This window comes from Peromyscus leucopus, chromosome 4 (genome assembly GCF_004664715.2).
Source record: "Peromyscus leucopus breed LL Stock chromosome 4, UCI_PerLeu_2.1, whole genome shotgun sequence".
Lineage (NCBI taxonomy): Eukaryota > Metazoa > Chordata > Mammalia > Rodentia > Cricetidae > Peromyscus > Peromyscus leucopus.
In genome coordinates this window covers 112,727,090-112,860,546 of record NC_051066.1, presented here as the reverse complement: position 1 = coordinate 112,860,546, position 133,457 = coordinate 112,727,090, and the positions used below count along the sequence as shown (strand labels likewise).

Below are 133,457 nucleotides of genomic sequence, written 5' to 3'. Positions count from 1 at the left end.
AACAAAAATTTCTTTAATTTTTAATACTGGAGTACTCATAGGAATAAGAGAAAACATGCATTGATGAATCTCAAGTATAAGAGACTGGGGGTCAGCATTGTAGCCACTGATTTCCTATGCAATCACACCCCAAGACTCAGACCTTTTGCATTCCTCCCCTCAGCCCTTCTTAAGCTCTTGAATTCTCTTTATCGTGCCACTTGCCTCCAGGGTACAGGCTGGCTGCAGCAGGCTGAGTTCAAGATTGGTTTTGAAGAAAAAAAATGGGGGAAGGGCCATAACAGATGTCGTTTTTTCTTTTTACCAAGACAATGAAAGTTTTCCTGAGAGTCCCCTACAAAACTGCACTTACACATTATGAGCTAGAACTGAATCATGTGACAGCTACCTCTCACCATAAAAGCAGCCAGGGATGTTGAGTAGGATATTTTTCAGATTCTGTATTTAAAGGAAGAAAGAATAAGGGATGGTTGCAATGAAGTTCCTACCATTGCCAGAGTTTCCATCCCCAAAGGACTAGGTCTAGGCTTGGTCACTAGGTCACTACCCTACACCAAGAGAAAAATGACATAGGATATAGAAAATAGATGCTTTTGCTTTCTCATAGCTTTGCCCACAAATGCGACTGCCCTCTTGTAATAGTGTTACAGTTTATAGAGAGTGTGAAGCAAAAGCCAGCAAATGTCATGCACAAACATAGCTGTGGCCCCCATGGATCTGGGCTCTCAAACAAATCTTTCTCTTGGTGCCAAGGGCCAAGCATACCAGAGGCAAGGTGTAATCTCCTCTGTCAGCATCTTTCCTGAAGGGAGCTGGAACTGAAGAATATAATTGTGTGCGCTATGATAGAAGCATGGATGTATGTGGTGGTATTGTGTTCCCCAAAATATTGTGCACCCTAATAAACTTACCTGGTGTCAGAGAACAGAAAAGCCACTAAATACAAAAGCTAGAAAATGGTGACACTCACACCTTTAATCCTAGCATTCGAGAGGTAGAAATCCCTCTGGATCTCTGTGAGTTAAAGGCCACATTAGAAACAGCCAGGCATGGTGACACAAGCCTTTAATCCCAAGAAGTGTGCCTTTAATCCCAGGGAGTGATGGCAAAAACAGAAAGATATATAAGGCATGAAGACCAGAAACTAGAAGCATTTGGCTGGTTAAGCTTTCAGGCTTCTAGCAGCACAGTTCAGCTGAGATCCATTTGAATGAGTACTCAGAGGCTTTTAGTCTGAGGAAACAAGACCAGCTGAGGAACTGGCAAGGTGAGGTAGCAGTGGCTTGTTCTGATTCTCTGATCTTCCAACATTCACTCCAATAACTGGCCTCAGGTTTGATTTTATTATTAAGTACCATTAAGATTCATGCTACAGATGTACATGTTTTATGTCCTTTTAAAATGTCAGAATTTATCTAATAAGCAATAAATCAGGAAGCTATGTAGATTTTGTTGGCTGCAATTTTCCAAGTAGTCCCCAGGTTCTTTTTTTTTTAATAGCTTTCCATTGGCAAACTCACATTTTTATATTCTTTTTTTAGTTACTAATATTAACTCTCAGATCAAACTACACATCACACATTACGCACAGTAATTATCTCATCTCTATTTACATATGTGGGCTCTACAATGGCTATGTAAGGGTTAAAGAGGCTACAGCAGAGTTCCAAGAGCCCAGAGAGGTCATGCTAACAGCAGAGGCAGAACGCTGTTGCTAATGCAGACTGCCCCTGCAATAGATGGATAAGAAGGCCTGTTGGAAAACTTCTGGAAAGATAGAGCTAGGCTGTAGGGGTGAAGGGGCTCAGGCTTGAAGCCTCAAAGTTGATTCCAGTTGTAGAGGTGAGGTGCAACACCAGGTCTGGAAAGACAAAATGGATGAATGGATGGACTCACAGCAATTAGAGTAGATTCTGTCAGCATTTGATCTGGAGCTGAGCTGAAACCTCAGCAACAGTTGTGGGTTCGTTGTTAGTTGGGGCCTTGCCACGTACTCCAGACAATCAAATGGTAGGTCACCAGGGATCATCTTCTTTATGGTGCCCAGGTGAAGGAGTTACAAGGTGTTTCCATCTTGGTGTATTTAGCAAGTTCCGGATCTGGTTTGTCTGATGTGGCTTTAGTATATGCATGTTTTCATCTGGTCCATATCTACTTTGAGAAATTTATAGAATGGTATTCTTCATCATCAGACTGTACCTCATGGTGGTGCTGGACAGACCATGGTGTTCATAGGCATGATGAGGTGCAGAGTCATTTTGGTTTTGCCTTTGCACTAAAATTGGACTTGAATACTCCTAGGTCAAGGCACAACTTGGAATCCATCGCTTTTCATGATATGGAGTCACTTAGAACAGGGCACAACCTGATCTCAGTAAATATTAACAACTAATCATAGTTTAGAGCTAGCCTGGTTACATTACAGATGCTGCCTTCCCTCATAAGAAGTTTCTTTAGCAGTTAAATTTCATGAGTCTTGACTAATGTAGGAAGAATTTCTCCTGTCCAGTATCCATTTTTTTTTCCTTTCCTAGCCAGAAACCTGATTTTCCTTTAGAAGAATGACTCCTTTTCATCAACTCCACATGCTTTGAATGGAAAAATCCAACCCAATATCTCTAAAAATGGCAATTTCGTTGGTGCTCAGCATCTTTTCCCTTCAGGCTGACATGTTATTAGTCAATTGTCACAGCAATACTGTATTACAACCACCCTAAATCTCAATGACATGAAATAAGCATTTATTTTTATGCTCATATGTTTGCTGTTTGGCGAATGACTATTTGGGGGGACTTAGATTCTTCCAGAACGAAAGAATAATGTAGTAAAAATGCAGGAGAGGCCAGCACAAATGCAGGAGATAAGTGTCTTACCTACACATGTAGAGCAGGCACATTGCAATTTCGCACGTATGCCACTGGCCTAGGCAACTATGTGGGACCAAAGTAAGATTTCCAGTGGGACAAACAGCAATGTTATTAAGCAAGAGTGTGGTATGGGGCTAGGGGAGGAATGGGAAACATTCCTAGAATAGTTGAGTAAGTGGAGATACCTTGTGTGAATCTGGGTTTAGGGCTGGGATGTTAATGTGTTTACCTTTAGGTAGTAAATACGCCCTTAAGAGGCAAGGATCTAGCTGAGCAGTGCCTATTTAATACGGTGACTGTACAATTGTAATTTTAGACTAGTTCTTTTGGGAAAGCAGAGCACATTATACCTGAAGTCACCTTTCACGGGTAAGCCATTTCCTTTTCTTGACTGAACTCAGCCAACAACAAAGGAAGTCAAGAGACCCAGAACACACCAATTTGATATTTTCTAGAGCAGGCAATTGCCATCCTCAATATCCCTCTGTGTCTGGGAGTCTTTGTATCCCCAATAGGACCTGAATTCTGCTTTCCCTTCCTGAGGCAACCAGAGACATGGCCTTCTTTTCTCAAGGAGTCTTTCCTCAGCTAAATCCCACAGGCTGTAATTATGATTCTAGGTAACTTAAGTCAAATATTGTGACACTAAGAGTAGGATCGAGAAGAAGGTAATTTCTCATGGATGTAGTCATGCGTAGATCGTTCCTTTATCATTATATCAGCTGAAGCTTCCTCAGCAGGAGACTGTGTCGGTCTTATTTAATCACATTTTTGCTGCATGCTCACAGAGGGGAATTACAATTCCAATAAACCATATTTAAGAATATAAGTATGTCTCTAGGGGGAAAAAGCATATGCATTTTTACCCTGAAAATGAGATTTATTCATTCAATAAACATTTTCAGTGGTTTCTCAGTTCTCTAGAGGCCACCTTGATAGGAAGAAACATATGTGAAATCATTTGAGACATCAACAGATCCTCTGAGCAAAGTATATAATACCACATTTTGCATATTTATTTAGTGGTTTTTTTAACACTATCATCTGCTAGAGTCTACTGCTAGCATTTCATCAATATTCACTTAATTTTTAACCTTTATAATGAAAGTATCATGAAGGCCCTACCTTTTACAGGTACATAATTTGAAGCCCAGATCCTCAAGGTTAAGTAGTCTTAAAAAGGTATGGATTCTCACATGACTAGCAATGGGGAGAACAGATGAGGTAATTGGCACTTGTTAAATAGATGTTCTAAATTAAGTAATCATGTTTGTGGAACCAACTAGCCTCCCATTCCCAAGAGTCTTGACTGATGTAGAAAGAATTTCTCCTGTCTATCCATCTTTTTCTTCTCCTAGCCATAGAAACCTGATTTTCCTTCAGAAGAATGACCCCCTTTCATCAACTCCACATGCTTTGAATGGAAAAATCCAACCCAATATCTCTGAAAATGGCAAATGAGTCAATCCTAGAGATGAACTATAGTGTGACCCATTGTGGTGTGATTTACTTTTTTTTGCTCAGGTCAAGACCAAAGAGCCACATCTGGTGATGACCTTTTTTGCTGGTAGAGCCCAGAGGCCCCTCCAGTTATCGCATAGCAGATACAAAGAACATGCCTTTTAATGTGGTCATTCTCTTCCTATAAAGACACCAACATTTAATGATTTCCATCTTTAAACTTAATCACCTCCCCAAACAACCCACCTCTAAACATCAAAATCAAATTATGTTTTTCCATGTTCCATCTCATACTTGAAAGTAAATTTCAGCACATGGCTCATGCAGTGGCTACTAAGCATCACCCTGGGATTTTAGCTGAGGCCTTTTTGAATGAAGTATCTCCTTTCTGGCAGTAATATGAAGGACATAAGGCAGCAATAACAGCTGGTAGACATCCTTTTTCTGTGGAGGAAACTATGAGAATCAAGGAAATACCAAGGATGCTGGTGCTGAGAGGTTACACACACACACACACACACACACACACACAAACACACACACAAACACACACACAAACACACACAAACACACACAGAAAGATGAGACAGACAGACAGACAGACAGACAACACACACACACACACACACACAGAGAGAGAGAGAGAGAGAGAGAGAGAGAGAGAGAGAGAGAGAGAGAGAGAGAGAGAGAATAGATTTCTCAGCAGTTAAGAATGCTTGCTGCTTTTCCAGAGGACTTAAATTTGATCACCCCAGCAGGTTGAAAATTTGAAGCATTTGAAAGGATGTAATCATAAATCCGCAGCATACTTTAGGAAACACACAGTCTTCATTTGCCTATTGCTCTGAGATATTGTCTGCGTTTCCCATCCCTGCACTTAGCTGCATTAAAACAGCTCATCTACACTGTTCACTTCTCAGGCTCCTCAGTCCTTTGGCTGTTATTGAGCTCATTCTATGGAAAACAAAGAGCAAGTGAGAGGAGAGAAGGGGGAGACAGGACAGAGCCAAGAGTTATTTTGTCTCCCTTTCTTAGCCTGCATCTTCATAGGTGGTGGCTTTATGTATCCTCTTTCTCAGATTATGTCAAATATCTTTTATTCTATGACATTATGTCTTAAAATTATATTGTAGAAAGTGCACACAAAATCATGCAAATATTATCTATTAGTTTGCGTATAGCATTTTAAAATTGTTTGTAAGGACCTGTGCTAAAATATGATTATGGATGATGAAATATCTTAGGGACCTTTATAGCTAATGAGTACCTGATGCTCGTATGTAATGAGTATTGTACTCATTTCCAAAGCAGAATGGAAGATCATAAGGCAAAATGTTGGTGGCTGCCAATTTTAGATGACAGAAAAGATGGAAAAAGAAAAAAATATTCCTAGCCTCAAATCTTTCTATAGTACTTTTTTTCTTATTACATTTCCTTTCAGGAAATATTTGAATATCATAACTGTATTAGTTATCTATTGCTGCTAGAACAAATTGCTGTAAACTTAGCCTAAAATGATGCAAGCTTCTTTTTATCTCAGTTCTGGAACTTGGAGCCTGGAACTGGTCTACACGAGGTTAACATGAAGATGTTTGCAGGCCAGGTGTACACAGGCCAGGTGTCTTTTTTGAAGACTCTAGAAAAAAAAATCCAGTTTCTTGTTTTTTTTCTACCTCTCCAAAGTTACTCATATTCCAGACTTATGGATGCACATCTCAAGAGCCTTAATTCAAGCACTTCTGCAAAAGCTCATTTATAATGTAAGAATGTAAGGTATTATACAGCCTTATATATGACTATATTTTATATGTTTTACAATGTAAGATATTATACACCTAGTGTCCAGTGATTAGGATATGCACTTTGAGGAGAAGGCCATGATTCTGATGATGGCAACAATTTGTAGTAAGTAGACAGTCTTCCTCTATAAATTAAAGAACTTATAAGCTCCTTTTCTATTTAGAATGTTCTATTATGAAAAGATGTTTTCAAGTTCAGATCCTCAAAGGCTGATCTTCTGATTATACATAGCTGGACCATACATTTTTCTGTAGATGACAATGAGAAATTTACATGTCCATGTAGATGGTTTTCATCAGACTATCAGGCAGATCACATACTAAATTAGGACAAAGCTTTCTTTTGGATTTCCATCAACAAAGAGACAAGCATCATTTACTCTGTTGTTGCTTGGGTCAGCAAATCATTTTGGCTGCAACTACAAGTTTCTACTGTTCTGATATTTTACACCTTGTGTTGGCTCCAGTGTTTCTGTTGAAAACAGGTCATTTTCTTGTTAACTAGAATTTGTTAGTTGTTAGTTGTCTAGAAGGTGAGACTTAGAACTACTTATTTAGAAATTACTAATATTCACAGTCTATGGCTAGTAAGCTTTCTTTCTCAAGTATATTAACTTTTCTTTGAAGAAAAAGGTAATGCAATTCAGAAACTCCCAAAGAGACCACAAGTAGATACTTAATTAAGCAAGCAAATTAAAGCAAGAACTTGGCACAATACCATGCAAACATTCCTTGTCAAATATCTTCACATTTCATTGAGCAATTGTGTTCCTCTAGCAACCAACCAAAGAGAATATTAAATGTTCAGGAGTTGGAATTATGTAACCAACTCCCAGAAATGCTCAACTTCCATTCCATTTATCCTTGTCATTCTCTTGGTATTTGGATAGCTTTTGTTTTCTTCATTTCTGAATAGTTACTTTATCAGGTAGAATTTGTTCCCTAATTTAAGAAATGAAAAAGAGACATTTCTCTAATTTCAAAGTTCAAATGAAAATTAGCAAAATATCTTATGGTTATCATTTTTTTTTCTGATTTCCTCTTCTCTTTTGTATTAATGAGCCCCAAGGCTCTTGGGAGTGTAGCTTTTGGGTTGCCCAGGTATAGGCATCTCTACTTGATTCATCTCAATTTGGACAAGTGAGTTGTGGGCAGCAGCTGGGCTGTCACCACCTGCCCTTCTAGACTTACTTGAGTGACTAAACTTCATAGATGTCCCCTAGAATACAGGGATCTTCATTTGTTTTCACTTTGGAGAGTCAGCTTGTGTAAGAGTATGGGAGTCTTTAGAAATCCAACCGTGTTCCTTGTCAGGTTTCTCTGTGAAGGGAGGGTTAAAAATTATCTTTCATCTCTTCCTTAAGTCTCTTGTTGAATATTTCAGTTCAGGTTCATTTCAAAGCAGAACTTGAGACAAGGATTCAAATGTAAGTATTTTGTGAGATAATCACAGGAAACACAGGTAGGGTTGTGGTGGTATTGTGTTCCCCAAAATATTGTGTGACCCTAATAAACTTATCTGGGGTCAGAGAACAGAACAGCCACTAGATATAGAAGCCAGAAAATGGTGGCACACACGCCTTTAATCCTATCACTTGGGAGGCAGACATCCATCTGGATCTCTGTGAGTTTAAAGCCACACTGGAAACAGCCAGGCATGATGACTCACACCTTTAATCTCAGAAAGTGATGGCTGAAAGCAGAAAGGTATATAAGGTGTGAGGACCAGGAACTAGAGCTGGTTAAGCTTCTAGGCTTTTGAGCAACAGTTCAGCTGAGATCCATTCTGGATGAGGACACAGAGGCTTCCAGTTTGAGGAATTGGCAAGGTGAGGTGGCTGTGGCTTGTTCTGCTTCTCTGATCTTCTAGCATTCACTCCAATATCTGGCATCAGGTTTATTTTCATTAATAAGGCCTTTTAGAGATTCATGCTACATAGTGTAGTGTGGAAGTGAGGCAGAAAAGAGACATTATCAAAATAATGCACATTATCAAATTATTTCTACTTTGGGCCTCATATGAGCTCAGTCCTGCTGGAAAATTCTAGGAGTCTGTGGTGAACACTCAGAATTAAGCTATGGCTCAGGGTGGGGGAGATCAAGAGTTTTCTTGCTGTTTGGGAGAAAGCTGCCTGACAGAGGGATTCTAAGAAGCTAGAACTAAAGCAAGCCTGTCCTACAGTGGTAAGGCCTGTTCTCAGTGATGCAAGGTTTTGTCGCTAGTCTGTATGTAAGACACTGAAAGAAGCATTAGAGGTTAATATGCATTAGATAGAAGCAGCTACATTTTATATGTTCAAAATTGCACCATGTTCTATGAAGGAAACAATGGCAGTTGAAGACATTGCTTCTCCTTACTCTGGGGAGCCTGAAGTCTTAGGAAAGTGACCCTCATTTTACCATGCAACAGTAGGTAAAGGGACAAAATGAATGGTGTGACATCCATTACAGGGGTTTTGGAATTGTTGCTAAAGGTTTCATGTAGAAGTCAGAAAATGAAGGAAGGGTAGCATTTGCAGAATCAGAACCACAATTTGTATAGTTTGAGGAAGGATAAGAAAAAACATGAAGTTTGTTGGTAGATATCAAGGATGCTTATGAGAATCAAGTTGATGGAATGTTCTTAAGAGGAGTGGAGATCCACACATGTGATGATAAGGGAGGGTTAACACTGAGACACTTGAAGGCAGAACAGAAAGTTTTGGCTCTATTTCCCTAGAGATGTAAGCCATTAGCTGGAGTCTCCAGTTCTTTTTGAAAATTCCGATAGCCATATCATTGCTGAAGTATTGGGTTACTCCTGGCAGGTATCCCTTCTTCCTGGATTGCATATGACTGGGATGAGGGAAAAACCAGATGTTAGGTAGTCTCACTAGACTTTAGTTTTTTACATCCTATTACACTGAATTTGGACACTAAGAGTCTGAATAAGTTGCTTTATTATAAAGTCAGGGTAAGGGTTTCTTTCTTTTGTAAGCCACAGCCATGTGCAAATGTTGGTGCAAATTATCACAATGCTGGACTACAACAAAAAGAGGAGACCAAGTGAGAAATTCAGAGAAGAGAAACTGTACAGCCTGAGTAAGTTTAGGGTGGCTTCAAATTCCCTCAGTCATGGTGTGTTTTGGCCAGTTTGGTCTTCTGTAAACTTTCCATTCAAGGACCCTTGACTAAGACAATAAACGGTTGCTAATTGCATATTGCTGCCCTGGTTTCCCATGCTCTCATGTCTACTCCTAGGTATTTATGTCAACACCAGCAATCTCCATGATCAGAATCATGACCAGTCAGTTATTGAGCAAGGGCTCCAGTGAGACAATAAAGGAGTGTGAGAAGTGGGGCGGGAGAGGGAAGGAAACCCAGCACAGGTGAATTGAAGCTGTAGCCATGAAGCCTGCATTGGTGCTGTGTGGAGTCCTTCATAGTGTTGCTCTTTCTTCCTTCCTTCCTTCCTTCCTTCCTTCCTTCCTTCCTTCCTTCCTTCCTTCCTCCCTCCCTCCCTCCCTCCCTCCCTCTCTCTCTTTTTCTTTCTTTCTTTCTTTCTTTCTTTCTTTCTTTCTTTCTTTCTTTCTTTCTTTCTTTCTTTCTTTCTTTCTCTCTCTCTTTCTTTCTTTCTTTCTTTCTTTCTTTTTTAACTTAGGAATGCCTGGGCCTTAGCTCTGCTTGTTTATAGCCAGCTTTTTAAAAATTGTATAATTAATTTAATTTTACATATCAGCCATGGATTCCCCTGTTCTCTCTCCTCCCAACCCCCCGCCCCCCCCCCAATCCACCCCCCATTCCACCTCCTCCAAGGCAAGGACTCCCCTGAGGATTCAGCTCAGCCTGGTAGATTCAGCTGAGGCAGGTCCAGTCCCTAAGCTTAGCAAGGAAACTGGATATGCACATCCTATCTTACTGACACAGGCTGGTTTGGAAATACCTAGGTAAGTTAGGTGGGATCCTTCCCCTAAACTCTTTTGCCATCTGGTTGTGGGAGACAAGCGTGCAAACAAAGGCATTTTGGAAACTGGCTTCTGGGAAAAGAGCACCACCCAAGGAAGATGCCACTACCAACACATGCAGTGACATCTGCGCACCCCTTTCCCACAAGACACACTAGAATCATTCAACAGCACAAGCATGACTGATCCTCCCCAGACGCTGTTTCCCCATGTCTTACAGAACTTCCTGAAGAAAAAAAAAAGACTATTAAAGGAATGTGATAAGAACCTGACAAGAACCCAGTTTAGACTCAGCAGCTTGGGTCCTAGAAAGAGAAAAATAAACATTACGCCCGAGGTTGGTGAGATGATTGTGTATTTTTCTTTTTTCCCTATTGGTATGTTTGCTCTTTTAGCAACTAAGAACTTACTGTTTAAAATCCAAGTGCTGTGCTGCCAAGAAAGAGGTGAGCGTTTGCCCATGGTAATAGTTTTTACCCAATGCCTCTGACTTCTGTTTTGTTCAGAAAAAGAATGTGGTTCAGCATCCATAGGGCTTGTGGGAATCTCAAGTCCTACAGTGATTAAAATACTGAGATAGTTTTACTATGAGAAAATGATATGCTATATAATATCATTTCAATTAAAAATATATAACAAGGGTCTATAGAATGACTCAACAGGTAAAGGATTTTTCCACTAAATCTGAATACACATAGGCATGCATGCATGCGTGGGCGTGAATATACATACACACACATGATAAACAAACATATAAATGAGAAGTAACATAAAATTTAAAACATATATCCTAGTAAATTACTATTATGAATTTACTGCTAGTAAAAGTTGGTGTTCATACAGTTTGGATATATATTTTATATATTATATGTAACACTGGAATTCATTAAGAGCAATAGTTCAGGAACTGGATGAAAGGTGGCTTCCACTAAATGTTGGACAGCTTTGTAAAACATGTGCCACAGCTATACAAAGTCTTGCTATCGGCACACAGTGAGTTACATCCATCCTCAGGCGGCTGGGGGGAGCACAAGGCCTCATGAGTGAATTGCTATTTGCAATCCTCAGTTGTATCTGTTCGTGCTGCATTATCATCAGTCATTGTTAGAGCAGACTCATCTTAACCTAAATCCCTTTATGTTGCTTAGTTTTTCTCTATGGAAAAAGTTGTTGGATGTAGAGTTTCTCTAGATAAAGGCAGGGTTTCAAGGTGTTTATTAGAACATGATCTAGAAGGCATGGGAGGGAGAAAAGTCATCAACGAGGTATGCTAATGAGCAGAATGACTGCTGTGGGCAGCTGAGATGCAAAGTCTTGGGAACTCTGAGGACACTTGGCATGTTCTCATGCCTCAAGATTGTACCAATCAAGAAATGGGGACTTGCGGCACTTAGCCAACATTTTCCATGTGATGTTTGTTGTAGGGTGCTTTGTTGGAGACTTCTGGTGGGGTATAAGGGGAGAGAATCAGAAGAGAATGTTAACAGGACTTGGGCAGCATACAGATGGATGTTCTAACAGCATCTGCTATGGCTGTACATTTCCATGGACAGAATTCAGGGACCAGAGTGTCTAATCAGTTAACTTTAAAATACATGTGTTGCATTTCAATATTCCACATAAGTTCAAATTGCTAAGTAGTTGAAGAAAATCTTATGTAAGATGCAAAACCTAGATGAAGGGGAGAAGGGCAGCCATATGAAAAATGAAGGGAGAGATGTTTTCAAATCATTAACATATTTTTGCCTGCTTAAATTCTGTGTTTAAAACAGGATTTAAATCTTGGACTGCTTGAGGATTGATTCTTGGCAATCACATTCTCATTCAGGATAAAGTTGCTTAGCCGTGTCCTGCAGCCTGAATTATCCACATGGTAGTCTTTCACTTTTCATGCATCTCTTGTCCAGTCAGTTTCTCTGGGCCCACCCATTAGTCAGATACCCCAGTCCCATTTCCAACAATGGTGCTTGACAGTTTTCATCTTTCAAGTTACTTGGAAAACTGTAGTCCTTGAGATGAGACATATCCTTTATGATCCAGGAAAGCTCAGTTGCATCTACAGTCCTGGGACTGGACTTATGTCCATCTGGTTATAAGGCCACCCACTTGGTCTATCCTCTCTTCAAGTTACAGTATCATAAAGTAGACAATCTTGTACAGGTGCATCTTCCACAAAGGCCTCAAGTCATTGATTTGGTTCCCTTACTGTGGAGCCAATCTCATTATCTGACCCATTCACTTCTTCATTCTACAGTTTCTCTCTCTCTCTCTCTCTCTCTCTCTCTCTCTCTCTCTCTCTCTCTCTGTGTGTGTGTGTGTGTGTGTGTGTGTGTGTGTGTGTGTGTAAGTGTGTAGTCTACATATTCATGTGTGTACACACAGATGGGTATGTACATGTATATGGAAGACTGAGGTTGGTATCAAGTACCTTCCTCAATCACTCTTGACCTTATTTTAAGAAACAGGACTCACTTTGGATTCACTCACTCATCTTGATTACTTGGGAGAGTCTCAGTGATCCTCTGTTTCCATTTTCCCAGCTCTGGGGTTAGGGGTATATGCTGCTGCACCTAGACTTTTGCATGAGATTCCTGATGACCTGAGCCTTTGTGCTTCCACAACAAGCACTTTACTGACTGAGCCCATCTGCCAGCCTCTTCTTTCCACATTATTGAAGGATGTGTGGTTTTGCTCTTGAACAAAGTCAAGAAGCAAAATAATAAAATGTTAGATAATTATGAAGCTAACTCAGATCTCATTTCTAAGACTCCTGATCGTATACAGGAGGAAAGAACATCTCGCATCTTCATTCTGTTTTGATGTTTTCCTCTTTCATACTCTCCAACAGTGGCATCTCCCCTCCTCAACGTTTCACCTCCTGTCTGACTTATGAAAGAACCATTTCCTCCTGCAGGTTCTTTGTTATTGTATCCTTTGCACCTGGGTGTTTCCTAAGCTTCAGATAGTTGCACAATTTCTAATTCCTTGGTGGAACCTTTGCTTTTCTGTACTCTTACATGAAATGAAAGGTTATTTTCCTCACATTAATTTTCCTTGTAAAAAACTTTACAATATGAATGGACATCAGTACTTGATTTACAATACCACATTTCAATAACCGCTTACATGCAATTTATTTCTTGTGTACCAATCAACCAAATATGGCTCTCAACAAAGGTCAAGTAAATGATGTGATCATTGCTTTTTAAGATTTAACCCAGTGAACCATAGCAACATCAAAATGGGTGTTAAGGGAATTATAGGCATTAGATTTTTTTCCTGTATTATTTGAAATTTTACATCTACCTAGTTGAATTTCTTTATGCACAAATGTATATTCATAGTTGCAGCAGAAATAAAGGAAAGATTTAAAAGGAACCCTCAAAGCTTTATTATTATTATTATTTAAACTGGTTGGCCTAATGGCTCAGGCTTCTTGTGATCTAGCTAGTTCTTCTATCTTAAATTAACCCATTCTATAAATCTAAACCTTGCCACATGGCTCATGGCTTACCAGTATCTTACATGTTGGTACTCATGGTGGTGGCTGGCAGCGTCTTCTGACTCAGCCTTCCTGTTCCCAGAATTCTCTTCTCTGCTTGTCCTGCCTATACTTCCTGCCAGCCTAGTAGCCAATCAGCATTTATTTATTTATTTATTTATTTATTTATTTATTTTTATTTATATTTCATTTTTCTTTATTAAGAAATCTTCTACTCACTCCACATGCTATCCACAGACTACCCCTCCTCCCTCCTTCCACCCCCATCCCTCTTACTCAAGCCACCCCACATCCCCACATCCCCACATCCCCACATCCCCCAAATCGAGGTCTCCCATGGGTAGTCAGCAGAACCCAGCACACTGAGCCTAGGGAGGTCCAAGCCCCTTCCCACTGCACCAAGGCTGTGCAAGGTGTCACACCACAGGCACCAGGGAACCCTCAAAGCTTTAAATCTGTATTTTCATCATGGTGCTATTCTTGCCTAAAATAATTTATTTAATGGTCTTCCAGACAGTTTTTCATATTTATTTGTTGAATACATTCAATGTCAGCAGACTCATGAGGCAATTCAAAGAGTTTGAGAAAGCTCTACTTGTTAAACAAGTAGTATTTAGAGGATAAGTGATGGGTTGTGGACAGTTTTAAGTGCCATAAAATATTTGTATAGCCCCTCCCAATGCTGTTCATGAAGACAAAAGGGACTATGCAAATAAACCTGTTAGCACCCTCTGCTATTTGTAAAGTTCTAATTCTTATCCAACACATCTTCTCACCTAGCAAATGAGTGTCCATTTGGACAGTCATTTCAGTGATAGGCTACAAATGACTAGAATTTGTTGACTATGTTGTTCAGAATAGATTGTTCTCTTTTCTGTTTGTACTTCAGATAAACCATCATGTTCAGAATAATGATTGCCTTGGTATTTTGCCCCAGTCAATTGGCCAATAAGGGTCTTAGAAGTGATGACCCTGAGCCATCTACTCTTGTTGTGATAGCCAGAATTTTGTCTCCCTACTTTAAACACTTTATCTCTGATCTTTCTGTGGTCCATTTGGAGTATAATCAAAAAATAATTTACATTAGTCCTTTTAAAATCTCACATCAAAAGACTGAAAAGATATATTGAGGAATATCTTGATAGTGTGTTCCGAAAAGCTTGACATGTGTGGTCATCATCTAAGGTTATCCAGGTGGCCTGAGGGGCATAGGGAATGTTCTGCATCTCTTTGATAGCCTTGATACCCATGAGGCTTCCACTGCTTCATTTAGACGCTTTCCATTCCTAACTGGATGAGTGCTCTCGCTTAGCCTCTTCAGTAGCATCAACCTTGTGCTGACCTTCCATTCATTTCCACCTACAGCCAGGGAGCACTCCCTAACCCTCTCTTCCTCTCTTCCTTCTTCCTGCATTTTTTTTCCTGTTAGACTTTTTTCTTTCCTTTCTTTTTCTCCCCCTCCTTCCCCTCATTTGATAGTCCCATACAACAGAGGCTGGGCTTGAATTAAAGATCCTTCTTCTTCAGCTTCAGGGATTACAGGTGTGTCCCTCCATACCCAACCTATAAGCACTCTTTCATAAGCGTATTCCTAATTGTGTCACTGATGCTAAACTCTCTCATTGCCTACTTCATAATGCTTGGTTTTCTTGATAGATAATGAAATCTTGCCTCAACATCTCCACTTCGTATTTCATCTTTATATTCTTCAGTCATGCAGAATAACACTCGTGTCTGAACTATTTTCTGGGTGATGGCTCTCTTCCTTCTTGTTTTGCCTGCACCCATGCCTGAGAACATGCTTCCCCTCAGTCCATCTCCTTCCACAAGTTGGCTTCTTAGGCAGCTGCATTACATGCCCTGCTTACCTCAAAGCTTGGATTAACAACTGTGTATTATAATTGTTTTCTGTTCTATATCTTCCACATGCCAACAGCTCTTGGAACGAACAGGCTGTCTTTTTTTGTCTGTAACACATGGAGGTTGCCCCATTTTACAAACATGATGTTGTAACTGCCCCAATTCAGACATGGCTAAATATTTGGCACTCTGGAAAATGTCAATTGTGCATCTAAAGGTTGCTCTATAGAACATGCCTTGGAATGAACTCTAAAGAAGTGAAGGCAATGATATTTTTCAGTGTGTATTTTTGTCTTAAAAACTTGCATATTTTTAAAATTCCCTATAAGGACCCACATGTAGGTGACATCTATAGTCAGAAACAAAGGTTTGAAAACCAGGATGGATTATGCTGTATTTATTATAGTGGATCTTTTTAAGTCACATATTTGTGGAGTAAATAAAAAAGACTGAAGTCCTGATTATTCTCTAGGATTGAACTTAATGGGCAATTTTTTTCATCTTCCATCTGAATGCAGGGTTTTCCCCTTATACAGTCTATTTCACTTATAATCTAATTTTATTTAAACCCTAAAAATTAAATGACATGATTCAGTCTTTTTTAAAATAATCAAACCATCTCACCAAGATTAATAAATTTAATCAAATCTCACTTGCTGTTAAAATATTTGTTATTATTTAGAGAACATATAAAAGTAGTATAAATATTGATGTCTGTCTTTTGAAATGGAATAAAATGTGACTCTGGAAATTATAAAATTGGACAGCATGTTTCAGACCATTGGAAGCTAAATGTTCTGTTGGTCTGGGAACAGAACCTAAAGCCAGCTTTGAATTATATAGTTGGCTTTTAATGGAATATAACTATCTATTTTTGCTGCCAAATCTATTATCCTTTGGAACATAATACAGCAGAGATGAAGAGCCTACATATTCAGCAGAAGATTTTTTTGTGAAGCAGCAAAAATATGCTTGGTCATAATTTATACAGATCTATAGTTATAGGTAAAATGTTTGAAAAAAACTGACAATGAGAAAAAGGAAGAAATCAGCATTATTTTATAATATTTCTTTTGATCTTCTTCTGGAAAATCAAAATGTTTTGAATTCGTTATTACAAGGTAACATTAAGTACAGCTTCAGTATTTATTGATAGTTAAGATTTCAGTAACTATATTTGGTAAGAGCTGAGATACTTAGTCATGTTTATATGCTTATTGAAAAGGTTTTTGGAAGGTGTGCTGTGACCATTCTAAGTTTACTTTTGTGTGCTTACTAGTTGACAAGTCTTTGTCCATGGTTGCTAACTGAACCTAGCTTTAGATCTCCTGGGCTAGCCCAGTAGACAGAAGCAGAGAGGAGGCAAGCTTAGAGTCTGACCCTGGCAATTCAACACTCCAGGCTGGGCATGGCAAGAGTCACTTCCAGTGACCCCCTTACCAGTTAGAGCTAGTCTGTCATATGGTACTCAAAAGCTGAAGGGCCATGACACTGTTAAAAGCCTTTCCATACGCCTTATTTACTAAACAGAACTGCCCACTAACCTTGGTACTCTAAACATGATATTTGATCAAGTTCTGAAGCTCTTAACCCAGGCTGTTAGACTCATGTGGGACATTTTGTAAAAAGGTTTATGGCTGGTCCCTTCTACTCCAGCTCAACTGAAACAGGTCACAGGGTAAGAACAGTATAGAAAAATATTTTATGATCCAAGTTACAATTGGGCACCAAGGTGCAGACCTCTTCCTGTATACTCTGTATCTGTGATGCCAATTTGTTGCTTACTCAGTGCTGAAATACCAAGGTGGAGGTTCTTGGTACCTAAGGGCAAGTGATAAAATATCACCATAGGGAGTGCTGAAAGGGAACTTGAAAGAGGAACTTTCATTGGCTGAAACGTTAATGAAACTGCACAGCACTCCGATTCCTCAAGGCAACATTATAACATAGTCCCAATTGTTGAGGAAAGGGGGCCGAAACTGGCCGAAATTTTTGCCTCCTTGGAGAAATGTGATTTTTCTATCTTACTTTTAAAAATTATTAGTAACTATTATTTTTTATTTTTTCATACATTTTAATAATATTTTCCCTTCTCCTAATGCCTCCCAGATCCTCTCCATCTCCCCACCCACCTAACTTAATGTTTTTTTCCTCTCACACAACAACAAAACAACCCCAGAAAAACCAAAAACTAGAAAAAAGCAAAACAGAGTAAAACATATCCTCTCCAACACACACACACACACACACACACACACACACACACACACACACACACTAAAAAAAAGCAAACAAAAAAACCCCATGGATTTTATTTAGTGTTGTCTAACTACTCAGGCATGTGAACTGCCCGAGTATGATTGATACATCTAGTGACATGCCATTGGAGAAAATGGATTTTCCCTTTTCCCCCAGGTATCAGTTGCAAATAACTTCTTGGTTAGGGGTAAGACTGTTGTATAATATTTTGATCATATTCTGATGCTCCTGAGACTGACAGTAAAGTTTGCTTTGAATCAGAGGGCAGAGAAAACTACTAGCTGGCCAAAATCAGTCATAGAGTTTTTGGAGGACTAAGGACAGATAGACAGACAAGGAAGTAGTAGGGCAGGGCTCAGAGAGAGTCTTGGCCTTTTTTTTGAATCAAGGAACAAGAGAGAGAGGCAGTCATTGGTCACTTCACTGCTGCTTCTCTGACCATTCAGGTTCTTATCCTGATATCTGACTCCTGGGGTTTTTATCGATAAAGAATAATTGGATAAACACTTCATAGAATTTTGTGCCTACTTACCATGTTTTAGTCTGTGATTTTGTCTTGACCAGTGCAGGTCAAGTGTGGTATGCTGGAACAGGCTCTGTGAGTTTATATGTACATTAGTTCTGCTGTGTCTGGAAAATGCTCCTTGGAGCCACCCATCACCTCTGGCTATGACGATCTTCTAGCCTCCTCTTCCACATAGATCCTTGAGGGGAGGGCTTTGATGAAAATACCCCTGTCTTAGTTAGGGTTTCTATTGGTCTGATGAAATACCACGACCAAAAAGCAAGTTAGGGAGGAAAGGGTTTCTTGAGCTTATGCTTCCACATTGCTGCTCATCACTGAAGGATGTCAGGACGGGAACTCAAACAGGGCAGAATCCTTAAGGCAGGAGATGATGCAGAGGCCATGGAGGAGAGCTGCTCACTAGCATGCTTTCCATGGCTTGCTTAGCCCACCTTCTTACAGAACCCAGGACCAGCAGCCCAAGGTTGACATCACCCACCTTGGGCTGCCCCACCTCATTGATCTAAATGAGAAGATGCCTTACAGCTGGATCTCACCAAGGCATTTTCTCAACTGAGGCTTCTTCCTCTGATGATTCTAACTTGTTTCAAGTTGACAGAAAAAAAATCAGTCAGTACAATCCCATTCATGACTGAGTGCTCCAAAGTCTTTTACTCTCTGAGCATTGTCTAGTTGTAGGTCTCTGTGTTTATTCCCGTCTACTTCAAGAAGCTTCTCTAATGAGAGTTGAGTGGCACTGGTCTATGGGTATAGCAATATGTCATCAAGAGCCATTTTATTGCTATATTCTTTTAGAAGAATAAGTTTTTCTTTTGGCACATTATCTATCTAGTCTCAGGTTCTTAGCCACTTTGGCAGTGTCGGGTATCTTGTGGAATGTGCCTTAAAATCCAATTTCAAAAAAGTGTATTGGTTACACCCATAACATTTGTACCACTATTGTACCAGAAAGTTCACTGTTGTAGGTCCCAGGGTTTATAGCTGGGTGGTGATGATTACTTTTTTTTTCTGTGGAAATGTACAGAGAACTTTCCAGCACCATGAATGTTAGTAGAGAATGAAATTTCTAGTTCAACTTCTCTGTACTGATGACATAATAATTGTTTTCAGCAATTGGGCCTTCCCTTTGGGTTGTGGATAACAACCAATACTCTTGGCAGTAGACTGTGATGTTTGGAAAATTCCATGGGACTCTTGTGGTCAGTGACTCAGTGAAATGTAAGCTCTATCTGGCACAGGAGTTTTACTTGGTGGCGTACGAGATCTAGTTGAGGCATTGTCTTTTCCATTATATAGTGACTCCATTTACATTCCTTTTAGTTTACTGGTCTTTGATCAATATATTATATATACCAGAAGCCCCTCTTAATATAAAACACCTGCTGAACAGCAATCCCTTGGAATTTTGCAATATGACATCTTTGTCTATAATTCATGAGGGAAACATGCATACCTCTGTAGCATATGGGAAAGAATGACCTCCTCCTGAGGGTCATTTATTACTAACCACATCCTTCCTTCCATCCCTTCCAATAATTTCCCTTATTGTTCTCATGGAAAGCTTCAGCTTTCAGTTTATGAGCCAGAATCATCATCTTGGTCTTATTGCTGTAATTTATTTTCATGATTCTAAATATCACCAGCAATCCAATCCAAAAGCTATCAAATGTATGTCACTCACCACATTGTTTTGAACGTGTTTATCACTTGGTTCTTTAATTGACCATATGGCATATGGGACTGCCTGATGCACTCCTTTGAGATGCCTTCATCCTACTCCCTGTATGATGCAATGTGTGCAGCTGCATAAACCAGAAGCCTACAGGTGTTCTCAGTGCTGCCTCATCACACTCACAAAACAATACCCTCATCATGTCTCATTTAGAAGGCCTCTATGCCATCCTTCAAATCCATTCTCTTCTCTGAGCCTCCACAATTAAATTAGTCATCTCCTGCTGCATCACACTGCCCTAAACATTAGCGCCATAAATGGTAAATGTTGTGTATCTCTCACAGTACCCATGGGTCAGAGATTTGGGAGTATGACTAAATAGTTCTTGCCAGGGATTTCTCATGAAAATACATTAAAAATGTTAGCAGGGCAGTGGTCATCTGAAGCCTGATGAGTGGCTAGATCTTCCAGTGTGGTTCATGTAGATGACGGAGTGTTTGTGCTGGCTGCTGGTGGAAGCCTCAGTTCTTACAAAAAGGAATCATCCAACAGAGTGACATCAGTCTTGTCACAACATGACAATGGCCTTTGGTGAACCATCATTGCAATTATCTTTCATGGTTTATCTTTGGACTATCATCTTTGAGTGATCTTATTGGCTGCCCAGGTCAACCCTGATCAATGAAAGAGTAAAGGTGCTACCCTGGGGTGTGAAAAATAGCAGGGAAATATTAGGGGTAATTTGGAGACTGGCAAGCACAAGCAGCTAACATCCTACAGAGAATATAATACCCTCCTCAGAGGCTTCAGTTCATTTCTTCATCTCATCCTTTTCCTCAGATCAATGAGATACAGATTTTAATTAAGTGTCATTTGTCAGTTTTAATTCTTTATGCTGTTACTTCAAATGTAGAAAGACATCTATATTCTTCTCTGAAAGGTCCACACAGGTTGACATCTCTTATCAGCTTTAGCCTCGTTGCTCTTCTCTCACCACCATCTCTGTAGGTCTGCTGAACTTTCTCCTGCTCTACAGCAAACTTTACCGTCTCAGAGCTTTTGCACGGGGCTGCCCCTTCATGCAGTTGCTCCTTCTGTGCAGTCGGGCTGCCTCTACTACTCTGCACTTCTCAGCTTGGGTGTTTCCTTGGGGATGTCTTCCTTGGCTGTCTGCTTAAAACTTCACATGATGCTTTTTCTCTTGTCATATTCATCCCAATTTATAACAACAAGTCTATTATGTAGTTACTTTCTTTTTGCTGTGGTGGCAAGAGCCACCACCATCCTGGACCAACTCTAGGATGCTGACAGTAAGTCCTTGGAATTTATCACAAGGCATAAATGAGTGAATGAATGACTTCTTCTTCTTTAGGTGAAGATTCTCCATACACTTCTGAAATTTTAATTTCCATTTTCTCTCCATTTAAAAATATTCAACAACTCCAGTGGTAGGGGTGAGAGACTGAATAGGGGGAAACCAGAATCAGCCAGAGTGCTTGGACAAGAATAAAAACATCATTCTCCCCTCTCTATTCCAGTAATTTTTAAACCAAAAGCCTAAAAAAGAATAGTGCTTCTGAACTATTGATTTTAGAATAAAGTATAAAGGATTTAAGTACATTTTGGTCCAACCTAGATGATGTTTTTAAGTTGAAGGATGAAATAGAAAACCACTAACCCAATTACTGCAGCTGAACCAATCAATATGTTCCCTCCCTCGTTCTTTCCCTCCCTATCTCCCCTCTTCCCTCATTTTTTTAAGCCTTCCGTTATTTACTTCCATTTGCCAGAAATTTGTTACCCAACAGCTTAAATAGTAGCATCACCTATTGCTGGTTTGTGTGTATTCCTAATCATACATTTCAAAAGAAGGAAAGTCAAAAGCTTTATGGAACACTGGGAAAAATGTGCTGCCAATCAATTCATATTATTGTAATTCTTCGGGTCTGTGATACAGAAGAACAACATGTGAGTCAAGTACTGTTCTCATGTTTGATCACAAGACATATGGCGCATTTAGGAATGCATTTTAATTCTGCGGGACACATTTACCTCCTGACATGTGGTGCGGGAATAAAGTGTCTTTACTCTCCCAGTTTTGTCATCATACAATCAAAACTGACCCACAAAGTCTTTTGCAAAGGATATTTAGAACGACTGTTTCCTTGTTTGCAATCCTTCCATGCCTTCAGAATAATTGGGTCTTTCTTTTTTATATCAGGTTGGAGTGGAGATGAAACTCAACTAGAAGTCAGTTGGAGTAAGGGAGACCCAGTCCCAATGAGTAGCAGAGAAACTGTTCTTAAAGAAGACTTGAACTTGTTATGTACCAGTAGCAGAAGAGAAAAGCCTAAAATCCTGCAGAAAAACAAGATCCATTGTTAAAATGCAAGGATTTGTAAATATAGCAATCATGGAGGAATTGGTATAAGAACAAACTTCTCTATACCTGAATAGGCACTGAGAATGTGGGTTTTAGCCATATGCATAATTCATTCTAAAATAGTTTATCTAATTACTATGTTTTAATGTGATAACAAAACATGTAATATCTTAGAATGTTCACAAAGCTTTCTTAAACAAGAAAAGGACTTCTAAGACCTTGCAACATTCCGGATGAAAGGTGGCATAGGATGCCTCAATAGGTATATATTGAGAGAGAGAGAGAGAGAGAGAGAGAGAGAGAGAGAGAGAGAGAGAGAGAGAAGTGATAATAGCCTGACTGACTGCAACTGACAATTGCATTACATGATCCTGGTTTAGCAGCTTTTGGCTTCATATTGGTTGGAGATTCTGCTGTTAGGATTGTTTGAGATTCAGTTGCTTAGTTATTAGAACGTATTCCTCCTAGGCCATGATTTGTTTGCTCATCAAGGGTTTATAGTATTAATCATGATAAAGAAGCTATTATGGTTGGGCCAGACTTTACCATCCAAATATGGAGCCAAGTTTAGGTCCAACTTAATTAACAAATCTCAAAGGCCAAAGAAAGTTCTCTGTGACAAAGCTCATTGCTTTGAGATAAAAAAAAAAAAAAGATGAATGGGGTAAAGGTAAGTCAAGGTGTAGAAGGAGAGAAAACAGATTCTCAACTGAGAGTATCATTTATGCAGAAACTCAGTGGAAGATGGGGGCAAGGTAAATAAAATAGAGTGTCGATAGATGGGTGTTTAAGGGAAGGAAGCTGGTGAGTAAGTGGTGGCCAGACCCTGTAGGACCCTGTGAGATGTGTTCATTCGTGTTGTCTGACATTGGAAACTAATCCTTTTCAGTGTTTGAATGAACTAGTAGTTAGACTTCCAAAACAACCACCTTCACTCTTTGAAACAGAAATGGCTGGAAGCAGTGAATGGACTATAGGAAAGAAGAGAATGTAAAGGGGATACCTCATCAACTTTGTATGGCGAGATATGGTGAGGGCTAGAGGGTATGGATGCAGATAGCAGGGGGGCAAATTAAATAAATAAATTCAAGAAATTTAACAGAGATGAACTAGGACAGATGAGTACTAAGGGAAGAGAAATGGCATCCTAATGATTCGGAGTTTGTGTTTCACATTAGAATGATTGGATGTCCCTTTAATGAACTTGCAAATAGTGAAGAACTAGACAGAAGGACAGGCAGTGAGTTTGCTGTGGGGATTGATTGGTGTTTGAAGAACCATTGTAAATCCACAACCTGATGTCATGAAAGCAGAAGGGGGATATTGGAAGATAAAGATGATGGGGAGAGTGGTGGGGGAGTGAGTATGAGCAAGGGTAGAGTTAGAGTATCAAAATGAAACCCATTATATGCTAAAATTTAGAAAATTAATTAAAAAGTTAAAAGTGATGTCAAATTTTGATGGGAATGAGATTAAAAGGCACAAGCCTAAGAAAGATATAAAGATGGGAACTATTCCAAGTAGAGGTGTGATGAGCTTGCCTAGGTAGTATGTGCAGAGATGAAGGTTTAGAAGGCGGTTTTGAGAAATTGTGGTACTTAATGTTGTCAAGATTTGCAGTGGGCAAATGTTCTTTTTATTCTCCAGCATCCACAGCTTTCCTTTTGGGAGTAAAATATGCTCCCCCTTTTTTTCTTGCAAGGGCATCCCTCTTCAGATAGCAGTCTTGGTAGGACTACTCTATCCTATAGATAATGCACTGCAAAATCCGGCTAACAAGAATGTTGCATCCTCAGGCCATAGTGAGGTCTGGAGTCCCTAGTTTTTACTATGGGTAAGTACATTTTCACTCAGGATTCTGAAAGGGAGGACTGGGTCATATTTTGTTACCTTGTGGCTGAGAGCAGAGCTCACACAGAAGGAAGAACAGAGAGGGCATGGAAGCTGTGCTGTGAGCACTGTAGGGGATCCTGGGTGAGACATCATTTCCAATGGAGGTGCTAAGGATTCAGACTTATTCAAACCTTCCTTGGAAACATTAGCTTTAACAGGCTCCATATTGAATTGTAAATACTAGTGTTTTTATGGAAGAGAGCCTAAAATGCTACTTGGAAGTACCAATAAATCTATGTTATTACTAACATCAAGGAAGTGTCTAGGCAGAGGGAAGAATCAGAATAACTTGGAAATGAATCACTTCCCCAACTGGTTCTTCACATATTAGGATCTGGCTTTGCCTCTTCCCTGGTATAGTCATATTGTCCTCTATTCCTCTTCCTAGATTGATTCTGCTGTTCAGGATACTGCCCTTCCATCCAATCCTTTTCTTCCAGGAGGGCCGAGTTGAGTCCTTATCCTATAGAACTCAGCTCATGAGACATTTCACTATCATGTAACCAGAGGCTTTTCTGTCCTGCCCAGTCCAACAGTATCTTTTAAAATAATCATTCAACAGCTTACGTTAATTATAAACGTTTGGCCAATGGCTCAGGCTTAATACTAGTTAGCTCTTACATTCAAATTAACCCTCATTTCTTTTCTATGCTTTGCCATGTGGTTTGTGGCTTGTTAGGTCATTTTCTGTATGTCTTGCTTCCTCAGAGGCTGGCTGGCATCTCCAACTTGGCCCCATATCTGAGTCTTCAGTTTGATTGTTCTGCCTAACCTTATTCTTCCTGGCTATTGGTCAAGCAGCTTTTAAAATTAACCAGTGAGAGGAATACATACAGCATAAAGATCATCCCACAGCCCTATCTAACTTCTCTAATTATATCTTATATACTATGAGTTTGCAGATTGTGTGAGGTAGCATCATGTAGCTGTATCAGAGAAGCCTGTGGTTATCTCTTGGCATGTCTGGAATCCTAAGATTTTGCAATGTTCTACTTAAAGCTGAAAACTATCCTGGAAGCCCCCCCCCCCAATTACCTTTTCTAAATTGTCTAGAAGTGTGTAGATTGGCAGTTTCTGCTTGTTTTAACAGGCTCTTAAACTGGACATGTTCCTAAGGGAAGGTCTGGGAATGTGGTTCCCTGGGTAGTGCTATTGAGGGATGGAACCTTTTAGAAATAGAGCCTATAGAGGTCATTCGTGGTGCCCTTACAAGGGGGTTATAGATTTCTTATGGACACCCTGTTTAGTTCTCATGAGATTATTATTATAAAAGCCCAAACCTGGCTCCACCAGTCTCTCATTGGCTTTCTGCCTGGCAATATGACCTCCATTTCCACATGTGTCTGCTATTAGTATCTTCCATGAGGCAGGGCAGTCAAGAAGGTTCTTCACCATGAGCTTATACCATGCTGTTTGGACTTTCAGCATGCAAAACCATGAACCAAATAATCAATCTTCTTTTCTTTATGAAGTTAACCTGACTTAGGTATTTCAGTACAGTACTGAAAAAAGTTTAATGTGTGTGATTAACTTCATGGTCAATGAGTATAAAAGATGCTCCAATAAATACATGCCTGGGATCACAGCTATTTGTTAATATGTAATTTAAGCATCATGTGTCCCACCCCTAATGACTAAGGATAGACTACGGAGGGCTGTGCCTAGAAATCTCATACTGCTTTATGATTGTTCATGCTCTGTCCAGCTGTATCCAATCTTTCATCTATATTAAATTCTTATACAAATACACATTGCAGAGTATTTTAAGCATTATAATACTCACCAATTGTTGGGGCAGTGGCCAAGACTGCTTTTGCATTCCATTGCCTCTGACACACCAGTGTTTGAAACTTAGTAAATCAGGATCCCATGAAGGAAAGGGAAACCTCTGGGTGGTTCTGAAGGGAGAGTGGTTGTAAGGGTGTGGTTATGCAGAAGAGGTTAGTGAAGCAACCTGTATTGCCAAGTAGCCCAGTTTCTAAGAACAAAGGTCACTGGTACTATCCCTAGGAGCTAGGACAGGGAAAATGGATGGTGCTAATGGGGCACAGGGGATGGACCATCTGGTAGAAGTGTGGCAGGACTGTTAACATGGAAGCAGAGAAGTGAGACAGAGATAGACACAGCTACTGCCTGGGATGCTACTGAAGACAAAGAGGGAATGAGAACTATCCTGGTTTCTCCACACCTCCATCTACCTTCTGCTTCACATGGGATCTCCACTCTCTGGATCCATCTGGAAATCAGATGATGCAGAAACCTGGGAAGTACAACCTGGATCAGTTACTCCTTGTGATGTACTGACTGCAGGACAGAGCAAGGAGCATACTTAGGGATTCCATTACCTGCACTAAATAAGCATATGCTGAGTGGATGAATAAAGTCAAGTGTGTGCGGAGTTAGGGTTGCTGGTTGACTCCACATTATGGCAACACTAGCCTTTAACAGCATGGAAGGTTTAGATGTGTAGTAGGGATGCATGTGTAAGGTATATAGAGGTCCCCACCCGGTGTATTATCTAGGGATGTATGGTCTGCCTGCCTTCTCCTATGATGTCCTGTTGCTGATAAGTAACCCTTCTGGCTGGCTGTTTCTTTAGTTTTGCAGTATTGCTTTGGCTGGGGATCCATTCAGACTTATCCAGAATACTTTATGCATTGCTCGTTTTATTTGATATGTTGATTTCATTAATGCCTATGAGAAAAGTTGTATTTTCACTTCCCATTTCTTAGGCAGGAGCATGATACTGAAGCCTCAGGAACAAAGATCATAATACCACCTCAGTTTTAGGGAAACAGAGGAGTATTTCAAATAATTGGGTTAGTCACTATAATCTAGGGAAATCAGCTTTGGGTATCAGTTCCTCTTCAAAGTCTTACCTACAAAGACAAAAGGGAAATATCACCATTAGTAATCCTGAATAAATACACAGGCATCACACACACACACACACACACACACACACACACACACACTAGTGATTTACTCAGGGTAAAAGAAATCTCCATTGGCTTCCAGAATGCAAACTGAATGTTTAGTTCTTCCTAGTTACCCAGACACTGCTTGAAGTAGTAATAAGTAATGAAGGGTCTGAGGATGTCATGGTGAGACTTTTGTAAACTTCCCCTATGATCCATAGTTAAACAAACAGAAATCCACAAAATCACATAGTCCATGTAAATGGTTTAAAAAAAAATAACAATAAAGTCCAGTTGGCTCCTTGCTTGAAATTAGTGTGTCTGTGCAGAAGGTGTCTGAGCTTCACTTTTTTTACACCACTCTCCTTGAATACCAGATTGCAAGCTCAGTGGGTCTCTTGGGCATCATTTCTGGCTCCACATCCAATTTCTTAAATTGAAAATTCAATATAAGTTGCTAAACCTTATCGGGGCTAATTCATTTGCACGGATTAGATGTGATCTTACCCCAGAACATGGGGAAGAAATCATCTTTCTGTCTCTGATGTTTATAATTTTCAATGTCTAATAATCAAGTTTTAAGAAACAAACTACCAGTGGGATTTGTGAATTGCTTTCTCCTTCTAAGTAGCTGCCAAGTGAGTTTGCATTGCTGTTCTTGTTCATCCTTTAATTTTATTCTTAAGGATGAATAAGACAAATTTGTGAAATCAAATTCAGTTGAAAGAGAAAGCATGGTGTGCAAAATGACCTCAAAGAATTACATCCTAGACTTTTGCCCTCAAGTTTTGCATTCCAAAGCCTATCATTTGTAGCACAAGTTACTGGTACCCTGCCCAGGTTCCCTTTGTCAGCTGGCCCACCCTGTGCTCAGCTGATGAGAGTGGAGGTTCATAGCTGCCTCCCTCTCTGGAGGATTACTCTTGTGTACTAGATCTCAAGTCTCACTTGGTTCCATGGTCCAGGGCTGACTGTGAGGCTGAATACTATGGTTATGGGGGAGCATGTGGCATAGGAGCATCTTTATCTCCTTGCAGACTGGAATCAGAGAGAAGTGGAAATGGGAAGATGTCAGGGCCAGAAAACATTCAGGGACACATCTCTTCAACCACCTTCCAATGATCTCCCAATAATCTATTCAAATTTTGAATCTTCCAATGAACTAAACCATGTACAGGTCTAATGGCCTAATTGTCTCATGAGAAGGTCTCATAGATGTAAACAGAGCTGTGCCCTAGTGACTCCTTTGGTCCTTCTTACCCAATAAAAGTGATAATCAAGACTGACTTTTACACCTTGCCTGCTAGGAGGCCCCCTGTCACCCAGCCAGGTGATGATTGTGAGGTTTCTCTCCAGACCAGGAGCTAGCACGTGTCTGATGCCAGAGGTAACAGCTGAACCTCTCTACCTCTGGTTAAGAAAACCTGTGTCGGTACAATCCACCTTCCACAGTGTCACACTCGACAGACTGGAGCTAATTCCTTCTTCATCTCATATCCTTAATATTTTCTCTTGCTTCACCTGAGAATGTTTCTCTCCACAATTTACTTACACTAGAGATGCGGTCCCAGCCTGTGTTTCCATGGACCATTTTAATCTACACAACTATTTAGATACTGCAGGAAATTAACTTCTGAAGACAAAATAAAATGTAAGCCCTTGGGCCACTATCCACTGAAACTGCCAGTGCTAGAATTAGTACTGATGTCTCATGGCAAGTATTATTTGAGAATCTCTGATTTTTAGAATGTAAACTTGATAAATAGGTACGTGTTTAAGTCACTGAAACTAAACACTGAAAGTTCTTAATTCACCAGTGCTGAATGCGTGTCAGCAAACGTTCACTGCTGGCTTTCCAGGCTGGTCCTCTTCCCTCTGCCTATTTTGGTTTTCCTTTCTGCCTGATGGGCACAGTCAACCGCAACTGAGTACCAGTTGTAGGAGGGCACAGGACTAGTTGTCCCGAAGGCATTAACACATCTGGCTGGTTCATGAAAGGCTGTCTAAGGCCACATAACTATTATCTCTCCCTTACAAATGATGAAACAGAGACTAAGTGACTACTGGTACTTGGCCATTAGACATACAGTTAGTAATGACAGTAAAGATTCAAATCCTAGTCTGTGGATAAAACTCATGCTTTTAATCCATGTCTCCATGGTGTAAAATCTAATAAGGACTGTGCGCTGTGCTATGCACCAATGTCCAGCTCCTACACACTTTCTAGATGATAGTTATCAGGACCTTAGTGGAATTACCCCTGGACATGGAACAACATTTCTTTACCCCTCAGCCTGTAGCTGTCTGTGACTGATTCAGGGATCCAGATGCCCAGATGTTTTGTTGGGTGTTCTAACCACCCCTGAAAAGTGCACCCATGCTTGAGCTCTTTCACTTGCCTATCCTGTGTCGCCCTGTCTTGGGGGTACTCCCTTCTCGGATCACTTGCTGTTCAGTTCTTGACTCAAGAGTCCCCGCCTAGGAAAGGCTTTAGGCACTTAGACACTTGGATATTATAGACTTCTGTACCAACCTTTTAGCTTTTAAAATAATAAATGTGTTTATTACGCTATTAACATTTGCATTGTTAAAAGAAAATATAAGTCAAAATAAAATAGAAGTTAAAACACAATTTATACCCCAAGCCACATAAACTAGGAAATTTCTATTTGCATATTGCATAACTACAAGTCTGAGATGTTGTATAATCTGTGCAGTTATCTTTTAATGTAACATTGACAGACTTTATGCCAGTAAAGCTTCCTCTATGGAATAACTGTTTTGCTCACATGGACTTTTCTACTCTGGTTTTGGAAGGTAAGACACAGCTCCCAGCTCCCTATCCTGCCGTTACTGACTATGAACCATTCAGTGTAACACCAGTGTTTTCTCAGGGTATTGGCAGAACTCTGACTTCGCTCTGTTTGGTCTTAGTGTTAAACTGCACTTGAATATCCTTCAAATACAGTTCATTTTCAAATGCACCAAGCCACTAGAATGAAAATGAACATTTCATATGTAGAGAAAAAGTGCAGATAGGATCAGTTTATGTTTACAAATGGCTAAGTTTCTCCATATCACTGAGATGAAGATTCGATACCATGCATTCATTTCTCCTGTTCCTGAATGCAAAAGCATTTCATTGCACATTCCAGAAACAGAGAACCCTGTAGATACATCAGGAGACACCCTTGATATTAGGAGTTGGCGTTTAATGGTTTCCTCTGGCCGAATAAGGGACAATTTGAGAATCAACAAAGCAAATGATGTTAGTAAAGGTTGATATAGAGAGGGAAACTTTTTCTTCTGCTCTGTTAGGTTCAGCACCTGAAGCTTTTGAGTAAGGCTAAAGAAAGGCAGATTAGTAGCAGAAAAATGAAATTTATTTATGTGTCCATATACTTATTGTCCCACAATGGTAAATGGCTCAAAGGGGCATTAGAATTTAAAACTTTTAAAGTTAAACTATTTAGTTGTTTTTATTCCTGTATATGATTATTTCACCCGCATGAATTTAAGGACACGATGTGTGCAATGCCTTTGCAGCCCAGGAGAAGGCAGTGGATCCCCAGGAACAGGAGTTACAGACAGTTGCAGTTATGAGCTGCCTGACAAGAATGCAAAAATGCTGGAGATGGAACCCAGGATCTCTGCAAGAGCAAGCTCTCTAAGTCAGAGCCATTTCATCAGTCTGAGAACATGAGATTTATTAACAAATCTGCATCATACTATACTTCACAAATGTGTACATTTAAGATCATGTAAACTGCAATGTTTAAAAGCAAACTTAATAGGTAAAGGGGAGGAGAAGGGAGCACTTGGGAGAAACAAAACCAACTCGTTTGGAAAATTGAGATTTCAAGAGACAGACATGAGATAGGAAATGCGTGGTAGCGTTTATCTACACAGGTGCAAGGGGTTGCTTCACTGACTTTGGGGCCAAAACCTCCCTGGATAGGGGGTCTGGAACAAATTTGCTTGTGCTTTACCTGCTGTATTAGCTCAGGACAGAAGAAGAATTTATGGCAGATAAATAACCAATTTGAGTTTGGAGTTGTCTCCACAGTTACATCCTATCAAGTAAGAAATAAATGCCTGAGTACTAGTTAAATTACCAAAATTAAGAGAAGAGAATACCTTGGCCAGCAGAGGAAAGGTATTTAAGGAATAGAAACATGACAACATCAGAATATTATCTTATTGTTATTGTGTAAATTCAGAAAGAATCATCCATGGATATTAATATCAGTGCGTAAAACTGATGGGAATGAAAGAAAATATACATACTTTAAAAAATACTCCCCAAGACATCTCGAAGTGCATAGAGAAGAAACTAGAGGACCTCCACTTTAGAGGACACGTGATGATGTGTGATATAACTTCCCAAATTCTAGCTTCTGGTTAAAGAAGTACTGAAGAGTGCCATGTCACATTCTTGGAATTGCTGCCTCAAACATAGTGCTTGAATCTGTTCTCAGAGAAGTAGTGTAACAAAAATTGAGGGATATTTGCAAAACAACTGCCCTGTATTCTTAAGTAGCAATATTATTAAAACAGTAAAAACAAAGGAGGGCTGTTCTAAGGGAAAAGGAACTAAAGACATATAGCAACTGAATGCATTTTCTGGCTGGATTTTTGTTTGCTGTAAAGTTTATTACTTTGAGTAATAGTAAAACCTGAAGAAGTTCTCTAGATAGTTCCTTTATGCATTGGCTTCCTGATATTGACAATGAAAACATCATTGCTCTGTCAGCAGTACAGATTTGGGCAGCTGAAATAAGGTTGTATAAAGGAATTTCTGTACATTTTAAGTAGCCTTAAAAATGGATTTAAAGGTAGAGATAGAAGTGAGGTTTTCCCGAGGAAGAAAGAAACTCCTCCTGTGAATTTCATGGAATGTTCCTGACCAAGAGTCTGACACATCTCATGGCTGTATTATATATTTAGAGACTTGTCCAAACAGCACTCACTCTCTCATAAACCAATTCCTTACAACTCTCCCATCCATCCATCCATCCATCCATCCATCCATCCATCCATCCATCCATCCCATTGCATCCATCATCTATATGTATCATGTTTGAACAGGAAATGCATCCCACTCACCCCCAGGCTCATGTGTTTAACACTTAGTCCCTAGCTAGTAGCACTGTTTGGGGGACATTATAGACACTCTACAAATATGGCCTAACTTGAAGAAATAGTTTTTTGGGGGTCAGTTTTTTAAGTAGCTTCCTGCTTCCTGACAAGCCTCACTGCACTGCCTGCTCCCACCCCCAGAGGCTGAGCCCCACCAGTTTCTGTAATAGACTATTCCCTTTCAAACCATGAGCCAAATAAACCTGTCCTTGCTTAAACTGTTCTGACAGGTATTTTGGACTTAGTGAGGAAAAGTAGATAATATCCATCCACCATCCACTCATCCATCCACCCACCCACTCTCTATTCTACTGTTCTATATCTCTGTCAGAACTTTGACATGACTTCTAAACAATAGTCAGGCCTTAAATTTAAATCCCCCAGACACATTCAGGGGCACTATTTTTATGATAGGCTCCTTTCCCCCATATTTTTATTAGTTCTTGATTCTAGATTTCTTAAATATATCTTTATTCTTTGATTCACTCTCTCCAAAATATTAATGGAATATGGTATCTCTAGTCATTCTCAAATAGTTTTCTAGTATATAAAAATTTTGCTCAAATTATCAGCTATTTTATGAAGACCATCTGGATGGTTCCTTAGTTGCAATTTCTCCAAATTGGAGAAATGTTTATTTTATAGTAGGTAGAGGATAAGGAATTTATCTTCAAAGTGTTCACTAGTGGTTTTAGAATCATAGCTCGGAGTATTCCTATGGCTTTTAGTTTTAATTTGGATCTTTATAGAAGCTACCTAGAAACAGAATTAGGTGTATTTGGGAGGCATCTATCTATCTATCTATCTATCTATCTATCTATCTATCTATCTATCTATCTATCTATCATATTGGCCTTATGACCTTAACTCTATTCCAGAGCTCTATGGTCCAGTGAGAACATACACTTAGACATCCAACCAGATGGTGAGGGAGTCCAATTTTCTTTAGTCTGGGAGAGAGTTGAGAGTTGCTTCTAGAGGTTGTAACTGCTATTCAAGATTGAGTTTTCTGGCATCTGAAAGTCAGATGCAAGAGCTCCACAATATCAAAGTAGAGGGAAAGAGTGGCATGTACACTGTCAAAACTTTACCTAGTCCAAGGTATCTGTGGTGCTTTTACAATGGTAACTGAGGAACAAACTCCCATCTCAAAGGTTATATATCATCTCTCTTTCTTCATGATAAGTTGTGTTTCTATCAGTTTCTACTAGGTTTATTTTATTAATTTTTTTGTAGTGTTGGAAACCAACCCATGGCCATGTATATCCTAGGTGAGTTATCTACCACTGAGCTATGCTCTCAGCATTTGTTTTTTTGAGATAGGGTCTTGTTATATAGCCCAGGATGGCCTCCAGTTTGCAGTCCTCTAACTTCATAGTGCTGGGATTATAGGCATATGCTATTTATACCCATTTTTTAAAAGTTATTTTTATTTGTGTCCTATCAAAATCATTATTGTTGTTTTGTTTTTGTTTTTAATGTGGTTGTGGGATTGATCCCAGGGCCTTACATGTGCACTAGAATTATTTTTAATAAACATAATGGAGCATACCTGGCAAAATTTTGACACTATTTATAACTTCAATGTGGCCTACTGCACTGTCAATGAAGGTTAGGCATTTATATGAATAACCTGCCATTCATTGCAATATGAAAGAGAGCTGTGTGTTACAACTCTGGATATTTATAGCTATTGCAGCAAAACCTGATCCTTAATAACATCTTCTTAATGGGTAGATTGCTTTGGCTCTGCTGGATATACGTACTTTCTCCAAACTTTGGATTCTGGGCCACAAAGCGCGTACCCCAGGAGGCAACTGCTATGACTTAGAGCTTGAGGGATGCCTCCAATGCTTGAGCTTTCTCCGTGATGTTCTTTTGGAAAGGCATCATGAAGTCTTCAAAGTCCACCTCGTATGTGAACCTCTCCCTTCGCAGTTCCCTCTTCCTGATCAGCTCTGCCGTTGTGGCTTCAGGACTCCAAATCTTAAATAAACAGCCCAAACCAAGGCAGTTGTTAGCATGATGGCCAGGGATTTTCACTCACATGTATTTTTAATTAAGCACATGCTAGGTGAGCACTTTATCTAGGCTAGTAAGACTTCCTATAGGTTCAACCTGGAACTATCAGATACACATCTAAAGAACATTTTACTGTTTTACTCTGTCTTTGACCTTAGTGGCTATGTGAACATCACTATTTCTGGTGAGGACCACCTAGGAAGAGAGATCAGAAATGCTCTTCAAGTCCTCTAGTTACTTCTGTGCCAACTGATGCTTAGTTCCATGATATCAAAACAAGGTCAAAGAAACTGAAGTCCTTTTTGTCTAATGTAGAAGTCAAATTATTTTCATAGCAGAAAGCAGAAAGTGCTACTTATTCAGCATGGCTGTATGGGTACTGGAAAGATAATTCTTTTTCCCAAAGATGTCTCTATCTATTTAAGGGCGGGTATTTTAGGAGACTAATGAGTTGGTTCAGCCTTCGTAGTATGAAATTTCCAAGTAAGTATTGGTAAGAGGTAGGGTCTGAAAAGCTACAACACCAAGTGCCTGTAGAATATGATGACTGAATGGCTATAAGGAATGCCATTTACTAAAGAAGACTGTAGTCTTTTAAGGAAAATGTACATATTAGTATGGAAATAATAACAAATAGAGCCACATATTGGGAATTAACAGTTGGTGTCATTGAGATGAATGTAGCAGAACCTGTCCAAGGGACCTCCACAACAGTACTGTAGAAAAAGAATGTGGGCATTTGTTCAGATGATCTGTAGAGTCAGCATGTGAAAAATGACATTATAAGCTCTGCTACGTTATAGAAGTGTTCACAAAAACACTTACCCTATGTGGGACAAATGTGATATCAATCTTCTTAGTGTAACCACTGGTAATCAGTGAATTGAGGTAAACCACATTTTCCTTGTGTACTTTCTTTTCTTCTGTTATTGTTGGTATAGCATAAATTGATGACAGTGTTTCCTGGAAAAAAAGTGTTTTTTTTTTTTAAAGTATAAATTGCTAAAATCAAGCATTCATTAATATCCTTTTTTTGTCTACACTTTCCTTTGAAGTTAGGAAAGAAGGAAAATGCTAATTTGAGATAAGATAAAATATCATTAATACCATAACCATGGATGTGGAGAGATGATTCGCTTGTATTGCCAGGCTTCACCTAATTAATTATAACAGGGACAAATAACATGAATTTCCAAGATATATATCCCTGATCTATGGCTATTCATAGGATGAACTCCTACTAAAGTGATAATGGTTCATATGGTAGGAGTTGCAGTTGGTGGAGACCCTGTCACTATGATTGGCCCATGACTAGAACTCTGTCCCAAATGATCTAGGGTCCTTTACCTAGATCATTTCCTACTTTCTATATTCCCCAGCCTTTCCAATGTAATGACATTAGGGCTTTTATTTCTTGACTTTCATTGATTTTTCTCTTCCTTACAAGGAATTCCGTGAACCATCTGCTCCCCCAAAGAAGCTTCCAGGTTGGAAATGCACTTAGGACATTTTTACTAACAGCAATGTCTTCACTGTCCTCTCCTCCTATGTTTGGTCATCTCACTATATCTGTAGAAGTTGGGACCATGTAGATACAAATGCAGTATCAGTTTTTTTCAATATTTTAATCATTTAACTGAATCATTTGTATGTTGTATGGATTATGTTTACAATGAACACTTTGTAGAGTCTTCAGTAATAATTTTTTGCTAGATATATCTTTATAATTATTACATAAGGTATATATAGCATGCTATTTTCCTTTGTTGTTATGCAACAGCATAACAGAGTGCCACTGCCACCCCAAGAGTTTAAGGACTTTCTGTTAATATTTGGTAGTCAGCCTCTTTTTGTTTTACCTCTTCTTTCTTAGCGTCCATGCCTTCGGTCTTCAGTTTAGGAAGCTTGCCTTTCAGTTTTTGATTATCTAATGGTTTAGGCAGGTTATCTGTCTTTTCTTTTAGCATATCAATTATTCTATAATCAGCGTATGCCTTTGCAACATCCATGGCAGTATGTCCTGTTTCACACATAAACATAAATTGAAAGTTACAATGATAAACCATGTAGAAAAGAAAATCAGCAGGTTAGCATACAGCAGTATGAGTTCACAAAGCATAATAGATATTCTCCAGAGAGGACCTCACTAAAAAATCCCAGTAATATTGAGAGCCATTTACTAGCACAATTTCTTTCTTAAATCTTTTAACAACATATCTTAAAATGTGAGTGAGAAATGTTAAATTACATTTTGAATATTAAAATTTGTTGTCCCTTCCATCTCCAACACATCCCTTTCAAGGAAGTAAATTCCAAATATTCTGGGAAGCTGGTACTCAAAAGTACTCTAGACAGGTATTATTTTACCTTTAACATCACCAGGCAAGGCTGTTACAATACTACCTGTGATCCAAGATAACTTGAAGAATGCTGTCTGATAGAACCCAAGGCAGTTCCAATTAAGAAAAAGGCACCTCCAAACAGCTTTAGACCATGTGTGTCCTAGAGCTAGGAAGGCCTACCTCAAGTCAGGGATTTGTTCAATTTTAAGAGACCATCAATGTTTACACTCTCTAGCTGGCCAGGTTTTATGAAACAAAGGCTTTAGTAGTGACCTGTAAAATGGTCTGTGTTAAAAACTAACATGACAACAGCCAACATTAAAGTAAATGGAGAGAAACTCTAAGTGATTCCACTAAAATCAGGAACTAGAAAAGTCTGTCCGCTCTCCTCATATTTATTTAATATAGTACTTGAAGTTCTAGCTAGAGCAATAAGACAACAAAAGGACATCAAGGGGATACAAATTGAAAAGGAAGAAGTCAAACTTTCACTATTTGCAGATGACATGATAGTACACCTAAGTGACCCCAAAAATTCGACCAAGGAATTCTTACAGCTGATAAACACCTTCGGTAATGTGGCAGGATACAAGATTAACTAAAAAAAATCAGTAGCCCTCCTATATACAAGTGACAAACAGGCTGAGAAAGAAATCAGAGAAACATTATCCTTTATAATAGCCACAAATAATATAAAATACTTTGGGGTAACTCTAACTAAGCAAGCAAAGGACCTGTATGACAAGAACTTTAAGTCCCTGAAGAAAGAAATTGAAGAAGATGTCAGAAAATGGTAAGATCGCCCATGCTCATGGATAGGTAGCATTAACACATTAAAACTGGCAATCTTACCAAAAACAATCTACACATTCAATGCAATCCCTATCAAAATCCCAACACAATTCTTTACAGACTTGGAAAGAACAATGCTTAACTTTATATGGAAAAACAAAGAACATAGGATAGCTAAAAGAGTCCTGTATAATAAAGCAACCTCTGGAGGCATCATGATCCCTGACCTCAAGCTCTACTATAGAGCTATAGTAATAAAAACAGCTTGGTACTGGCATAAAAACCAACACATGGACCAATGGGAATCGAACTGAAGACCCTGACATTAATCCACACACCTATGAACATATGATTTTTGACAAAGAAGCCAAAAGTGTACCATGGAAAAAAGAAAGCATCTTCAACAAATGGTACTGGTATAACTGGATGTTAACATACAGAAGATCACAAATAAATTCATATCTGTTGCCATGCACAAAACTCAAGTCCAAGTGGATCAAAGACCTCAACATAAATCCAGTTGCACTGAACTTGATAGAAGGGAAAGTAGGAAGTAGTCTTGAATGCATTGGCACAAGAGACCACTTCCTAAATATAATACCAGTAGCACAGGCACTGAGAGCAACAATTAATAAATGTGACTGCTTGAAACTGAGAAGCTTTTGTAGGGCAAAGGACATGGTCAAAAGACAAAAACAGCCCACAGAATGGGAAAAGATCTTCACTAGTCCCACATTTGACAGAGGGCTGATATCCAGAATATATAAAGAACTCAAGAAACTAGACATCAAAATACCTAACAGTCCAATTAAAAAATGGGCTAAAGAGCTGAACAGAGAATTCTCAACAGAAGAAGCTCAAATGGCTGAAAGACATTTAAGAAATTGCTCAACATTCTTAGTCATCAGGGAAATGCAAATCAAAATGTCTCTGAAATACCATCTTATACCCATCAGAATGGCTAAGATAAAAAACACTGAAGATAGCTTATGTTGGAGATGATGTGGAACTAGGGGAACACTCCTACACTGTTGGTGGGAATGCAAACTGGTACAGCCACTTTGGAAATCAGTATGGTGTTTTCTCAGAAAATTGGGAATCAATCTCCCTCAAGACCACTCTTGGCATATCAGTCTTGGGCATATACCCAAGGAATGCTCAATTATACCACAAGGACACATGCTCAATTATCTTTATAACAGCGTTATTTGTAATAGCCAGAACCTGAAACAACCTAGATGCCCTTCAACTGAAGAATAGATAAAGAAAATGTGGTACATATACATAACAGAGTACTACTCAGCAGAGAAAAACAATGACATCATAAGGTTTGCAGGCAAGAGGATGGAACTAGAAAATATCATCCTGAGTGAGGTAACCCAGACTCAGAAAGACAAACACGGTATCTACTCACTCATAATTGGATACTAGATGTAAAGCAAAGGATAACCAGACTGCAACTCACAGCTCCAGGGAGGCTAGCTAGTAAAGAGGACCCTAGGAAAGACACAGGGATTGCCCAGCAATGGAGAAATGGATGAAATCTACATGAGCAAACTGAGGGTGAGGGGAGAGGTAATGGAGGGTAAGGTCAGTGGAAAGAGAACTTAGAGGAGTGGGAGGTCCTAGCTGGATCAGGAACAGAATGGGAAAACAAGGAAATAGATACCACAATAAATGAAGACACCATGGGAATAGGAAGAATCAGTGATAGAGAGGTCCCCAGGAATCCACAAAGATGACTCCACAATAGACTACTGGCAATGGTTAAGAGAGTGTCTGAGCTGACCTACTCTGGTGATCGGATGGCTGAACACCCTATAGAACCCTTATCCAGTAACTGAAGGAAGCAGATGCAGAGATCCATGGCCAAACCCTAGGCGGAGCTCCAGGAGCCCAGTCGATGAGACAGAGGAGGGATCATATGAGCAAGAGATATCGAGACTATAATTGGAAAAAGTACAGAGACAACTAGCCAAACTAGTAGAAACACATGAACTATGAAACAATAGCCGAGGAGCCCCCAAGGAACTGGACTAGGCCCTTTGGATAAGTGAAACAGCTGTTTATCTTGAACTGTTTAGGGGGCCCCCAGGCAGTGAGACCAGGACCTGTTCTTAGTGCATGAGCTGGCTTTTTGGAACCTAGTGCCTATGCTGAGACACTTTGCTCAGCCTTGGTGCAGGGAGGAGGGGATTGAACCTGCCTCAACTGAATGTACCAGGTTCTGCTAACTCCCCAGGGGAGACCTTGCCTTAGAGGAGGTGGGAATGGGAAGTGTGTTGGGGGAGAAGGCTGGGAGGTGGGAGGAGGGAGGACAGGGGAATCCGTGGTTGATATGTAAAACGAAGAGAAACAGTCTTCCCCAGGCTATCCAATGCCAAATGGTCAGCCATGAAGGCATACATACAAGTAACATTAAAAACACTGAGCAAGCTGTATTTATTTGTTTAGTAATGTGCTTGTGTTTAATGACAAAGAAAAAGAGGTCATGAATTTGAAAGAGAACAAGGTGAAGGGAGTAGATGAGAGAGTTTAGAGGTAGGCAAAGGCAGGAAAAATTACTTTTTTAAAAAATATCAATCTCAAAAAAGTTTAAAAACAAAACTATAAGGAGCCCCAAATATTCTAATTTTGTTTTACTTAGTTTTGCCATCAGAGATAATCTTTTAAATGCACTGGAAATGAAAATAATGGTATTCTAAGTTTAGTTTGTGTATATACAGATATAATAATTTTATATTATATATGTTTAAACACATGGATTATCAATATATTTCTGTATTTTTAGTCAATATGCATTGTAACTAAAGTATCCTTTAGTAACCATCCAATTAAAGCATACACCAAAGATTAGGAAAAAAAAGTATTTACTGCAATGTAATCAAAAAATTTTCTGTCATTTGAACCTAATGAATAAAAAGAACTTTGGGTTTATAGTTCTTAGTTCCCTCCATTTTATTAGCCAGCTTTTTTTTTTTTTTTTTTTTTTTTTTTTTTTTTTTTTTTTTTTTTTTTTTTTGTAACTTTACTTTAAAAAAATATCAGAGCCAGGTGGTAGTGGTGCATGCCTTTCCCAGCACTCAAGAGGCAGAGCCAGGTGGATCTCTGTGAGGTCAAGGCCAGCCTGGGCTACAGAGTGAGTTCCAGGAAAGTTGGAAAAAAAAATCAGTGCACATAGAATGCAAACATAAGAAGCTTAGCCTTTAAACCAAGGATTTGAAAAGTGATAGGTTTCAGACATGCTTCCCTAACATTTAACAAAGGATGTGTTTCTACAAGAAAAAAAAAATCAACAGGATTTGGAATTTAAAATGAATTCCCCATCGTTCCCCAAACATCAATAATACAAATGCATACCTTTTCTATTTTCAAGCTGGAACTTGGCGCCAATATCAAGTAGGTATTTTACTGTGTCCAGTCTACAGCTCTCAATGGCTCTACTTAAAGGAGTGGAGTTGTTGATTGACATTGCATCTATTACAGCCCCAGATTTAACAAGAAGTTCAACAATGTCTTGCTGGCCAGCATGGCATGCAAAATGAAGTGGAGTCCACAGAAAATTATCTGTTGCATTAACATTCGCCCTGTATAATAATAATAAGACAGATACACTAATTAAGAATTTTGGCTATTCCAAACATTAGAACCTAAAAAATCAAAGCAAAGAATGTTATTAAGCTATCAATTGGAAGAAGTCTGAGGAAAGAAAATAATGGTGCAAATTTTATGTTTTCATATGCTCCCAAATGCTTTAGTTTTACATCATTTGGTAGCCTTAACTTCTTTTGTTTATATATATGTTTGGCTTAAAAAGTTACTTAGGTGCTGGTTTTTGCAAAGGTTAAAATCAAGGAAAATTCTAAATCTATTTCAGTGCCAATAAAGTTGGAGCAAAAAGATAAAATTTACATTAGTTCACTTTGTGTCTACTTTCTCTACATGTTCTGAAGTTTAAATGAATGTTCATTATTTTAAAATCTAAGCACTATGATGTATTATTTAAAATTTTCGCCCTCATTAGAACTTCACTCCCCAAAGTTAGTTACTCGGTTGTGTGATATTATGCAAATGAGTATCTTTGACATGAAACACTATCATAGCATTAAATGTCTTCTCATGGATTTGCAATAATTGTGCTGATAAGAGGATGCTCTTATCATATTAACTCATTGAATCATCAATGAGCTCAGAGCTTGTCCTTTTAGAGCTGGTTGCATAGTTGGGGAAATGGAGGCATACAAATGTTCAGAAACTTGCTTCCAGTGACACAACTGTGGCAGAAGCAGCAATTAAACCCAGAAATGGTTTTCGTTTAAAGAGATAAATGAAAAGAACACGAGTTAAAGATCTTTATAAATGAAGCAAGGCGGTCGTTCCTGTCTGCAGATGGTGGGAAATGGAGAGGTCAGGATATCCTTTGTCACTGTCCTGATGTCTTTGATCATTGTGCCAGTTGTTTTACTTTATTTGCTGTGGTCTTCCATAAAAGAAGAGGAGGATTAAAATGTGGCCCCACACCATCTCATCTTAGGTATGGCCCTAAGGCTGAGTTGTCCCATCCCTAGCAAGAAGCAAATGATGTCAACTAGGGGACATTTCCAACCCAGAATGAAAAGTATTTGCTTTCTCGGTGGTCATCTTGGTGGGCTACTACTGTCTTTGCGTATCCATGATCCCATGTGACCCACGCCCTCGCCTGCATCCCCAATTTTGGCTACCCACTGCAGTGGGGCAAATACCCAAACCCGAAACCTTAAAGCATACCCCTTTTCAAGAAGGTACTTGACCACATCCATGTTGCCGCTGGCACACGCTGTCATGAGTGGGGTCTTGTAAGAAGTATCCTTCATATCCACAGGTATTCCTGCCTCGAAGGCCTTTTTCAGAGAGGCAAGATCTCCTGCCTTGGTGATAAAATTAATATTGGTGAAGGCCCTCCCCGGATCATCAATGTACCACTCCGAATCGTCCTGGATGGGGTGTTCAGGTGGGCGGTCCCGGTTAAACCTGCTGCAGTCGGTGACATTCTGGTAGGTCTCGATCATGTAGTAGGGCGGGCCCCCGTCTGGCCGTCGCGGAAAGGCGATCTCCGGGATGGTGCATATCGGGAGAGGTAGAACAAACTTGCCTTTCTTTGCCTTTTTGCCCAAACCCTTTCTCTTTTTCTTAGGCCCGAAAGATCCCAAGACATAAGCCTTGCCTAAGTATCTGGTTCCCTTAAAGAACTCGTTAATGTTGACCCCGCTGTCCCGGCTTTTTTCATGCATTTGAGCAACGGTAAGCAGCTGCTCAGGGGTGGCAAACTCTTGCCTCTCCTCCAGGGTCACCACGAAGTCATCTTTGCTGACTACACCATCGCCCCTGTCCACGAAGGCAAAGGATTCCCGAAGGAAAGCCTCATGCTCCACGGACCAGTCGTGCAGTCTGAGGGCCCAGAGTGGGTTAGGATTTTTAGCTCCAGGCTTAGCGAGTTTAGCCGCAGTCCGCTCTGCTCGACGTATTTCCTTGCCTGCGGCTTTGAAGCCTCCGTCTTTTGCCACAGCTCGGGGTGTTTTATGTTCCAAATTTTTCCATTTCAGGTCACATCCTAAAAAAGAAGCATCACTGTTAAGAACGTACCAAAGTTACCTTCTTGGCCCCACAAAACCACACTCCCAACTATTTTCTTGAGTTTGTGTAGTCAGAGGTTTGCCCTTAATGTATGCTTTTGATGTATAAAGAACATATTTAGCCATTGTCATTACCAAAAGAAACAGCAATTTATTTTCCTGAGAGTGAACTTGAGTGAATTCTGAGAGACAAGTTTACAGTATGTATCTGCTCATCTGTATCCCTGTAGATAGATAACTTAGATAAAATGTAGATGTTTGAAACAAATATCATCAAATGGGGTATTTGCTGGGAGATAATGCTAATAACAAAGGGAGGATGCCCTGGAATTTAGTAAAAAGATTCTGGATCCACACACACAGCTTGCACAGGACTCCATCAATTCAGAATACAGAAGATGCCTTCTTCTTTTTTTTAATACAAAATATTTTACAAGCTCAAACAATATTTCATATTTTCTCCATTAAGTGAAGGTAATTTATTCTAATTTACTGTTTTGTGGCAAATCATGCGAACAACCTTAACAGATGAAGAACTAATTTGTTTAATCAAAGTTGAGTATTCAAGACTTGTGTTTGTATACAAGATAAATATTAAAATTCATTATTTACCTTGCTTAAAATAATAAGATAAAAAATTAAGAAGTCTGAACATGTCTAACTATGTCAGGGAATCTGCTTGTTGCTACCAAGAAGTCTGTAATATGTCTTGAGATATTAAAACCCATTATATAAATAAGTCAATCCATGAAGACGCTCTTTCTGGTTTTTTAATCTAGAGGCAGGCTAGGCAGCTGTTTTGCCACCATGACATAATAAAAGCATACAGATGGCTGTATGGGAACGAGACTTCATTTCTTAGCAAAAAGAGATGCCAAAGATGCTAGCCTTGTGAGACCTCAGGGTTCAAGGCAGTCTTCTTTTCTTATGAGTTGGGGAGAAGAGAGAAGACACCTAGAAATCTAAGCAACCTTCTCCCCCAAAAACAGGAAAGGAAAAAAGAATACTATCAGAAATGGTCTTTAGTTAATTCTTTACTAGAATTGTTAAAAATGTGTATTTATACTAAAGCTAATAAACTTAATAGTAATAAAAATCCTTGGAGGGGTAAGTGACAATGGTAGCTTTGAAAGTTTTACAGTGGTCAGTTTTGAGAACAGTCGTTTGCTGGGAAAGTGGCCAGGACAGTCCCAGGGAGAATTCTGTAGCATGGTCGTGCTGTAGACATGCTGCTGTTTTTGCTTGACGATTTTGCTTTGTCTGGGATTCTAAACTCACAGTACTTCTCAAGCCAGTTCCTTCGGATTTCCTCTGGAACTGAGGGTTTGGAGATTTTAAACCCACCTTAGCTTGCCCTCCTAGGTAGAAAACCTTTTGGTGGTTAAAAGACAGGTGTGATCTTGTTTGATGATACTTCCAAACACTCTACAGATCTCAGAGCATGTTCAGACATTTGTTTTAGGAATGCGTCTTAGGATTGATTCATCCAGGAAGATGGACTGTTTTTTTTCCATTATGAATGAGTGCCATGAGTCAGGCACTCATTCATAAACCAAATTCTGGCTCTTTGCTTTTCAGGGCTGCATCCCAGTATTTTATCCTAGGATACATTATCGGTGGAGTACATGGTGACATTTGTCCTAGTAAGATATTGTTCAACACATTAAAGATGATTAAGATCACTCATCCTTGAAAGCTTACTAATGTTTAGAAATCTGGATTGTTAAAAATGAAATGTCAGAATAAAATGCTAATAGTGACAGATTTAAAATAAGACTAATTAGCTTACTGGGCAAGAATTGCATATGACAGAGTTTTTTAGTTGTTAAAACAGTTTATTATTGGGAGAAACATGGGCTTATAAAAGTAAAACCAGGTCAATTATACTATTAGTTATGTGGGTCTGTTAATCATATATATAGGAATTAAAACCTAAATATATAAATGTTTCTGAAATTTCTTTGTAGAGGACAGGAAAAGAAAACACTTTTATTATACAGTTGTATGAATTTTTTTCTATTTTTCATAAACTAGAAGAAAGATAAAATTCAACAAAGTGCAAATATATCTCCACTGAGATTAAGCTTACGATTACTATTACTATTATTTACTATTACTCAATTAGTGGGTAACTAATAAAAAGTGCATCTGTTGTAAAATAAAATAAAATTTAAAAAAAGATGTCAAATAAACAAGCAAGGAAGAACGATTTTAAAAATAAGTGCATCTGTGTTGTTCAACTAACTAGTTAGTATTTCATGGTAAGGAATTTTCTAAAGCATAGTGTGTACTAGATAACTTGTTCCTGAGCTTTGAGAAAAATCTATATGTTAAGTGTTGTTTATACTGAAAATAGTCTATAATTTTTTTTCATTTTATTTTGTTTCCCAGAAAGTATTTCCATTATAACTACAAATTATTCAGACATGTTATTTTAATTTGACATGCATTTAAAACATAAAATAATTGAAATTTCAGAAAAAATAAAATTATTTTCAATGTTTTTCCTTCTTGAGATTGATTTTGGGACTCTTAAAATAAGAATATTAATCAATTTTAAGCATTTTAGTGTTTAGTTAATCCATCAAACACCTTTGGATTTAGGTTTTAATTCCCCTTATTACTAGATTCATAATTCAATGAGGAAAAAATTCCATTTTTATCCTATGTTGGGTGAGGATTGGTGACTGAAAATTAAGTAGATGATAATTGATAGGTCTGAATTCTCTAGTCATTTATGAGCTATCAGACAGTTTTACCTCGCTGAGCTATATATTTACAGCAATCCGCAAAGCCACCCATAGCAGCATAATGAAGTGGTGTGTTCCCATCCATTCCAATCAACCCCATGTCTCCATTGTAGGCAAAGAGAAGCTTCAATATCTGCAAAATGAATAGGGAGTGGAAAAATAGGAATGCTCATTTACTACAAGAAGATTGGCAGCAAGACCTGTGCTATCCAATCTATTGTCTATTACCACACGTGGCTGTTGAAAATTCAAACTGAAATGAATTTTTAAAGTTCAATTCTTTAGCTTCTTAGACACATTTAAAGTGCTTAAAAGCCACCTATGGGCTAATGAGCTGCTGAAGTATAGAAGTTTTTCATCATTGCGAAAAGGTCTATCAAGCTGCCTTGTTGCAGATGACAGAAACAGCCAGGCACCAGTAGCTATCAGGGGCATAACACAGCATTGTTCTAGGTGGCAGGTGTGTTAAGTGTCATAGTCAACTACATAGAAAAATATTACTGGTAATATTCAGTGAATAAGCTAGCAAATATATATATAGACAAGTTAGCAAAGGCATAAAACTGTAAAGAGCTAGGATACGTGGTCAGAGTTAAAGTTTTACATTTGGAAAAATCAAGATAAAACAATGTAATAAACTTAGAAAAAATGCTTGTCTTAGTGTAACCTACACGAAGGAGAGAGAAAAGAAAGAAGTCTTTAACAGTCAAATTTAAAGCAAATAGCAATTATTACATCAAAAAAGCCTCCTTTGGCAGCAAAATGAGCAGCATGGTGTCTATCATTGTCAAATGTATTCACTTCACCTCCTCTTTCCAATATGCCTCGGACTATGTCCACCACCCCTTCTCTTGATGCTTCCATCAAAGCCGTGCGCCCTGTGGACTGGACATGAAAGAGATGAAATGTTATTTTTATTTTGATGCATGAACCATGGTCAATACAAACATGGATTGAATTCACTGGATCTTAGTTTTGTGCTAAGGCATTTAATGGTCTGCATTTTTATTGGTTTCTAAAAAGGAGGAAGAATTCAGTCAGTACTGTGTATGACTATGTGAAATGGAATTTTAAAACTAGTGTCAAGGTTGCTCTGCATACCCCAGTAAGAATGTCATGCAATCAAAGCATACTTCTATATAGAAAGAAGAGTAAAAAATGAAGTGGGTGGACAGCATGTTAAAATTAGGCAGCATTTGTGTTCTAATGAGAAAAAAAAATCTATTTCTGAATGTCTGGAAATGATAATTACAAAACCTGAAAACCCCAAAATTAGCTAGCTCAGGAGAGGAATCAAGATATGTATATGAGAGGCAACAGATTTTCTTTTTATGGAGATACATTTTTATCAGGTGCCAATGATACCCTTTCTATTTGCTATAAAGATATTTTAACAATATGAATACTTTACCAATTTACCAACACAATTAGCGAATAAAGTATAGAATGGCAGGGACGTAAAGACAATGAAGTGTATCATCTTCAGCACTTTGTATAGAGATGAACAAGCTAACCGGACAATTTTATCATGTCTCTCCCACCAAAACTACCCCTGCCTTTTTTCCTATTTGTTTTGTTTTGACATTGGGTCTCCCTATGTAGCCCTGTCTGGTCTAGTATGTGTAGACCAAGCTGAAGTCTGCCTGTCTCTGCCTCTCAAGTGCTAGAACTAAAGACATGCACCACCATGATGGGCCCCAATTTTACCATGATCAAGTGCAAAACAAAATAAAACAAACAACTCCCTTCAACAACAAACCCAACCATTTGACTGTGTAATATAGTAGAATAAAGAAATATTAACCACAGGGATAGTCATACTGAGTTGATAGAATTAGGATTGGCTCCTTTCTCCAAAAATGTCAGGCATAAATCCTTCACATCATGTGCTTCTTCACAAGCTCTGAGGAACACTGGCTTTCCTTCATAGGTGATGTTGTTGACATCTGCACCATGATCCAAGGCAATCAGTGCACAGCGATAATGCCGCTTTGTGGGTAAAATGCAGTAAAACAAAACACCTATAGAAAAACAGTTCCACAATGAGAATTCCTTGTCCAGTGCCAAGTGGCCAGTCTTGAACACATAATACATACACATGACATTATATGGACTACACAGGTTGTATTTAATAATATACTTATACATATGCATATATATATACATATATGCATACACTAATAACTAATGAATGAAAAAAGAGACCATAAGTTTGAAGAAGAGTGGGGAAATGGTAGAAGGGAGGGTTTGGAGGGAGAAAGGGGAAAGGAGAAACATTGTAATTAAATTAAATTAAAATCTTAAAAGGAAAAAGAAATTATTAAAAATCTATATATATTTGAATCAGGCAAAAAAGTAGGAGAATTAAAAAGTCCATCAGATGTGTCTTTGACAGGGTTAGAGAACATTTATGACTAAATCTTACAGGACTTGAGCTAGGGAAGAATTGGAGCACTGATATGTGAGTCCTTGTTGGCCCTGGGATTTGACAATTTGTGGTCCATAACTCATGTGACCATTCAGTTCTCCAGGGTTGTGTGACCCAGGAAGTTTCTTGGGTATGATGAGTTCCCTTTTAACCCATGGTTATAGAGAGTAGGCTCTGGATTTCATAACAGTAAGAAGAAAAACCAAAGCCACTCTACCATCATGATAAATCACTTTGTTCCACCAGAAAGAGGAAAATGTTTTATCTTCATATTTGGGACCTCTAACATACTCTATATCAACTACTCTATGCCAAAAGTGTACTATATACCAGATATTGTTACAATTTTGACAGAGTGGTGGTAAGCAAGTTGTAGTTGTAGACAAAGAAAAGTTAAACTCCAAACAGACTTTGTAATGAGCTTGCCCCCAAAAGAAGCTTCCTTCATTCAATAAGCAAACAAGTATGTGAACTATGAAAAAGACATAGGGAGATAGATAATAAAAGCAGGAAAAGGGACATTCTCAAAAGACCACATTAATGAAAATGATTGGCTAGCATCTTTTTAATATTAGCAAAGAGACTAAAAATAATGCACTTAAAATAATTAATGCAAGGACAAACACCAAAAAAGACTGAAGAGACTAGAAGATGAAAGAAAGAAAAGATAGGATTGAGCCAGCAGGACTCAAGGAAAGATATTAATGACTGAAAGTCACATTAGAAATAGGGAAGAGAAGAACAGAGCCTGCACCAACTGTGGTCAAAGGCAGAGAAAAGTCACGAAAATGTAAGCGGTAACTCAAAGAGAAGCAAAGATGACCTAACATGTATTTTAATAAAAAAAGACAACACATGTCAGAAAAACATCACAAAGCTACAATGATAATTTTGTGAATGAGAAACCTGAATCTGAAGATCAGAAGGGAACACTGAACTTCAGAAAATGTGCTTAAGAACAATGAACATGAGGTAAAGCCAGGTGAAGAAAGTATCATGTGGGTAAAAACTCAACTCCTATCTAATGTGAATTCAGGCTATTTCCAAGACTTTCTATGGTGGCATTGCAAGCAAGAAGATCTTTTACAAAGGGAAAAGAAAATACAAAAATTTTATATCCAGTCAAGCTGCTGATCATATGCAAAACCAACACACACATGACTAAGGATGTAAGAAATCAGTGAGAGAAGTCCAAATGAGTGGGCTCAAGTACCTTATATAAAATCCGAGTTTACCAATAGGTCTACATGTGTGTAAGAGTGTCTGCCATCTCTTCAATCATAGAAATAAAGCTAAATTGCTGAAGGAATTCTAGGTACAGATAGATAATTTCATTATAATGTAGAAATTATTTAACAAAAATTTGGAAGGGGGAAGGAAGAATAGATAATATAAGCATATGATATTTTCCATCTTCTGCTGGAAATCATAATACTTAAAGAATATAAGGAGATAAAGGGAACAACAAAGTATTAATTGAGAGGATGAAGGGATTCATTGGAGAGCTAAGTGATTATAACTGACCATAGAACTGAGTGGTGGGAGGTTCTTGTAGCAACGTGATTCTTCACAAATAGAATCAATGGATAACAGCAGAAGAGGATAACAACTAACAGTTTCAAGGGTGCAGAAAGCTAGCAAGTTAGCCATTAAGAAAACTAAAAAAACTATTAGCTTTATAAAATAAAAAACCCTAGAACATAAAACACATAGGAAAATACTTTTGTATATATACACACACATACTGTAACTTCGTAATATAAAATAAAATGATAGTTCTGAAGCCTAATTTATGGACACTTAGACACATACAGAGTAGATAAAAATTACACTATTGAAAGTGAAGTTATATACAAAATAAAGCCCTAAATATACTTCATATAAGATGACACACCTAAAATAGGATTATTCAGAAATCTGGAAAAACAAAGATGAAACTAAAAATGTAGTTCAAAGATAAAGGACTTGTCTAGCTACCCTGGGTTTTATCCCCAAACTATAGAAGAATTTAGAAAGAAGGAATGGAGGAAGGTGAAGGGGGGGGGGGGGGGAAAGGAGGGAAGAATGGATATCTGGATGGAGAGCCAGTCAAAGACATAGTTAAAAACAGAAAATCAAAATTTTCTAATATATACAAAAAATATACAGAAAGTAAGACCTGAGCCAGAGGGTCAGGGAGTTTGCTGTGATAGTGTGATAGTCTCGTAGTGATATCAGCAGCTACACCCATAAAGTCACCAATACGACTGCCCAAACATGAGCTGAACCAGAAAAACACCAATGGGGGGCATGCTGAAGATGATGGGGAAAAGCCCATAAAGCCTCAACCCTACACAAAGAACTACAGACGACTGAGGAAAGGTGTAAGCAGGAGAGACGGCTTTGCTCAGAGAAGAGTACACCAATTGGTTTTCCAGTGCCAAATAGTCAGCCCTTAAAACATACACACAAGTAACAGAATATGAACTGACCAGATTGTATTCTGGAATATACATGTAGAGACATACACACATATGCATGCAATAACAATGAGTGAAGAAAGAAGCCATGAATTTGAAGGAGAGTCATAATGAATATATGGGATGGTTTGGGGGGAATATTGTAAATACATTATAATCTCAAGAATAAAATACAACTTAAAAAGGAAGTCAGAGCTGACCAAAACAACATAACAGAGAACCAAACCAAATCAAACTTTGAATGTAATACTAGACTTAAATTTCTTACAGAACCCTAAGGTGCATGTGAAGTGCATATTTTGCAGTAACCTTTGTAACTCATAGTTCAAAGTTGACAGCCTTTGTCATAGCCTTTTAATGACCATTTAAATATTCTGTTTTCTTGTCCTGTAGAAATACCATGCAGCCAGTCAAACTTCAAGCACCAGGAAGCAGGATGTTAATGTCAGAGATTATCCTGGAATAAATAAAGCGGTGGTCCCTAGCTGAGGATGTGCAAGCCAAATAAGGCTCCCTCAGAGGGAGGAGACAGGGGCCTTGTGTTAATAATGAATCAAATTACAAGGTTACATTTCTTTTAATTCATATTTTGTTTCTCCCCATGTTACTTATATTGTTTTTCCCATATGTTCATATTTCCCAGTCCTTTATTAACTTAGTACTAATTTGGGTACTAATGAGTTACCCAAATGGCTGTTGTATTTGCTGCAAATATTTATTTGACATTGTTCCCAATTTTACATCTTTAGATTTTTATGTTATATAATGTCTCATTCTGATATAAATCTGACTTATATATCTTGTTTCCAAATGAAGAAAATAAACTTTTCTTCATTACAGTGCTTTTCAGTTTATTCTACACAACTTAAAGTATATTTGATGCCATGTGGAACGACTGCTTCACAGTCAAATACACACACAAAATTATTTTGATTTGTCCCCACAGGAACAAAAGAAGATGCCTCAATTTGTTTTATTCAATGGTTATCTAATGAATTCAGTAGTGGGACCAATATTACATGTGTCATTTTTAACATCCCTGTGATTCCATAGTTCACAGAAGGCACCTCAGGAAATGGCATTCTATGGAACTTTGGGGTGGGCAGGTTCTCACCATGTAGCACTGGCTCAACAGAGGCTCACTGTGTAGAGTAGCCAGGCTGGCCTGAAGCTCACTATATAGACCAGGTTGTCCTCAAACCGCTGTGATCCTTTTGCCTCTGCTTCCTAGTTGTGGAGATGATAGGCATGGACCACCATTCAGCCATTATCTGAAGCTTGAACAGTTGTGCTTTCATTATTTAAAAACTTAAACTGTATTTGACCTCTAAATGTATCTGAAGTTTATTTTGCTGTGTGGCTCAATTGAAAGCCATATATCAAATATCAAGTTGGCAGTGAACGATGAAATAAATTTTCCTTCTGTCAGAAAATATTAACAATGTAAAATGGGATTCATTTATTCAGTGTAGATTAGTGTCAATGAGTTTGTAGTTGTGGCAATCTTTTGGGACAACTGACACAATCTACCATTTTATATTGAGTCTGTTTGTAATTATTTTGTTAATTTTCACGAGGTTGGCTCAACTATGACCTGGACTTCAACTAAGCAAAAATCCCCAGACCATGTTTTGAGACAGATAGCTTGTCAGTGGAATTATACATGTAATGATTCTCAACAGCCATGTGTAATATTTCAAATTATATTTCCAAGTGTATTAAAAATTGTCCTTACAAAGTTGGCATTTAAGCAAAATCTATCATAGTTTTCTCAGGATCTCAAATGCAGTCCTTTCTAACCTGGAAACCAGACAGGACAAAATCCACCTGACGTCCTAAGTCTAACACCATCATGTTCTAAAATGTAAGAAATGCTTCTATCTAAACAAGATTTTACCCTTCACTATAGATGGTTATAATACTGGCTGCACGCATAAAGTTGGAAGCTGTCCTCACTTGAAAGACTCTGCCAAGCCAGACATGGAGGTCCCTACCTGAAATTTCACTATCTGAGAGCTTCAGGCAAGATGATAGAATTCAAGGTTAGCCTGAGCTGAGACCAGTCTCAAAAATTAAACAAACAGTATAATAAAAGAAACTATCAAATATAGATCAACCTGGTTGCTTTTAAATGAGTGGCTTTCAGAACTCATTTCCATATGAAGTTCTATTCCTAAAGTGTTTCAGGTTATGAAGAAGCCATATATTTGGGTACGACAATGGGGACTGAATCTTTTACTTAAGATCTTATTTCACGTCTAAAGCTAGGAAACTTTCTTGATTTCTGGCTACAAAGTGGGCATGTCCTGCTGGACAGAATGCTGGAGCTTTACCTTTTCCTTCATTATCAACTATCGTCATATCTGCTTTGGCTTTGGCTAAGATTTCCATTGACAGCTCATGGCCCAGCTCCGCAGCCCTCATTGTTGGCGTGCAGCCCATGTGGTCTTGCACATCAGGGTGAGCGCCGAGTCCAAGGAGAAAGCTAACCATGTCAATGTCATTGGAAACTGAGGCTAAGTGGAGAGCACTAAGTCCATCAACAGGTTCAGTGAAGTTGATTAGCTCAGGGTATCCAAGTCTGGTCAGCTTCTCTATCTGCTTCTTGTCTTTGTTGCGAACACACTGAAGAACTCTGTAGATCTGTAAGTTCTCAAGTCTCTTGTCTGCTAAAGCCATGTTAGACGTTCACTTCTTAATAATGCTTTCTGGACTAAGACGAAAACTACAGAGCAAAAAAGGAAAACAAAGAAAGGTTAACTGTTACTGTTATTTTTATTAAATTACAGTATTTTAAAGCTCAAAAAATGAGATTTTTAAATATTATAATTTAGTCTAACCAGTTCTAGAAAATATACATAACTTAAAAATATGCAGCTTGTAAAACATTAAAATATTTCAGTTTTCCCAGAGTAATTCGTTCTAGTTTGTGTGGTGGTTCCCTTGTTGTCACGCATAACGTCTCCTCGCTGCCATAGTGTTTACATTTGCCATGATGAAAGTGAAGTTAGCTGAATTGCCAACAGGAGGATATGGGTTCCCATCTGTGGCTCACACCAGTAGTTCCCCTACACTGAAGTGTACACATAGTTTAGTCATGTTCATGAAGAACCTGAATCTATTGGGCTGTGTGAGGCACCAAAGTTAGGAGGGTATAGAAGTCATGAGTGGTCACAGACAAGCATTGGAGAAACCAGGACTGTTTATCATGCGGGGTTGCCTCCTCAAAGGAGAAAATTTAATAGCTGTTTTCCACCCAGAAGGCTTGGAGTGGATGTTGTTAATTACCTAGTGACTTTGCTATTTGTAGAGCCAGACATTATCCAAATCCTCCAGAATGTTTATCCCAGACTCTTCTTTCCCTAGACCTTACCTTTAGCTTTGTTTCTCAGTCAAGAGAACCCATCCTTAGGGGAGATGTCACATGTACTTTATAGCCTTCTGACCTCTTATAGTATCTTCTTCAGAGACCACAATAGATCTTTGGCCCTTAAGCTATAGAACCCATCTTCATTGTAGAGATCACATGCACTTTGCAAAAGAATTTTAATGTAGTCATGCCTTAAGCTTTATTGTGCACATGGGATTGGGGACAATTGTTGTTACCAGGGAACTTTTTTCCAAAATTGTACTGGACTTAAATATGTCTAAAATAAACTGACCTGGTATCAGACTCCAGAAGTTTTGACCCTGCACTAAGTAAGTTGTGGTGACCCAGGTTTCATTTTTACCTCACCCAGAACATTTCACTGCCAGACACGACACTTGCTGAGACCCCTGTAGGAGGGATGATTCTTACATCATCTTAAGTTTGGTTAAGGCAGCTATGTGGAGGAGAGACAACTAAAATTTTCATAAGTAACATCAATGTTAAATTGAGCACTCTAATGTGCAATTTCACCTCCTTAGAAAAATTGTCAAGTTTTCTATAAAAATAATCATTTGATTGAATAGTAGGCCTTTGATTATAGATATGCTCAGCTTGCTCATATCTTTCCTGGAAAAAAAAAAAACACCTCATTATCATATGAGGAACTAATTTTAAGTAGGGGCTGTCGTTCTGCCCCTAGTCAAGTCCCACTGCAGTAAACTATCTATCTATCTATCTATCTATCTATCTATCTATCTCTATCTCCAGGTGTACTGAATTGCTTAACTGTATACACCTAAGTGATGCTGGCCAATAAGCATCCTGAGGGCTTCTCTAGCAGAACTATGTAGAAAGACTGTCACTACTGAAGCTACCAAGCAGTGGTTTTGCCACTGGGGCTATTGTAGAAAGCATACATTCAAATGATGAGGACAAATTGATGGCAACAGCTGTTCCCTGGGCCTCACTGAGTCAGAAGTCCACCCCACCTGCACCTTATATCAAAAGCTGCATGAGAAATCTGTCTCCCTTCTTCTGTAAGTCTTATCTTGGCACCAGCCAGCTAGTCGTATGTCTCACTGCTTCCACAACAACCCCTACATTCCATTCTCTATTTAACATCTGCACTGGAGATTTTCTATTTTACTACAAAATCAGCAAGTATACACATTCTTTTCCCCCACCCCAATCTGCTACTTCAGCTACTTGTTTTACGGTAGAGAAGTGTACCACATGATGCTTCGTTCCTCCTTCATGTTCCCATAGGCAACCAGGCTAGGCCCTGTTTCCTGTTTCTTCCTTTATCACTGCCCATTCCTCTACTGTATTCTTTCCTGGCTCTTTTTTATGACATCTCATTGCTGGAGTGTCTTCATAGGGCACAAGCGCCCCCCCCCTTTTTTTTTATCCTTGGGAATTCTGTGACTAGCGCCATCTCTTGACCTTTTTCTCAATTTTCAGCTTTTGATTCTTCACTCTCAGGTTTATGTAGCCCCATGAGCTCTCCCTAGAGTGACAGAAACAGTATCTGATGGGCTTCACTAACATGTCATAGCCAGGGGCCAATTGATAGATTCTGGGAGAGAAGGAACATTTCTCTTTCAAGTTGTGACCCTTGGTAAGTTGTCTATGCTCCAGCAGATGGCTCTATACTCATGCATATAGGGCAACACTAACTGGACAAAGTGGAATACTAAAAAATAAAGTAAAGAAGATGACATGAAGGGAGACATGTTGAGGGATATCCAGGAGTAACTGAAGGTGGGGAATGGAGGGTAGATAGTCATAATGTATTCTGTATATGTTTGAAATTCCCAAAGAAGAAATTACTTTTAGAAAGAAATATGGCCATTGCAGAATGTATAATACTATCTTGACCTTCTCCACTTCTTCCCATTTCTGATAATGGTACCAACAGCCATGCACTTACTCAGATCAAACCACGAGAGTTACGTCTCATTATTTTTCTTCTTCATATGCAACCCCACTCAACACCTAACAGCAAATCTCATGACCTCTGCCACCAGTGTATATCTTGACATCAACCCTGCACTAGTGTCCTAAGCCAAATCATTGCCAGACTTCCAGCTTGTCTAAGTACTTTTCTAACAGATCTATACATTCCATTTTTAGACAACTTAAAGAAAAAAGTCCTTTTAAAATGTAGATCGATAAAATCATAACACGCTTTTGACACCAAAAGTTTTAGGATGATTTTCTAAAAATGCAAAGTGTGTGTTCAATGCTCAAACACTCACCACCTAGGGGCTACCAATAAGATTACCAATACTTGCTTGATTTCATATCTACCCATCCCTTTATCCACTGATTAAGCTCAGTTTTTGATGCAATTCAAAGTAAAGTGCAGACACATTCTAATATTCTAATATACATACCCTGAACTTGAATCTATTATGTATTTGTAGTCCTTCTCACATTTTGGCTATATAATGAAATGAGCAAATATTAAATTTGCCAGCCTGGTCTACAGAGTAAATTCCAGGACAGTCAGTACTACACAGAGAAACTCTGTCTTGAGAGGAAAAAAAAAGATGAGAAAAATATATTTAATTTGTGTGTCTTTCCCATTAGAATCTGGTCATCATGGAATATAAGATTTATAATACTGTTATTTCTCTATGCCCTAGAACCTGAATTATAGGAGGTATTTAATGAGTACTTTCTCAATGCTTAACAGCTTCAAGTTATAAGCACTGAAGAGGAAGCATGAAAGAAAACACCCGGGTTTCTGGGTTGAGCCACTAGATACCTGTATCTGAAATGGGCTGCTCATGGTGGGCTCCACATTGGTCAGGCAGAGTAGAGAGCCCTTCGGCATACTGAAAGGATAGACAAGCTGATATCCACTTCTGAGACGTCAGGCGAGATGTCTGATCCAGGTCCGTGGTGGGTTATGAGGTGTTCAGCAGTTACAGGGCAGCTGAAATGGAGTCAAGAGCAACTGTCAATACCAAATCCAGAAGGCCAAGCGTTGTTGCTTGTCCTCACTCTTCTGCCCTTCTCCCCTTTCCTGCTGAGATATCAGCCACCATATAGCTGAGAAATTGACGTCCTGCTTCCTTCCGGTAGGCCTTCTCTCCCCTTCTAGTCTATCTCTAACATATGGTGGACTAGAAACCAGAAAATGGAGTTTGTTCAAACTTTTGTACAAACAGACTTTGAGTAAACCCTGGGTCCATCACCCACCTGCCTTTCCAGCATGGCTTACTGACACACATTTCAGATGTATTCATAACTCACTTGTGGAGTAGTGTCATAGTACACATATAGACACATATGTATGGAATAAGACAAAATGCTGCTAAATGGTTTATTGATTAAACTGAATCAAACCTGCTTTATTTGTGAGGACAGGGACTCCACAGTCAGACACTTTGATATTGTCTGATTCCATTCATTAAAAGAAAAAAATGCTCCCCACAAACACAAACCACAAAAAACTGACATCATGACTCAGTCAATTCTGATAATGGGTTCAGCAGGTCCCTCGTCAGTCTCTGGGCTGGAAGACAGTGGCATGTAATTACAGTGTCTTGTCTTGAGTCCTTTATTTGGAGCCTGAATATTCTTATAGAGAACACCCACCCCCTTTCCATTCCTCCATTCTCCTGTATGCTTTCAGATGATTTTTCAGAAACATTTTCTTTTCATGGGGAGATGCAGAGACCTTTAAATTCTCCACAAGGTCCACAGTATGGGTGGTGCATTAGAAAAATGGATGAAGCCACACGTGACAGAGGAGTGTAGGAGAGGGGAATCTGCTCTTCTGCATCCGTTTCACCCACTGGTTGCATTCTTGGACAGGTTAACTAGAATAGTCTGTTTTCAGTGACTTCATCTGTGAACTGAGGATACACAAAAGTTGTCACTTTGTGGGGCTGCCTCAAAAGGAAATGAGAATCCTTGCAAAATACTTAGACAAGTCCTTCAGGGCAGGCTGGCTACAAATAATCACCAGCTCTGTGGGTTTCGTTTCAGCCCACTCATGGACAACGGTGTACATTTGTGGGTTTTTCTCTGTTGGCTTCAGTATTGAATCCCAGAAAAATCCAGGAATGAGAAGGGCAAGTAGAGATGTCATTTCACAGCAAAGGGTAGGGTACCAATCTCACCTTCTCGTCCTAGAGGCGATCAGAAGCGGGATCTCTCAGAGTAACTGCGTCCCTGGTCTTGTGAGGGCCTCGGGCCCCTGTTCTCTGTCGCCTGGGACTGGCCCGAGCCAAGGCCTTAGGCCCCAGTATTGAATGGTGTCCCTTCCGGCAGAGCAGGCCAGCCTGCGCACAGGCAGCAGCCAAGAGTGTGTGTGTGTGTCCGCCAGCGTGCGACCAGGTGATCATAGGGGGCGAGCTGCAGCCGCCAGGCTGGGCCCACTGTGAGCTTCACCCACGCGCAGCCTGCTGCCAGGGCAACCACTCAGGTACGCCACAGGGTGGAGCTTGCCTTAGGCCCCGCCCACCGTGGGCGGCAGACGTGGTTTAGCTCCAGCTAGGATGCTCCTAAACCTGAATCCTAGGAGTGGAGCACCAGGACTGCACCCTTCCATTCTGTTCGCCCACCTCCTGCCCTCAGTGAAAAAATAGAAAAGTGAAGCTGCGTGTGGTAAATAGTAATAATTAAATACACAATAGTTTACTGAGTAATATTAAGTAAAAGTGAAAAATGCAACAAACTGTACAAATGAAAAATGATTTTTTTTTGCTCATACATTCCTAAAACTATTTATACACAATGGAAATAACTTTATTTCAGAGCCAGCCCTCCTCCCCCCCCCCCCCCCCCCGCACACACACCATTTTGGAGGGAAATTTTGAAACTTTAAGGTGAAGGAAAAGCCTATATTTTAAAAAAAATTATATTTTTGTGAATGAGTGCTTTCCTGTGGGCCTATAAGTAACTATGTGTGGACAGTGCCCGCAGAGGTCAGAAGAGCGTAAAGCATCCTCTGGAACTGGAGCTACAAAAGGCTGTGAGTCGCCACGTGGGTGCCTGGAACCAAGCCCACCGGTCTTCTGCAAGAACAGTAGGTGCTCTTAACCACTGACTCATAACTCCAGCCCAAACTTTCATGGTTAAAATTAAATAATTTGAAGAAGTTTCTAAGGTCTAATAATTCCTGACACACAGCCTTTCTTATCTACCACAGAGATATTGCTTTAAGGATTATTTCACACAAAAATACTAAATGATATACAGATAGTATGATAGTATGAAGAACATGAATTGCAATGTGACTAAGGAAAAAAACTGGAAAAAGGAATGAAAAAGAAAGGAAGAGAGGAAGGAGTAGAGAGTCAAAGGCAAGAATATAAAAACCAGTTTTTACCACTGGTCACCTCTGTGTTTCTTCCTGATACTGTACCCTCCTCCTCCTGCCCTTTGAACTTTGTATTTAATGTCCCCTAGCACCAGAACTGTGTTGCTTCATGTGAATGGTTCCCTAAACCATGGGTGTTTATAAACTGTAATGAAATGGAGAAAATAGCTGCTAGGTAGCTTGTGTCTGGGACTCCTGTGCTCTTTGAGGGCCCGAGGCCGGAGTCTAGGCCTTATAGCAAGTTTAAGGCCAGTTTGAGTTTCATGAGACCCTGTCCCAAGAACAACAACCACTACACACACACACACACACACACACACACACACACACAAGTACACGTACACACACACACACACACACACACACACTTTATTTAACAGTTGCATGCTATTCCACTGCATTATTATTCATGCTCCTTTTAAGCCAGCAGTACTATTGGTGGATATTCAGTGTATTTTCAATATTTTCCATTAAAGCAAAGCTTCTAGGACCATGTTTACTCATAGTTTTTAGGAAATTAAGTGCAAAATTTTCTCTAGGGTGCATGTTAGCAGTGAAACTTCTGGGACATAGATTACATATAATATCAAGAAAATGATAACGTGTTTTTATTTTGGTGACACAGTTGATGTCAGTGGTAGCCTGGTTTAATTCTGAAATCCATGAAATTGTAAAAATGGTACATGTTGGAGGATTCACATTTAGAAGATGGAAGGGAACAGATTAGTAAGTCTGTCAGAACTACTGACTGGAAGCTGACAGAATCTTACACTTAGGTTCTACCAACATAAAGTATGAATGTAAAACAGAGCCCTGGCTAAGATGTCCATTAGCCTAACTTATTCTATCTTTATCTGGTGATGAGTATAATATTTTATCTTTAAATTAAAACTATTTTGAATTTAAATGAAAATAGTATTCATATAGTCTCAGACATGTCCCTAAACATTTGATTAATAAAAATTATTTATTGAATTACTTCACGCATGTTTATAAAAACTGTCATTAAATCTCCATAGATAAGCTGCTTTGTTACCAGAAGCTTGGAAATTTTTGTTTGTTGGCCTGGAAGGCCAACCTTCAGCAGATAGTCCTTAGCCTGTTAGTTAACTCATAAGGCATGCCTGTGGGTGGTGGTATATTATTAGAGATAAACCGTGTTGAGTTTTAAATGTATGTTGACATGGGATTGAGGTAAAGCTGTCGAAGGTGTTTTGCTGTTGCTGTCTTCTTTTCACAGTTCTTTACAAAACTGTCTGTCTCTTCTAAAGTCCATCCTTGCCTCAAAGCTCCCCCTGTTTCGGGATGTGCCTCTGTGTGATGGGAAAGGCTGCTGTCAGGGCGTCCTGCACAGGGATTTAAAACTATTTGTTGTACAAGTAAATCACATGTCAATGACAGATACATTGTATCTTTTCAAATGATAAATAAAAACATGTCCAATGACTTTAAAGTGAGAAATAAATTGGTCGACAATATAAAACACCACTTCATTCTTCCATCTGCAGCTCACCTTCACTTTTAATTGCAGCAATTTTGAGCCATGTCTTGAATGAGGGCTGAAGAATGATTCTTTTAGAATATGAGCAATTTGTGCATAATTATATTCAGATCAGAATCTATACTTTCTCTAGCTTAGAGAAAAGCTATTTTAGGATCTCATGAGGGGAATAAATACCTTGGAAGCTCTTGCTGTGAACATTTTTCTCAGCTTGTGTCTTGATTCTTCTGAATAGTCTCATCTATTTCTGAGGCTTTTCTCTTTTTCTGAATTCTGAAATACTTAAATTGAGTGGGATTACTTATCACTTGAAGATGGACAGAATATTCCGGTCTGCACATCTAAGGGTACACTTTTAATCACAATTTCAAGTTCTTGCACTTATCTTTGGGGTTTTTACTTATGAAAAAGATCAGTGCTAGTAATTTATAATAGTTTATGTAAGTTTTCAAATGGACTGGCATATGACTGGTAGTGGTTCATTTTATAATTCCTGTAGCTTCTCAGATGATGTGGTCGTGTCTTTTACTTTCTTGATTATAGATCAGCTTTTCTCTTTAATCTGAATCATAAAGGCTGCTTTATAGAGCCTTTCAAAGAAGGCACTTTTATGATATATCTTTTCTAATGTATTTTGTTGTTTTGAATTTAGCTATTTTCCTTTAATATTTCATAATAGCACAATTCATTTTATATGTTTTTTATTCACTAATTTTAGGCTAGAAACTGTTTTCTCTCTAACACACTTTATTAATGTAGGCCCTAAAGGATATATGTTTTTCCTTGAACATATTTTCATTTGTGTTTCCTGGTCTTAGTATTAAGTAGTCTTTTAATTGCTTCATAAAGAACTGAAATATTACTGTGCTCTCCTCAATGCCAAGATGGAGTATGCTGCTTAATTTTCAATTAATTAAACTGTTGATCATTTGGAAATAATTTAATTTGCTATATTATGATCAGATAGTGGGACTATTAACTGACTTTAAGAAATAATTCATAAAAGGACATAAAGTGTATATTATCTGGGAAATGAAATTAATGTATTTAATCAACTTCATTATATTATTCCATTTTCCTCTGTATTTGACTACTTTTTAAATATGTTCAATTCAAAATATATTAAATCTTCAGTAATAAGAATATTTTATCACACTCTTCTTTGCTAAGAAGTTTTACTTTATCTGTTGTTGTTTCCAGGCACATCTGAATCCCGACTTTGGTCTATTATAGTCCCTCTTCTGTTCTCAGGTAGAGTCGTGGTGATTGATGGGCTTCAGTACTCAAGTCTGGCTATTTCAGAAACATTTCTGGTTGTCCGTGTAAATCTGTGGAAAGGTAAAAATTTGTGCTCCCCTGAAAATAGTGATAATATTGTGGTGATGTGGATTATTTATATTATCTCCTAACTCTCCATTGAGAAACACAGCTCAAATCCCTTCCATTTCACACTCAACACATCTGGTTTCTAATAAGGATAATGTAGTGGAACAGACAGGGAGACATCAAAAATGAGGGCACAAGAGACATGATGGCTTCTAACTCTGAGAATATTGATATGAGGTCAGAAAGGAACTGAAGCCTCCAGCCAACAGCCATGGCCTAGACACCCAGGAAGTAAATCCTTCAGCTGCAGTCTCACTGTTCCATTTCTCCAGTCTGGAGCCACCATCTTGAATCCCAGCAGGAGAAGCCCAGAAATAGCCCCTCTTTCAGAGAAGCTGAGTCCATAGAAACCAGGAAAATGATTTCTGCTGCTTTAAGCCATGAAGTTTGGGTGATGATTATTTTAAAGAACAAATAGTAACATATTCACTTCCCTTGAGTATGATGAAGAATTGATTTTAGATCATGTATGGAACTGTGCTCTTGGTTTTGCTATGGGATTTAACAACTTACACTGGGAACTTCTCTGTTTTAAAACAATAAACAAACCAGTCTTGTCCAGGCTGGCCTAAACCCAAAGTTCATGTTAGCCTCGTGACTTAGCCTCCAGAGTAACTGAGATTGCAAGTATGTGTCATCATGTCCCACCATACTTTTCTTTTGTTCATTTTTAATCCCTGAACATTTCTGTCTGGATCATTTGTTTGTGACTAGAGTTGTATATCCAGGATTTACCTCAGATGGATACTTCAAGTCTAGATTCTCTGAATTCTTGTAATCTGTGAATACGTCTACTTCACTCTGATGAGTATCTTAGTATGTGTTGAACTTCTGGGGTCATGTCCTTTGCCTGAGCACCCTAAATGTTTCCTACTACCCACAAACACCTCCTATTTCCCTTCAGTGGGTAGGTATTTTACTCTTCTTGAACATTTGGGGAAATTTCCTTTCTACTTTGTATGTAAATGATTCCTTCTTCCTTAAGATTTGAAACATTTTCCCTTTGTTATTCTGTTTTTGGAAAATAACCAGGATGTATTTAGGCTATTGCCCTATTAATTTTGTCTAGAGACCAGGCGCCTCTTTTAGTTTACAGATTTTGGTTTTCAGCTGAGAGTACATTTGATTTTAATCATTTGTTTAATTTTTTAAATTTTAATTAGTTTCTGTGAGAACTGACAGCTCAAAAACTGGCAAGATGGTGCTTTGAAATGCTTAGGAATTATTTGGAGATCTAAGTTAAAATGTAGATTCTCATTGTGAGGACCTAGCAGGCCAAGAAGATACCTATGCATACAGGTACGAGTGATGCTGGAGATGTCAGGTTTTTCTTTCTAAGATCATCCCACAGCCCAGGTGATCCTAGGGAGACTCTGCGAAGATTGGCCATGAAATGCTTGATTTGTCTCTCTCCCACTTTCTATCATGCTGCAGGAAATATAAACAGGATGTGGTTGGGAAGGGGAGAGTGGAGAAGGCAAAGTTTGGGGAAGTTACTGTTTGGCTCTTGTATTCTTCCTAAATACAATCAGGCCACTCGAGGAGAACAGAAGTCTGCACATGCATCTCCAGATAAGAGGCAATTACCATTTATATGTCATGTATTCCAGAACTCAGAGATGGTGACTGCATCTTATCTAAAGACTTCCAAAAACAAGAGGCTCCATGCAAGTTTTAAGCCAACAGATAGGATGAGTAAGCAAGGCTAGCCACTTCCAATTTATTCTTTTAACCTCTTAGAGAGATGCAAAAATAGGTTCCCAAGAATTCCTGCATTTCTAAAGGTGATCTCTGATACTAACTAATAAGTAGACACTGTGAGCCACTCTGGCAAAGGAGCAGTGGAACAACAGGAAACTGTAAAGTAAAAAAAAACAAAAACAAAACAGAAAAATAAAATAACAACAACAAAACCCCCAAAAATCTATTGTTTGTAGGCTTGGATGGGAAGTGCTAGCTCAAGTAAAATAAAGTCTAGAACCACATGTGCATGAGCTATGTCAAAGCTTGCACATCAGTAATTGTTTAACTATCTGGTTCTCCCTACCTGCCCAGTTCCTCGGTAGAATCAACTGTCGACTTCATCAAAAGAGGACACCATGGTCCAGCTGCTCTACCAAGATGCCATCACTGACCATCTATCAGAACAGTTGATGGGTTCCATGCTAATACTGATATTGCTTGGATTTCATTGATCTATTAGTTAGGATTCTCTAGGGGAACAAAACCAATGGGATTAACATACAAAAAATTTAGTAACTCTAAATTTAATAAAAATTTAATGTCTGTTAATAATAATTTAACCAAAAAAAATCAACAAAATCACACCAGAGAACTGAGAACCCAGTAGTTATTCAGTCCTTGAGGCTGAGTGCTTCAGCAGTGGGAGTAGTCCCACAATGACTGTCTTTTTATGAGAGTAGGCTGTCACTAGTCTCAATCTAGCGACAAAAATCTGGAAGGTTCCTGGAGAACTGCTGGTCCCTAGTCCAAGATGAAATTTCGGAAATGCTTGTTCTAGTATCATCAACAGAATCATCATCATCATCATCATCATCATCATCACCATCAGCAGCAGCAGCAGCGGCAGCAGCAGCGGCAGCAGCAGCAGAAGCAGCAGCAGCAGGAATAGAGCAGATTAACAGAGTTGTAAGAGGGAAGGCCAGGCAAGCTAATGTTGAGATGATTTTCCTTCTGCAATGCTCCCTTTACTTGGACTGCTGTCAGAAGTTGCTGTTCACAGTGGGGTGCATATCATCACATAATCACCAAAGAGATCAGGATGGTTTTTCTGGTGCATCTCCTACTCAGGTGATTTTAATTTGTGGTAAATGGACATTAAAACCAACCAACGTATTCAAATAAGTAATTAGAATTTTTTTCAAGAACATTCTCAGTTCAGTGAAGACTTTTAAATAAATAATATTTAAGCACTATTTTTCATACTTCATAACACCTGTCCCCTTTTAGTGTAATGATTGCTGTTTCTTATCATGTAACTAGATTTGATTTTTGTTTAATTTTATATTATTTAAAGCAATTCGTTTGCATCAGAGGCTGCATATAGGTATAACTATGGACTAGGAACTTATTGATTTTTTTTTAGTTTCTTTTCTCATAAGCAAAGCTATACCAAATGCTGTTAAATTAGCCTGCTATTTTAATAACATGGAGAGAAAATCCTAGCATAGACTAGATATTGCATGTTAAAACTTTTAATTCTTTCAAAACCAAGGGAAATGGAAGCTATAAAAAATGGGGATTAGTTATTGAAAAGATGACCATGGTTCCATGACTTGACTGGAATAATCTAGGTCACACCCCATTAGGAAGTGTTCAAGCATCTTCTGGCCCTGAGATGAAACCTCTCAGCACAAAAGTCTGCCAGCCCAAACTAAGCAAAGGAAATCCCAAGAACTTGTGTTTTAGTGATTTTGAGTTAACTGAACATCCCATATTTTAAGCAATTTTGAGATAAGTCTCTTATCTGTAAGAAAAATACCTCTTTTCAGTATCATATCAAGTAGTCATCTTCATTGTCTCATTCATTTAAATGAATCTTTGACTTATGTATCTACTCTGTATAATATAAATATAGTTTGAATAGCCATCCAGAGATTATAGTTGACTTGAAATATGAAAGGTCTATATTAATTGATAGCTATGGTCTCCCAACTTTTTTTTTTACTATTCAATATGTATGTAGATTAAAACTACAATATTTTGATTAGGTTTAAGCTCAGCTGTGAAATTAATATTAATTGTTAACTTACTGCAATTATAGAAAATATTTTTTCTTATTAGAATCCCCGGGAAGAAAAGCAAAATAAACTGCTATAATTCTAAAATAATTTATATGCTACACATCCCAGAATTTAAAAATATACCTACAAAAAGTATAAGATTAAGATTGCTTAAAAAATTAGATCTTCCTGAAACAAAACAAATTAAATATTTGCCCAATCTCAAGCTGATTAGATATTTATTCTCAATGTATTTATAGCTAGTGCTTCTCTCTGGTTGCAGTAATTAAAGTATATTAAATATTCAAATAAGTAATTAGAATTTTTGACAAACATTCTCACTTCAGTGAAGGCTTTTAAATAAATAAAATGTAAGCACTATATTTTCATACTTTAAAACACTTTTCCCCTTTTAGTGTAATGATTTCTGTTTCTTATCATGTAAAAATATTTGATTTTTATTTAATTTCATATTATTTAAAGAGGTGCTTTTGGGTCAGAGGCTGCATATAGGTATAACTGTGGACTAGGAACTTACTGATTTGTTTATTTTTATTTCTTTTCTCATAAGCAAAGCTATACCAAATGCTGTTAAATTAGTAAATAACTAAGCTTGAGGTAGAAAATACTGTGGAGATAATCTGATTGGTTTTGCATATTCTCAGTCACTTTCCTCATGGGCCTGTCCAGCTTCACCAGTAACATCCATGATGTTGCTTCCATTGCACAACATCAAGCAGCAAAATGATCATTGTGCTGAAAATTTATTTTTCTGTGCTGTTTTTTGCAAATTTAAAGTAACTCATCTTCAAACCAATGAAGACATTTTTATAGATAGAAGCATTTGAGAAGGAAACTACTGTTGTTTTTGTTTTTTTTTTTTTTAAAAAAAACCCTTGTCATTCTCTCACTTTTTTATTATTTTAAAATGTTTCTCAGATAATTTAGGAAGACCATCAAGTAATGTGTATTGTGTTAAACTCTGAATATGTTTTTGAGTCAGGGTTTTGTTTTGTAGCCCAGGCTAGTTTTGAACTCTTGATCCTTCTGCTTCTGCCTCCTTACTGCTGGGATTGTAGACTCCTGGGAGCCATTGAGTGGTTCCTACACTTAATTTCCTCTTAGTTTCTAATGAGACAGATCTAAAGAAGATGAAAAGCCAAGGTAGCACATAAGAGTGATGGGGCACATTACCGGGATTTTGAGGAGAATTGAAGAATTAGGTCCCCTAAGAGTACAATAAGGTCAAATATTCTGAAGTGTTTATGCCCTAAAGTCAGATCAGTGATCCAGAAGGTATCACTCCCGGAACTTGTTGAGCGTCTTGGTATGGTAGGACAGTTATGTGGGACAAGAAGTGTTTGGAGATCAAGATCCTGAAAAGACTGAAATCTGAGATGGGATGTCCTTTGAAAGACCTGAGCACAGGAGGAAGAGTATTGCACTTGGCCAATTTTCCTGGTATGTTTTAAAAAACTACAAAAAACAAAACCACAAGGCTCATGGTGAGCTTCTGGACAGTGACCTTGATATCATCAGTAGTTGGAATGTGTCTGATATCTTTGGTACTGTGAGATGAACAATATTGGAATGTGTCTGATATCTTTGGTACTGTGAGATGAACAATAACACCACCTTAAATAAAATCATTTTTGGAACCCACCACTGTGTAAGACTTCTGACCCAGTCATGGGGATCCAGTGGTCTTGCTTTCTGTGTACTCTACTTGTATATTTCTGGATCCATCTGTTTCTTTCTTCTGTCTCATGGTGGTGTTAGTGACTGAGCTGGACAGGCACTTTCAGGTGTACACTCCTGTGATACTGCACATTCAAAATATACTTTCCTATTTTCGGTTAAAACTCTATGATGCAAGCTGAGCATGCCCGGAGGCATTTCTTTCCACCATTTGAACATTTTACATATGTGCTCAGTGACTTTGAGCTAAGCTCACCCAACAGTTTTCTTTTTTAATTAAAACCTCGAACTAAGAAGGCTTACAAATATATTCCTAAATTAAGCATGCTTCCAGATGTACGACCCCCTACCACTGCTTTGGAAATGACACTCACACTCTCCCTGCCTCCTGTAGGTCATACATCTTTCTCTAGTCTTTATGGTGTAGGTGTGCTTATTTTGGCTTTGCATTTACCTGGATGTAAAACCACTGTGTTGGGTTGAAAGGCATGTATTGCACTTGTTCAGGCATGGGTTTGTTCTAGGACACACAAGATGATGAACACTAAAGTCTTGTAGCTTGTGGAAATTTTAAAAACAAGATGTTTGTTTCTGCTTTGGACATCATCACATCACTAGCCTTTCATGCTAACATAGTGGTTATATACTGATTTTTAGAAAACAGGAGTGAGGTCAGGAGAGGGGAATGAGTTAAAAATACAGAACAGATTAATTTGAGAATTTACACAGATAAATCTCTTTTCAATGGACTTCAAGGGATTCTGCGTTTAATTTGCTCACTAACTATTGTTTTGTTACACTTCAAGAGAGAGGAGTATGTCATGATTGTAAATGCTACACTGAATTTGGCTATTCTATAATTATTCACAGTCACACTAGGCCTCATAGCTTTCCTTTAGTATCAGACTTCTTATAAATCCTACATGACACAATAATACATAATTCATAAAATTAAATGGCATAATTGGACATGGTAGAAACTGAGAGCTATCCAAGGTAGAGTCAAAAGAGAGAAGACACTAAATAAATCTTTTTGGTTCTTCATTACTCAGTAGAATTGTTAAGTTAGAAACACCAAATAGTTTGTTCAATATCATGGGAGTAATTGATGTCAGATCTGGAAGCAGAAAACAGAAAAAAAAAAGGTTTGAAAAGTATATTCATTATAGGATCTAAGTACTGTAATTTTTGATGCTAAGAAAATGAAAATACATTCAAAAATAAAATGGAAAGTCAAAAATAATCAGTATAACTATTTCAAATGGCTTACTTCTTCACAAAATTTGGGGAAAAGTAAGCATCATAGCATCCTAAATTAAATGGTTACCTAATAATAGTAATTTTCTACTGCATATAAATTAGAACACTCTTATATTATCCGATTGCTTAATCTTACTTAAAAACCTTTAATCCATGTAGTCAACTAGTAGCTTAGTTTCAGAGACAGTTTTCTACTATGCTGCCTTAAGTCCTTACTGGAAAGTTAACAGCTTTATGTGACAGAATGAGGGAACATTGTGTTGAAATGTCTCTTGGACTGAGTTTCTCAATATAGCAGTATTTCTTAAACTCTCATCATGCTTAAAAACAATCCAGTGTTCTTGCTGAAGATAGAGATTTTTAAGATGTAAGGGCACTGATTAGAAATTAACAAAATGGCATTTATAATGCCAAAAATCGGAAAAGTTTTTAACAAAAGTGCAAGACATATAAATGGACACTCTTAATCAAGACTGACAGACATCTCAAAGACTAGATCAATGGTGAGAAAGTCCATGTTTATAGACTGACAGGCTCAATTTTGTTGACACACTGAGTTCCATATTCCAAACAGTGCTCACCAAAAATCCCGAATGTGGTTTTATAGACATTAACAAGTCAATATAATACTTATGGATATACAAGGGACTTGGAAGAAACAAAGCTGGTTATCATTAAAAAGACTAAACATAGCAAGACTGGTGGGAATATGGAGAAAATAATACTTTCCCACTCTCCATGGAACTTTTAAGTATGTAACAGAGTTGCCAATAGTCCCATTTCTGGGCATATATCCATGGAAATAAATCAATATGTGAGAGATTGCTGCACTGCCATCTTTATTGGAGATTTATTTATGATAGTTGAGAAACAGAAATGACCTAGTGTCTATCATATGAATGGACAAAGGAAATGTGCATATGGACCAGTGAAATGGCCCAGCAATAGAAGCACATGCCAGAACTCATGGTACAGGCAGAGAATCAACTCCTGAAAGATGTCCTCTGACCTACACACATGCACTGTGATACATGGTAAAACCCTTACTTCTCCTTCTTTCTTTTCCTTTCCCTTTCTCCTCTTCTCTTCATCCTCCTCTTTCTCTTCCCTTCTCCTTCTCCTCCTGCTCCCTCCTCCTCATACACACACACACACACACACACACACACACACACAAACACTAGCATGTAAAATCATTTTTTTTTGAAAAAAACAAAAAAGAACTGTATCACATATATAAAATAGAACAAAATTCAACCATGGAAAGAAAGACTCCGTGTCGTATGGGACAGCAGGGTTGGATGAGAATGAAAAGCCCTGGATGCTGCTGTGCTGTGCTGATTACACATAACCTTCACATACTGTGCAATTCAGCTCCCGAGAGCAGCCCATTCAGGGTGCCATAGTGGTGGATGAGGTCTGCACCACCACACAACTCAGAAGGCTGTGTCTTCAAAGTTTTCACTACAAAATGTGATAAATGCTGAAGGAGAGGTGCTTAATATCATTTACATAAGCATTACATAACATGTGCACATATGAGTAATTCACATACCATGCCACTAAGATGTACATATTTGCTTTTATTTACCAGTTAAAAATAAATTTAAAAACAAACCAAATCTGAAAAATAACAAAACTAGGACTAGTGCTTCTGATTTCAAACCTTCATACAAAGTTATAGTAAAGAAAGCAGTGTGACGCTGGAGAAAAAAAATAGAGAACTTAATTAATGAAATAGAACTGGACAGTTCAAAAATAAACCTACACATGGAGTTTTGTGACACTGTTGTCAGGACAATTGGGCAAATTAGCATGTTCAAAAAAATGAGACTCTCACAAACAGATGCAAAGGATGGAGCTGGAATTTACATCAAATTTTGTTTTAAAAGCAACTCAGTGTCAAAATTCTATATTGAGATTTAATTATAAAAGTTAGTGTTTTGCCTATTTGTTCTGATTTTTAATTTTGCTAATTTTTTGTTTTTGAGCGAGTCAGAGCCAGAGAGAGAGAGAGAAAATGAATAATCAAATATGAAGTAGGGTGGGTAGGGAGACAGAGGAGATCTGAGAGGAGTTGGGAGATGGGAAAAATATGATCATTTTGTATGTCCTATGAAAATTTAAAAAAATGCTTTTAACAAAGAGCATAGAAGTAAATTTTTGTAACTTTTAAATTAGGTATTGTTTCTCAGGCATGACATCTGGTATATAAACAACCAAGACAGAAAAAAGACAAACCAGATATGATGAAAATGAAAACTGCAAATGGTGCTGGCAGGAATGTAAAAAGACAACCCACAGAATGTGAAAAAAAAAATAATTGCAAATCATATATCTGATAATATTGTAATATTTAGAATATATAATAACTTACAACACAACAATATAAGAACTAAAGGAAAAAATAATTTATATAGGCATTTTTTGCAAAGAACATATAAAATTACTAATAAACATGAAAAGAGATCAAATCATTAATTACTTGGATACAACAGTCCAAATTATAATGATGTCACGTTCCCAATCATCTTGTCTGGTGGCTTGATTAAGAATGACCTCTACAGGGTGCTGGGGAGGCTCTCAGGAATCCACAAGGTTGACCCCACCTTGGTGTGCTGGCAATGGTCCAGAGGGTGCCTGGACTGGTCTATTCTGGTGACCAGCCTAGCAAATAACATAGCTGTCATCATAGAGCCTTTGTCCAGATGGAGGCAGATACGGAGATCCACGGCCAGGCACCACACTGAGCTCTGGGAATCCAATTGATGAGATAGAGGAGAGATACTGCAGGCGAGGGATGTCGCGATCATGATGGGAGGACGTGTAGAGATGACTGACCACACTAGTGGAAGCCCATGAACTATGGACTGGTGGCTGTGGAGCCCCCATGGAACTGGACTAGGCCCTCTGGATAAGAGAGATGGTTGTTTGGCTCGAACTGTTTGGGGGGCACCAAGGCAGGGGAATCATGATCTGTCCCTGGTCTATGGGCAGGCTTCTGGAATCCGATGCTTGTGGTGTGACACCTTGCACAGCCTTGGTGCAGTGGGAAGGGGCTTGGACCTGCCTAGGTTCAGTGTGACGGTCTCTGCTGACTCCCCATGGGAGATCTCGATTTGGGGGATGTGGGGTTGTGGGGTGGCTTGGGAAAGAGGGCTAGGGGGTGGGAGGAGGCAGGATGGGGGTTGTGGATAGCATGTGGAGTGAGTAGAAAATTTCTTAATAAAGAAAAATGAAAAAAAGGATTAAAAAAATGGCCTCTATAGGCTCATATATTTGAATACTTGGTCATCAGTTGGCTAACTGTTTAGGGAAGGATTAACAGGTGTGGTCTTGTTGGAGGAGGTCTGTTAGTGGGGGCCAGTGTTAGGATTTCAAAAGGCTCCAGAGCATTCCCAGTGTGCTCTCTGCGTGCTTTCTGTCTCCTGTTTGGGCACCAAGGAGTAAGCTTTCAGTTGTTCCTGTCACCATGCCGTTGCTTTTGCTGTCATGGAGTATCGCCATCTGAAACTGTGAGCCCAATTAAATGTTTTATTCTCTAAGTTGCCTTGGTCATGGTGTTTTATCACAATAGAAAACAAACTAAGACAGCTAGGATGGTAAAGCTGAAAAGCATGGAGACAAGCGTTGAAGAGGCCTTGGAAAAAACAGTGCCCCATTCACTGCTGAATGCATTTGAGAGTGGTACAGCCATCAGAACACTGTCACAAAACTTAAACATAGGTTCAAAGTATTACTAAGCAGTTTCAGTCCTAGGAATGGGCCCAATAACTTTTTAAATGGGTGCACAAAATCTCCTACATTCATAATAGCATCATTCATAATAGGCAAATATGTTAATATCTAAATGATCATCAGCTAAGAATTAGACAAAGAAAATGTGGTAGATTCATAAGAGGATATTATCTAGTTTTAAAAAGTAAAGTACTGATAACATTGCATGGATAAATATTGGAAATATGTTTAAGACTTCTCTTACATGAAATTTGTATGGATTTATATAAAATATTCAGAATAGGCAATAGATTAGTGGTTGCCTAGGAGACAGGAAAGTGTAGAGTGACTCTACAAATTCAGAATTTCTTTTCTGGAACTCTAACAATGTTCTGGAATTAGAGAGTGGTGACATTCTACCATGTTGTCAAGACATGAAAACACCATTGAATCACATCTTTTGAAAGGATAAATTTTATAGAATGTGACATGTTGCAGAATATTACTTTAACTATGTAAAGTTGTGTTGCATTTGTTTATGCTGCATTTGTTAACAATGTAAAGATGTGTTACATTTGTTTATGTTTCAGAATATCACTTTAACTATGTAAAGGTGCGCTATATTTGTTTATGCTGCATTTGTTTAACAATGTAAAGATATGTTGCATTGCCTGTCTAAGGTACCTGATTGGTCTAATAAAAAGCTGAACCTCCAATAGCTAGACAGGAGAGGGATAGGAGGTGCTGGCAGGCAGAGAGAATAAGTAGGAGGAGAAATCTTGGCTCGAGTATAAGGAGGAGAGAAGAGAGAATGAAGGAGTCAGTCAAACACAGAAGAAACAGGAAAAGTAGGACATACAGAATGAAAGAAAGGTAAAAAGCCCTGAGACAAAAACTAGATGAAGAGGAAAAGGTTAAAATAAGTTATAAGAGCTAGAGGGACAAGCATAAGATAAGGCCAAACATTCATAATTAATATTGTGTCATGATTTGGGAGCTGGTAGTCCAAGAAAGCCTACTAGCATGATATCTCAAATTTTTTGAAATAAAGACTGGAAAGAAACCTAGAGTTCTGGTTTTCTCAAAGCTTCCAGGTGATGTTGAGGCTTTGTTCCACAAACTACACTTAGGACAGCAAATACTTGGAAAACTCATCCCAAGGTCAACTTCAGAATACATCACTCATCTGCAGTTACATACTGCTTGAAGGAAGATCCCTCTTTTACCTTCAGAACGAAAGGTGTCACTCCAAACAGCAGATCTTGAGTTTTATATACTTATAAATGATATACATATTTCAAAATGGGCCATGACCCTGGCTCCATCCATGAAAATAGATGCTATATATCTAAACTATCTATTGTTCTTGAGGGTCAGCCATAGCAGACCCTGAAGGAAGGAACCTTAGAAATTTTGCATCTGGGAAACTATATATCATGTATGTTTGTCAGGAATTTTATTAAGCAGGGTCCTTATGGTGGTTTGGATGAGAGTGGCCTTGGTAGGTGTGTATATTTGACTACTTGGGAGTCAGTTGGTGGAACTGTTTGGGAATGGTTAGGAAGTATGGCCTTGTTGGAGGAGGTATGCCACTAGGGGCATAGGCTTTGAGGTTTCAAGAGCCCACAAGATTCTCTGCTAGGTCTCTCTGCCTCACAGTTGTGCATCAAGATATAAACTCTCAGCATCTGCTGCAGTACCATGCCTCCCTACCTGCCTGCTGCCATGCTCCCCACCATGATGGTCATGGACTCTCCCTCTGAAATTGTAAGCCCCAAATAAACTTCTTTTATAAATTGTCTTGGGAACTGTGTTTTATCACAGCAATAGAAAAGTAACAAGATATTGCTGCCAGAAAAACCACCCTAAGCTTTTTGCTTGTTTGTGAGTATATTGTATCTCTTGTGTGTGTTGCATGTACTTGTTAGTGTGGGTGTGTACACGCATGTGTTAGTGCACATGCACAGCTGTGTATATGTGAAGTCCAGAGGCTGACATCAGGTGTCTTTATTTGATCATTCTCTACTTTTTTAAAATTTAATTAAACTTAATTTTTTTTTCTTGAGACAGAATCTCTTATTGAACTTGAGGCTCATTCATTCTGCTTGAATGGCTAGCTGGCAGGCCAATGAATTTTTGGGGATCCACCTGTCTCACTAAACCTCAAGGTAGAATTATAGTTTTCACCTACATACCTGTCTTTATATTGGTATGGGTGCTGGGAATCTAAAGTCAGGTCCTCCTGATTGGAGTGTGTGTGGAGTGCATTTTATTGACTGAGCCATTTCCACAAACCCCTCCAAGAAGGTTTTACTGAGCACTAGTTACAGAAGAGGTGGATGGACTGATATGCCACGTGGGACAGCTGGAAAGGCAGGGAACCATTCATACCTGTCCTGGATGGGAAGACTCTGTGATAATTAAGTTCAGAGGCTGGATTATAAACGCACATATTAGGAACTTGAAAGTACTAAAGACTCTCTGGCAGGACCAGGAGACAAAGAGACACAGCTGGAGGCAGCATGCAGTCAAAGTTTCCCTGCCACCTCCAGCACTTGAATGCCACGGCAGACACAGCCCAGAGAGTTTCAGCATCTCTGTGAAATGTGCTCAGAACACCGGAGGAAATAATGGAACAGAAGGAGGAAGGGCCACAGACTGGCAAACAATCTTCAAAGGAAGGGTTCGTTCATAGTTTTCCTTTGTTAAATGTCTAGAAGAACAAAATGGACAGGTCCACTTGAAAAGCTGTCACTTAACATGTTTTCAAACTTGGTCTACATTAGAACCACTCATAAGGTTTTCAAATTCACCTAGGCACTCTGCATATATGTACAACAGGAATCTTAAAAGGTCTTATTAATTTAAAAAAAAAAAACAGAGCCAGATATTGGGGTGAAAGCTGACACATCAGAGAAATAGAATAAGCCAGCCACAAGTTCTTACTGCTAGGAAATCTTCAGCCCAAGAGAGCTTACTTCTTGTATACTCACACCTTATATACCTTTCTGTGCCCTGCCATCTCACTTCCTCTCTCTGCCCAGCTCTATCACTTCCTGTCTGTCTGAACATACCTGCAGACCTCCATGGTTAACTAGTGCTGGGATTAAAGGCATGTGCTACCACTGCCTGACTGCTATGTTTGAAATAGTGGCTGACTTTGTTCTTTGACCCCCAGGCAAGCTTTATTTGTTAGAGGACAAATAAAATATCACCACATATATGCTGCAGTTGTGTAGCTTGGTCCTCTTGTGCGACTCCTAACAGTGGGAACAGGGGCTGCATCTGACTTTTACAGGCCTTTGGGACCCTACTCTCATACTGGGCCACTATGCCTAGCCTTAATACATGGGGAGGTGCTTAGTCTTACTGAAACTTGATATGCTATGTTTTGTGGATACTCATAGGATAACTATCCTTTCCTAAACAGAAATGGAGGAGATTGGATGGAGGGAGCAGAAGGTGGTTGGGGAGGGAGGGCTAGGAGGAGAAGATGGAGGGGAATCTGGGGCTAGGATATAAAATAAATTAATAAAGTAATTAATTAATTAAAAAAGAAAAAGAAACACCCATCTCTACTGGCTGGGGATATAGCACAGGACAGAGTGCTTGTATTCAAATGGAGGAGGCCCTAGGGTTGACCCCCAGCACCTCTACATGCCCAAAGAAATGCAGCCTCTGTTCACTTTCAGAAAACCTCTTTTTCTCTTACACTACAGATTTATCAAATAATTTTTATATATCTGGCAGCTATAGCAAATACTCTTATTCCTAACTCATAAAAAACTGTAAACTTTTTTTTTAAAGATTTATTTATTTATTATGTATATAATGTTCTGTCTGCATGTTTTGCCTGTAGGCCAGGAGAGGGCACCAAATCTCATTACAGATGGTTGTGAGCCACCATGTGGTTGCTGGAAATTGAACTCAGGACCTTTGGAAGAACAGCCAGTGCTCTTAACCTCTGAGCCATCTCTCCAATCCAAAACTGTAAAATTTTTTTCTAGAATATTAACTCAATCAAGGTATATTCCTAAGCCTATTATTATGTACATACTTTCAATGATTATAATTTTAAAAACTTTTGGCAGTGTAGGTGTGCTGTGGGATGTCTTTCTGTCCACTGTGAATATGTGTTGTTCTGATTGGTTGATAAATTAAGCTGTTTGGCCTATGGCGAGGCAGAATAAGCTTAGGCAGCACATTGGGACAGAAGAGACAGGAGAAGGAAGGAGGGTGGGGGAGATGCTGCTGATTGCTGCCAGGAGAAGCAAGATGTGAAAGTACCAGTAAGCCACGAAGCCATGTGGCAATGCAAAGATTAATAGAAATGGGCTGAGTTAATTTGTAAGAGCTAGTTAGTGAGAAGCCGGAACCATTCAGCCATACAGTTTGCAAATAATATAAACCTCTGTGTGTTTACGTGGGACCAAGTGGCTGAGGGACGCAAGAGGAGAGATTCATCCTAACCTTGGGACCCTGCAGAACCAGAGAAACCTTCCAGCTACATAGATGGGATATGTATTGCACCTAGGGCCTCAAACATGCTAGGCCAGCACTTAGTGCTAGCTAAGCTTTTCCTCCAGTAGAAAAAAGAATTTCCCTGCCTAGGTTGCTTCTCAGGTGAATTATAATGAATCTTTGAGAGTAGAACTCAAATGTCAATATTTGTTAGAACAATCTAGAAGATTGCAGCATACAGCCAAGACTGAAAACAAAACACTATTTTAAGATACAAGACTGTAGTTTACCTCTTTATAGTTTACCATTCGTAGCAATAATAACAGAGGGCATTGTTATTACATTAGCTGGGAACAAAAGAAGGAAAGACGAATGAGGAAACTTCAAGAATGGGCTTGTCTCGTGAATAGAATATCTTGGAAAGGCACATCAAAGGATTAGTAAGCTGCCAAGCTGGCTGTCTTGAGCAAAAAGACAACTCAAGTGGAGAGTTCGCTAGAGGAAGGAACAGTGCAATGGAGTTTAAGGGAAGTTAAGGTAACAAAGTCAAGAGAACTGAGACAAATCATCTAGACATGTAGAGACAAACACAAAAATTAAGCGAGTCGCAGACATCATGTTTTCTTTCACATGTGGTGCCTAGATTTTATACAGACATATAAAACCACATAACTATAACATTATATATATATAAATAGTGAAAGTGAAAGCAAAATCAGGGAAACAGAGAGGACTAATTGTGGGGGAGGTGGAATATGGTCAACATGCAATACACGCTTGTATGAAAATGTCCTTGTGTGACACAATATGATATGCAATTATCAATATATATATATAATACACACAAAATTAATTAGAGAGAGAGAGACAGAAAGTATTGCATTCCTTTGACCACAAAATTTGAGGATCAAAAAGCATAACAGAAATTAAAACAGGATCACAGTCAACAGGCACAGCAGTGTGCTACTTCTGGTTGCCAGGACAACAGGAGCACTTCCTTATACTAATGCCAGTATGAGGATGAGAACCACAGGCCATGCGTTTGCAGTAAGGAATTATTAGAACTAGAGTCACACCTGGTCCAGGGAGTGTCCACGGAGGAATGCTAAAGGAGCTCAGTGAGAGTGTTCTGAGCGTTTGCGAAGGGGTGATGGGATGGACTTGCTCGATGTGGATGCAGGAAGTTCTGCCTTCTGTGGAGTGTCAGCTCATGCCATATGTGGCCTCTTCTCTATGTTGTTCTTGCCTGAGTTCCCTGGGAATAATGACTCAGACATCTGGACTTGGCTGACAGTCTAGGTGGGAAGTGGAACACAGGAGGAAAACACCACCATTTACAAAATGGCTTTAACCTTCTTAAAATAGACAAATGGCATTTCTTCTTTCTTTCTTTCTTTCTTTCTTTCTTTCTTTCTTTCTTTCTTTCTTTCTTTCTTTCTTTCTTTCTTTCTTTCTTTCTTTCTCTCTCTCTCTCTCTCTCTCTCTCTCTCTCTCTCTTTCTTTTTTTTTATTGTTTCAAGATAGAGTTTCTGTATGTGACAGGCTTGGCTGTCCTGGAGCTTACTTTGTAGACTAGGCTAGCCTTGAACTCACAGAGATCCACCTGCCTCTGCCTCCTGAGTGCTGGGATTAAAGGTGCATGCCACCATTGCCCAGCCTTCATTTCTTTAAATACTGAAAATTTTTGGTTTTGTGTTTCACATTTTAAAAATTGGTGTTGTGAAAAGCTTCTCTCTATACATTACCTTTCATATTTGACAAAATTTTAAGTGTTTGTTTTTCAAACCCTAGGAAAAATTTTAGGTGAAACCTTTTACTTTTTAAATAGTTTATTTTTCAGTGATAGAAACATAAAACATTGAAGCATAAAACATGCTTTCTGTTGTAGAGGAATGTGTCTTTACCAAGCCCGAGAGTCACTTGGGGATCATGTTGGCTGACTGCACAGTTTTGCTGGTCTCAGGTGGGACCTTGTGTCCTGTATGGCAGCAGCTGCTGGGTGATGCCTTTTGACATTTTAAGTAACGGGACTTTAATTCATTAGCAGTAACTATGAGAAAATGTTCCCTTAATAAATGCATGATGACCAAACATAGTACATATGATTTATGAATGTTTCTTTTTGGAAATGATTTTTATTACATTTATTCTCTTTTACTAAGTTATACAAGTAATATATAGCTAAACATTTCAATAATTGCAAGAATACATGAAATAAAGTAAAAGGTCTTCTGATTATTCTTAACCCTTGTTAATCTTTCTCCTCAAGGTAATAAATATGTAGAAATACTAAACATTTTGTGTATACAAATAAAAATAAGAGTAGCATAATTGAGAGCTTAGTGCATTTTGAAGTGAATTTACCAACATGTGTGTATACCCATACATATAATATACAAAAACATCATATGTACATTTTCTCCATGTTCTTTATTAAAAAGTTAACACCTTACAATTACTATCTTTCCATGTCCATTTCTATTTTAGTTGAGAATAGCATACTATTTCATTCTATTCATTGCAGGTTTTAGTATTGCCCACTTTAAGATAATTGCAGTCATATTTATGTGATTTTTTGCATGCTCATATTTCTATACATAATGGCACACTTACAGTTCATTTTCTATTGAACAAATGATATAGTAACTTTCAGCAATGTGCATCAGAAGATGATTTCTTTACTTCTTCATTAAAGGCTGTCCTGGTTCATGGGAGGACCTAGAGGAGAGGCAGCATCCATCCCATGGATGACCATCTTTGTTGAGAGTCTAAACCCTGCACGCAGATATAACATAGTGCCTACTCAAAGTCACCTAGGTGAAGGGATGGGCCTGTGCACTCAGTCCACTGCAAGGCACAGGAGAGATATGCTCCCATAATTCTAATGACAGAAAATGTCCAAGTGTGGACATGCTGCATCTGTAATACTGTGGAAGAAGTTTCCTTTGCAGTCTTTCTGTGGCCTTTCCAGGCTTTATCTTTGGCCAAATTCACATTTTCAATCCTTGGCATCTGTCTCTTTCATCAGAACGAATTCATCTTTGACGATTTCCAAATTGGTAATGGGCCAGAGCAATGATTAGTGCAAAAAAAAAAAAAAAAAAAAAAATCCAACTATTTCCGTGTGTTCATTATGGGAACCAAGCCAAACAGTTGTTATTTTATATCCTTCAATTGCCAGAGCAATGAGAATGTTGGTTTCCTTCCAGGTTTATCCTCTGACAGCAGGACAGGGGATTTTCATCAAGAAGATGGAATGTCAGTGCGAAGTTTTGGTCTATAAAGTTAAACAACAACAACAAAAAAATCTCAGTTTCATAGTTCATTTTAATTGTCTTTAGGAACAAACTTTTTTCATGTAGATGCCAGGAGAAAGCTGTTGCTGTTTCTGTGTTTGAAGAGGTTCACGATTTCACAGACTCGCTCAGAGGGCACAGGAAATGCTCTTGATGCCCCCACTGTCTTCTTAGCTGGTTTCCAGTTTCACTGCAGCTGAAGGTACTCCCATGCCTGCTCCTTTCTTTCCTCTGGTGACTCCACAAGGCCTTCTCCACAGAGAGATCATTCTGCCACCAGCATGATCACCTATAAATGCAAAGGGCTTTACTCATGCCCATCCCAGCCTTCAACCAGTGAATAACTGCAGCAAACACCCCAGCTTCTTTGCGGCTCTGTGGGGCACACTCAGAGAACGTCTGAGATGGCAGCAACCTGCTCGTTCGCTCCTTTTATTGAGTGCCTTTCCTAAGGGTGTGGCTCAGGGGTGGAGCTCATGTTCAAACACGTGTGAGGTCCTGAGTTCAACTCCCAGCACCCCAAAATAAACAGAACTATTTTTACAATCATGTGTCTCACGACTGCCTCACTCCCCTACTCCCTTGCAGCAGTTCTTTCCATGGGCTCACTAATAATATAACTGTACCCATGCCTTATCACAAGACTGAACTTTAGAGAATCTAAACTAAGACAGGCAGTGAACTAAGAAGCTGGTGGCTTTCCCTACAGTGCGTAAAAGCAGAGCACCTAAGGCAATAGAGAAGTTTAATTTGTGTGTAGATAAAATGGCTGGCAGATGGTGTTGCTTTGTCAGATCTCCCAAGTTAAAATAAGCTACAGCTGAATATCAGACACGCATATAGAAAGATACATGCTCACCCCTTACATGCTGGTCTGTGATTAAAGCATAGAAAGATGCAGTGTTGTCTAAGGCAAGGACAGAACCTGATTCTCCGGCCTTTTCATCTCTCTAACTAGTTCCACCAGAGCCTTAATGCAAGGACTGCCATTTGGTTGTTCTAGAGGCCTCAGTTCCTGACTCTCGTCCGAAAGAGAGACATACAGCTCTGAGCTAGTGATTTCCGGCACAGACAGATTTGCATCAGTCCCTTGTGCTTCTGAAAGCTAGTGTATACTCTTCCTATGTTCCAGCTTGCTTCTTCTAGGTCTCCGTTTTAAAACCACCACCTTTGTGAAAGTGTCACTGATGGACGGCATCTTCTCAAGTACACACAACTGCTTTCTTTCCTGGGGTTTTGGTCTATTGCCTTCTGCAAACCACTTAGCCATTCTTTTAGAAAATTGTTTATTTTTATTTATGTGTATGCATTTGTTAATGTTTGCCCACATGTGCACCATGTGTGTGCAGAGCTTGGAGAGGCCAGAAGAGAATGTCAGATCACCTAGAAGTAAAGTTACAAGCAGTTGTGAGCTAGCATGTGGGTGCTGGAAACTGAACGCTGGTCCCCTGGAAGAATAGTAAGTGATTTTAACCTCTGAGCCATCCTTCTCTCTTCAGCCATGTTTAACGTGTACAATTCTCCAAGTACAGAGTCAAGAACACTGGCTGGGAGACTCTTCAAGCAAGAACACAGATGGCCTATTTCTGTTCTCCTCTGTCCTTCTGGTCAATACTTTAAACTTTTGTCACTTATTTTGTGTACATGGATGTTCCCCTAATGTGTGTGTATACCAAATGCATTTCTGGTTCGTGTGGAGGCCAGGAGAGGGTGTCAGATGCTCTGAAACTGAAGCTATAGAGGTTTGTGAGCACCCAAGTGGATGCCAGGAGCAAAACCTGGGTCCTCTGCAAGAGCAGCACATGCTCAGGACTCCTCAGCCATCTCCCTAGCTCCACAGTTGATACTTTTGAGGTATATTCTATGCCATTGCTCAGAGTTGCCCTAGGAGGACTGAGCTCCACTGGCCATGGTATGATTGGACTGCGTAACACAGTGTTTATTTCATCCTGCCCAACCCTCCATTTCAGGGCCTGAGGATGGAATGGTGCAAAGGAGTTTTCCTATAGGCACACACAAGCTCAACCTCAGGGAACCTTGTGCTACCCATGGCTACATATCCCTACTCCTTTCCCAACAACTTTTCATATCACTCCCAAGATCAGATTCTGGTATAAAAATAAATCTTGGCCTAAAGTGAACAAAAGCATGTAAGTTAAAAAAGGAAAGGATAAAATAAATTAAATAAAATAAAAAGAAAGAATATTCTGCCTGCTAAACCATTCCTATGACCAAATATTTGTAAATCTAAATTTTGACACTCTTACTGAATATTTTAGAGCCCTAATAACCCTTTCCAGTTCCAAACAGTGGTCAATTTTAATTGATTTTTTATTTTTCTTTGGAATCCATGGTTCTTGTAGCTGTTGCTATAAATTTCATGAGGACTTACTGATTCTGGGAAATGCTTCTTAATACAGGATGTGGTGAGGCTTCGTTAGGAACACTGGGTTGGTAAAATGCCACTGATAGCATTTAAGAACAGTGCAATGAGAAAGTAGGAGTTCCACAAAGAACCATGCAAGTGAAATACGGGATGTGATGAATGAGACAGGTTGTGGTGATATATTATGTTCCCAAATATATTGTGCATCCTAATAAACTTAACTGGGGTCAGAGGACAGAACAGCCACTGGATAGACATAGAGGCCAGAAAATTGTGGCACACAGGCCTTTAATCCTACCACTTGGGAAGCAGAGATCCATCCAGATCTCTGTGAGTTCAAAGCCACACTGGAAACAGCCAGGCATGGTGACTCATGCCTTTAATCCCAGGAAGTAATGGCAGAAAGCAGAAAGGTATATAAAGTGTGAAAAATAGGAACTAGAGTCTTGTTAAGCTTTTAGGCTTTTGAGCAGCAGTTCAGCCGAGATCTATTTGGATGAGGACTTAGAGGCTTCCAGTCTGAGGAAACAGGATCAGCTGAGGAATTGGCAAGGTGAGGTGGCTGTGGCTTGTTCTGCTTCTCTGGTCTTCCAGCATTCACCCCAATAACCAGATACAGGTTTGTTGTTATTAATAAGACCTTCTAACAATTTGTGCTACAACAGGTAAAACATTTTAACATGTTGGGGTGGCAGGAGGAACCACGGCTGGGCAGAAGTGCATGTTCTACACTACTGTTCTTCAGTTGAATAGTGAAGGATGATCTTCTAGGACCATGCTGAGAGTAGCAGAGGAGATGGGCATTTATTTTTATTTTCTACAATAACAACAATGCTTGAGTTTTGCTGGCTAAGACATTTTGAAGAAACAGTTTTCAATGTCCTGAGATTTTGATAGTTTCAGGTATGTTAAGCTCCAAAGACTTTTCACGAAATGTGATACAATATCATTAAGTAAAATATTTATTCTCTTTAAGGCTGATATTTCAGAGTTATGCTTTATATTTTTCCTGAGGCTGTGATGTCCTAAAATACACAGCTTTGGAGAATTATGACTCTTCCCATACCTCGTGGGTATTTCTGGGTTTTGTTTGTTTGTTTTTAAATGATAATTTTATTGTCAATTCTCATGTGGATGGCAGTTTTCTAGGATGACCTAGAAAAAGCTAACCATGAAAATAATGATGACATAATTCATACCATCTCTAATTAGCTTTCCAGGTGCTACAGATGTTCTGTTTCTCTTAACTGCCTGCTCACATATTATTTGTCTCACACAAAGAGGATGCTTGTCAGCTTCAAACACTTGAAGCAAAAAATTTTGAGTCTCTTTTAAAAACCTAGTATCAGGCTCTATTAACTTTGTCTCTGCTTTACTGGATCCATTTTGGTTGGTGGAGGCTGATCTCAAATTCCTGATCCTTCTGCCAGAGCCTCCCAACTGTTGGGATTTTAGGCTTGTGCCATCATGTTTGGCTTTTATCAGTAGTTATTTATTTCTCTATCTATTGCTTTGTTTTCTGATGCTTTGATGCGAGGTGGCCGTGCTGACTCTAGAGGGACTGTGGCTGACAGAGTTTCCTCATTTGTATTTGTACTAAGGAAGTATGTTGTGAATAGTCCTTTCATATGTCAATCAGCCCTCCCAGAACCTCCACTTTCATTGCCTGTCTGCAATCTCCTCAGGGCCTGGTACCACACACCTACAAATGCCAATGCCATTTTCTACATACCTGCAGATTACAGAGAAGAAACAAAAAAAATATAAGAAAAAACTGAAAAGAACAGATGATAGGCTTTTAGTCAAGTAACCACATGAACAGGAGATTAGAGAACACATTTTGCCTCTTTCTGCTCTAAACTATTGGTAAATCTATTTTTATTTTTGCATTATTTTGTTAACTTCAAATCATAAAAGCATAAAGAGAACTGGTGGGATTGACTTAAGAACATGTCTCACAACTTTGCAATTCTGTGGTGACATTGTGTTCCCCAAAATATTGTGCATCCTAATAAACTTATTTAGGGTCAGAGAACAGAACAGCCACTAGATACCAGAAAATGGTGGCACACACACCTTTAATCCTAGTATTTCTGAGGCAGAAATCCGCCTGGATCTCTGTGAGTTCAAGGCCCCACTGGAAACAGCCAGGTGTGGTAACAAGAGCCTTTAATACCAGGAAGTGATGGCAGAAAGGTATATAAGGTATGAGGACCAGGAACTAGCTGGTTAAGCTTTTAGGCTTTCAAGAAGCAGTTCAGCTGAGATCTATTTGGATGAGGACTCAGAGGCTTCCAGTCTGAGAAAACAGGATCAGCTGAGGAATTGGGGAAGTGAGGAAGCTGTGTCTTGTTCTACTTCTCTGATCTTTCAGCGTTCACCCCAATACCTGGTTCAGGTTTGATTTTATTAATAAGACCTGTTAAGATTCTTGCCACATAATTCTTACACCCCTCCCAGAGTTTCAGGCCCTTCTCTAGAACAGAATGACACAAAGACAGAGCTGTTGCTTTCGGATTGGGCTTGTAAAGGGACAGAGGCTATGAATGTGTAAGGGGACACTGGGGATGGGCTACTTACCGTCCTGGGAAGTGATAGAATCTTACTTTGCATTCTCATTTCACATGGATGCCACTTCTACTGAGTGATAAAATACTGTATTTTCTTTGACTTGCAAGATACTGTTTGAGTAAATAAATACTGTTAGAAGACTTTTATGATGCTGTTTTGGAAGACATGTTTGCTCTGTGGATTGAGTTTCCTCAATTTTAGGATCTTTGTTTCTTGAGAAAATTTAAGAAATAAGATACTTGAATTGGGAACAAGAGTACTGAGCAAGGACCATGCTTCAAATGACTTAGTCAATGCTTTATTATTTTCATGGAAAGCAAAGTATCTTAAAAACTTGAGGAGGTCTAGGACATTTTTACCCTTTAAATCTCTTAGTATTTTTTTAAAGAGTGAAGAAATGGGTAAAGCAGATCAAATACTTGGTACATTTTACATGCTCACTTTCAAGGATGGATGTGGTCTGACACCTCTCTATCTCAGCTTCCTACTGCAGTTAAGCATATAAACTTGGAGGGAGATCACATTAGAAATCATAGTATGAGACTCATGGGAGGATCAAAGTCTGTCCCCATCAGACTCTGACCCTCCCCATGTTCATCAATAAAGAACACCAACTAGAAGGTGGCATCCCTCATGAGTTGAGCTGTGATCTCGGTACACCATTCTCAGAAGAAGGAGATGTCCATTATTTAGTTCTGTATTTGTTAGGATGAAATAAATCTTACCCTCCTTTTTACAAAGCAATAAATAAATCTAAAACTGAAATAAGGAGAGAAACCATTCCTGTAAGGAAAGCCAAAAGCAATCAAATTCTCTAGAAAACCCTGAGGGTTTTTCTTTCACAAATAACTATAAATATTCATGGGGGCAAGAAGAAGGGTCAAGGCATTGTGGGAAGGAAAAGATGACTGCATCACATATCCACTCGCTTTTAGAAAATGTGTGTCTCTTATATCTCCAGCTAGGGTATGCATGTGGGAAATGACTACTAGCTGCAAAGATAAGTGAACAAAACACAATTCAGTGGAGATGTCATTAGGTTATGTATTCAGAAAGAAAAAACCCACGTTGTAACAGGTAGTTTAAGTGATATTTTACATGTAGTGTACTGTGAGGAATTCTTTATTTCTTCTGGTCATCTATCACAGGAAATTTGCATTAGTCACCATGGCAGATAAGATCAATAGGGTGACTCAAGCTTTTCTAACATTAAATGATTCTGTTTCTCTAACTACTTATTTGAAATAGAAGCTTGCTCATCTGTATCTATGTGCTCAATAAGATGTGGTGGCAGGTGACTTGTGGAACTGGCTCCCTTCCATCAGTTCTTATGGCAAGTTCTAATTAATGCATAATAGAACATTACCCTCTTCATTAAGACATCACCTTGATCACCGACAGTGTCTCATCAGTTAAAATTCAGAGTATATCTAACAAGACTGAGAGTCATGATTATCTTTATTGCAACCCAACTAAAGACAAAAGAATTGGGTTGGTAATGTTCACATGATAAGATTCCAAGTAAAATACTCAAGTATTTAACTTCAAATGGCTTTCTTTAAGATAAACTTAAAAAACTTAATTCGAGGACATAGCAGGTGCTGCAGAATACTAAACAGTGAGTGGGCAGCCTGCCCAACATGTGGTGCTCGTGGGAGGGGACAAGGGTATTAGACAATCACAACACAGAATTGTTCCAGTGATATGAAAAGAAAACACTATGAACTCACTGTGTGGGGGTTAATTTTACCACTGGTAGTCTAGCAGACTTTCACTGTGGAAGGCCACCTGAGAAGGAAGGACACAAGACTGGATTTTGTTCTTAGTCTGGAGTAAAGGAAGGAGGGAGGCGGTGAACAAACAGCACAGCCATGACAAAGGCAGGGAGGATGTGAGACTTGGAAAGAAGATGGCGATCATCCTTTGTCCTTCAGTGTCCAGTTACTGATAGGCTGCGTGGCATCTATTCGGTTCACTTATGATGTATTTCCAAATAGAAAAAAAATAAATAAAACAATTTGTATTTCAGTTTCCTGGCTTCTCTCTGAACGAGTAACCTGCCCTTCATTTTCTCATTGCAGAGGCAACAAACAGATTTGCGTCAGCCCCTGACCTGCTGGATACCAGGCATGTCCTAACTGCTGAACAGCAAGACGCCAGTTCTGACCTTCCACTAGGTAAAATATCTAGTAAACAGATTACTTTCCAAATATAAGTAAATACTTTAAATTTTTAATTAAAATATGATTACATCACTCCTTTCCTATTCTTCCCCAAACCCTTCCCACATCCCAATTATTCTTTAATTATTGTTGTTACATGTATGTGTATAATACTGTTATATACAAATAAGTATATAAATTCAGCCCACTGAGTCCATTTAGTGTTGCCTGTATGTTTATTTTTAGGGTCAGCTACTTGAATTTGGATAAACATTTAGGGGCTCCTCTCTGAGGAAGACTAACTCTCCTCTCAACAGTGTTTAACTGGCAATAGCTCTTCAACTAGATGTACCCCTTCCATGCTTTTCTTTTTGTTTTAATTAAAAAGCATGGTATACTTTTCAAACTAACAGAAATTCGGAGTGATGTCAGTGGGAAACCTGAAACAGTTGGTCACCACAGTGTAGGCACACATGTATACTCAGAGGTGTTCCTGCTGAGCTGTGCTGAGTCATGTGCTCCTTTCTCATTCTGTGTTACCTTGTCCTGACCTCTTGTCACCTGTGTCTCCCTATTGACTGAACCACCTGTACTTCCAGATCAACGTTTCTGGGCCATATCTCCAAGTCCTTTTCCTTCAGTCTATGCACCGTCATAGCAAGCCCGACTCCTTGATCTCCATCTTCTGTACTCTATCTATAGCTGTCCCATTCATGATTGTATGTCATTTGTGTTTATATAAAATGTATTAATGCATTTTCTTTTGCTATCATGAAATATCTGAAGCTGATCATTTCAAAAGTTTATTTAGCTCACAATTTTGGAGGCAAAGCGCCAAAGATTGAATAGTCTCCTCTCTCTGCCTTCCTGGAAAAGTTCCCTTTACCTTTATTATGACGTTGTTGAGAAGGCCAAAAGGAACCCAGCTTGCACACAGGGGGCCAAGTATGTGGGCTGATCTCACTCTATAGCAATGCATTTTCACAGGCATCCAGTGGCACTTACATAATCCCTCCCAAGGGCAGTGCTCCTGATGACTGTTATTTAGGTCCAGGCACCCCCACCACTCCTTTTTCTCCTTAGTAATAAGGAAATAAACAGGGCACTTGCATTTCACTCACTGTGGGTGAGAGTATTGTGAAAAACAATGACACCATCTATGTTAAGGAGCCTTCTTGACCTTCTCACACTTGGAGGCAGAAATCCCACTTTGGGGGATTCATTCTAAAGCAATTCTTCCTACTGTATTATAAAAGGTTTATACTCAAGATTACACATTACAGCATCATTTGTAATCAGGGGAAATGGGAAACAACCTACGTAATAATAGAAAGATAATTGTGTTTTGGAACACAGTCAAAATTAAATTTTGTACAGCTGTAAAGCAGTACATAAGCAAACTGATTGTGATGTTGCTGGAGGCTCTTACTTAATTTATTAAGAACCACATACAAGAGGCCTAAGGCCATGGAACTTTCCAGGCACCTGCACAAGGGTTTAGAGCTTGACTCCTAACTATAAAATCAAATTGAAAATGCTGAAGAGAATGAAAAAAATGCAATATACCAAGTTTACTGCTTATCACTATTTGATTTCAGTGAAATTTCAATGCAGTGGGCAGAGTTCTGCTTAGAGTACGTGTTTGTAAGAAGTTCTGTGTTGTGTGATATTTCGATTGTGTTCTAACAAATAAAGCTTGCTCAGAGTAAGAGGGCAGAGATAGCCACTAGCTGACCAAAATTAACCATAGATGTTTGGGAGGACTGCAGACAGATAGGAGACAGGAAGTAGTAGGGTGGGGCCTTTTTGGAAGAAGGAATGGAAGAGGTAGGAAGTCACTGGTGGCTGCTCCCCTGCTTCTCTGAGTCCAAGCAAGCTTTATTTGTCAGAACACAGTCAAAATATTACACATTTCTGAGCCTGTGTAATCTTCCTTCGTAACACAACTGATGATAAGTTACACGAGCAAAGCTTATTCAGAACAGAATGTGGATACATGTCAAAATAGACATTTAAGGTTTGTGTGAAGATTAAAAAACTACAGATCTGAGGGCTTCTCATGGTCTGAAGACTGTTTCTAAGAAATGGCAAGTTTTGAGAGCCTACTGCATAGTACACACTTAATATGCACCAATTCTCTAAATATCAGGACCTTGCTGGGATATAGTTATTCTTTACCTTCAATTTTCATTTTACAAAAGCTGGACTTCAGGAAACTGAAGAAACATCCACTCTCACCCCATCCATGAAGCTAGGGAAGGAGCTGAGGTTCTTGGAGGCAGGACTGACTCCAAATCCTATGCTTTTACTAAGAACTTCACTGTGATATACTGAGGTTTTTTTTAATTTGTAAAATTAATTATATACCTGATTCCATTTTAATTTTAGAAAATGCAGAATCCAGTGAGAGACCCACCTCCTACCTCTCAGTACCACCACCACTCCGGGAATCCAGCTTCCAGCACAGGAATCCCACATGGATACACTCAAGTCAAGTTATAACTAAAACATAAAGATATTTATAGTCTCATTTCCAACTAAAACCATAAGGTTAAAAGCGAAAGTGATAAATATGGTTATAGATGGAGAATTCAGACAGTTCAGAAAGGAATAGAATCACCTTCAAGTGTCCACCCTCAGGGTGTGAGTAAGTGCTGTTAGTAATTTCTTGTGACTGGAGTCATTATTATGGATTCTCCATTTCAATACAATCCTTGATATCATCAATAGTTTCAAACCTACTCACACTTTAAGAAATGCTTGTTGTAGGTGTTTTTAAGTTCCTTTGTGTTTTTGGTTATTCTTTACTTCCAAATATTGATAATATGTTTTTCCAGACAATGAAATTTTATTTACTGCACAAAACTAAAGGTATGATATAAAATTACATTCAGGTATACAAGTGAGGTATATACAACATAAATTAATTTGCTATTTAGAGTTGAAATCTATCTCCAAGATATATAATTATGTATATGTAAATAGAACAAACTCTGAAAAAGTCTGAAAACCAAAAAACGTCCAGTCCCAAGCATTTCAGGTTAAGTTTCCCAACTGGCATTTGGAATCATGAACCTAAGACTCCCTGCCTCCTGAAGCTCATTCATCTTAAGTTTTCTCAGGCCCTCCAGAATTATTTCATCAGTAAGAAGACTATTTGGTCATTTTTAAAAATACAGACTGTGGTTTCTTTGAGCTCTGATGGGAGGGATTTGATGGAGACATTTCATTTATGACTGAGTGTTGCAAGGACTCTCTGTACAATGTTTTGCTGTGGGTCTCCATGTTTGTTCCCATTCCTATAGGAGGAAGCTTCTCCAGTGATGGGGGAACAAGGCGCTGATTTTTGACTATAGCAAAATGTCACTGGGAGTCATTTTATCACATTTTTTTTCTTTTCTTAGACCAATGTTATTTGGTTTTACCCTAGGTCCCTGGGCTATCTAGTCAAAGGTTCTTGGTCACCCAATCATTGTTTTTTTTTTTGAGAAAGAATTTTTTTTTTTTTGAGAAAGGGGGAACAGATCTGGAAAGACTTGGGGAAAATATGATAAAATATATTTGGATTTGAAGTTGATTTAAGTAGTGAAAAATATAATAATAAATAATAAACCTTATCTTTATCTCTCAAAAAAGGATAGACTGAAGTCTGCACCCCTTCTTTTGGAGGTTCTTAGGGTGGTTTGTTCTGTGACCAAAGCAAGCACTTCTGCATTGAAACCTTGGTGCCTTCTGCACACTGAGACGATTGCAAATTAATGTACAGCAATCTATAAGCTCTAAAAGTCTATATTTTCACACTAAAACATTTTTGGAGAAACTGTATATTTGTTTAATTCATACTTTATATAACACTAGTGTAACTTAAGAAATGTAGAATTTATAGAGCTGTGGATAGTTTTTATTGTAGTCATGTCCATTTTCAGGAATTGTTCATTTTCTTTTTATGAGCCATTGATATGTCTGCAATTTGTGAGCATATAAACACAATAAGTGTTCCATAAGACCTGTGTCTATATCATTTTCCCCACCATACTCCAAACATCTCCCAGGCAAATAAGTCAAGCTCCAAAGCATATGTTCTCTAGGGATGAAAGGTGTTTTCCAATGTATGTGTTTAAATTCACCAGGCCTGCCTCAGAGACATGAATCTCATTTGCAAAGAAATCTGCAATTTGCTCCTTTTGAACTCGCTGGGATGAACAATTACATGAAATCACAGTAGTTCATAAAGATGTTCTGCAGGGAAATTGCTAGATATCAAAACTCAAGCTAAAACATTTCCAGATAATATATTTGTTATTCTTTTTCTCATTCAGCAAACCATTCACACATAAACTGGAGCAGAGAATGTTACCCGTTCTTATTTTATCAGCCCAATTTGAGTCAGTCTTAGTAAGCCCTGAGGTGTTTATTGAGATCCTTGATTATGTGATTTGTTAGATTATCTCCTTTGTGGTTAATATCTGTTAACTGGGATTATAAAAAAAAATGAAGTTTTGAAAATTATGGCAGCTAATTTTTTTTAAATAATTATAAAAATTGTCATATTTATTATAGTCTGTTTCACTTGTTAGTCTCAAGGGACAGTTATTTAATTTAGAAATTTTACTTGCCATGTATCCATAAAGGAAAAAATGCTCTACTCCTAATGGCACCTGTTAGACTATTAGAGACAAATTGAAGTAAGAAGAAAAACACAATGGTAGACAAATAGAACCTTGGAGACTATAGTCTAGAAAATTTACAAATTAATTTACCTGTTTTCTGAATAATGCTTTTATATATTATTTCATTTAATCATCACAACATCTTAACTAGCCCACTCAGACATGTTTCACTAAATATATTTTTTACCTGTGAGTTTACAGAAGTTACCCAAGTTCCGAAATAATGTGTTGGACCCGGGATATTTCCTGCCCTAAAACCTTATTCTATCCACCAAGACCCTCATGTCCTCCCAGGACACTTACACAGAATCTTTGGTGACATAGGTAAAGGAAAGAACTGACAGGGCACACAATGAAGCAATCTCTGTCCTTGAAAAATGCCACAAAAGGCAAGATTCAGCTTTAAAACATTGGTTTTGTTGTTGTTGTTGTTTTGTTTTAATTTTTTCCCCTAGCAACCAGACCTGATTTCTTTAATTGGAATCAAGAAAAAAATCTCAAAGACTAAAGTAGGGAGATTTCAAATTCTGTATTTGAAATCAGTCTGGCAATGTTAAATGTCATTGTGTTATGTTTATTTCCCACAAGTAAAGGCAAGTTAATAATATTGAGTAGATTTAGATACAATCTACTTGATTTCAGTTTTGAGATAAGACTATGAGCATACATATAGAGATTATATGTGGTTACATGAAGAAGTCAGACTTAGAAATTTAGGCCTCAATGGTTTTACTCTCGGTGGAAAGGATGAATCCAAATCTTGGAGAATATGGTTATATGTTAGTTTTATTATTATTTGGCCAAATAACCAACAAAAACAGCTTAGGGTAGGAAAGATATCTTTTGCTCAGTGTTTCAGAGGGTTCATTATGGTGGCGAGGCCATGGCAGAGAAGCTTACATCACAGTGCACAGCAGAGTGGAACAGGAAGAGCAAGGCCAAGGTATAATATTCAAAGACCTTTCCTCCTCACTGACTTCTTCTGAGCAGGGATTCAATTTTTGAATATATTAATGGATTAAACCATTCATGAGGTCAGAGCCTTCATTATGTAACCATCTCTGAAAAGGCTTTCACAGACTCAGTCAGGCATGCAGTTGACTAATTTCATGCAATTTCCAAGTCCAATCAAGTAGACAATTAGTACTGACAATACATGTTATAAGATATATATATGTATATATATATATGTGTGTGTGTGTGTGTGTGTTTACATATCTATACACACATATATACATATGTATGATATACATTATTAGGTGTATGTAAGAAAATACAAGTTACTACCTCTTTGGAAAGTCTCCAAAAATACTAATCATGTGGTAGGGAATATTCTGTGGCAGTTTTTGTTGCAGTAGTCTTCATTCTATTGTCCTTTAGCAGGTGTCTTTAGATAAAAGCCTCATGCCACAGTTATGTTCTCTTAAAAGCAATTGAATACTTCCTTAAAAATTAATTGTTATTGAAATAGCAACTGAAGTGCTGACTCATATTACTAAAAGCAAGTCTAGCAATTATGCATTGATTGTGTTATGAATTGTTTTCAACCTAATGAAGACCCTTTAGTACACATTTGTAGGACTTCCATCAGGGACTTTGTGAATGGCTTACCATGAGAAGCTGATAGTCAATGGAGACACCTTATGGTTACAAGTGCCAAAATAAGCCAAATTTCCACGGTGTAACAAACCTGCAAGCATATTTCAACCACTTATGGATGTTTTCCAAATCTGACAACAACAGGCTTTTACCCCAAACAGAATAATTATCTCTTAAAAGTTCTTGGCACAGTCTGTGTTATAATTGGGCATAATGCTATATGCAAATTTTAGAAAACTAAGTAATTTGGATATTTTCTTTAATTTTTTTTCTATGAAGAACATCTTTCCCTATAGACTAGGTTTTTATAGTCAGAAAAAATTAAAAGTATTTTGATTCATATATTATCCCATATGTTATTTCAGAAACAAAATCAAATTCTGACAGTATTATAATTCATCTACTTCCTTTTTACTATGATTTTTAGCTACATTAAGTGTACAGGACATAAAGTTCCATGCTTAAGAGTATCATTCTGTGACCTTAAGCATATTGACATTTATCATGGTACAATCAGTGCCATCCTTCTCTAGAACTCTGTGTTGTGCAAAACAAGCCCTGTACCTTTACCAAGCCTCAGGCAACCACTATTGTACTTCCTTTCTATGAATCTGACAACTCTAGAGACGTCATATTAGTGGAATCACATGAAATAATTTGTCTTCTTATGATTGGGGTTTATTTTATTTAATGGAATTTTTTTAAATGTCCTCAAGCTTGATTCATGTTTTAGTATATATAAGGCTCTTTTTAAGGTTGAACACTATTCCATTGAATGTATACAATATATTTTATCTGCTCATTCAATCGTCTATACACACTCAAATTACTGTCGCCCAAGAGCTATTGTGAGCATGCAGCTATGAGTCTGGGAGAGAAAATTCTTTTCTAAAACTGCTTTAAATTAGTTCTAGTGTGCAATCAGAAGTGGGATTGCTGGATAATATGATAATTCTATTTTTGTTATTTTGAGAAGCAATAGAGGCCACATCATTCTACATCCCCACCAACAGTACATATGTTCCATTATTTTCCCCAATTTTTACACATCTTTCTTAACATTTCTTAACATCTTAACATTGTCTTAAATTTTGTCCTTCTAATTGTTATTGGACAATATCTCATGATGATTTGGGTTTGAATTTTCATAGTAACTAATAATATGGAGCATCTTTTCATGTGTACATTGGACATTTGTGCATCCTTTTGAGGAAATGGCTATTAAAACATTTGCCTCATTATTAAGTTGGTTTGTTGTTGTTATTAAAATTAAAGGTATTTTATGCATTTTGATTCCAAACATTGTCAGATAGATAATTGGAAGATATTTTCCCCCATTATATGGGTTGCCTTCTCACTCTTAATTATGTCTTTTGATGCACAGAAGTTTTTAATTTAAGGTAGCCTAATTTATCTATTTTTACTTTTTTTTTGCCTATGCTTTTGGTATCCTATCCAAGAAATCATTGCCAAAGCCATTCATTTGCTTTTAACAAAATCTGTCTTCTAAAACATAAGAGATGATTTGCAATGTAAATCAATTGGACAGCCTGGATTAATTTTGTTATTCAGAACACAGGATATTAAAAACAGATAAAATTAAAACTGGCAGACTGGAATTTTATTGAAACTCACCCTTTAATTTTTTTTTTATTTTTTGGGAAAAAAAGTATATTTTATTTGCTTAGTCAGTTGAGTATCTCCTGAGTATCTCATCCAGTTGTGGTCATGGATCCTTTCATATTGAAACACAGTAGGAATGCTTTGAAGCCAAAGGAAAAGGGGTCTTTGTTTCACCTATACTTCCTAGTTTAGTAAGTCTCAAAGAACATCTCAGTACACACCCAAAGTAACAAAATACTAGGCCAGGAAAGGCTAATGACACAGTTCATACTACCATGTATGGTACTTTGGGCCAAACTAAGACCTTGCACATACCAGGTACTCTCTAACTCTTCACTCATTTAGGTCAGAGTTTCACTATGTTGTCCATTCTAACCTTAAACACGTTCTTCTCAGATGGGCCTGGGAGTTGCAATCTGCCTGCGTCAGTTCCCCAGGAAGTTGGCACTTCAGGTTTGTATCCCTGACTTGACTTGGGCATTTTATTTTATGGATAAATGACCTGGGATCCTTGGGAAAAACTATTTCAGTGACCAACCAACAGTGAGTTCCCATGATGCCATGCTTATGTGTAGAATAGAAGCTTATAGCTTTATTTTGGACAGTCGTTCTGAACAAATAAGCAATGAATACCAGTGGGATGCTGGTAGTGCTATATCACATCTAAGCTGAGTAGGTGATGTAAGAGAAATATGTGGATGAACACTGGGTTATCCCAAAAACGTGTCTGAAGAATCTTTTCCTAAGTTCTATAAACATTCCTAGAAGCAACTACCTTGTCCCCAGGGACTCCTATATCTCAAACATCCCAGAGGTATTAGCAAAGCATATGTCAAGATGCTAAGAGAGTCTTGTGTAAACTCCATGTGTGACAACCTGGCTTCATATTTTACAACTCATGTTTTTTTGTTGAAACGTGCAGCATTTAGACGTTGAAGAGCCATTTAAGAGACTGGCTTCATATGCCTTCCTTTGCAGATTGGGCAATGAAGCCCAGGGAGACACTAAGTTGACACAAGCTGCCAGCAAATGATGTCAAAATATTAATGAGGCTACCAAATCCAAAGATTTATATATCGTTAGAAAGGTCACCTGAGGCAGAACCGAAAAGAGAGATGTGTAGATATGCCCCCTAGGACTCATGACTCCTTCTTTGTGTTCTAAATCAGAGATTTAGGACTCTGTACTGACTTTCTCCCAAAGTAACGAACAAGCTACAGAAACCCACCCATGGGAACTATTCCTTCCCACCACAGTTCTGTCTTAGATGACCTTACCGACCTGGGCTGGATTGTGCTTGGTTTTCTGCACTTATATCTATCTTTGATGAAAGGGGCTTCATTCTATACAGAAAGCATAGCTCATTACTATATCGTTTCTACTGTTTTCGCAAAATATTGTATTGGTAAGACTAGCAGTTTTTTCAAATAACTAGACCTATGAGCTCTTCCACATAGCAGCATTCACTGGAAAATTATTAAACATCTGTGCAAGTAATTCGGGTTGAATTATATTTTAAGTGTGCAGTGAAATTGGGCTAGTGCATTAGAGTTCCTTTTAAACACTGTCATATGTGCTAACAAAATTCTGTTCTTCAGGGAAAACTGGTCTTGAGGAAGGCTTGAGGGAAGGGTTTTCACAATTCTTGATTAAGAAATATGTACAAAAAGTCAGAAAAGACACATGAAGTGTCCCTAGTAGATTATATATGAAAAAAAGAACAAAAACACACCATAACCTGGTCATTATAATCTTAGCCACTCCTATTCGTACACAAAAAGCTAGCTTATTCACTGCTTTAAGCAGTAAGTGAAAAATCCATAAGGAGAGATGCTCTTTTCTTCTCAGAATCTGGGATTCCAGTGCAGTAATTTCTTGAATTGCATAGCAGAACAGAAATGGGGCAAAGACATGAGTGTCAGGACTCACAGTTCCTCTGGATATTGCAAAGAACTTCTCAAGAACAGGCTGCCTTGTGAGAAACAGACTCTCACGCAAATGGCTCTGGAGAAACTGAGCTCTTCTCTCTTGGGGCTGTTGCAGAAGGTATTTCTTAGCTGGGTGAGAAGAATACTAGACAACTGTCAGGGTCCCTTTGACTCAAAAGGGTGTAAGATAGACCCCAGAGTTACTCTGAATGAATCATTGGTACATAAGTCTTAGAAATGAATCTTTTCCTAACTGAATTTAGAATATATGTGTTTCTGGAATTCACACAGAGACCAAGGGGCAGTTACTTCTCTGGTTGCAGAAGGATCTGGAATGAGATAGAACCACAGAATGTTGATGGTGTGCTGGGAATGCGGAAGAGGGATGTGAAACAGGAGTGTGGAGGACTGGAGAGCCAGTGACAAAGGAGTCAAAATGAAGAGCAATTTTGGTGTCATTTCTTAGTACATTACTTTCATCAACTTTATCCTTTCCATCAAGAACGTTTGGCAAAGGTCACCTGAGGACCCTTTATTGGCTTGCAGTCATAGTCACTAACCCTGAGTGCTACTAGAGTGGCAGTCGACTCTTCTTGGGTTTGCAAATAACTCCTTCGTTTCCAATTTTGAACCCTTTCCTGGGCCCCCTTCAGTTTTATCACACTCGGGAGTTACATGTGGGCTCCCATTCTTGCCATTTTCACAGTTATCTTCCATCTCCTGCCCTTCCATTCTTCTCTAGAGTCTCTGACCTCAGGTAAGCCCTCATATTGTGATTTCCTCTTCTTCACTCTCAAAATCAAGGCTGTGAGGTATTCCTCCCTTCCCTGGTCCTCTTAGATATGTCAGAGCAGAAATTAGTGACACACCAATGAGTTAAAAAAATTCTCTGTAATCCTACTGAATGATGTTTGCACAACAGTCAAGTTTTCTTAGAATTGAAAAGCCATGTCTAGAGTTGCAAAGTACATGTCATCAGCGCTTAGGGCTACTCTTAAGGCACGGTTTAGCAGTGTACTCTACTTCCTACCGGTTGGATCAGCCCCTTCTATATCTGTGTATAAACTTAGAAGCTATGTAATGAGGATAATTTTTAAAATCCTTGCCAGAATCTGTATTCATTCAACCAAATTTTACTAGCTTTATTCTGTGGAGGTGACATTGGACTCTAGGGATGGAGAGTAGATAAAATCACACTAGTTAGAATTTATTGATTTCTGGGAGTTTAGATGTTTACTGGCTGTACAAGAAAGTTGTTAATTTTTCTTATTAACTATTGTTTTACTATTTTTCATGTAAGTCATTCATCTGAGTGTTATGTAGAGATGAAGATTATTTTCAGTTTACTGGAAAGAAATGCCTTAAAAAAGATAGGATATCAGAACATACAAAAGATATGAATGGGATGAGATATGAGAGCCAAGGATCAGCTTTAAGAAGTTATACTGTGACTGATAGATGGACTCAATTAACTAGAGTCTTTACAACCAAGATTATATGTATGAACATAACATACATCAACTTACCCATAAGAACTCAAACCCAAGGCACCCAGGGTAGACATTTATCGGAAAAAAAGCAAGGCAAAATCAAACTATTTGCTGTCATTGAACCAAAGCTGTAAAAATAGAGCAAGGAAAAAAGAATTCTAACTCAGTATCCCTTCAGCATTTGAAGTGCCTTTCTACCACACGGACATGTTTTTCTTTACAGTATCCACTGTTTCAAGGCACCAAAGTTAGACAACAGGACTCCTGTCTTCACACTCATATGACATAAAGGCCATTCTGAAAACCCACCATACAACTTGAGGGCACTGACTGCTACTTAGAATCAAGGAGAAAATCCCACATCTGGTCAAAGAATCAGTTTTCTTAAGCGTTCTCCTCTGTCAAACCTTTTAGCCAAATTGTTAGAGAAAGTACAATAGAAGTGTTCATCTCTTTTTTCTTCTCTTTGTTCGATCAATACTTGAAATAGAATATTACAGTTTCCTTGGTAAATGAGGCTTACAGCTGATATCCGTTACTGTGAGACATACAGAGGCTGTCTACTGCTCTATTTTGAGAAATAGAAGGTATAACTTAAAAAAAAGAAAGTGCTTTTCTCTCTCACCCCAAGCATGCACATTGCTTATTTCACTTGTATCAAGAAGAACTTCGCTAAACATCTGACAATCTCACCTTAAAAAAAACAACAACAACAAAAAAAAACACCTTTTAGTTGTTGACAGCATTCTGAAAGTCCTCCCACGAGGTTCTTCCACTGCATTCTGACTCCTTAGAGGGGAGACTCCTTCTCCATGGGCCGGAAAGCTGGGAGATGTCCAGTAAGCATCAGGGAACTGACTCTCTCTGTGTTTTCAGCCAGTGGGTTCTTCGTAGCATTGCTAGATTCCAGCACCCAGTTTCTGTCCTTGTTGAGGTCACAGTTTTTTCTCATGTCTCCTTTGAAAATGTAAAAAATAGCTAAGATAAAAGTACTCGTGGCAACTATCATGTAGAGAGCATATAGGGTACCAACAATGGCTGAAGCAAGCATGAGATCCACAAAGAAAATGATCAGCTTGACCAACATGTCTGCATATCCTCTTGTTCACAGAATGTGTTTTAAAATTCCCAAAGCACTCACTCACTAAGCAATTAAGAATTTGAAAAATATGGTCAGGAAAAGGACATTTCAGAATATGCTAATCTAAGTTGTGATTTCTCCAAGTATCTACCAAGGGAAACTTATATGATGAAATTTTTGATTTCCCAACTAGTACAAAACAGTGACTAAAAGTCAAGTCTGGACTATTGCTTCATCACCAATCCTATAATGGGGAGAAAGACAAGGGTTCATCTTATTCCCTGTGTGATTCACTTGTAGACTTCTGAGCAATGGAACTATGTTAATAAGCATTTGCAAGAATTCTATGTGAAATTCTATATTTCTTAGAAAACAAAAATGTACTGATATAGTGTGAAGGCAAAATAAACCCATTTTTATACATGCAAAGACTCAAAAGTTTTACTTCTCTTGCATGTGCTGTTTTCCTTCAAATTACTTAAGAATACAATATCTTCATTTCCTTGGAACATATATAATAAAAACCTTGACCCTGACAATAGATCCATGAAATTAAATTGCGAAATCACAGCTCAATGCAGATATAAAAGGCAATACATTCAAATTAGTAAGCAAGTTAGAGAGCTACTCCAGACAGGAGGTCAGAAGGCAGTCATTTTCCTGAACTTGGTGTATGATTTAAAATAACGATGCTGTGAAAACACAATGCTGGACACCTTAACTAAACAAAATAAATGAAACATCAAGGAAAACATAGTGTTGTATAGCAAGCATGGTTTTCAAATGACACTAGCTGAACTGAAACACAATTGAGAGAAAATGATGGAGTACAAGGAATGAGAATTCCTTTGTCCTGAATATGGAGAATTTTTCTTCAAGCATCAGAGACTAAGAGTGTGTGAGCCTGCTTCCCAAGGCTTCAGTTACGCTGCCTGGTTCTACAGTAAACTTTTCCAATCTTTGCCTATCTGAAATGCTGATCTAGATTGATCTATTTATTCATTTATGCATGTGTGTATGGGTGCAAGGGTGTGTGTGTGTGTGTGTGTGTGTGTGTGTGTGTGTGTGTGTACCATGGGGGCACATATGGAGGTCATAGAACAATCAATGAAGCTGAGTTTCTCCTTCTGTCATGTGGATCCCTGGGATTGAATAAAGGTCATCAGGCTTGATGGAAAGCACTTTTACATATTGAGTCATAATATCTGCTCTGTTACTGGTTTTATAAGTCTGGAGTCTTAGAAACAATACGAAGCAGCTTAATCTACAATGATGATAGAACAGAATGTTTAGGCTATAAACAAAACAATTTAAAGGTAGTGACATAGACAACTTTGGAAGCACAGCTGTGGAGGTAAAGAGAGTGAAGTAATATTAATTTCTATATTTTATATAATTGCAATTTAAGAGATACTCGCTAGTAAGAAATGAACACTAGGTACAGATAAACAACGAAGATGGTTAGTAATAGTAATAGAAACACAATCACAATATTTATAAGACAGAATGGGTAGTAGAAATTGTTGCATGTTTCATTTTCATGGCAGGGAAGCAGCAGTCTGTTTGACACTGCCAGATATCAAGCTGCATCTGATTTCTATCGAGATCAGATGGTCAGGTGAGTATCACAAGTCTCTGCACCTACTGAATGCTTGAAATATAGGCAGTGGGTTGATATGTTCTCTAACTGTAAAATGTAACCTCGACAAAAATAAAAACTATGAAAATATTTGTAATTGTGTTTGATGACATTGAGAATGTTTGAGACCATTAGATATATGGTATGTACTTCAAATCAACTTTCACTTCCTTTTCCTTTTAAAGACACAACTACTAGATAAATCATACATAATGTACACTGTGTTTCTATTAGGTCATACTGGTCTAGAAATGTCTAGATAATTGGCAGAAAAATAATCCAAGCCAAAAATACTTTAACTGTAAAGTTTTACAATGCAAATTTTATCAAGTTTATCAATTGCTACTAAATAAATGTTTAATGAAATATAAATAAAATGTGGTATGCACAAGTGAAGATTCTAGCTAGTTTTAAAGAGTACGTTATGTGGGTATACAGGAGACAAAAGTCAAAAAAACAAAGCAAAGATAATTTAGAAAAAATATAAATTGACACAACATATGAAGACTGAAAAGGAATGGTAATTAAAAATGTGTATATTATTGATGAGAAATTAAAACTTAATTATAAATTTATTATATTGATCTATATTTCGAAGCTTAAAACAGGTTTCAGAATAATATGGTAGATTTTGCATATTAGACTAAGTAGTAATTGGAAACTACCTGGTAGCTGGTAGTATTATGACCACTAACACAGATGAACTGGCTCTGTGCTTAAGTAGTATACATATGCACCATCATAGCAGAGACAGACTTGACTGTGATTGCGTACTTTACCACAGTAGCTCATTCTCAAGTAAAGAACCAGTGAAGAAGTTAAGAGGTGAGGGTGGAGGAGAAAGCTCAATGGAAGAGTGCTTGTCCAGCATGCTCCAGGAGGGCCTGGGTTCAATCCCCAGAACTGAAGAGAGAGAGAGAGAGAGAGAGAGAGAGAGAGAGAGAGAGAGAGAGAGAGAGAGAGAGAGAGAGAGAGACATCAGAGTTGAATATCCTTAAGTGTATAAAAAACTTGGAGTTAGGACTAGATATGCTAGACAGCACAACTTTAATACACAGAGAGGTTTGGTGCCTCAGATTTTACAGATGGACAAGCTTTTTCCCTATATGCAAATTAGATCTCATTTTGACTTCCAAAAATTTATATTCAAACTTTCATTCTAATCATCCCCTCAGGATACAGATCTCCTTATTTAGATGCAATTTAAACCAGTAGCAATCAAGGTTTCAGTCTATTTAAAATGACTGAAGTTGGTTATTGCAGCCAAATCATACATTTAATATCCCTCAATTTTCAGATCAAATTTCTTAAGACTTACTATAAATCTGTCTGCTTCTGTCCAAATGACTTGGGCAGAACTTTTCAGAATAAAATGACGCTATGCCATGATTTATGTGTACCTGAACTTTCAGTGGCTTCCCTGCCCTCGATGGTCTTTAAACTCTGAGTAACATATTTGCAAAGAACTACAAAGCAACGAGTTAGAATGAGGCCTGCTTTTTTCCCCCCAGTATTCCAAAAGAAGCTGCATGACCCTACATATGCTGTGGTTCTGGTGGTAGAGTAATTCCACCTTGGACTCTGCAGCCCCCTGAGTTCTGTTTTGTGTTTTTTTTTTCAAGTCAGCAATGTACCATTAAAAGACTTTTCCCCAACATGTTACTACTGGGGAAGGTAGAGATGCACTTCTGTGCTTTGAGACTTTAATTTATTTTCCATAAACATTAGGTGATGTTCTAAATTTTGCTCGTACTTTCCACTATTAATTTATAAAGGAAGAAGCCTTCCTAGCCTAATATATTATAATTAAATATGATGACTATAGCATTTTCTGAATATTATTTAGGTGAAACTCCAGGCTTTTAAAAAGGATTAAGTTGTCCTTCTCCATTGACACAATGTTTGGCCACATGGCTTGCTCTGGCCAATAAAATATGCTTAGAAATGCCAGAAAGCAGTTTGAGGAAAAGATCTGTGTTTTGTACTTTGTGATTTTACCGCCATCCTTTCCCCACAGCTCCTGAACTGGCTGGTCACAGATGGAATGATCCTTGAGCCTGGATGAGTTCCAGATGGAAGAGCCACAGCTGATCTATCACTGTTATATAAGATGAACAAGAAAGGAAGCTCTGATGATGTAAGCTATTGAGATTTGGGAGTTGGAATTTCTTTTCTCACACAATATAATTCAGACTAAGTTGACTGATAGAATCAGCATCCTCCTCAGAAGCTGGAGAATTGTTTTAATAAGAATAAAAGGAAAGTCAGAAGAACTTAAGTCATGAAGAATGAATTGTTGAGGAGGGAGGGGGAAACTGTGGTCAAACTATAAAATTAATAAATCAGTGAATGAATGAATGAAATGAAATGAAATGTTGTTTTGAGATTCTTAGCTTATCATCTTCATACATCCTTAGTAAGATATTGAACACCAAGCAAGCTGTTTTCGGTAATACTGAATGCCCATGGTTAAAGGCACCTGGTAATCTTTCTTCTTTCCAGGATGAATATAGGTCTGGAATTTTAATATCTAAACCTCTCCCTTTCCTTTTCTCTTATATCTCATCATTAAGCTAGCATTATGGACTTCTCTGCTAGGAGACCATATTGTTTGAAGAGTACTGGAAAAACAGACCATCTGAATTTGTAGTGGAACTCACAGCAATGATTGGGCATGAAATTCCAAACAGCGTTTTGGCCAAGTGCAGAGAAGTAACTGAGGTGAACTAGCTAGTCTGATAGACTTGAAACTACACTTATATTAAAGGGAAAGACCACTGAATGCAGTGCACGAGAGCGCTTCAGACCACAAATCATCAAGTCTTTGGTTTTGACTCCAGTTGCACCACTCATAATTTTAATGTCCACTTTCATCTCTGAAAATGATGTAATGAATACATGTGTCTTTCAGTCAGTCTGCATTCAAATTCTGGGTAGCTTATTAGGTGTTGGTCCATGGGAAGCTGTTTGTCATTTCTCAATGTCAATGTCTTCTGTCGGAATAGAGGGGCAGTGATAGCATCTGCCTAATGTGGTCATTGCAAAAATAAAATGAATTAATGGCTCCATAGTCTGGTAAAGAGCCTTGCGAACTTGAATAATGTAAGCTACCTTCACAGCTATCACACATCATTTTTGTTGCTCTTTCTCAATTTATTATGCAACTTACATTTCTTTGACTGTGATTCTTTGAGGGTAGCAGAGTTGAAGATGTTTTATGCATCAGCCATATTAGGGCAATATCTTCTTGTGAGACCACTGAAGTCAAGAATAATTTGTAGCCAAACGTTAACTATAAAAGGCATGTCCACTTGGGTAATGTGTTCCCAATATAGTCCTTTGTGTTGAAGTTTTAATCTGACTTACTTGCTTTCTACACCAGGATTTCTGAACCATGAAAATGAATTTTACCAAGCAGACACTAGGTAAAAAATTCTATCACATAGAAAGGAAGGAACTGATTCTTTCTTCTGAGCTTTTAAAAAGACTGCTGTGTATGAGGTATCTATATGGAGGCTCTTTTGGCATAGCTGACATGGCCTTTGAGAGATGTTTGGAATTGTGCAAAGCCATATCACTTTAGGAACAAAATAATTTCAACCTAGATTTAAAAAAAAAATTATTTTGGCTAAGCAAAAGATAACTGTGGGATAACAATTTTCCCTACAGTTGTAGAACTTAGATGCATTCTCAGGAGTTTTATGCCATCTTCCATATTCAAATTTTCGGCTTGTGGGTAAGGTGTCTGTTCAAATTAGTTGAGATATACCAGAACTCTGTTGAAACTGGCAGCTTGCACATGAAAACAGTCTGTCGGCCATAGCTTTGTCTTAAAACACAAAGGCTGAGCTCTTCATTCAACCCAGTGACACAGTGAAATGTGATGGAGCTTAGAAAGGAGACAGTAAGAAAGGACCGCGTCAGCTTTGGGAGACTGTAGAAGTTAGGGTTGTTTTCCTTCAACGTTCTTTCCTCTCGGTGTTTTCCCCACAAGGCCTGGCTTCTCTTTTCTTTTTTTTTTTTTCTTTTTTCCCCTGTGCATTACACACAGCAACACCACCACCTACTGGCCTGTTCTATTGCTGATTTTCTGTGGTGATTTTTATAGCTTCCCTGGGGGATTTATTTAGCCATGCTTTCACTTTCAAGACCCAGCTCTTGTTCTCCTGAGTACCATCGTGGTAAAGCTGTTTTGTAGTTAATTTAATAGCTCTCTATTATTAAAACAGATATCTCAAAATAAACTCTTAGTTCCTATACCACTTCTTCTTTGACATAATTTATGTAAATAAATTTCCTCTAATGTAAATAAATTGTCTCAGGAAATAAACTTAGCAGTCTAATGACACTAGCCAGTTAACCTGCCTAGTTTGCTTTTGCTACCTTAAGTATTATTTTTGTGTTCAGGAGTGTATGTGCATGTGTACATAACATATACATACACACACATAGATATTACTCATGGAGTTATAAATTATCATTATTTTCTTTTAAATGGAATTAGAGGATTAGTTACTGCAGGCTTCTAACAATAGGTTATGTAAATAATTTTATGAATATGCTATTCACCTACAGATCCCACTTGGAGAAAATATGGGTGTTCTACTTTATTTAATTTTTGCTGAACTAAGTCTGGTCAACCAAATGAAACATGAGTCAAGGTTGTTTTGAAGTTGGACAGCCTCCTTCAATGGCTTTCTTCTTTTTTCTTTTTTTTTAAAAAAAATGTAATTAATTTAATTTTACATTCCAGCCACAGATTCCTCTGTCCTCTCTCCTCCCGCCCCAATCCACTCCCCATTCCCATCTCTTCCAGGGCAAGGACTCCCCTGGGGATTCAGCTCAGCCTGGTAGATTCAGTTGAGGTAGGTTCAGTCCCATCATCCCTTCACCCAGACTGAGCAAAGTGTCCCAGCATAGGCCCCAGGCTCTACAAAGCCAGCTCATGCACTAAGGACAGGTCCCAGTCCCACTGCCTGGGGCCTCCCAAACAGTTCAAGTTAATCGACTGTCTCACTTATCTAGAGGACCAGATCCAATTCCATGGGGGCTCCTCAGCTATTGGTTCATAGTTCATGTGTTTCCATTAGTTCGGCTATTTGTCCCTGTGCTTTTTCCAATCTCAACATTTCTCTCTCATACAATCCCTCCTTTCTCTTGTCGACTGGACTCCTGGAGCTCCACTTGGGGCCTGGCGGTGGATCTCTGCATCCGCTTCCATCAATCATTAAATGAGAGTTCTATCATGACAGTTAGGGTATTTGGCCATCTGATCATCAGAGTAGGTCAGTTGGGGCTTTCTCTCGACCATTGCCAGTAGTCTATTGTGGAGGTATCCTTGTGGATTTCTGGAGACCTCTCTAGCACTTTGCTTCTTCCTATTCCCGTGGGGTCTTCATTTATCATGGTCTCTTTTTCCTTGTTTTCCCTCTCTGTTTTTGATCCAGCTGGGATCTTCCGCTCCCCTAAGTTCTCTTTCCCCCCCATCCTTGCCCTTCATTACCCCCCCTCACTTCCATTTTGCTCATGTAGATCTCATCCATTTCTCTGTTGTTGGGCGATCCCTGTGTCTTTCTTAGGTTCATCTGTACTAGGTAGCCTCCCTGGAATTATGAGTAGCAGTCTAGTCATCCGTTGTTTTACATCTAGTATCCTCCTATGAGTGAGTACATACCATGTTTGTCTTTCTGAGTCTGGGAATGCAAGCTTGTACAGCCACTTTGGAAATCAATATGGTGCTTTCTTACAAAATTGGGAATCAATCTCCCCCAAGACCCAGCTGTACCACTTTTGGGCATATATCCAAGGAAAGCTCAAACATACCACAAGGGCACTTGCTCAGCTATATTCATATCAGCATTGTTTGTAATAGCCAGAACCTGGAAACAACCTAGATGCCTTTCCACTGAAGAATGTATAAATAAAATGTGGTACATATACACAATGGAGGTACTACTCAGCAGAGAAAAAAACAATGACATCATGAGGTTTGCAGGCAAATGGATGGATCTAGAAAAAAATCATCCTGAGTGACGTAACCCAGATTCAGTGGCTTTCTTATGTTTGGTTACTTAAAATCAGTGGCTCACACATAATAAGAGGTTGATAAATATTTGAAAGACAAAAGAGGGGGACAAGGCTAAGGATACAGACCATCAAAATGTAGCATATAAAGGTTTGGCTTAAAGCAGGGAAAGAGACCAGGATCCATGTGTGACATATTGAGGAGGTAATCTTCAGAAGAAATCCACAAGAAAGGGCCTGACCCCACAGAGGAACACTGGAGCATAAGCTGTATCCCTTTTTGCCAGCCAATGACTGTGAACTTGTCCCTCAGTGTGTAGGGAAGAGGCTGGAAGCAACTGGCGTCTGATAATCACACTAATTGGAGAATAGCATCCATGCTCTCTGGAAGGAATCTGAGTGGAGTTCGCATGCATCACGAGTATGCCCACAGAGAGGATCTTCTGCTCTGCAGTAATTCAGGTCCTTGGCAGAAGTTGAGTAGCATGTTGTTACATTGATGCTCATCACCAGCCTTCATCCAATACTTGTCTCTCTTGGTCCTCTCCTTAGTCCTTTGCATGTGGTACCTTATGAAGCCTGTTTACAGCCACCTTGATTCTTTCTGCTGCTGCCTGGACTGAAGTGTGCCCTCAGTTTCTAGTCCTGCCTTCTTGTCTCCTCCTTTACTCATGGCTAGTTCCATATCTAGCAAAAATCTAGTGTGTTATCAGCTTGATTGTAAAAAATGGTTTTGAAGTTAAATATTTAATCCATTGCGAGTATTTTTCTAACTTAACCAGAGCAAAATGATAAACTCTGTGATTAACTTCTTTTTTACCGAAGGACAGCAAGTAGTACATCAAATGTTTCTTCTATAAGTCAGCCATTAACCAAGGCAGCACAAAACCATGGCCTGCAGTCCTGGAATCACATAGGCGACTGGTCTTTAAAAATGGATTTATGGCTTAAAATGTAAGAAAATGTATTAATTAGTGTTCCAACACAAACCAAATAGAATATCAAAACAGGATCATTTCTGTGTCAGAAAGGGAGAGAGAGAGATGACCCTTCATAACGTCTCATTTTTCCCTCCCCCATTTTGTTGGGACTCCCAGTTGGCTCACAAGAACTAAACTCAGAAGGCACAGAAGTTCCACTGCAGCAGCCAGCATCGGTCAAAACTGTGGGAAAAAAGTGGGCTGAGACAGGAAAAATGTTTATCTTCTAGTTTACAAAAATAAATGCAGGTCACTGAGATGTCGTAAGGTTCGTGATTCAGCAATGATATGAGCGCATTTTGTAATCCATGGAGGGCTGTGAATACATGGGAAGAGGTCATTTGGGTCAGGCTACTTCCACTTTAGGAAGCAGTTGTTTAATAGGAGGGAGATTTGGGGGATCAAGTAAAAGTTTACATTTATCTTCAGCATTTGAGAATTGTCTCAAACATCATTGAGGCTTCTTAAGACATGAGTAGTGTTTTTCAGATATATTCAACATGTCTTGATTATTTTGCTTTTAATAATGTGAACACCAGTATAGTCTCATCTGTGGTTTTGAATGATATTTATTAATTTCACATTTATAATGTTCTTTTATGTAATATTTTGTAATAGTAATATTAGCCACTAATTTCAAGTTAAATGCCTTCAATATCAACTACATATGATCTTGTTTAAATTTTCTAAGTTTATATATATATATAATATCTCATACTTAGGATTCTCCTACCTCTGACTCTGAAGTGTTGGAAATATACCCATCATGATCGTACCCCACTTTGTGTTCACTTTGTTTTTAATAGCCCTAAACTGACAGAATCTCATCCTCAAGAATTTCTTTTCTGAGAAAAATTTGTATGCACAAGCACATACATAGACACCAGGTGATAGTGCTGGATTTTTTTTTTTTAATGATTTGAGCATTTAATGTCCTCCTAAAGCTCAATACCAACTCTGGCCTACTTGGTGACGTCAAAGCCAGTTAGAAAACTTTTGTCAAAAAATAAATTAAAAAATAAATAAATAAATAAATAAAAAGGCACCTGAAGAACAATACCTGAGATTGTCCTGTGGCCTCCACACACTGCACATGTATCCTCCCCACCCACATCTATACCTAACACACATGAACATGAAAACACACACACAAAAAAAAAAAAAATAGAAAAAATGCTCATCAAAATTTCTATTTTCTATGAAAGTCATCTCTGACAAAGAGTTGGATTAATATCTATTTCTTGACTTTACTTTTCTTAACCCCCTACCCCCACCCACCTCATTTGGAAGTCTAATGTAAACATAGGTGACAATTCTCCAAGTCTCTGGTTTTGTCTCCTCCAGTCGTGATTCTGATTGCAATCTTGGTGATTAATACGTGTAAGGAAGATGGTATTGAAACTAAAAATGAGTCCCTTGGAGTGTGAGCATCAGTGGCACTGTTGAGCTGACGGGTTGAAGCCACCTGTCTTGAGTTCTCACCAAGTCTGCATCTGAGAAACCAGACTTTTCCTGGGGAGCCAGTTCCTCCATGGGACTCCAAGTCACACCTATTGTGGCTGCCAAGGATGAGCCAGAACATGATTTTAGAGTTAACAAGGCAGGGGCTGAATTGAAACTCAGGTCTCAGCTCGCTCCTCTCAGACGTTGCTCCTGCACAATAGTTACGGGTTGTACTCTCCAGTATTATGTGATCTAACCATAGGAAGGAAAGGATGCTCAGTGCAGAGCGCAGCCCCAGCACACAGAGAGGACTAGTGATCACTCTCTGTGGCTTGTGTCACTCTGCGAGAGATGAAGCTGGAGGATGACAAAAAAAATGTGTCCTGGCAGTCTTGGTGGTGGTAACCCTCGAAAGGGAGAGACTAGCAGGTGAAAACAATGTACACAGAGACAACACTCCTCTTAGGAGTCACCATCTTGCCAGTTAATTCTTCTCAGAGAAACTTTGTTTTATGGTGATATTTTAATTGTACTGAAATGTGATTTTATTTGTATGTTAATAAATGAAGTTGCCTGGGGGTCAGAGCTAATAGCAAGCCGTAGCAGAAAATGGGCAGTGGTGGTGCACGCCTTTAATCCCAGCTCTCGGGAGGCAGAACTAGGTGGATATCTGTGTGTTCAAGGACACAGCCAGCATGGAGACACACACCTTTAATCTCCATACCAACCATAGAAGACCTGGAGGTCTGTGCAGATGGGCAGTGACGAGGAGGTATGTGGTTGGGTTTACAACCAATGAGAAGGCAGAATAGAAAGTCAATAAAAAGCACAAACACACAGGAAGTAGGTCTCTTGCAGAGAGTTAGGACAGCAGTGGCAGTGAAGGGTAAGGTTTTTAATCTCTGTTCTTAGCTATTGCTCTGACCTCTTGGCTTTCATCTCTGAATCGGCTCTGTGTTTCTTATTTAAAAAGACAGTTACATCTACATTGTTTACTACTTAATTCTTTGCCATTTTTTTAATAAAACTGTAAAAGTGGTTTATATGGTTTCTTTTTCTTAAATCTACAATAAAATATGCACCCAGATGTTTATTGCCACAAAATTATCCAGATTTTCTTGTCTGCGTACCTGATCTGGATGGCTGGATCTGGAACACAGAGAGGGAGGAGAGAGAGAACATGAGAAAGCCTCTGATGCACAGCATCTGTAGTGGGTAATCATTCCAGCTTTGATCTGGAAGTTCCAACCCCCACTGAGGCTTCGGTAACTGTCACGCCTACAAGGCGGAGCTGAGAGAGGACCCTGAAGACCCGAGATCTGGATGGGCTGGTTCTCTTGGTTCCTGGACCCTGGATGCTGGAGGTAGACTGAGCAGAATTCTCCAGAGAACACTGCCGGACTGCGCTACACCTTTCCCAGACCCTGTAACCTATCCCTTCACTTGTAAGTTACCCCACAAAGTAAACCTCCCTTTTAACTATGTGGAGTTGCCATAATATTTTAACCAATAAGCATCATTTTCACTTTTCTTTATCTTTGTGATAGCCAAGTAACTAGTCTAAAGTCCTCCTTTATGTTCTAAATCAATAACCAGGTTATTGACCTTAGAATAACAGGAAATTCCTTATTGTTATTTCCTTACACAGTTTATTGCAGATTTCTATTCATTTGTAACACAATGTCAACTGTTCTAAATCAAAAGTCCAATAGAATGAGGAATGAAGATGATTCAGTGGGAGCCACCAAATGGAAAGAGAAGACAGAGCTGAGACCTGAGTTTCAATTCAGCCCCTGCCTTGTTAACTCTAAAATCATGTTCTGGCTCATCCTTGGCAGCCACAATAGGTGTGACTTGGAGTCCCATGGAGGAACTGGCTCCCCAGGAAAAGTCTGGTTTCTCAGATGCAGATTTGGTGAAAACTCAAGGCAGGTGGCTTCCACCCATCAGCTCACAGAGATTTGGGTGGACTGGGGGACACAGTTGGGGAGGATTAGACCACACTGATGAGGAACAGTGAACACGCCATCATATCTAGATCAGACTTCCAAGGTCAGTGATAATGTTACCACAGTTATCTGATGACTCAGATGGAGGGTATGAGGAGTCATCCACTTCTAGAACTGGAAACCAGAGGCTGGCAGAGTGGTGAAGAATTGCTCCAGCCCTTACCTAACCATGTGACCTCCAGCAGGGCTTCTCACTGGCCTAACCCAAAGGAGCTGAAGACGGAAAAGTGGTAATACAATGAATCTAGAGGCATCAGCCTCCCACTTACTAAACAGAACCAAGAAGGCTAAGAATGAACATGACCAAAGAAAAGAGGCAACACACCCACCTTCTTTATTTCTTAGATTCTTGTGCTAAATAATGGCCCCACTCTTGCAAGATGTGAACTCTTAAAAAAAATTATCTGCACCATTCAATATAGATTCACAGCTACTATTTTAAGTATGAGGTATATGAAAAAATCTGAATATAAGAGCAAACTTCAGCCGGGCAGTGGTGGCGCACGCCTTTAATCCCAGCACTCGGGAGGCAGAGCCAGGTGGATCTCTGTGAGTTCGAGGCCAGCCTGGGCTACCAAGTGAGTCCCAGGAGAGGCGCAAAGCTACACAGAGAAACCCTGTCTCGAAAAACCAAAAAAAAAAAAAAAAAAAAAAAAAAAAAAAAAAAAAAAAAAAAAAAAAAGAGCAAACTTCAGTCATGAGAGACAAACGATTGATACATGTGAAAAGAAATGTCTGGTTAAATGTGCTGCGGGAGCATATATCTGCCACTCTTGTATACTTCAGTGTTGCTGTCTCTTAGTGACTCATATTTGAACCTTACTGTGGTGCATGCTTCAGTTAGTTATGAAAACTTACATGCTTGGTATTTCAGAGAGTTCACAATTGAATCTATTGGTCTTGTATAACTTGTTAGCAAGTAAGATTATATATTATGTGGAGTTTTTTCAGGAATTTCAAAATTCCTTATTAGTCTATATTCTTTAAGACATATCACTATGTTAAATTGGAATAGCAGAAGCAAGCCCTCTTGGACTACATTAGTTCAGCTTTATACAGGAAGGTCTTCATTAAACTACAACTTAATACTCTGGGTTTAACGAAAGGTCAGGGTGAGAAATGGCCATGTGAAGCATGCTTCTGCTTATTCTACAAAATGTTCATGAAAAGCATCTATTATTTCATGATATTTCTTCCATATGCAGCCATATAAACTCCACTTCCAAGAATTTTGTTGAAAATGAGATTTCTAGTTTTGCTCCTTTGTTTGCTATAATTGCTGAAGCAACCAAATTAAATCAGATTTATCGGTCACTGCTGTCATTAAGTGGGTCCTTTATTCATTTTATTGTTTATTTATAATGACCTGTGTTGTGTCTGTGGAAAGCATGTTGCCTAAAATTCTTCTTTAAAAAGGAATATAAATTCAAAATTAGAAATGGAAATTATTCATTGTGAGAAATCCAATTAAATCAAACTTCAATAACTATATAAAATACCACATACATACATATATATGTATATACGTACATGTACATATATATATGTATGCACATATACATATAAGTTCAAGTGTACAGCCACAAAATATTTATATATTTTACACATTTGCATCTATGTGTATGTGTGTGTTTATATAGTGTACAACATGTCACAAACATATAAGGATTAAATGACTGAGTAAATCATTCACAAAATGACTTCCAGAAAACCATACTATGATTAAATAAGACAATTAGGTTTCAGTTATTACTTTATTAATAAGTATAATTAATAAAAATAATAATAATATAATTAATTTCACAAAATTTTACAGAAGTGATTCTCCACATTCAGTGAACTCAAAATCTGTCAGGTTATACCTCTATTCTCAAGGAGATTTTAGACCAGTGGAACAGGATATGATGGTGAACAAGTAAAATACTCTAGTTGCTAAGAAACTGTGGTTATAACAGACAGGAAATGCAAATAGAATAAAAGGGGCAGAAGTTAATTTATCTCATTTTTCCTTCCCAAATAACCAATATCAGAAAACTGAGGTAATATTGACAAAGTGCTGAGAAAAAAAAATGTGACTCAAGAATTTCTTAGCCCTAAGTTTTCTCTCAAATATAAACACAAAATCATGGCACTGAGTTTTGTATCACTGTGACAAAATATCTCAGACAAGCAATTTTTATAATTTTCAGAGGTTTCAGTCCATGGTCACTTGACCCCATTGCTTGGGGCCTGTGATGAAGCAGAACATGGTATTGGAGAATGAATGCTTAGCAGAGCACACCTGCTCATTCCTAGGTGCAGAAAAACACAGAGAGGAAGACCCTGAGGCCCTGATAAAATGTTCTTCATTGATCTGTCTCCTCCAACTTGTCCCCAACTCCTAAACTTTCTAACAACTGCCAATGGCATCATCCACCAGAAGACAAAACTTCAAAGTCCAGTGAGCCCCAGAGATCTGCCTACCTCAGTCTCCCCCATTGCTGAGATTATAAGTGTGTGTGCCACCATCCTTGGTTTTTATGTAGGTTCAGGTCCTCATACTACAAGACACACCCTTTATCCACTGAGCTTTACCTGAGTGTCTTTGTTTAAATTGAAGAATTCTCAGGAATCGAGTTAACTTCTGTTTGAGAAGAATGTGGGACTTTGCATCTCTCATTTCTTATGATCATTATCTGTCTCTAAGTGGCACAGTTTGTTTCCCCACCTAGTTCAGAAACTAATTAAGAGGGATTTTTCCCTCTAGTGTGTGCATGTGGACATGAAACTATTCTGCTTTGTCTTAAATGCTAAATGGTTTGGACATCCCTTCTAATCAGCTTCATAGTAGAGAAGGTTCATGCAATACAAAACTAGGGCATTGCTCTTTGAAACAGATTCTGTGTTTGTTTAATCCTCATGGCTTTGATGCAAACACAACATCTGCATAGTACTATTCTCATTAGTGTCTTGTCTTGGTAACCTAAATGTACAAACATCCTTAAGTTGTTTTATGTGATATTTATTCCTGTTAAATACCTAGGGCCCAAAAGAAACCAGGCTGAAATGCAGATGAATAAAACAGCTATATAAAGCAGAACTAAGTACAGACATATAAGCTGTTGTTACTAATTCTAAACAACAAGCACAATTTTGGTCCATGTTTATTTTCTTAGGTCAAAGGGTGGCCAACACAATTTCATTGGGGACTTGTGCTTTCGGCTATTTTGGATACAATCCCTAGCAAGGTTTTATTGAAGTAGAACACCGCAGTAACATTCATTAGCATGTAACCTCTATCAGAAACTGGAAAGAGAGTGTTAAGACAGACAAAGATTGTGCTAGGGGCAGAAAGGCCATAGGAATAATGTCAAGGTTAATTAATTTCACTTGAAGTTTTGATGGTTATCAGACAGACACAGTCTCAGAAGATTTCCCAGGCAAGTCTTCAGACCTCAAAGGTGATTTACGGTGATAAACCTGGAAATTATTGTGGACAGGCTTGGGAAAGACAGTTTTAAGGAACGATGTGAGAGTCTGAATAGCTGTTGACAGCAATTTTCTTGGTGCATCAGACATTTTAAACTTACAAAAACACTGTATCTTATTGTAAAATGCCCAAACATTAACAGAATATATATGGTGAAAAGCAAAGCTTTTTCCTCCAGATTCTATCATCTAAAAGTAGTAACAGTGAGATGTGTGTACTTCCAACTTATCTATCCCCCAACACACAGACAATAGAGATCTTACTAGGATTTTTGTGGAGACAGTGGAAATGAAAGTATTATATATTTTTCTGAAATATGAACAATTTTGTAATGAAACTTACTTTTATATTTACTAATTTTCACAGACTCTACGCTGATTTTTTAAAAATATACTTGTCTAGTATTTGTATAAGGCTTCCCAACATTGTAGCCATAAGTTTTCTCATGTCCCACCCAGCCCCGTGGCCCCTCAGCTGCTTATAAAATAATCACTCAAAGACTTATATTAATTACAAACTGGATGGTCTATGGCAGGCTTCTTGATAGCTAGCTCTTTCATCTTAAATTGACCCATTTCTATTAATCTATGTTTTGCCACGTGGCCGTGGAGTTACTGGTATGCTGGCATCTTGCTTCTCTCTGGGTGGCAGCTAGGTATCTCTCTCTCCTCTCCTTTCTTCTCTCTGCATATGTGCTCTGTATATCTCTCTGTATGCCTGCCTCTAAGCTGCCTTGCCATAGGCAAATGCAGCTTTATTTATCAACTAATCAGAGCAACATATATTCATGGCATACAGAAAGACATCCCACAGCATAACACAGAACAAATTTTGACAGGTACCTCTGTTGAAATTAATCATTTCAGAAAAGAAACATTAGGAAAAAGAATTTTATGCCTTCCCCACTTTCCACAAAAAATGAGTATGTTTAGAATATCTTCATCAGTTTTGTGTTCCTGTGTTCTGTTGACATTGCAGTTAAAAAAAAATAGTAAAGCTGAATTTCTTTTGAGAGAGGAGGGAGGACAATGCAGAGGGAGGAAGGAAAGATCAATAACAGTAAAGATATTTGGAAAAGCCAGAGGGAAGCATATTTTTACTTTAAAACAAGCATGCACACATGCACACACACATTTAAATGGGGTTGCACTATAAGGAGTGACAATCATTCCCTAAGATTCATAAACTATCCAACAACTACACCAGTAGCAGGCATGGGAAACATCCCTTGGAGTTTTTGGTCAGGGAGATACAAGAGACTCCCAAAGCAAAATAGGCTATTACTATTGCCCTTGGGTGCCTCACAGAACTTGAAGGTGAGAGAGAGCCTATTGCTGAAGACACCACATACTTCAAACAAAATCTTGAAGGAAATAAACAAGAAATTACTTGGAAACCGCCTCCTGAGGACTGACTGGCTTCATAGATTCTGAAGATGTTATGCAAGCTGTGAACAGATGAAAGCAATCAATAGTTCTACCCATTGGACAGTCTATGGTCCACAACAATGACTAATCCACCAAGCTATCCTCAATGATACAATAGTAGCACTTTTATTTAGTGGGTAACAGTAAATTGGACTTGCAGCCTGCTCAACAGATGGAGATTCAAGCCTAATACCTAGCCAACTACCCATGACTGGTATAGAGAGGTCATAGACCCTAAAGAAGAGTATACTACTGCCATTTTTTTTAAAACAGTATAGCTTCTAACTTCTATTCTAAAGACTTATGCTTGTATCTACAGACAAGTGCAGCTCTCACTTTGCACCAAAGAGTCTTCTTTGCAAAAGATGGAAACTGAGATCCACAACTGATCCAAATGCACTGTGAGGTGTTCAGGCTCAACAGTATTTATTCCATAGTGTGTTTCTAAGATTAACAGTCACCTGTCAGACAGACGTTTTGTTGCCATAAGAACGCACCTGCTTTAACATACTGGAAGGTGATCTATACTCAACTATCAACCCTGAAAACAAATGAAGATCTGTGAGTCTAGCTAAGATCAGAAAGAAATGTTGCCCAGCCTTACTCAATCCAAGCAGTTAAACTATAGCATTTTGTTCTAAATAAATACCCAATTTTTGTAAGACACCAAGTTTTAGGACACTTTACTATATGGTGAAAGTTAATCTTTCCATTCTTTACTGGGGGTACAAATGCAATGAGGTAATAAAATTGAGATAATAAAAAACGGGTTCGGGAAATGAGAAAGAAAATATAAAGACAAAGGTTTCAGAAATAACAAGATTGTTATTAAGCTAAAATGTGATAGCATGTGTGTCTCCTGGAGAAGCCTTAAAGAGACATCATCTCAGAGCAGGTCCTGAAAGTCTTTAGAATTAAAACATCAAGTTCTAAGTAACCAACTAACTAAATGGCTAACCAATTTAGCAAGTCCAGAAGGCTATGAATGATTCTATGAACATATTTTGACCCTTTTGTGGGTCAAAATACCCACAAAGGACACCACAACCTTGTACAAAAACATGCTTTCACAAGAACATCTGCCTAGCAGCTGGCTGTTACTCTTGGAATGGTGCCATTGATTTTTGTAGCCGAGGGTTATTGTCTCAAAACATTTTATGTAAGTCTCTACATTTCTGTCATTTAAAATTTACCCTTGCTTCACCTTTCTGGAATATGTTAAGAGTGTATCATAGCAAGGATATTTCCATTGCAATGTTCTTCCTTAATAAGCCTAATTAATCTATTGAGAATCTTCCTCTGCATATTCCTTGTTTTGACAAGTTTGTTTGCACAGGGGAGAAGAGAAAATCATTTTTCTGCAAGCTTTTTTCTTTTTGTCTCTCACTGGTTTGGTGAATTGGTTATTAATGTCCTTGCATTTTTGAATGCCTTTCTGGTTAGTAACTTCAGGGAAATCTATCTCAGTTAAGTAAAGATGGCACAGCAACATGCTGGATAAGTGTGTTTAACTGGATCAAAAATGGTCTCAGTTCTCTTCATGGCCTTGTGTCCATGCAAGCTGCAATGTGACTTTGTAGTGTCTCTCATTTAAGTGGTAGAACCAGTTTGTCTGTTCTCTGACTCAGAGACAGCCTTTAGCTTGTTTTACTATGTAGAATATGAAAAAAGAACTCTGTTCTGGTTCAGAGAATAGACTGGAAGATGCCTACCATGCTTTTGCTGTCTCTCTGTGTCTATGTAAACAAGGATAACCTAGCAGTTGACTTGTTTACCCTATTTCATACCAGCCAAACAACTAGCCAACCATGTGATACAGGGCCATGTAGCTGAACTACTATATGCCACAAATGCACGAGGATGGATAACTTTCCAGCTAATTTAAACTAAATTACTGACCACTGAGTTATGAGCTAAGTATCAATTATTATTTTAAGCCAGTAAAGCTGGGAAGCCTTCTTGACAGCAATAACGGAATAAACTCCTTCAAGTGCATATGACTCACACTTGCCAAATTGTAACTTGAATACTTGCCCTTGTCAATGTGTATTTGCTGAAAAGAGTCATTGAAAATTAGTTTTCTGCTTACTCCAATTGCAATATGAAGAATTTTAAAAATACTCTTCTTTTAAATGTAATACATGAGATTGGCAAGGAGCTTTGATTGCTTTTTGTACTGAATAAAGCATTAATAATCTGATCCATTATACTCTATTACTAGTTGTTTAGTGTCTTCTGTAGCAGAGGTGATGATTATCTTCATAACAGTAAAACTTGATGGAAATTTTACTTATTTAAATAATGGACAATATTCTCCTTATCCTAAACAAAAGGGGTATTAATACCAACTCCAAGTAAAACATTCTTAGGTGGAGAATTTTGGAACATTAGTTTCAGGTGGGATTCACAATAATACAATTTACCATTGTTTTGGACTATTTTATAGAAAATGAAAAATTTTTATTTGATATATTTTTCTATATTTCATATGTTATTTAAAAAATACTGTCAGTTGAAGAATCAAGCCCTTAAGGACAACATCAGTCATGCCTTTTATTGCTCTTTCCTTGGAGTTTGTTTCATTATGTAGGAAAAATACAGAAGGAGAACCAAAGAAATGGTCAGAGAATGAGTGACTTTCTAATCATTGGAATGAAACAAAAATACAATGTAAAATAAATTATGTGTTAGTTGATTATGTTAGTTTAATATAATAATTTAAATATAAGTTAATTACATCTGAGGCCATAGAGTCATATGCTATAAGACACATAGACTTAGGTATTATCTTGTTCATTTCAGTCATCTTACTGATAAGGCTCTGACCCAGGGAAAAGATATGATTATATATCATTGCCCAACTTGTATATTAGAGATCAGATTTTTGTGTAAGTATAGAAATAATCATAACCTTGTGCATGGTAAGAAACAGAAAATAATGTTTTAGTAATTAAATTTATTCATTAATTTTGTATCTCGATCATTTTACCCTCCCTCCTCTCCTCCCATTCTCTCCCCCAACTTCCCCTCTGCCATCCTCCTCCCCCTGAATCCACTCCTTTGTTCCTGCTCAGAAAGGGGCAGACCTCCTATGGCATGGCATATCAAGTTGAGGTAGGGCAAAACTCCTCTTCTCATATTAAGGCTTGGTAAGGCAACCCAGTATGAGGAACAGATTCCTAAAAGCCTGACAATGTGTCAGGGACAGGCCTGCTCCTACTGCCAGGAGTCCTACAAGTAAACCAAGCTGTATAACTGTCACCATTGCCTAGGTCGGTCCCATGCGAGCCCCCAACCTGTCAGGTCAGTGTCTGTGAGCTCCTATGAGCCCAGGTTAGTTGTCTATGTAGATCCCCCTGTGATGACCTTAACCCCCCCTGGCTCAGGCCTCGCTCTTCCTGGAGCTCAGGCCAGTTCTTGGCTGTAGATTTCTGCATCAGTTACTGGGCGAAGGCTCTCTGATGACATTTAGGGTAGTCACCAATCTGATTGCAGAAGATGGCCAATTAAGGCTACTTATCCACTATTGCTAGGAATTTAAAGTAACTTTTTGGAAATTGTTGGACATGCTATTGAGAAATTGCGATGGCCACCTGGCTTGACCTAGTAGTACAAATGGTGTTACCTCATCCAGTCTTCATTCTGTGTTACAGACAGTCAACTACTGTACACTTACTCTCCAGTTTTTCATCTTTTAAAAAAAGAAACTCTTATCTACTCATTAAAAAACTTTTCCAGCTAATCTTCTCTGTATCGATTAGCATGGCTCCCGTGCAAGGATGACAAGCAAATTCATGAAGTGTTCCATATTAAATTTTTTCCTATTTCCTCTATGCCTAGCCCCTTGTGACTACCCTTTTGTCTCCATAAATTCCACCACTCCAGATTCTTCATACATGTTTGCATTTCTTCTTTTTTAATTTATTTTCTCCTTTGCCTTGTTTAACATCAAAGTTTCTCTCTCTCTCTCTCTCTCTCTCTCTCTCTCTCTCTCTCTCTCTCTCTCTCTCTCTTTCTCTCTCTCTTTCTCTGTACCTCCCTCCCTCTCTCTCTTTCTTCTATGCCCTTTTCCTGGTACTTCCTCTCTCCTGTGATGGCTTGAGTTTTGCTAAATACACAAATCCCGAGGTAAGAATTTGACTGTAGATAGCTTATTTCAGAGATGATCCCAAGGGAAAACATATACAGGGGTAAGGAGGTGAGATAGAGAAAGGCAATGCAAGTAAGAGGTGTATTGTTAATAAAAAGCATGCTTATAGGCACTGGACATCCTCGAACTGAAGCCTCTGAGAGGCCCAGCAGACATGCACTGCCTACAGCCTGAGGATAGTGATGAATGTGGCCCCAATAAAATCATAGCTCTATCTAAAGCATTCCAAGTTGGTGGGTGGGTGGGTGAGTGCATGCATGCATGTGGTGTGTGTGTGTCTGTGTGTCTGTGTGTCTGTGTCTCTCTGTGTGTTTGGTCCCTTTTAAAACTTGTGTGGTTCTTGAGCATGAACTTTGCAGAAAATAATGTCTCACAATGACAAAATGTTGGATACACTGGCAAGCAGCTCAGAATGAGGATGGAGAACCTACGTGCCAGCAAGTCCCAGTCTTCAGTGGCTGAAAGACTTAGATCAATAGCATTTCCTGAGATCCATCACATGAGCAGCCATGTTACGCTGAAAGCATCTTCTGGTGCAAGGTCCCTTTGCTCCCTTGCCCTTCTGACTCTCTTGTGTGCTGCCTGCTCTAGCTCAGCTATGCCTTCTCAGTACATCTCTGGCCCAGACTTTCCTCTTGGTACATGGAGCCTTTTAAATGTGTCTCAGAATCGGCAGCCCTGTTCCTCCTCTAGTTCTCTCTGTGGCAAACAATACTTTCCCCACTCTGGCCATTGCTTCTACCTTGGCTAGTGAAAATTTGTCTCTCTCAATCTTAATTTCATGGGCCAGGAACCTGGTGTCTCTGTGAGTCCTCACCATTGCCTCTAATCACCTATTGAGACCTGTTTATTTAGAGTACTCCTTAAAAGTACTCTGTCTTCTCTACCGCCTCTGTGTTCTGGTCCTTATGGTCTCCACCTTGACAACTGAAATATTCTCATGGCTTGTTCTTCTCTGGTTTCAACTCAAACTTCCTCGGCACAGGCACCATACCACAGGAAAGTGATCTTCTGTTGTAAATCAGCTATATCAAGCTGCTTTTAAAATTCATTCTGCATGCTGCAGTCATTTTAAAATCTCTCTTTTATTAGTCACAGAAAGGCAGTGTTTTCTCTTTTGGCAATCTCTGAAGAAAGTGGTGAACAATAAGAATTAACCTTTTTGTAACATTTAGATTATACTTGCAAGCCCTATTGAGCATGAGGTGTTTTGCATGAAGACATCTTTGATAATGTCATTAATTTCTTTAACTCTTGCTGCTCCATTAAATTATCTCTAATTTAATCAATTTCACATATTACATTTTTCTAAAGATTAGTTCATTCCATCTAGATATTAGAATTTATAAAATTCAGAATGCTCTTTCATATTTTAAATTTCGTTGGCTTTTCTCCTTAATTTACACGTTTAATTATAAATTTCCTTTTATCTCCATTTAATCTCACCAGAAATCTTTGTTAAAAGAATTTTAATAAACTAATTTTTGTTTCAACTGTTACTATTGACCATTATTTCTGTCGTTCACCATTTCATGGAGTTTTGCCATTACCAAAATATTTTCTTGTCCTCAGTTTACTGACTTTGCTTCCTTGCAGCAGGGATGGAAGTTATTCCAATAATCTCTCTAAGTTCTTTATTGGAATGCTCAGCTGACATTTTGTTTTTAGTCTTTTCCTTGATATATATTTTAATGTATATATTTCATATACATAATATGCATATTTAAAAGGATTTTTTTTCTCAATAGGCACTGCCTTCACACAGCTGTGAATTTATTACCATTCAGGTCTGAATATTTCTTTGGTTAGATGCAGTACTGTGTGATGAAGTGAGAGTGGATGGCCTTCTGAATCCCTGAATTCAGGAGGAAACTCTCTCAGGTAGACTCCATGAAAACAAAGGGTGGAGGTCATAAGAAACACTGAAAGCCAAAGCAACAAATTATTGTTTGCAAGGAATTCCACTGTGTGTAATCAATGACTTGGCCTATTGTCAGTCCTCATGACTGGAAAAGGAAGAGCAGCATCTCTGGACACAAAAAAAAAAATGTGGATTGGTAGTGCACATTCATTTAACTTTAACTGGACTGTTTGCTAAGATTATTTTCTCATACTGGACAAAAACCAGAGAAAATTTCAAAAAACTTTTTTCACATTTGCTGCTATTAAGTATAATAATTGCAGTCCTTATTATCAAATAATAGCATTAGCATTTATCTTGATTACTGTAACCTTATTAGATCTCATCTTATAAATGTCACATGCTTTTTCTGGCAATTAAAACTAAATTGAATTAGGTGCTGGCTGTCAAACCAGTTGTTTTAGCAGTTTGTGCTTTTCTTTTAAATTGTTTATATAAAGTTTGATCATAATTTCTAACAAAATGTAAGAAATTATTTCTAATTTGTAATTTAAGTTGTATTTCTTTTTTTCCCAAAACATAATGTAACACGGGTACATGAACAAATGTTCAAATAAATATATATTTCAAACACATATGAATGAGTATAAAATAGAATATGTACAGAAAGTATTCTAGCATATTCGAACCTCTCAAATATATTTATCATCTTGGCTGTATTTAACAATTATAAAATAATAATGAAAAGATGCATACAGTCATCTTGTTTTCATAACTTGACATGAAACTATTTTAAAAATGTTTTTAGAAAGAGTCTTGTAAGAGGTAATCTACATGGTGGTTATTTCCATGTGCATCACAATGTGTCTGTATGATTAAATAATGTTTTGCTTTTATTTGTCATATGAAATCGGTTCTGTTAATGGATTTAAATCAAATTGACCCCAATGCAGCAATAGTGGATGACTTCAATATTTTACCATCAAGGAAGTCATCTGAATAAAAATAAACAGAAAGGCTTCCTTGATGAGTTGGAAGCTACAGTTATCTGTGGGTATTAGAATAAGGTTTAGAATGAAGTTAGGAATTCTGTTGGTCTAGCAAACTGGCAGTAGTAGACTCTTTTCTAAGATCTCTCACTTCATTAGCCCCAGAAATTTGGCTATGTATCTAGTTCCAGGCATGATTTATCTCCTGTAGGCTGGGCATTAAGTCCAATTAGACAGCTGTTGGTTACCACCAACACTAAAGGCAACATTGCACATTGCACTTTTTTTTTGATATCTTGTCATGCTGGTCATTGTTGTGCTTCATAGGTGTTACAACTGAGTAAGGTTATTTGTTCCTTCCTTCTCTCAGCAGTTTGCACTGTATTTTCTTGTACCATAGAATTACGTTGTGGAAAGGAAGCTGTCTGCTTAGATCCAGCTCAAATTATCTGAGTGCTGTGTCCTAAGTCTGCAGTATCTTCACCAACAGGGGCTTACCCTCAACCACTGAGAGCCACCCAAAAGATACATATACATTCACACACACACACACACACACACACACACACACACACACACACACACACCACACCACACACACATATCTATATCTATCTGTCTATCTGTTTATCTGTCTGTCTGTCTGTCTGCTGTCTGTCTATTGCTTTAGTAATCACTTGAACCACTCTGAACAACCATTCAAAAAGGGGATTTCTCATGCCTGATACCAGGGTTTTTTTTGTAGGGAGCATTGTCAGTTCAATTGGCACAACTTCCAGAAAAACATTGGAATTAAATTACTTTCTAATCAAATGCTTAGTCAATCTTGTTTATTTTCCTAAATAACCAAATTTCCCTTTCATTAATATTTTGCATTTTATTTTAACTTCTGCCCTGTTCTTACGTATTTCTGTCTACTCGTTTGGGTTGTTTTTTTTTGTTTTTGTTTTTGTTTTTTTTTTCTAGGGCCTAAAGATGCATCAGCATTAAGTTGTTTGTTTGAGAGATCTCTGGTCTTTTTATGTAGTCATTGAGAGGTTTAAATTTCTATTTAGGATTATCTTCATTGTATTGTATAGCTGTTGTGTTTTCATTTTCATTCAATTTTAGGGATTTTATATTTTCTTTCTTGATTTCTTTAATGATCCATTCAAGAATCAATAGTGTATTGTTTACTCTCCATTAGTTTGTGTATTTTCTGTAGTTCCTATTGCTATTAATCTGTAGCTTTAATTTCATTGTGGTCAAATAGAATAGTAGTGGTTATTTCAACTTTCTCAATATATATTGAGACTTGTTTTGTGGCCTAAGCTGGAATCAATTTTGGAGCCAGTCTTAGAGACTGCTGAGAAGAATTTGGCTTTGGTACTGTTTGGGGGCATGTTTTGTGGAGTTTGTTTAATTCATTTATCTATGTCTTTTAATGTTAATGTTTGTTTACTTTTTTATCAGATGACCCGTTGTTGAGAGTAAAGATACTGAAGTCACCTTCTATTCCTGTATGTGGGTTAATCTATATATGACTTTTTATGTATTTGTTTTATGAAATTGGATTTATATGAGCTTGGTGCATATATGTTTAGAATTGTAATGTCCTCTTGATGGGTTGTTCCCTCAGTCAGTTTAAAGTGTCCTTTATCCTTTCTGAATAGTTCTTTTTTACTTTTATTTTTGTCAGATATTTAAACATCAGTGCCTGCTTGTTTCCTATTTTGGCTTGGTTGTAATACCTTTCATCTTTTCATCCTAAGACAGTGCAGATCTTTGAAAGTGAGGCATGTTTCTTAGATGTAAAAGGTATTTTTTTAATTGCTATGTAAGTCCTAAGTCAATGTGCTAGCCTGTCTTTTGACTAGGGAATTGAGCTCATTGATATGCAGAGATATTGAAAAGTATATACTAATTCCTGTCATTTATTGACCTTGTGGTGCTTGGAGTTTTCTGAGTTCTCATTGCTTACTTAGTTGTGTCTGAGCAACATTTGCTTTTTTGGGTAACATCTTGAATGTGTTTATTCTTCTTTTTATTCTCAAGTATCCTTTCCAGTACCCACCAAGTACTAGGTTGTGGTTCATCTTCCTTAAGACCATATTCATCAAGGAAGATTTTTCTTTCCCCTTCATTTACGGCAGTCTCCCTGTGCACAGTAGTCCGTGTTGGCAGACATGATCTTTCACACTTCAAATACATCATTCTAGTCACCAAGCATGGGTGTCCCCAGTTGAATCTGTTGTACTGATTTGGGTAGCTGAGGTGTTTTCAGCCTAGTTGTGGCTACTATGATAATTTGAGGCAGTCATGGACCAGACAAGTTTGTTTCCTGTTTATGACTGTGAAGTCAGTAGGGGTTATTTAACCCACCATGGTCACTACTGCTGGGGTATCTAGCTTTGGTAGTTACAATGGGTAAATCCAGGGACAGTGAATGCTAGGGGTCTCTTCTCAGCTGAAAATCTCTGGTGGAACTGCTTCTGTGGATGTTTCACTGTACACGGAAAGACACTTAAGGCTAGTCCTCATTGTAGCTACACCAGCTGTGTCTCTGGCAGTAGCAGCAGTGCCTACAGTATGGTACCTGGCCGGATCTTGGGGGAAGATCACTGGAGCTGATAGCTACCATTCATCAATCGGTGGATTAGAGAAGTGGCAGGAACAGATGACTGATTGATGAGTTTCATTGATTTCTGTGCTTCCTTAAGTATAATCACCCATTCACTCAGACAGGGCTGCTAATGTGCCACCTTACCCCTCATTCTCATGCTTTTCTTGATAGGTTTGCTATTCCCCTTAGAAACTGAGGTATTGGGTAGTTACAATGACTGGAATAGAAATACTTTTAAAAGCAAGAGTTTTCTAGACATGTATGATTAGTAAAACTGAAGAAAGTTTTGATCAAGTCATAGTTGTCAATTAGACTTATTAAGTTTCAGCTTCATTTCATTTGGGGATCTTGGGGATTTAACCTAGGACAAGTGCTAGGCCATTGAGGACAACTGGAGAACCCTCCGCTCAAGAGTTTTGTGATAGATGATGGTATGATTTTGATTTTGGTACATACTGGGAATGTTTAAATAATTGAATGCTATATTAAAATTTTATGTATTTTATTAAAACACATTCCTATAGCAACTACACTTTTTAAAAAAGATGAGTATTATAACTTATGATCAAACTTATGCTTTTTGCAATAAGGAAGTATTTATTTATCCATTAATATATGATCTGGGAAAAATGATTTGGCTTATTAAGAGGAATACTTTTAACAAAATTTTATATTGATGTATAATACTTCATTACCAATGTTTTTAACAGTTTTATAATGCTTTTTTTGTCAATTATATTACTAATAATTATAATTCTTTAATGTTTTACACTTCAACCCTTATGAACTTTACCAACAGAAAAATGTTGTCATCTATTTCACATATAAAAGAATGTACAGTAATAAAAACTTTCCAACATAAAATAAAATACTTCAAGTTACAAATCTATAGAGGAATCACAACAAAAGTTTGATTTCAGACAGTAAAAGAGAGCATATATATTTTCTTACTATCACCCAAAATTTGTTCTTTTTAACGATAATGCTAAACTTTAAGATTATATTTAGTTTCCTTTGGATATATTTATATTTCTCTGGATATAGTTAAAATAAGATTGAACCATGTTATTAAATTGTTGGAGCAAATTTAAAATTTGTGAAAGGAACTATGCTCTCTCAAACTTAGTTTGAAGATGTATTCACAGTGGGAAGCCATTTATCGAGTAAGAGACCTCTGTGGCTAACATCAAGACCATGTGACATTTACACACATGCAATAAGATACTTTGGGACTGAGTCAGGTCATGTAGAGGTTTAGGTGAAGAAATTGAGGAAAAATATAACTTTACTATAGCATCCATTGGCATATTTCACTATACAATCTCTGTTTCCAGAGCTGCCTGATAAAATTCTCAGTTCCTGCAAACCTTAGCTCCTACAATTATGAATAATTTCCCAGAACCACTTTTATGCCTCCTGCTAGAGCACTCTTTCACAAACTGCCTGTGGTTTATCTGATGTTCTAGTACTATGTGGTCCAACAGAACATCCTGTGGCAATGGAAATGTTCTATGTATGAGCTGTTCAATATGGCATTCCCTAGGCATGAGCACATTTGAACATTTCAAATATGGCCAGTACTACAAAAGAACGTATGTTTATCATACATAAATTTAACCAATTTAGATTGAAAATTTAAAAGGCTCATTATATTTAGCCACCATATTAAATATAACATCTTTAGAGTAATACAACTTTTTTGATTCACTATTTACTTTTGTTTAGGCCAAGTTAGTTAAATATTAGCTTCTAGAGACTGGGAAGTTACAGATGGTTTCTGTCTTGTACTGTAGGGCACTGAAACTATTTTATTACCCTGTAGACATTAACCACATTTGTATTTAATTAACAACCTTATTTTGGTATCTCTTCTGTCCCTGATGGTTCAGGCCTCGCCACTCTCCTTCAACCTAGTATTACCACCCTGTTGTTTCTGGATGCTATGATGGCAGACATGCACACTGTTAGTACTCATGAGAACACTGTGCTTTTGATGTTTCTGCAAATTATACCTCAGTGCTGTTTCCCATCTGACTTCACTTACTATCTGCAGAGTTCTTTCAGGCTTCACATTTGGCTTATGGGTAAGATTTAGAGGCAGCCTCTAATTACTTTGCTCTGTGTGGGTTCCACTTCTTGCTAGCATTTTCTAGAGGTAAGAGCATGGCCTTTATTCTCTGACACAGTAGTTTAGAGTAGTTTAAACTCCAGCTCTTGTCTCTTATTTCTCTGTTAACCTACAAGAGTTCTGATGCTAATGGTAAGAATAGTGGGAACTTCCTAAATAGCATACATACCACTGCCATGGTCAGGCACTCAGCACTGTATTGAGCAACAGAGAGAGAGGTCTCTAGTCCTGTATTCTCTCGCCATGTTGATTGCCTTTGGCTTTGCAGATTATTCTCATTCAGAAGCTTACTTCTGTCCTCATTTTTTTCCTGAGTGGTTTTCATTAAAGCCCATGTTTGGGGCCAAATTGTGCCCTACTCCCTGATTCATAAGCTGAACTTCTAACCCCAATAACCCAAAATGCAATTGTATTTAGAGCCAGGATGTTAAGAGTTGTTAAAATGAGACATTAGATTTGACTCTAATAATGGATGACTGGAATTCTTACAAAAAGATGTAATTTGAGCACAGACATCTACCAAGTGATAAGCACATGGAGACAGAAGTTGACCATCTCACAAGCAGAAAGGAGACACTTTGTAGACAATAAAATTAGATGCTGTGATGATTTTAACCTGTAGCATTGACAAAATGAATTTCTGTTTCTTAATTCACCTAGTATTTAGTACTTCATTATAGCAGCTCCAACCAGTTAATACTAACTTAAACGCTAAACATCTATAAGAATAAAACACAGAGGTCCTGGAACAGATCTTCACTAACCCCACATCTGACTGAGGGATGATTTCCAAAATATATAAAGAACTCAAGAAGCTAGACATCAACAAACCAAATAAACTAATTAAAAATGGGGTACATATCTAAACAGAGAATTTTCAACAGAGTAATCTCAAATAACAGAGAAGTACGTAAATAATTGTTCAACATCCTTAGCCATCAGGAAAATGCAAATAAAAAAAAACATTCTGAGATTTCATCTTACACTTGTCAGAATTACTAAGACTAAAAACACAAATGATAGCTTATTCTGAAGAGGATGTGGAGCAAGGGGAACACTCCTCCACTGCGAGTGGGAGTGCAAACTTGTACAGCCACTTTGGGAACCAATATGGCAGTTTCTCAGAAAATTGGGAATTGACCTACTTCAAGACTCAGCTATACTATTCCTGAGCATAAACCCAAAGGACACTCTACCATACCACAAGGACACTTGTTAAACCTGTTTATAGCAGTTTTATTCATAATAGCCAGGAACTGTAAACATTTTAGATATCCATCAGCTAAAGAATTGGAGAACGAAAATGTGGCATATTTACACAATGGAGTATTAATCAGCAATTAAAAAAAACATCATGAAATTTGCCAGCAAATTTTCAGAACTATAAAATATCATCCTCAGACCCAGAAAGACAAACATAATATGCATTCACTTATAAGTGAATACTATCTGTAAAGTTAAGGATAAAGTTAAAGATAACCATGTAACAATCCACAAACCCAAAGAAGCTAAGTAACAAGAGCTCAAGAGGGGCAGAACACACGAATCTCATTGTGAAGGAGAAATAGAATAGACATCATGGGTGGATGGGGGTGATGTTGAATGGGGGAGATGGGCATGGGAACAGAAGAGAACAAATGGGTTGAGAATGGAGGGAGAGAGTACTGGGAAAGACAACTGGAATCAGGGGGCATCTCTGGGACAAGCTAAAAACCTAGTACAATGGAAACTCCCAGGAATCTATGAAGGTGACCCTAGCTAAGACTCCAAGCAATGGGGTATATGGAACCAGAACTAGCCATCTCCTGTAACAGACAAGACTTCCAGTGGAAGGATTGGGACTTCAACCCAGTTACACAAACTTTGACCTACAATGTGCCCTGCTGAAAAGATACATTAGGGTAAATAAAGGTGACACAGAAATTATGGAAGTGGCCAGCAATGACTGGTCCAGCTTGAGACCCATACCATTAGAGGGAGCTCACCCCTGAGGGCCAGGACACAGAGGCAGGATGGCCCAGAGACCTAGGATAGAACCAAACATGACTGACAAAAAGAAAGCGTCAGTGAAATGATTCATAATTATATTCTGCTATACTCAAAGATCATTGCCTAGCCCAATTGTCATCAGAGAGGCTTTGCCCAGAAACTGATGGAAACAGTTTAGGATTGTAGGAGCCAGAGGGGTCAAGAACACCACAAGAAAACCCACAGAATCAATCAACCTGACTCAGCTAACCTGTGAGGGGTTCAGAGAAACTGAGCCACCAACCAGAGAGCTTGCATGGGACTGACCTAGGCCCTCTGCACACGTGTTTCAGTTGTGTAGCTTGGTCTTTTTGTGGGACTCCTAAAAATGGGACCAGAGGCTGTCTCTGATTTTGTTACTTGCTTTTGGGACCCTTTCCTCCTACTGGGTTGCCTTGTCCAGCCTTAAAAGGAGAGGAGGTGTCTAAGTTTACTGCAACTTGTTATGCCATGGATGGCTTATATACATGGGAGGCCTGCCCTTTTCTGAAGAGAGAGGAGGAGGAGTGGTTGGGAGGAGAGAGGTGAGATTGGGAGCAGGAACTGAGACGAGAGCAGGGAGGGATCAGAAACTGTGATTGGTCTGGAAAAAAATTAATAAATTAAAAAAACAAAAACCAAAAAAATCCAAAACCCACAGAAGTCCCTTAAGAAAACTATTTAATCTTTCTATTAGTCATTTACATTTTAGCATGAATAAAGACTAAATGCTGAAAAGAATTTTTTAGAAAGAACAAAAGAAAGACAAGAAATGCAAGAACCAGTACAAAAGATACTGAGTTTTATCCTGTCTGGCTCTGCATGTACTCAACGGGTCTTCCTGAAGGATTAGTGATTAACAACCTGTGTAAAAGGTAATTTAGAAAACCGTTTACTATTTCTTGTGTGTCTGCAGGTTTCCATGTTTTGTCTTTTGATTCTTCATTAGAATCTGGTCTACTGGCAGGTCAGCTTGTGATTGAGTGGTTTAGGAAGATTCTGAAAAAACCACCTCTCTTCTTATGTGTTCCCAGTGTTTGGCAAGCTGTTGCAGGCTTACTTTTCTAGTCATGATCAGGATCTAAGGTGTTAGACTCAAGGCTTGGAACTGACATTTTATATTTGCTGTGTTCTGTCAATTAAAGCCAATCAACCCAAGACCAAGGCTAAATCATCAGCAAGGAGAATCTCACAGAAAAAGAAATGCTACTGTCACCTTGGAAAGGGTATAGGTCAGGAAGGCTCAGAGAATTAAGACCTTTTTTGTAATACATTGCATTATGAATGCATTATACTTCATCTTGATGTAGACCTTTCGTATTTTATTTTTGTACCAGGACTTTCTTTGTCTCCTTTTATATATGTTCAGAGCAAACTGTGCTTTGAAAGATGCAAAATGTGGAAAATTAATAATTACATGGTTTAAATTCTCATTCTCTTCAGTGTCTACCTAATAATGTGAGCAGTTATTTTAAGCATGTCACTGTTGCCCACAGATAAAGCCAGGGTTTGTTTCCCTAGAGGAAATGGTGCTTTGATACCTTAAGGAGAGAAAGTTTGGTTAGGCATTCAATGAGAACAAGAGCAAACTGTTTCTCAATGGATATCCTGTCATTGAAACTAGGGAGGAAATGGACAATACCTGAAGACAAAGTAATGAGAGTGAACCCAAGAATGACCTAGCAGGAGTCACTCATCATTTTTGTCATTAGCACCAAGAGTTACACTTGCCATAATAAAATTTCAGAGCCAAAGTCTGCAAATGGCATTGTACAAGGCCAGGCAGTCACTATTTTCCTCTGGTCACATGGTCTCTTTTATGACTACAGAATTCTGGCTTTCCAGCATGAAAGTGGCATGAACAATATTTAAATGAATGGAGTCAGCTACATTCCAGTATAATTTTATCTACAGAAAATAGCTGGTAGGTTGGTCCTTAGGCTACGTGTTTCTGGTTGTTATTTAGAAGATGATTCTTTTTCAGTATAGCAGGATTAAGACATTGAGAATACAGGAGTCCTGAACAATGATGGGAATGAAAACAATACTGAGTAGGGAAAACTAAGAGGCTATTATAGAATAAAGAAACCAAGCTAGAAAATATTTGAAAAGTGGCTTACATCAGTTAGAGGAGGTTGCTTAGCTCTCTAAAAGCTAAAGGGCAGCAAACACAGAAACAAATAAATACAGAAACGGCATCATGTAACTGGTAATGACATGTGGCTTTTCCACAGATGCCAGAAATAACATGTTCTGGATTCTGCAAACTACATTCTCTGAAAACACTGAGCCAGGTATAATTTTCATGAAATAGCCTCTTGAATCAACAACTAACACTAGTTAATTGAGGTTTTGTTCATAGGCCATTATCTTAAGAGGAATATTCAATTGACCACCCAATATTTCACAAACCTTAAAAATGTCTTAACCTTAGCCAGGCAGTGGTGGTGCACGCCTTTAATCCCGACACTTGAGAGGCAGAGGCAGGCAGATCTCTGTGAGTTCAAGGCCAGCCTGGGCTACAGAGTGAGTTCCAGGAAATGTGTAAAGCTACACAGAGAAACCCTGTCTCAAAAAAAAAAAACAAAAAACAAACAAATAAACAAAAGTCTTAACCTTAAAAGTTGCAAAGTATGAAAAGAGCATAAAAGGATCCAAGACCTTTTGCCTGGAAGTGAGGGGATCAAGATACAAAGTAAATCTCTCTAAGGAAGAGACATGCAATTTTGACCCATCTTTTCCAAAACTGAATAGATGAATGAATAAAATATTATAGAAAGTGCATTTGTATTTTATTTCTGAATGTGAGGAACTATATAATATA

The 133,457-nt window shown here is 38.3% G+C and overlaps 1 protein-coding gene and 1 long non-coding RNA gene across 4 annotated transcripts; one reads left to right on the top strand and one right to left on the bottom strand.

Moving 5' to 3' along the window:
• Positions 1-26,812: 26,812 nt before the first annotated feature.
• Positions 26,813-58,415, bottom strand: Ankef1 (ankyrin repeat and EF-hand domain containing 1). Of its 3 annotated transcripts, XM_028884503.2 has the most exons (12): positions 58,132-58,415; positions 56,769-56,939; positions 52,962-53,353; positions 47,563-47,762; positions 46,477-46,626; positions 45,751-45,874; positions 42,147-42,969; positions 40,740-40,966; positions 36,105-36,265; positions 35,071-35,208; positions 33,990-34,209; positions 26,813-27,045 (listed from the first exon to the last, which is right to left on the bottom strand). In XM_028884503.2, exons 3-11 carry the CDS (start codon positions 53,305-53,307, stop codon positions 34,051-34,053), a joined length of 2,328 nt encoding a protein of 775 aa, XP_028740336.1. In that variant the 5' UTR covers positions 53,308-53,353; positions 56,769-56,939; positions 58,132-58,415; the 3' UTR covers positions 26,813-27,045; positions 33,990-34,050. The 3 variants fall into 3 exon arrangements, with proteins under 3 accessions (XP_028740336.1, XP_037061146.1, XP_037061145.1); XM_037205251.1 differs by lacking the exon at positions 52,962-53,353; XM_037205250.1 differs by lacking the exons at positions 52,962-53,353; positions 56,769-56,939; positions 58,132-58,415 and having other exon boundaries at positions 47,546-47,634.
• Positions 58,416-58,472: 57 nt separating this feature from the next.
• Positions 58,473-104,391, top strand: LOC119087896. The gene is made up of 4 exons (XR_005091411.1): positions 58,473-58,618; positions 62,035-62,172; positions 87,434-87,529; positions 103,562-104,391. It is a non-coding gene; the product is annotated as an uncharacterized LOC119087896 (long non-coding RNA).
• Positions 104,392-133,457: the final 29,066 nt, after the last annotated feature.

Coding starts and splice junctions, on each gene's coding strand:
- Ankef1 (XM_028884503.2), bottom strand. CDS start 53,307: ATGGCTTTAGCAGACAAGAGACTTGAGAACTTACAGATCTACAGAGTT. Junction 42,970..45,750: donor TAAATATATAGCTCAGCGAG/GTAAAACTGTCT, acceptor CTTCTTTTTTAG/GATGTGACCTGAAATGGAAA. Junction 36,266..40,739: donor CCAGCTTGAAAATAGAAAAG/GTATGCATTTGT, acceptor TGTGTGAAACAG/GACATACTGCCATGGATGTT.